This window comes from Atractosteus spatula, chromosome 8 (genome assembly GCF_055471065.1).
Source record: "Atractosteus spatula isolate fAtrSpa1 chromosome 8, fAtrSpa1.hap1, whole genome shotgun sequence".
Taxonomy (NCBI): domain Eukaryota; kingdom Metazoa; phylum Chordata; class Actinopteri; order Semionotiformes; family Lepisosteidae; genus Atractosteus; species Atractosteus spatula.
In genome coordinates, this window is record NC_142713.1 from 59,511,418 (window position 1) to 59,635,210 (window position 123,793).

A 123,793-nucleotide genomic window follows, 5' to 3' on the forward strand; every position below is an offset into this window, starting at 1 on the left:
CAGAGCTCCTGAGAGTCTCAGGATCTGGGTGGAGTCACCACACTGCCACTTCTCCTGGAAGAACTGCTTTGCATTTAACATTAAAACAGGACCCAACAGGAGACGAATGTGGAGATTATCCTGAAAAAAAGACATCAGCTGCTGAGATCATAATAACAGTTCTTTACACTTATATGGTGCTTTTCAAAAGCACTTTACAGGTAATGGGGATCCCCTCCACCAATACCAGTGTGCAGCCCCACCTGGATGATGCGACGGCAGCCATAGTGCACCAGTACCCTCCCCACACACCAGCTCTCAGTGGGGAGGAGAGCATGGAGCCAGTTCAGAGATGGGGGTTATTAGGAAGCCATAATTAGTGAAGGCCAGGAGGAAATTTGTCCAGGATGCTGGGATAACACTCCTCCCCTTTTTAAGAATCACCCTGGGATTATTAATGACCACAGAGAGTCAGGACCTCAGTTTTACACCTCATGTGAAGGACGGCACCTTTTTACAGTATAGTGTCCCCCTCACTATACTGGGGCATTAGGACCCACACAGACCACAGGGTGAGCACCCCCTGCTGGCACCACTAACACCTCTTCCAGCAGCATCCTTTCTCAGGAGTCTCCCATCCAGGTACTGGCCAGGCTCCCACCTGCTGAGCTCCAGTGAGCTGCCAGCTGTGAGCTGCAGGGTGACATGGCTGCTGGCTGGTGATGACTACAAGGGCCGATGGCTCCTCCCTGTGCAACCAGGCCAGAGCTGCGGGTTGGATCAGAAGATAAGCAGAACACTTTTGAATGTCCCTCACATTATTAAAAATAAACTGTTCTCCCCGCACTTGAGATACAACCTGTCAGTGTATGGAATTCTTTCCACTGATTTCAGGGAATTACTCTTTAGTTAATAGCTGACGTGCTCTGCTAATATTCATTGTGCATTGGCAGATGAACGGATTTCACTGCTACAGTATTTGACTGAAGGACTGGAATGTTATTGTTGGGAAGCATTTTAAATGCAGTGACACTGAAGGTCCGTGTATTATGAGATTAGCAATGACCTAACACACTCCTGTACTGAATAACAAGATGAGATCCAATCAAACTGGATACAGGAACAACGTTCTAATTGAATTTATTTTGATCTCGGCTCAGTTGCGTTGTTTGAGTGGTTCACCTTGCTCTTCTCACATAAAAGGGGGATTTCTGTTGCAAAGGTGGCAGGAGAGTCTTTTAGGAAGTGGGCGACTCGTTTGCGGTAGTGACTCCTGAAGATTTCCAGTTTTTATTGACCTTTCGAATCAATTTAATCTCCACAGCCTTTACACCGTGAATTGTTTTTAATAAATGCCTTGGTTCCCGGTTTATCTTTCCGGATATCAGGAGGCTGTTTGATGCACGGTCAGGCTGTAGCAGAAATCTGTATGACAAATGTAATAACTTCTTAAACCTCCTACTTACGAACTAAGAATAGCAACATGCAAACATCTGACTTTCTGGAGCGCATACTTACAGTTTACAAAATGTTACCGAGCAATATACAGTAACAGATTTATTTTTTGTGGATGTTTCAATTACATCACGTTTTGTTTGTTTTTTAAAAATGTTACATACAAAGTACATTTCCATAATATATATTGTCGGTCATTTTTTCCCTGTTATGTGTTAGTGGAGTAAACGGATTTAGTAAGACGGACATATAGACATCATTCAGGATGTTGCTTATTGATGATCTTATATTAATTTAGTATTTTCGTGTGTGTGAGATACTTCGTGATTCGTGCTTCATTACAAAGGCAAATAATCACATTTAGCGCGAGTTGATCTTCGTCTCAGTCTACACAGCTGAGGAAATAGATTCAAACTGCCAATATATCATGCCTCATAAATGCCTCGGCTCACAGTGGTCATCCTGCGCTGTGTTGTCTTTGATTAGAATTCTGCGGTACGAAGAAACGCAGTAAAACAGATCGCGCTCCTGAGCTCCTTTGCAATTTACGAAGGCTGGATTGGATTGTCTTCAGGTCAGCTTGGGATAAAAGTGCGTATTCAGCAAAGCTGGCTTGCATGTCGGCAGACATATCGGAAACAACGCTGTGCCCAGGCCAGCCACGCTGGGGTACTCTGGGCTCGCAGGCCGGCGGGGCTGCCCGCCCTGGAGTCATCAGTCTGTGATTCGGACACACGGGAGATTTGATCAATGCCGGCAGCACTGGTCGGTTGTGGCCCTTGGGAGCTGGAGGGTGATGCTGCTTTTGTTTCAGATGATCTTTAAACCACGTGGCTCCGGCTCCCCCGCGACCCTGTGTTGGATAAAGCGGTTGGGAAACGGGCGGATGGGTCCGTGTTCACAGCTAGGCTGTTCCAGGTGCTTAGACATCAAGGATTTAGGGTCACTGCTGGGCTGTGGCCCCTCGGGACCCAGTTTAGACTGGTGTCGCCCAGTCTGTACCGTTTTTACACGGCTGTGACTGTCCCTGCTGTCTCTGTGGCTCATCGGCCTGTATAAGGACAACTCTTCGGCCGAAACGTTGTGTTTTCTTTCTTCTCTTTTCAGCATGGAATAAACCTATTACTTGTTCCTTATTATTGTTGTTGTTTGCGTTTGCGCGTATGACGCATGACTGCGCGTAACGGACATGCGGTCTGCACCTTCTTAAGGGGGTGGGCGATTTGTTTGAATTCTATTAATACGTTAATGGCCATCGCAGCTGTTCCTCTTTATTTTCGGGTGAACGCGGGGCCGGGCAGATATTTTCGATTTGCCAAGCGCCCCGCCTCCGCCGGCGTGAGCGAGTGAGGAGCGGGCGGAGCGGGGGAGTTACCGACGGACCGAGTGGGCGGGCGGCTGGCTGCCTGCGCTCCTGGCAGAGCTGGATCACTGTTCGCTGTCGCCGCGCCGGGAGACCTGCCGAGCCGAGCGCTCTCCGGGCACAATACAGCCCCGCATTGTCTTTGTGCGTCCGGCTGCGCTGCGCATTCAGAGCGCACAGGAGTTTTTTTTTTTTGCGGTCGTTTCCTTTGCTGCCTGATGGAGGTCCTGCGGCAGGAATAGGAGGATACAAGGCTTGACGGTCTTGATCCAGGATGAGCGTCACCCCTCCGGGCTCGGGCTCGGCTCCCTGCCGGTTCGCGCACTACTTCGTGGTGTGCGGGATGGACACGGAGACCGGGTTGGAGCCGGACGACCTGGCCGGTAAGAGTCGCTTTTCCCGGCTTCTGCTCTCTCTCTCTCTCGGGCGCCTGACCCCGAAGGGGTTGCCGGCTTGTGAAAGAATGAAATATCGGCTTGAGGCTCACCGTGGTATTCTGAGACCAAATTTCTCCGTTGCGGGGAGAAGCGAGTATGAAACTTTGTTTACTGGGGCTGTTGGTCCTGACTGATTTATAAACGCAGCCCGCATTGTGGTATTAAATGGCGGGGGGGACCAACGGTGTATACAAGACTGAGCGCTCCTCATCGGGGGAAACTCGCTCGTTACAGGTCTGAATATCGCGTTGAGTGTCCGGAGAATGAGGGGAACATAACAACCTTCCAAGCGTGTTAATGTTACACCACCGTCTCGCATCCGAGAAAGGATTACCGGCTTCGGTGGAAGTACGCGGCCGAGATTATTAATATTCATTAAACAGCCGCGCCGGTGCGGGGCGAGCTCGCGTTTATACCGAAATTTCAAGTACCTGTTTCGGCTGCGCTTCATAATCGGCCACATTATGACGATTTCTGATCAGAGCCTCCTAACGGTTTGTCGTCGCGAATTCCAGCGGCAGGTGCAGCTCGGAACTGTTTCGGTTCCAGGATCTGTGCATGTTTCCAGTTTTCTTACAGGCTTTTAGTCATAATGTTGGTGGTAAGATAGTACGATCTGAGGTTGTACGACGTTTCTGATGCTGTTTTTCTGACTGGTTCGTTCACACACACAACACGTATATATACAGCGGTTCTTTTAAAACATAAGCTATTTTTATATATATTTCAAAATATTCAATTTAGTTTTATGGACGGATCCTATATTCAGAAGACGAATTAAAGCCCTATTGCACCCGAGGGGAATTAAAATCGTGTTTCGACTGCCGGACCTGTCGTGGTGGAAGGAAATTGTGTGACGGCAGATTCCCACGCGTCAGAAAACTCTTGTACAACCAGCCGAGACAAAACAAATCGACTTATTACGACCCTACTCCTCCTCCACCCGTGTTCCCTGACGAGCAGCGCACCCCATCCGCGACGGGCTTAATGTACTAGAAATGTCCAGTAGCATCTCTTTAGCCTCAGTGTTGCATGTCCCCGGTTTTGCTTTTCCAAACCCTGCGCCTTTTTTTCCTGTAATGTTTCTTTCCCGGCGGGGAAGAGCGCTCCAGGCCTCCGCCGTGCTCTCCTGACCTCTTCCCTGGGGCCTGTAGGTGACTCGGGTCCGCCAGCTCGCTGCCAGCATCTCGCCGACGCGCGGTGTGACGTCCTCTGGCGGCCCCTCTGAAACCCAGTACACTGGCCTCTCACTGCCTGCCCACCGGCTGTGATGTGCGCAGGAAACGCGCTTACTGTGGGCGATGTAAAGATTTCTCTAAACAAAGACATCGGCAGAGTATTTGAGTTAAGGTCAAGAGAAATGTGAAAATACCTTTTTGACGTTATCACAAATGACAGGTGTCACGTATGTTTTCGTCTTTGTACCTGGTTTCAGAGGGTTTTTATCTCCCTGGTAACGTTTCTGATAGTGCTCAGTCTACATCGTGCTCATTACAGTAAAAGTTGTGCTTAAGTCTCTGCAAATATCTAAGTGCATTTGTAACAGGATAGGAAGGTGAAATAGCAGAGGAGCTTCATTGACCAATGACCTCCAGTCTTTCATCTGGGGTACTTTGTGTGTTGGGGAGCAGGGCTGCAGGGGTCTGCTCATTGTGAAGGGCACCTAAATATTTACAAAGGAAGCTGTTCATGAGAAAAATGCATGCTGAAGCCACGTTCAAGAAATTGTTGTGGTTACCCTCTTGTTACCCTATGGAAGGGCACAGCCCCACCTGGGAGACACACAGCGGCCATTCTGCACCAGCAGCCCCACCTGGGAGACACACAGCGGCCATTCTGCACCAGCAACCCCACTGCACAGCTGATCAGGAGAAGAGAGAAACTTCTTTCGCCAACTGAATTTAGGGAGAAATTTATGGAGGCCAGACAGTACAAGCACAGTGATGTGGTGGGGCTGAACCTGAGGTCAGTATGGATTAATATGATTGTGGTTTGAGGAAAGCATGGAGGCACCTACTGTATTTGTTGTATTATATAATAGTCCAGGACTGCTATGTGGTGAAAGTGCACCAGGATGGGTTCCATCCCAGTTTGCTGTGGTAAGAAATGGAAGCACAGCCTTTGTAATAGTACTAGATTTGAGCCTGGCTGTCCTGCTATGAGTCAGGAGGTCTGGACTTGATTTGGTGGCAGTAGGGACTCAGCAGCAGTAGTTAGAGGCAGGAGAGTTTTGGGGATTCTCATCCTGTAGCCAGCTGATTCCAGGCTGTGTTTTTGCACTGGGGAAAGCCCAGCCACCATGTCTGAATGATTTTCCTGACTCTGTTCAGCTATACTTGTTAAGTTGGACCAAGGGGTTCCTTGAAGAAAGTGTTCCAAAATCTGTCAGAGTTTTGTGTTGGAGAGTCGCCAAGACATTGTTTTAATCAGAACACAAGGTTTACAAATTTCAGCTTTGAACCCCATCTGTTTTCAGTGTTTTATATCGGCTTTCCTGCGTTGAGCCAAACTCATGTAAGGAGCTTCAGAAGCAACCTGGCTATTACAGCATCTCTCACCCCGACCGTGGTCTTAGCAGAAGAACAAGCTCTTAATTTACAAGGGGTAAACAATATGGAGAGCAGACTTGCACGTGGTTGTGAAGTTTAACTGTGGAAGAATAATGCTTTGAATCGATCTGAGGATGAGAGAGTGCCGGTGTTTATTTAACAGCGTTCCAGTTTCTAACTGTACACGTGTCAGAGTCGCCGAATGGAGCACAAAGGTTAGGATGATGTAATACTGTGTGTGCAGCCTGTCATTACAGCCTGACAGCTCTTGTCTTTGCCCTTTCCTTCAGTGAGATATGGTGCCCGTGTTTTGCATTTTCATTTTTGAAAATGACTATAGCGGCATTACGAACACTCAGCTAGACACATGATCGGGTCTGTCAACCTGTCCCTCCTTGGCAGCAGACAAAAGGAGACGGGGGTTTGGCTGTAGGGCTCAGTTATAACAGTTATATTTGACCAAAATAAAAAATAACAAACAGAAACAGACCCTGACGAAGTACAGGCTCAGTGACCACAACCTGGCCATAGAAACTGGGCGACACAGGCAGACCTGGCTGTCCAGAGAGGACAGGCTGTGCTCCCACTGCCAGCGGGGAGAAATAGAGACAGAGGTGCACTTCCTACTGCACTGTGACAGATACTCTGGGATTAGAGAAACATTCTTCCCTAAATTCAGAAATCTAATCCCAGAGTTCCCACACCTGCCAGAATCACAACGGGTCCCAATCCTACTGGGAGAGGGAGGAGGGAACTCAGTTGAACTGGCAGCCCAGTATGTGATCTCCTGTCACAGCCTGAGGAACAGTGAGTCTGTCTCCCAATAATGCTCCAGCCGCCTACAGAATATGTCAATATTGTATAATATGTCTTTGTTGTAAATGTCTGTAATATGTCTGTAGATTTTATTTTACTTCTATTTTTGTTTTGTTTCATGTAAATATCATTACTTCCATTTGCTTTGGCAACACTGATTGTACCCATCGGTCATGCTAATAAAGCACCTTGAATTGAATTGAATTGAATTGAATATAACAACAGCACTGGCTGCACTTGTTGAGCTATTACTGTTTCTGCTGCAGGCCTCAAGTCCTGCCCTGGGATTCCTCCCTGTGTTTCTCTGGCCTGTGTCCTTCCTACTGGATTGCACAGTCCAGAGCAGCCTGTGAATAGAGCTGGCTGTCGTCCACCATGACTTTTCATATCGGAGAAGAGCAGCTTGTGCTTTGCTGGGATCTGGAGCCGCAGTCCAGCGTTTGTCAGCGTGTGGAGGGGGGGGAATGTAGCGGCAACACGAGATGGAGCTGAACAACTTGAGGCGTCGGAGTGGAAGCGGACACTGGCTGGTTTTGTCGCTCAGTCCAATAAACATCTCCGTCATGTGTTGCCACTGTCATATGAATTCCTGTACAGCCCAGCTCTGTAAAGAGCTGACTCGCCGTTTACCTTTGCACTAGATCAGCCTGTAAATTCCTGGACACATCTTAGAAACCATCTTATCACACAGTTTTTTGGGAGAGCCAGAATTTTCAGGTGCTGAAAAAAAAACTTCTGATTATTTGCTGGGGTTGTGATCGTCACCTTCCCTGTTCCGGTGTGTGTGTGTGTGTGTGTGTGTGTGTGTGAAAACAAAGCGTTTATTTTAAAGGAGGTTGTGAGAGGCTCCTGAGGTGGCCTGTCGGTTAAGTGCTGCAGTACTCTGACCCTGACTGTCGTTTCCCTCAGGCTGGCCCAGGAGAAGGTCTCCTGGGTGCTGTTCCTCTCAGAGACCCGGGTGTGCGGTTGGCCACGAGGGGTGAAGAAATAGCTCTTTGGGTGACCCGTAACCACCTCGCTGCAGACACCCAGGTCTCCCCATCAGCCATTGTTGTGCCCCTCTCTGACCTGTGCTGCCCCGGGTTTGGACTCGCCAGTCTCCGGTCTGTGGAGCCCTTCCTGGGCTCAGACAGGCTGGTCAGACCCGTGCTCTGGGGCACCTTGTGGCAGGAAAGAAGCTGGGTGAGAGTCGGGCATCAGTTAGTGACCAGATGACCAAGGTGGGCTGGATGACCTCCTTGTGTTTGCAGACCTGTGGGTGCTCTAGTGTTTGTACAAGAGCCTGAGGAATGACAGTTTTCTCATGCTGTGGATGAGCTCTGGCTGGCGAGGAGAAGTGGCGATGGGACTGTGGCTCAGTGGGACGTCTGAGCCTCGGTACCTGTGCGCTGGGCCTGAGATTGACAGGTTCAGCCAGGTTCAGCCTTCCTCTGCGGGGGCGATGGCGGTGTGATTGTGCTCTCCGGCGCTGTCGTTGTGAATTATTCAAGAATACGGTCATGCATAATTCAGAGTCTTGTGAGATTCGGTAATCGGGGTTTTCAGGGGTGTAATCTCCAGAGTACAATATGGGTAAAAATTTTAGAAATCCCAGGGTCCACCTGAAATGATAATATTGTTTTAAATATTGTGCACTACTTGCTCCTGTAGTGATTGTTTAAGACGAGTGTGACTGTTTACAGGATGATGGCTGTCCTTAGTGGAATGACTTTGTCACTGCAGTGGGCTTTGCTGATGCAGCGGTTTCAGAGCAGGAGGCCACCCGGCTTATTCCTCAGGGCAGTAGCTGTTGTGACTATGGTGGTGTGGCTTCCTGGGACTCAGGGGTTACAGAACAGGGCTCTCCCCAGTGGGCAGGGGAAAGCAGAAAGCAGAACTGGTAAAGATTCCTGTCCTGTGTTGTTGAGGGCTCTGGGATGCAGATTTGCCTGCTGAGAAGCGTGCTCTGTATGTGGCTGTTTTCCATGCGCATCAGGCTACAGCTATGACTCATTACATCAAGTCGCTCCGGAGGCGTCGGCGTTGCCAGCGGGACTCGGTACATCTTGCTCTGCGGAGTGGCCCTCAGCCAGCCGGTTCCTACTGGTCCCAGAACACGGAAGACCGTGTGAAAGGCCGTTCAGCTTATCCAGCGCGTGTGGTTGCTGGCCGCTGATTGATCTGAGGATCTCTAGCTGTTTCTTGAGAGAAGCCAGGGTGTCGGTTGCCCAGCTGGGTAGCTTGCTCCACACTCCCACAACCCTTGGTGTAAAGTAGCGCCTCCTGTACTTCCCCTTAGTTTCCTGGTGCACTGGACTGTTCAGCCCAAAAGTGGCGAGACTAGCTGACAGACGCACGCGTGAATGTTTTGCCCAGAGCTCCTGCTCTGCACAGTTCTCTCTTCCTGACGCAGTCCAAGCCTGTAGGAACCTGCTTTGCTGTAGCATCTGCTGCCTTGAACCAAAATGTTTTTTTTTTAACAAGACAGCACACAGATTGGGTGTGAGAGTGTAGAACCTGATTTTAGAATACGAGTGTGATTGATGCATCTGAAAACAATCCATCATTTTACCATTTATTTTGATTGCTGGAGCGTGTGTTAAATTTGAATGTTCCGAGTTTGCTGCTGAACTAATTAACATACCTAATCTGTCTGTGCTTTGCATAGTGATTTAAACGGCGGAGTATCACAGATTGGGTCCTCTTCACATGTACGGGCCCTGTGTGTACAGGGTGCACAGGGATTAGAAGGCTTTGCTGTTGGATTCGCTGGGATATACACTGCAGCTCCAGGCCGGAAGGCTCACATTAGGCTGATGAGTCTTGGAGTTTAAAGTCTGTGAGCCACCTGTGCGGTGAACCCGCGTGTGTCTCTTCAGCGTTATTCTATTTCTGCATTTAACCCTGAGCCCTGTTTTGCCCCAAACGCCACCTGCCTTATATTGTACGCTATTGAGCAGAGAATGACAAAAGCCATTTGCAATGCAAATGAATCGGCTTGCCTTTAGGAGGCTTGGCTCTAATGGGGAGCCGGACCGCTCCCTGCACGCGCCTGCACCCTTGTACGGTGTGTGCGTTGTGGGAAATCCCGTCATTACGATGCAGAGGACGGAGATGGCGGCAGGTTGTGTGTTCTCCTGCAGAAACTAATCCCCTCACGGCAGCGGCTGGCACAGGCGCTCACTCCCGCGTGTGAACAGCACGTGTTCGGAAGGGCCCGTTGTTATGGGGCGCTCAGATTTCCTGTTTAACTGGGCGCCGCTGGGTGTGAGCTTGCCACAGCCGTTGTGGGGTTTTCTTTGTCATTTCCCATCGGGGACAAAATGTGAGCTTTACTGGGGGCAGAGTTAGCAGGTGGCTCTGTGCTTAAGGGACGAATAGGAGTCCCTGTGAAGGTCAGTGTTTTTGAGGTACCGATGAGGAAACATCCAAGGTTGTAGGGCTGGCTGAGAATTTCATACAAAATTTAAAAGGCTCAGTCACAGAATATTTTATGTGGGCCTTGGGGTGTTTTGATATTCTGTTCTGAGAGAAGCGGGATGTTTTATTTATGTGAAATACGGGATTACTTCCCTGCAGATTTGAGGGCAGGAACTGAAGTGTTGTAATTCCTTTTTTTTTTTTAAGAAGGAGGAAAAACAACTCACTGGCTTCTGCTTCAGGTATTCCTGTTCTTGATCTTGGGAATTAGTTCCAATTAAGCAGCCGAAATTCGGAGTCCGCTGCAGTGCAGTATCGGAGGTCCACGAGCAGAGCTGTTCGGTGGACACGCGAGAAGAACAGGAGCTCCGGAGGCCGGGACCCTGCGTGTGGCTGACGTCAGGCCAGCGGGATCACGAGGTGCAGGGCCGTTGCCACAGCGCGGCTCGCGCGGTCCGGTACCGGGTGCGAACACGCCTCCTGGGGGCAGCGAGCTGCTGGGGCGATCTCACCGGCTTTCAGTCTTCAGGGTGAAATGACCCTGGAAAAGAATGCGGTTTAAAAAAAGAAAGTAATTGGTAATTGAAAATATGGGCTATCCTCTTGTACCTGTAAGAATATAAGAAGAACGGTCACTAACGGCCCATCTAGCCCGTGTCTGGTAGTTTGTAGGTAACTGAGCCCAGGTTCTCATCTAGCTGGTTCCTGAAAGAAACCAGGGCTTTGGCTTCAGCCACATGGCTGGGTAGCTTGCTCCAGACTCCTACAACCCTTTTTGTAAATGAAAAGATGATTTATTTACAGCACCCTTTTAAACGGTGAGCTACTGGGAACTTGGCAGAAGAATATCGAGTACTGTCGCAGCTGACAGTATTGTCAAGTGAATCCGTTCTGCTGCACCTGCGGTGCAGTGATTCAGCATGAGACCTGTCTATAGCAGCTGTGCTCCAGCGCCCTCGGCCCCGGGCTGCTCGCGTTTGTGTTCACGACCCCCGAGAGAGGCTCCACTCGTGTGCGTCTCCGTCCTTCGGCATCTGACACTCGCACCAGTCCCTCGCGCTGCCAGCTATGAAGGCACGTCCCTCTGGAGCCTTCCAGGCCACTGGCTCCGAGGGGTCGTGTCTCCATGCTACAGAGGGCTGGGGTCCCGAGCTGAGACCTGCCTTCAACGCCTCATTGTGCGAGCTGTGTGCGAGCTGTGTGCGAGCTGTGTGCGAGCTGTGTGCGAGCTGTGTGCGAGCTGTGTGCGAGCTGTGTGCGAGCTGTGTGCGAGCCTGAATCCTGTGCCCAGTGAAAATGTGTGTCTGTCGAAGAAATGCTCTCTCTCTGCTGGAGACATCGACAGGACAGTATCTGCAGAGTGAGGGGTGCACAGCGGTGGGGGGTAGAGAGATCCCCCCTCCTGCCATTGGGAGGGGACCCTCCACAGACACTGAAGGGCCTCATCACAGCAGCGTTATGTCACTCTGTTGTAAATCCATTTCTGTAACGCAGACATTTTCATTCATTACAACAGAGGCCCGAGAGACTGATTTTCATTTCCCATGTAGCAGGAGGAAATCTGCATAAGGACTGGCGATTTGTATTAGTCCTGTTAAGAGATGTCTGGAATGTGGGTGTTTTGGTGTTTCGTTTGTTAGTACTCGTGAATGCGTGTGATCTTGGTGTCTTGCGTAGTGTTTCCTGATTTTCTCTGCCAGTATGACATTTCAAAGTCTGAAGGGTCACATGCTGGCAGAGTGTTTAAAGGTCAGAGTTGCAGCCTTGCTCTCTGACAGAGCTGAGTGAAAAACTGTCAGCACAAAGCTACCAAAGATAAGCTCATACCGCATTCCTGCAGTACTGAGAAAACGTTTGCGAACCCCAAGCATAAGTGTGGGAATGCCACTTTCTTATTGCGATACCCTTCTTTAATCTGAATCAAAACTGGCCTTTTCTTAAATAACCAGAAGAGTTCATATTTACCAGGTCATAGTGAACTTGAACTTTATTGCCATATGTAACCGGTGCATGTACTGGTACAATGGAATTCTTACTGACAGGAAGTCTCTCGATTGTAAAAACACAAAGTGCAGACAGTGCATTAAGACAATATGCAAACAAACAGTAGACAATGTACAAGTAAACATTTCGAATGTAAGCAATGCAGACATGTAAACCATGACTGCAGATGCACAATAAATAAAATTACATTGCACCTTGCGTCACCCATGAGCGGTCTTCAGCTCTTATAGCCGAACTGCAGTCCCAGTTTCACAGACTGGCTGTTAAATCTCTGTAACAAAACAAATTCATAGATGATGTAGAAAAAGTTTACAGATTTTGAATTAAGCAGAACAGTGGGAACTTTGTGAAAGTACTTTAAGTAGCCAAACGGGTTGCAAACTCTCCTTTGAGTTCCCACAAACTGTGATGTGATGCGGCCCTTCCCGCTCACTAGTCCCTGTGATGACTAATGCACTGTGATGTACGAGTGGATAAACATGGGGTTGTGCAGCAGACAATTTGCCGCAGAAGGTTTCCAATGTGATCTGCATGCAGAGTTAACAAGTTGCATTTATCGTCCAAACCATCTCGTAGTCCAGAGTAATATTTCTGTTGGATTAAAAGAGACGTATTCACAAGCCTGCTTGTTTACAATATCATAGGTCCACTTCCCTTCAGTGGACATTGTTGCTTTATTCTAAATCGCAGAATATGGTGCTGTGCATATTGGGGGATTAAATAAATAAAATATTTTGTGATGTAAGTAGAAGGTTTTACAAGGTGCTGTGTGCATTTTACTTTTATTGCTGTTTGAAATGCACTTATTAATGCAAATTCTAACCCTGCAAAATCAAAATAGTGCTGCAGTTCCCCTTTAAGTTACTGGTGGTAGGCTGTAAATCTCACTGGACCATGTTCATCACTAGCTTCCACACTGCTGGGCTGAGTGCCTCTTGTTTGTATCCTTTCTTGGGTTCGTGTCATAGTCTTTGATCCCATTGAACACCCCTCTGCTCTCTGTTCTCGAACCTGAGTGGCGTTGTAGTAGAACAGTGTAGTCCCTAAGTCTTCAGGTTCAGAGGTGAGCAGATGTTTCACTTGCCTCTGTGTGTGGGAGCTGTCAGACCGCAGTCATGTCTGCAAAGTAAATCTTGTTAACTGCTAATGAATAATGACGCTGTGGCACTAAACAGCCCATTGCTGTATCTTGCTTTATTTCCCTAAGATGTGAGAGTCATTAACCCCCTCCTCGGGATCATAAAGGGTTAGAGAGTGCTTTGCATATAGAAGCAGCCCACCTGGGTGACGTACAGCTGCCCTTCAGCACAGCAACACAAGGACTGGAGTTGAAATGGCATCACCAATTGACTTGAGGGGAGCATTATAGCATTATTCAGGTGACAGGCTGGTAACACCGCCGGTAATCAAGTTGGATGTCCCTCAACTACAAAAACAAATTGCATAACTCACATCACCGTCTGTACAAAAATCTAAAACGGACAGGAGGCGATGAACAACGGAGACATGAATAAGGTGTTCGGAACTGGATGAAAGTGCAATGTTGTGATTTGAATACTTAAGTTCAATGTAAGCTGGTATTTTAGTAGTTACTCTGAAGCATATACTGTAGGGATGAACAAATAATTATAAACTAAAGAGTCTTGCAAGAACAAACCCTAGTGTGAAAAGTGCAGTTGCAAAACCTAAACTGTTTCTGATTTTCTTCAAATATGTAAAGAAACGAGTAAAGGCTTATTCCATGCTGAAAAGAGAAGAAAAGAAATGCAACATTTTGGCTGTGGAGCCTTTTTTGGCTGACCGAAACGTTGTTTCCTTTCTTCTCTTTTCAGCAGGGAATAAACCTTTACTTGTTCCCTTGCAGCCTGACGCATGCTGGTGCAGCTCCCTACTTAGAAATATGCATGTCTGTATAATATTTTTTTAATGTATTTAGAACTGAGTGGATGATCATGGATTGTTCACATGCTTTGAAAGCAGAAGAGCTAATCTGTTCTGTGTGCAGCCTGAAGGGTTATACATTGACTGTAATGGTCTGCCACCCTGATAATACAGAAGAGCATCAATTAAGTTCTGTTTCTCCAGTGCTTTGATGGCTCCTATGATGGTATTTCTTAAGTTCTTTGATATAATTGTAAAGAGTTTAATGAGCTGCAAATCTTTTAAAATACACGAACAGGGCTGATTTGCCCTTGGGCACACGCTTCCTTTTATAGTGTAACTGTCTACTGTGGTGAATTCTGATTCTCTTCCATGTCTGTTTCAATGAAACAGCTCTTGTCTGTCTGCTGGGAGAGGAGCAGCGAGGGAAGCTGTGTGTGTGGAGTGGTGATGCTGAGGTGAATGAACTGACCCCGTTGCGTCTTGATAACAGGGAATAAAGGCAGTAGTATCTGCCTCAGTAGGAATCGTGTCCCATTTTTATATATTTTTTTGGTAAGGATGCTTTCTCCCTTCAAGAAAGAGTTAAATCAGTTTACAGGATTTAAAACTTGTCAAACCTACGGCCTGTGGCTTTTGTTTCCAAAAAAAGGCTGAGTGGGTGCGTTTCAAAGCAAGAACAGAAGGCAGTTCGTTACTCAAAGGGTTGTGGGAGTGTGGAACGAGATACTCAGCCACGTAGCTGAAGTCAGTCTCATTGCTTCATTTAAGAAATGGCTTGATCCAGATCCTGAGATCAACTACTAATTGATCCAGGTGGTCTGCATTTCCTCCTCTCATTTGTGACCTTAGTTTAGTTTCACCTGTCTGTATAATCTGCCCTTTTTAAACATGCTACTTCAGACGTTTTCTAGAAAGGTTGTCAAGACAGTCTCTCCACAGGGAATGTTGAGCTCAGCCTTCAGGGGTTGTCATGTTGACTGTTGAGGTTCTACAGGTAGAAGGGGCCAGCTGACTCACTAGATGCAACTGATGCCCCCGAACTTCAGAAACATCTTGCATTTTAATACCTGACAGTTCGACATATCTGCATTGTTAGTTCCCAAATATGAATTTGTACCAAAAATAATACATCTGTTTTTTTCTAATGGAGTTGTTTGTAGAAATACAGATTCTTAGTTCAGAAGAGCTTTTACCTTGAGGCATAGGACACACTATCTGTGAAGCACTTATTCTTGCACAATATTCATGTTTTTGCATCGGCATTCCAATACACCTCCTTAACATCTGCCTGATAGATTCATGTAACTACACCCGCTCTGTTAATTGTGGTTTCTCTTCCGTGACCCCTTGGAGTGGAACCGTGTAAAGAACTTTGCCAGAGGAATGAGAATTTTCAGAGAAGATTGCCATAAGAACAACGGCAGTGTCGCAGTGTTCGCTAGGGAAAGGAATTTTGATTCCAGTGTAGAGAGGCGTGTGACTCTGACATGGTGACCTTTGGCATTCTAGTAACTCAACTGGCTGCCTGGCATCGCTACTTTATCGCTACTTTGTGCACTTCTAATGTCATCAGATTTTTGTTCAGAGTGTTCTTACCTTCTAAGCTCTCCCGCAGGGTGCGTTTCTGGTTTTAACACCTCGCCGTCTGATCTTATCAGGCCTCAGAAGCTACAGAAGTCTGGATCTTCTCAGTGCTGGGATGGGAGGCTTGAAGAAAAACTGGGCTGCGGCTGCAAGAACTGTTGGCAGACCAGTAGGGGGCACCCTGCTTCTTGTACCACAATTTCTAGAGCAGTGCCCCAGTATGATGATCCGGTATCACTGTGCTTTAGGCAGTGCTGTCTTTTGGGTGAGGTATTAAATTGAGGTCCTGACAGCTTGGGTCATTAAACATCACGCAGGGGTAGGAGTGTTCACCCCAGTGTTCTGGTTAGTTTCCACTGTGCACCTGTAGTTATTCCTGAAGACTGAACTGCTGGGTTACAAAACCTGAATAAATGAGAAAAGGATATTTATGATCTGTAAGTAAGGTTTTAAAATGATTAAAACACTGTGGCTGTTCAAAATATTTTACTCATGTGAACTTGACGTGATTGAGCTTTTCTTTGTAGTTATTTCTTACTGGCTTTCATTTATCACCCGAAGGCGTACAGTATTGTTATAATCCACACAGAACTTCACAGAGTCGGCTGTGATATAGGGCTGCTTTTTAATGGAGATGGATGGGCTCATCTTGGAAGTGTGACAGCAAGCATGTAATAAAATGTCATGCTACTGTGTGTGATTAAGCGCGTGGGCAGCTCTGAGAACGAGTATTAAACACGTCCATTTATAACATGGTTGAAAATGGCTGCCATGCAGGCTGGGATTCCATTCACCAGTCAGACATTTTTCTAAAAAAATGGAATCTGTAAAAAAAAAGTGTGTATTTAAAAGTGCTTGAAATTTGGCTGTTTTTTCTTAGAGCTACTGTAGCTGCTGTACCTCAGCCTTTCCCAGCTGAGCACGCTGTTGATTCTGCAAGCATGGTCCGGCTGTGATTTCAGCCCAGCTGTGGTGTTGAAGCCGATACCGTGGCAGGATGAGGTTCTGGAATCCATTAGCTATGGGCTGGATGGGCCACATGGCCTCCTCTTGTCTTGCGATCTCATTATGTTGAAAATCCACTTCAGCATGATGTGATTAGCAGAGCTGACACCCCTGTGAATCTTCCCCACGATATCCTGTCTTCCTGTGGGACAGTAAGAACAGCCCTGTCCCCTCTTCTCATTCTCCACCCTCTCTCTCTGTCCACTGCCTGTCCCTGGTGACCCCCACTGGACACTGGCCTTCTCTCCCCTGCTCTTCATCGGTCATCTGTCTGCCCTGGTCTCTCCTCGCCCCCCTCTCTCTCTCTGCAAATGCACGTGTGGGCTGAGACAGTGGCTCCTCTCTCCATCTTGCCCTCCTATTTTAAAATGCTCCTTGCTCCAAAGAGCGTGTTTGTATTAACTGCCGACAGCAGTACTGTGCCTTCTTGTCATTTTCTTGTTTCTTGGTTTCCTTTATTTACCTTAACATGCATATCAACTGTCTAAACCCCCTATTTGTGTTGAAACACAACATCAGCTTTTGTATTTCTGTGCTCTCAAGTCATCTTTTGCCCTGCGTGTGCATCTTCCTTTAGAAGCAGAACCAATGAGGAAAAAATCCTCCACTATCTGCTGTTTTTCTCCCTAGCAAGCAATTTGTATAATTAAATAGAAAATATGTCCTGCATTTTCTAAACTACTCCTTCATTAAAGTCCTATAGTCTTTCAAGGTAAATCCTTGTACTTTAGGACAAATATTCACAGTCTCATGAAAAGAAATCTGAGCTATTAAAAACATTTTCATTCCCCATGAGTGTGAAGATCAGAGCAAGTTCTTAGCTTGTGTTTCTGATGCATGAGGTTTTGTGGATTCCTTTGTGTTTAAAATTCCTTGATTGCTTTCTGTAGTGCCAGCTGTGACATCTGAACTCTAACTACCCATTTCCATTCAGTGTATTATCTCTGTTTGCTGCTGTGATTTATTTGCTATTACTACAGCTAAGTGCTGTCTGTATTGAGGAGCAGAGAAAAGGCAATTCTCCTTTTACATATTAAACTTCATCTTTCAGTTTATAAGAAGTTTATTGGCCATATACAATTGCTGAGGAAATCCCTGCTGCAGGGGCGCTCCTGTGGGGTAACTCATGAGTGACTGCAGGCTCCCTTCCCAGGCTGGCACTAGCTCACTGTGCAGATAGGTCACTTTATTGGCCCTATACAATTTCTTGCATTAGGAATTTGTCTTTTCGCAGACCCCAGCTTGCTCTCCATGAGACACACAGACAGGGAGAGAAGCTTGGGGTCGGAGCACAGGGCCAGCCAGTTATACGGCGCCCCTGGAGCAGCTGGGGTTAAGGGCCTTGCTCAGGGCCCAATGGAGTAGGATTCCTCTGCCGGCCGCGGGATACGAACCGGCAACCTTCCAGCCACAGGCGCAGATCCTGAGCCACAGAGCCACCGCTCCGCCCCAGCCCTGTTTGGAGCAGGGCGGTTTTTGAAACTGCAGTAAGTTCTTATTCTTAGTTGGGTCTACTTCAGATTGCAGCTCCAATTCGGTACCTCTGGTAAAGACCACACGTAACCAAAAGTTGCAGCCGGACTTGTAAACGTTTCCATTGAAGATTTTGAAAGTAGGGGCTGCTTATGCAGAGGAAATGTATTTTATTCAGCCCAATGTTTTAAGGATGGCTCAGCGGTTTTCAGGCCTGATGTTATCCAACAGTCTTCCATGTTGCGCAAAACAAACATGCACAGAGTAACTCCTGACCTAGTTGAGAAATGGAGCTGCGGTGTCTTGCGACCCTGTGGAAGCAGATACACAGGGACATCTGTTTCTTTCTAATCGGTAGCTTGATGCTTAACTGCCCTTGTTGTACTGCATCATCTATTTAGAGGAATCGTTTTAAAAATAAACTAGTGTTAATGAGTGTCAGTGGTTCAGAAGGAAAATGGTTCCGTTAGTGGTTCCTTGGAGCATCGGTTGCAGTCGGGCTTGATTTATCAAAGGGACGTGCAAATGTGTTTCTCTCCTCCAACACCAGGTCTGTGTGGCCCCACACTCTCTCTCTGGTTAGTAGACACCGATCTGCAGTTTGAGATGGCTCTTTTCTAGGATGAAGAGGCCAAACACCTGGGTAGGAGTGGAGGTGAGGGCCAAGTTTCTTCTCATGGGGACCCTGCTCTCCTGGGGACCAGGTGAGGAGTTGGTGGAGAAGGGGTTAAGACCCATTTCCCATGTGTGGAAAAGCGCCTCTTCACTGTAGCTTTAGAAGCAGGTGATCTCAGCAGGAGTAATAATAATAATCATTGCTTACACTTCTATAGCGCTTTTCTGGACACTCCACTCAGAAAATACTCCGCTTTACAGGTAATGGGGATCCCCTCCACCCCACCATTGGTGCAGCCCCACCTGGAGTGCAACACTGAAACCACTGAGAAATTTTCACATCTGAGTTCTCATTTCCAAGGGGCAGCATCTGGTTTTTCCTGAGGGAAACGGCGTCAGAAAAGCCGAGTGCTTCTCCGTCTCCCAGTGCTGCTGTGGTCTATTTACACCTCGCTCCCGGGGGGCTGGGTTCCTGCCTGAGCACACCGTGCTTCAGCCTCGCGGGGAGCCGTGCAGCTCCACAGCCCGTGTGCGAGAGGTGCAGATCGGCAAGCTGCCCTGCAAGCGTGTTATAGAGGTGCGATTCTGACGGCTGCTCCGTTTCCTTTTAACCACGGCATGATGAAGTGTCGCTCCGGCTCCGGCCCCGTCGGCTGCGATCATTCTGTAGAGAGCTGCAAAGATTCCTTTCTGTGAGAGAAGGCTTTGAAGCCCAAGCAGGCCGGCACAAGATTCTCTCTCTGGGTGCACATGACGTGAGTGAAGCCTGCAGCAGTCAGAAGCTCTGCCTCTCTTTTTCTTGTGTGTCGGCTGGTGCTGATGGAAAGAGAGCCGATACCCAAGGTAAAACATTACAGAGGAGCTCTACCCCCAGTCATAGTCTACTGAGGATGTGGAATCGCGAGCGAGGAGGCTGCTTGATGAGACGTGGTGGTCACTGCCTTCCTTCTCTTTCCCAGACGAGAGACGCACTGCACACGCTAGTATGGAGACCATGGGGAAGAAACCCTCCTGCTGGCCTTGCTCTTATTTGAGGCTGCGGTTTGTGGGCCCAGGGAAGGCGGTTCCAGCCCGGGGGAGCGGGGTGTCCGGGTGGATCACAGGAGGCCCCAGGCCTGCTCGCTAGATCCCCATGGAGGGGCGAGACGAGGCCTGACTGTCCTGCCTCGTGAGCGACAGAGCCGTGAAGCTGTGATGTTCAGAGTTCGAAGGAAAGTCTTGTGGCTGTTATACCTGCCTGCACTGCATTCTCTTTTACTCTGGGGAAAATCTGTTCTCGTGTTTAAATTTCCTGGAGGAAAATGTCAGCTAAGATTCAATTTAGAGCTTCTTTTTAGACTTTGTCACAACATTAAAATACTCGGGCTCATTAAGAGACGACCGTATAAAGCCGGATTCCATGTCAGATTTCTTTTTAAAAGATAGGACCCACGTCCGCAGCTCAGAATTGTACTGGACAGTGCAGGTGCACCCTGAGCCTCCAGCAGGACCGCACCTGGGATTTGAACCCACAGCCTTCCAGCTGCAAGCGCAGAGCCCAGAGCACTGCTCCACACTGATGCCTGGAGGTTCATTGATTATAAATACTGATGCATATCATTATGGGGCTCATTAGTAAATAATGTACAAGTACTGCATCTTATTTGACAATTCAAAAGTTTGCACCTGGAATTTTTCTAGTAGGATTTTTCTTAATCTGGGTGACCCCTTGTAATATATGTTGACTTGGCTCCCATGGAGAGAAATAATCCATTCCTAAATGTGATTGTACAATTTGATCAGTTTAGTACCTTTATTGAATTTTTGTTTTTGCACAGGAGTTGCATTGTATTTCTATTCTATATTTGCTTTGCCTTGTTGTAACTTTATTTGTTCATTTTATTGCACTGTGCTTTATTCATTTTATTTTATTTTGGGCTTGCACTTTAATATAAACACTGCAGTTCGACTCGGATCAGGGCTTCTGCTGCTCAAATAATCACACATCGATCAAAGATCGTGTTAATAAGAACGGTTTGTTGCGAGAAGTGAATCGAGCCGTTTCTGGAAGCACCCTGCACCGTTCACTGAATTCTCAGAAATGTATAATAGAGCCAAAGAAAGGAGGAGAACAACAAATCGAGAACTGAGACATGTAATTGAGCGATTGAAAATAACATTTTCCCGTGTTTTGTTCTTCATATGTTTCAACCTAATCCTGGAAAATATGTTTTAAAGAAGAGCGAGAGGATTCCAGGGAGACCAGTGTGGGAATGGGGAGCAGTGGTACTGGCTCGGTTTCCTCTGTGCTCATGGTGCGGTTCTGTCCCAGTGTGGGAATGGGGAGCAGTGGTACTGGCTCGGTTTCCTCTGTGCTCGTGGTGCGGTTCTGTCCCAGTGTGGGTGATGGGGAGCAGTGGTACTGGCTCGGTTTCCTCTGTGCTCGTGGTGCGGTTCTGTCCCAGTGTGGGAATGGGGAGCAGTGGTACTGGCTTGGTTTCCTCTGTGCTCGTGGTGTGGTTCTGTCCTGTCCATGTGTGACAACGGGTTCCAGCTGGTCGTTGGGACATGTGCCCTTGTGGGTGGTCTGCAGTTTCCCTGTACGTTATTGAGAGCTGCAGACTGCAGGATGGGCGGAACGTGAGCTTCACCTGAAACAGTGAGGGAGGCTGCACTGACACCTTCTGGTTCTGACCTGAACCAGAGACCAGGCCTAAGCTTGGTCTCGGGTCTAGAGAGGGCAAAGCAATCCCATGCAGGGAGCAGCAGGACGCAAGCAGATTGCCTGAGCTCAGTCTGTGCAGGGCTGGGCTGGATGGGTCTGTATGGGTCTGTGCAGGGCTGGGCCGAGATGTCGGGTCAGTCTGTCTGCCTCTTATGTCTGTAGCTTCATGGCCCGGGGAGTGAGTGCAGTGGGGAGAGGAAGCGCGAGGGGTTCAGCTGGTGCCCCTGCAGGATCGCAGGCGTCCAGGCCTCCAGTACGGGTCAGTGTGCTCAGAGCAGCACGTGTTTCAGGCCACATTCCTGAGCTGAATGAACTCATCGTTGTGGCGGGGAGGTCCTCCCACTCTTGCACCAGTTCTGCCGAGTAATGTGTTAAAGCACCAGGCCTGAGGGTTAGGGCATGTTATAGATCTCTTTTAAATGACATTAAAGATCTCTGTAGATCTTCTTTCTGCTTTTGAACGCACCATTAGCCTTTTACTTGCTCCATTATAGATCTCATTCTCTTGTGTCGCGTGTCGTCAAGCCAGGCCGGCTTAGATGTGTTGACTACGTTGCTTTGAAAATTGTACTCTCCCTGTTTTTCACTGCAGCATCCCCGGTCCTCGTCTTTAGAGCTGTGGTACAAGCACATACAAAACTCCCTGAGGAACAGTTGAATGCTTCGGATGGGCAAAGGAGCAGTTAACATTTATTTTTCATTTGAACATAATTTTTGGTGTAAGGTGGAGTTGATCTGTAGTTAGATCATTCTCCAGCACAATTTGCACTTGAGCAACAAAAGCAGTCTCTGTCCTCTCTAGAGCTTGGTTGCATCAGGAGATATCAGTGTGAATATGCAAATGAACAGTGGCTGGGTTGCTCAGATAGAGATAAAGGAGCTGCTGCTTGATGCCGAGATCGCTGCTCTCCATCTCAACAGCAGACGGAGACCTGAGATAATCTGCCTGTGGGACAACTGCCTTTTCGTTCTGGCTGTACAGCGTGACGCAGTGTTGTGGCAGCGGGCTTGTCATCTCCGTGCTTCTTTTGTCCTTCTCTGTGAGCACCCTGTCGTCTCGTCAGCAGTCGGGCGAAGGGGGTGTTCGGATGAGGAATTGGAAGAATAATAACAACAACAACAAGAATAACAAATTGTGCCGCAGTGGTCACTGCTGTGGTACCCCAGAGCAGGGTCCTTCACCTGAATTGCTCTAGTTAAATGGCCAGCTGGCTAAATCAGTTAGTTTATTTTACTGTGGATGAAAGTAAAATAATAAATAAGATTTTTTTTTCCACGAAAAGCAAAGAACTGCTCCATGTAGGAAATTTCACAGTTCCTGGATTTATCTGTGGTATAAGGAGCAGCTGTTTTCCCAGCGCTTCCGCGTCAGGGAGCAGTATGGAAGATGCAGCAGGCGACAGGTGCTGGTCTGGCCAGGCCGCTCGTGAAAGTCTCTCCTGAAATTGAAAGACGTTTCAGTCCGGGGTGAGACGTTCTTAGATGAAGAATGACAGGAGACTAAGCCTGACTGTAATGTCGCACAGGCTGGATGCTGGGAAGGGTGGTCAGATACTGGCCAGTCCCAGCAGTGGCGGGACCCGTGCTCACCGTGACCGCAGGGGTCTGTACGCCGTGCGCAGGGCCCCGGCGATGTCTAGTGAAGCCCGCCGCCACCATTTTCTGGGACAGAGCTGTGGATGGAAGGCACACGAACCAGTGCTTTATTAACCCTGCAGCTGTGTGACCCCGACAAACTGTGGTGTCAGCCCTGCAGCCTTTCATGAGATGATGGCATCGTTTTTCGGTAAAGTACTAAATTCACATTCAATATTTACATACATCACACACTGTATTATTATTATTGAGAGACAGGCTCACTGTCTGTTCCTCAGGCTGGGACAGGAGATCACACACTGTATTATTATTGTTGAGAGACGGGCTCACTGTCTGTTCCTCAGGCTGGGACAGGAGATCACACACTGTATTATTATTATTATTGAGAGACAGGCTCACTGTCTGTTCCTTGGGCTGGGACAGGAGATCACAAACTGGGCTGGAGCTCTTGGTAGTTTCCTCCCAATTCCTACAAACACAATAAACAATAATTAATAAATGATCAACAGCGTTTCATAATGTGCTCAACTGTCTCTTTCATGGAGGTGTAGTCACCCCAAATTCTGAGAACTGGGTTTAAGAAGAAAAGTCTTAGCATTGTTTGTGTTTTTACGTTTCTTAACCTTGATAGTGTCAGATTAAGGTAGGCAGTGCTGCAGTTATTCAGCATTTTTATTTGTTTAAAACTTCAGGTGATCCACAAATATTCATATTCATACATATGGCCGTTCTACAAGCTGCATGTCAGACATGATGTTGCTTTATTTCTTGTTTTGTCTCTGAAAAACAAACCTCTTCACATGGCCACAAATTGGTTTGTGAATTATGTGGGGCGCTCCCCCCTCCCCACTGCTCATTCAGCTTTAATGGGCCTCTTTCAGTCCTTCGAGTCTCCAGGCTCACATAGCAACCAGAGGTTGCTCTACTTGGCAACCGAATGATATGGAGAGTCCTTGGGCCTCTGCTTTGAAGCTGGAAAAGGAAAATGAAAATGGAATATTTCAAAATAAACTCTCCAAGCTCTGGTTAAAAGTTCTATTTTTCTACTGAGCGAAGCGCGTGCATTCTGAGTTCTTTGGTGGTCATAATAGCCGTGTTTTCAGGGGCTCTTCGCATTGCCTTTCAAACGGAGAGAGCGTCGGTGACGTTGCCGAAAGGCCGAGAGCTGCCGAGAGAGCAGGGCCCAGCGCTCGCTGCAGCCCCCCGAGAGCCGGCGTGTCCGCTTGCTCTGCCCGGAGCAGCGGTGTCTCTTCTGTCGAGTGGGGACCGAATGTCTCTCTGGAGCCGGGGAGCGCCGCGCAGGAGCTCCGTGGCAGAGAGGGGGCGGCGCCGCGAGAGAAGGGTGAGGGTGCTGGGCCAAGCGAAACTGCTCACCCTGCTAGAAAGACAGATATCTGCTCGGCGCTCCTGGCGGGGACTGTCCCACACCGGTTTCAGAATGAGGTGTTCGAATCTGCAGCTCTCCGCCGAGTGTGGCTTCAGTTTTTTTGACATGCCAAAGCAGGTGCTGCCAGTGGGACGTCGGCGCTTTGTGCAGGACAGTCCGCACTGCGCAGGGACCAACTCCGGCAATTTGCCTAACGAGATTTGTAGTCTCTTTATTTTGAGATGGTGTGTTGAGTTGTTTTGCGTGGGTTAATGGGGAACGGCTTTCACAGTCCAGTTGCAGGTAGGGTCCTTCAGAAAGGCTCTCAACAGGAGTTGCTGCAAACGAGGGAGGAATTGAGAAGAGGAAAGAGGACCTAGTTGTTGTCACAGTAAACATCCAGTTTTCTGGACTTTGGATTTAATGGACAGACTTGGAGAAAAAGGGGATCTTGACTGAACAAATGCACAAATAATAAAACAAGGTACAAATAAATACCAGCTAGGTCATTCAGGGATGTTAATGGTGTCCTGAAGTTCAGTTGCTTGATATGGGTATTGTTTGCATTTTGTAAGCTTTAGCACATTTTATACAGAATATTTGTATACATTTCTTTCATTGACTGTGTATTGTAATTGTTAAAATGAGTGAAAGGGTCCAGAAAGCATATGTGTATATACTGTAGTATTTAAAGTGTTGACGTATCATATCGTGTTTTGGGGCTGAAACAGTGTTGTATGTGATTTAACAGATATTTGGCTATAACGTAACAGACACCCCTTCCTCCATTGGTCCCCCTGTACGTATTATTCCTGGCTTCGCAATGCCCTTTTGCAGGATTACCTAAACCGTATATATATATATGAATGTTTATACGTGTTCATCATAAACACCAAAAAGAAATAAAGAAATGACAAGACAAAAGATGATGGAGGCACAAGATAAAAGTGCTTAGTGGGTGTGAGGTCCAACAGTGTGTCTTATCAGGCTTCAGACACTATATAAAGATTCAGTGCTAAATTCTTCTAGATCCTTCTTAAGATAAACACTTATGTTTTAAAGACCCTTAGCAGGTGGCATGAATTTCGGCACTTATTTACTCAGTGAGCACTTCAAATCATAATAAATTTTTGGCACGTGTATTCATGGCACCTCTTATGTTTTCCAAGAGAATTTCTTTGTTGGTCTGACCACACCTCAGAGTTTGTGAGGGCAGTGTAATTATATGGTTGATTAGTGTGCCCTGTATAGGGGGTGTTTAGGAGTTGCAATAAAAACGGTTGTTTCAGTAAAGAGACGCTGAGAGGTCACTAAATCATCGTGCTCTGCACGCGTGTGGCTGAAGCCCAGGCTCGTCCAGTGGAAGTCGTGCCAGCTGCTCACTTGTAAAGCTGGCTCGTGGGAGTCTGGAACCAGCTGCCCAGCCCTGTGGCTGAGGCTGGTCTCAGCTTCTTTCCACAAGCGGCTGGATCCGGTGAGCTACATATATCAATAATGTATCAGGTCAGCTACATAGGGGGGTTTCCTCCACTCCTTTGTCAACTTTCTACTGTTCCAAATCAGTTTCTTTCCAGCAGGCCGTTTTTCACCGCGTCGCTGTGCTTTCTGCCCCTGTCACTGGGCAAGGCAGCACCTCTGAGGGTGGTCCTGAGTCTTGTATCTGGTGGGGGCAAGGCAAAGCTGCCCGTGTTCATCCCAGCCCTCTCTGCACAGTGAGGACGGGCTGGTTCATGCTGCGGGCGCACGGTCGCGACGGGCAGCTGCACCGCATCCGGCCGCAAGGCCCTGCGGAGGGTGGTCAGAGCTGCCCCACACCTCATCGGCAGTGCCTTACCACCCATCCAGGAAATCGACAACACCAGCTGTCCGGAAAAAGCTACCAAAATTCTGACTGACCCCACTCACCCCAGTCACAACTTGTTTGGCCCCCACCATCTGGTAGAAGGTTCTGGATGATCCAGTCGCACACAACAAGTCTCCGAAATAGCTTCTTCCCCAGATCCGTCAAGCTGGTGACCCCCCCCACTCCCACCCACCAAACTGTGATCTCTCCTCACTTCCTCCTGTACCCACAACGCCTGTACTCCTACACCACTACATACACCATACCTCCGACAACTGAATGTAAGACAAACTGGAACATAAAACCGTACTTGATTGAGTTGTACTATTTGATAATGCCGTATTATTTTGCACTGTTTGCTCTGTTGTGTACTTTTGCACAGTTTTTCACAGATATGGGTACTGTCGCACTGGTACCATACTCGTTGTTTACACTGTTATTGTTATTGTATTACTGTCTATTGTCTTGTTTGCTGTTCTGTATATATACTGCACCTGACAGACTAATGAGAATCACTTTTCATTACACTATGCACCTGTGTAAGTATAATGACAAAGTTGAATTGATATGTTTAAGTCCACAGCAGCACATACCTCAGTCACACAGGAGCTGGGAGTAGTAATGGTGTCTGTCATCTTTTTTCTATACGTTAGATAGCAGTATTACTCTGGTTGTCGAAAGAGGTCAAGGACTTGGCGCAGAGATCTGTTATTCCCTGGTGTCAGTAAGCCAGTGCCATTATTACTATGCTTGTACAGACATTGTATTAGATGTGTTAGATGTGAAATCTAAAAAATGATAGAGTTCCTGTTGGTGGAAGAGTGACGACCCCTCTGTCTCATTTCCGAGCGCATTTGTTTCTGGCCTTCTGTGTTGCTCTGCCCCTTGGAGGCGATTCTTAGGACCTTGGGAAGGAGAACAGTCATTTCTGCTCCAGGACAGTCCTGCTGTCATGAAGCTGAGCCAGACCCCTGTATCCCGTCAGCTCCGACACTCCTCCATTCCATCTGTGAGGGAAAGAGAACGAAAGATCTCTCCTTAACGCATGGATGGTCTCGCATCCTGACCCAGTACATGACAGTTGTGCTGTCTGCTTGCAGGCTTCTGTTTGGGCACAGTGAGTGCTTTCCTGGGGGCTTTGTTAGGGCCCAGCAGTCCGGTGAAGGACTCAGGGTCACGTGTGGACATGCATGTCCAGCAGTCTGCTCCCAAGGACCGCATTCTGCTCCTCAAGCTCTTCCTGGATCTCGGACTTCCCATTCCTGCCTGCGCCCAGACACAGGCACGAGGCAGCAGAGCCTGGGAAACCCATATGAAGGCGTTTCTATTTTTAATGTTTGGTGTTGAAATGTATTTAGTGTTCAGAAGAACAGGAGCACGTCAAGCGGAGATCAACGCCGGTTTGGGTTCCTTTCATGGTAACAGTGCTTGTGAAGGCTCATTAATGCCTTACCTCTCAGCTGGCGTGTTCACTGCAGACTTGTCGTCCACTGGGATTTTAGCAATTTGTCTTTTGGGTTAAGATCTGAATGATTCCTTCAGTAAGGGATAACAGTGGTTTAAAGGAGTGAACTGAGGGTGTCGATATCATGGGGTTTGACTGGCTGGATTGATCTGGCCAGCATCGCGTGTGTGAGTGCGGCTCTCACATGGCACTGGCCGCCTGGACGTCACCGTTCATAGTTCCTGCCTCGTGGAGGAAGCCACGCGGGAGTCAAGTCCTCAGTTCTGTGTGGCTGGCGTCTTCAGAGAGGGTTCAGTCCAGTGTTCTGTGGCAGGACGGATGTCTCTGTTCTGAGGGTAGGAGATGTGCTCAGCAAGTTGACTTCTGTGGAGGAGGATTGAACAGGGTGGTTTCGGGGGTCCCAGCCTCAAGCTGGTGTTGCCGTGTGGCATTGACGCGCCTCTCTCTTCAGCGTGTCGCCACAGTGGCTCAGACCCGGGCTCTCTGGCGGGCTGCGGGGACGGTGGCAGTGCAGCAGCCGGGTTGGGTCTGGGCCCAGATAATCTCCCCCATCTCCTGGGTAACAAGAAGGAAGTATCCAGCGCCATTGTGCGGCAACCCCCTGCAGCTGGAATGGCACACGTGGGTTTTATTTGTAGAGCGTGGCGCAGATTGGCAGGAAGGGAGCTGCCTGAAGCTCTAGGAGACGTGTCGGGAGGTGTCAGAAAAGCTCTCCAGCACGTGTGCCTGAGCCACAGGAAGGTGATTGGAGCCATGTGTACGTAGCCCAGCGCTGGCCTGTGGCTGTGGGCTGCCAGGTTCCATCAGACCCTCAGGGCCGGTGTGTTCCCAAGAGCGCCGGCCCTGGTCTGCGGTGACGCTGGCCGGCGCAGAGCAGCGCCCCCCGCTGGAGAGAGGAGGGCGATCCCTCCCAGAGGCCGGGATAACCTCTCGCTAGACTCTAGCTCTGAGAGGTGGTGAATGGGAATCGGGCTGTGATTATTTTGAAGTTCTGTGCTTGTGTGCATGCTGTTTGAGCCCAAATCCCAACACCCCCATCCCCAGATGCAAGAGGTTCTGCTTGAGTGCGTGACTTCACTCACAGAGGAGTGACGCAGATCTCACAGGGGACCTGTGGTGGAAACAAGTGCTGAGAAACACGGTGTCCTTGACGATAACTTAATCATATTGTCAGTCTTTATTGTGCAGCGTTTTATAACCAAAAACTGCATTTTAATGCACTGTCCTACTTTGCACGCAGCAGTGCTCAGTCACCGTAGGCTCTGCTGTAGGGCTTAGTGAGTAACAGATGGGAAAGAGAAACTGTAGCAGTAACAATGGACCTGACTACATCATTAAACAGAATTGAATGATGCTGAAAATGAGTTTGTCTTCATCCTCCTGTAGCAGATTTGTGGCCCGCTGAGCTGTAGGGGAGTGAGGGTGTGCAGCTGGGGTGTGGGGGGCTGCTGTATTTGCAGGGGTGGCATTGTGCTTAATGGGAGAAGTTGTTTTGTGGTGAAAATAAATATTTCAATAAATAAAAAGTACTGATGGAAGAGCTGAATGAATTCCTAATTCCTGAAGTTTAGGAATGTCTTTCTGAAGGGTCTCTGAGGCGCACCTTGGGAGAATTGAGAGTATTTAAATGCCTCCAAAGCATTTTCAGGTTGTCTAAGTTTACCCTTATTTAGATGTTAAAGTGTATTAAAACTGCCTTTGCGGGGTTTGCTGTTATATCCGACACCCTTTAAATGTGCCCTGCATTCTCTCCCTGGCCTTCAGTTGGATTTTTTTCCCCGTTTTAAACATTTTGCTTCTGAACTGAAAATCTTCATTTTTAAGCAGCGGTACCTGCAGATGTCATGAACATGGGCCGTGCACTGTGAGAATGGAACTAGAGTTGTGCTGCTGGCAATTGTATCTTTTTTTTTTATTCCTGTTTGCCACCTGCTTTTCTGCTTCCTCATCATTACTTCCGTTGCGTTTTCACCTTCTCAGGTCTCGGGCCCCTGCGTGTAAGGGACCGTTCATTTGTCCAGCTCTCTTGTGCTCTTGAATGTTATGCCTGGAGGTCTAGAAACACACCAGCAATGAAGCCCAGTGGACTCGAACTGCTGCAGTGTTGTTTCTCCGGCTCATGAATCGGCCTTGAAAAACCAGCCCCTCTACTTGAGCAGGTTCCACAGTCGGTCAGTTCTCCTTGAGTCAGGGCAGCAGCACCTAGCTCTGCTGTACTGGTCCTGTTTGTAGGCGGTTTTATGCTGTTGTCTTTAATATCGTTTTGCATTTTAACAAACGGTCTTGATTGTTTTTTTTCTTTGGTAAAGAAACCTGTACTCGGTTACCTGCACTGCTGCTGCTCATTTGCTGGAAGCTTGTTGCACATTTTGTCAAGAGAAGGCCTGCCTGCCCAGGTGTGAGAGCCTGACGCTCTCTTCCAGACGGAGGGCCCCTCCTCTCCCTGCCCGTTTCTCATCCAGGAGAACCTTCCCCAGAGCTGAAGGGCTGATAGTTCCGCAGAACGGGATTTGGAGGTTTAAACTCCTTTAGTCCGGGGCAGTGGTCTTCTAGACAGATGCCGTTAAGATCACAGTTGTGCAGTCGGACAGGTTCCAAACCAGAGGAGGCCATCAGTCCCATCTAGCTCGTTTGGTATTTAATAGCTGCAGTGATTGATCCATGGATCGAATCCAGGCAGTTTATTTGATACTTAGCCATAGCGATAGAATCAGCTTGCTGGTTAGGTGGTTTGTTCCAGTTCCCCATCAGCCCTTTGACTGTGCCTCCAGTTGTCAGCCAGGATACACGCCCGAGTCGTCTTCATGCTCTGTGTGTTTCTGCTCCCTGCCTGCAGCACTCGGCGTCGGCCTCCGTAAAACGTCACCTTGCAGGTGCCTGTCCAGTTGTGAATTTTCAATTTCCTTCGCTGCTTCCGCAGTGTTTTTGGTGTTGATATGTGCACTAGCAGCATTGCGGGACACGCAAAGAATTAAAACGAGGTAAATTCAAATTCAGGACGGGGCAGTGAGTAGGCTGAAGGCCCTTTTTCTGTTGGGGGGGGGTGGGGGGGAATCTGTCCTTTGCCGCCGTCACTGCATGTTGATCAAGCATGCACAGGGGACACACTGGTTAGCTTTAACCACCGGCTTTAATCGGCTGAAGGAATTTTCGCTTTCACCTGTGAAGAGAACTGGCTTGATGTCGTCTCTCCATCCCCGGTAACGGACAGACGCGGCCTGAGCTGAGCACTGTTTTTCCTCTACAGACGTCGTCAACATCAATGGTAACTTAATGGGCTCATTAACCCGAAAGGGGATTGGGTTTCACAAGCAGATCAGGAGCTGTTCATTCTAATTCAGGTTTGAAGCGGGTCAGAAAGCTCGCGGCGCCGTGTGTTCTGTACTGCGAAGGTGGAAATGGCGTTCGAGATCAGGTCTGTTGTAAGAGTCAGGCAGGGGTGGCGTACCCTTCCTCGCAGGGTTAAGAGGCCACGGAGCTCCCTGACGTCTCGTGTTATCTCTAGTTCCAGTCACGGAGAAAGTCACTGGCCCAAAGCTGGCACGCCTGCCCAGCAAGCACCAGCCTTTGAACAAGGTGATGTAACACCTCCTGTTTTATTTATAGATGGCACCGCTCGAGTGTGGAATTCTGGGGGCTGTGATTTCATCAGCACAAAGGCTTTTCCAGGCACATTTGTGCTTCTGCAGGTTTTATTCCATTTATTCCTCTGGCACTGGGAATCCACCTTCTGAATGTCGCTCACTCTCATTATTAACTCTTTTTTTTTTCATTCTAATGCAGTGATGGAATGCTGGAATGTGTCTTTGACAGTGAGGCATTATTGCAAGCCGCTCTGCCCAGCGACCGGTCGAGTTTATCACGTGTTTGCAAGGTTTAAACAACACGAGCTCCTGGATGCCTTTGTGCTGTCTTGCCTGAGTTCAGAGGATGTGGTGGAGTTTGGTGACGGGGGCCGTAGTCGGGATGTCTGTTCCGAGTTGCTGGTCTCGGCACTTTCCCGGATCTCCTTCGCTAGGAGAACAGTAAATTCTTTGAGGCACTGAATCTGCACGCTTGCTTTTCACCCTGGGGAGCAGGCGGGAGGGCGGGATCCGGCTGTCAGCCCAGCCCTGCCTCTCCTCCTGCGTTTCCTCAGGCGCCGGGGGCTGCTGAGCCGAGCCCGGGGGAGACGGACTCTTCCCAGAGCAGGAGAGGAGAGCGGTGACGCGACAGGTGCGCTGAGGCCTGAGCTCGGAGTCCTCTCGAACCTGCAACCTGCGGTGTAGAAGGCCATTACTTTGATTTCACTCTGCTGAAGGGAGTAGGCTTTAAATTTTGTCTTTTGGGTACCTGTTTCTTGGAAGATCTACAGTAGCAGTCAGGACAGCAGAAGAAGACATTAGTACCAGAGGTTGGCACCCCAAGCAGACGAGAATAATTAGCCAGCATCCAGACTTGTACTAGTAACAGTGGAGCCTGACTGTCCTGGATTGACTCGTCCGCTCGCCTCAGCCCCTCCTACAAGACGATCTTGGAAGACCGTCGCGATCAACTAGGAGGGTGGACATTAGCGATGCGAGACAGGAAAGTGCAGATGAGCTGGTTAGACTCGTTAAAATGGTTTGCGGTCAAATGACCTTAATCTTGCTTCTCTCCTGCCCTTGGTGGGGAGAGTCAGCCGTCCGCCGATATGGAGCATATTCTCCCATTCTTACTGTGGCAGCTGGCGAGGGAGAACCTTTGCCTATTAGTGGGAGCTGCAGCTGTAGTTGGGAGTGTCATCGCTGTCTCTCGACTCCCCGCTGGGGAGATTCTGCCGCCTGTCAGGGGAGCTGTGCAGGATTCCCAGGGAGCTCCGTGTCTGCCTCCAGACCCTCCTGTCTCTCCGAGCAGGAATACAGTCTGTTCCACAAGAAGGCAGGGAAGGGGAGTCGTTGCTCTCTAGGTCTACGGACGTGTAACGTGTACTGATAAAAAAAAATAAATAAAAAAAATAACAACTGACTGGCAAGATCTGTTCAGGAGCAAGCGCAGGGAACGTGGGTGACGAGCAGATGACAGCTGGAGCTGTTTGTTAATGCTTATACATGACCTTACCGTTCTTTCCAAACACAAGATGGTACTGCCGTGGACTGAGTATGTGCATCTGGGATGTTTACTGGGATTGGAGAGGCTGTTGGATCAGCGGGCTGCCGCAGCCAGGCCAGTGTGCAGGCTCAGATTGCCTCCTAAGATCAACATGTGCTCTATCTGTACTGCACTTTAGTTCACAGCAGTGTGGGTTTGAGCACATGTACCAGCAGGGCGAAGATACGGTTGAAACATGTTGTCTTTGCCTGCTGTTTGTGTGTTTTTTTTAACTAATAAAAAAAAATTGTCCTTACTGTGCTTTTTTTATTATTTAAATTTCAGTTCACAGTGGTAGGACCTAGGGATCAATCTCTTTCAGCAAATCCTAGGAACGATTTGCAAAGAAAATCCATATTAACCAGTCAACACTGTTGTTTTAAATCGACCCCCCAGAGCAGTGCAATCCTTTGTTTGTCATGTTGCTAGTAAATCCTGCATTGATTTCCTCTACTGTGCAGAGGGTGAGTTCAGTGTGGTTTACCCTTTGCCCCATGTAGGCTGTCGAGCCAGATGAATGCATGCTACCCAGTCACAGCTTAACTGAACCTTCACTGAGAACCCAGGCCTGAGTCACGGTGTGTTTGATCTTTCTTCTCTTTTCGTGCAGTCCAAACGGTCTCTTCTGTTTAGTATGTTCTATTGGCTCTGCAGAGGCACTGCATAGTTCAGGAGTACAAAACGGAAGAGGACCAGTACTTCCGATGCTGTGTCTTCACATCCCCTGTTGCCCTGGCTGTCCCCCAGAGTGGAGGAAGGCTTGACTGTCCCTCCGTCGTCTTGCTGGGATTGCTGGATCTCTGGTGCTGGGCAGCTGGAGGGATCGCTGGAGTCCATGTGGATCTGACAGTGTGACAATCCTGTACCTCCTCAAAAAAGATGCATCAAAGAAAAAAAAAATTAAAAAACATTTTTAGCTTGATAAAGCTTGTTCAGGATGGTTTTTTAATACTCAGCTGCTTGTATTAAAGACTAGAAGTGGAGTATTTGGGGGGGGGGGGGGAGAGCCTGTTTCAGAGGGGAGGGAGTCTCCTGGGACTGAGATTCCACAGTTCTGGAATCCGATGGCCAGGGAGGGAGGCGCTCAGAGAGGTGCAGGCTGGTCCTGACTCTCTGGCATCGGGACACTGGTGTGCATGCTGGTGGGAAGACCACAAGGTTTAGCTTCTGAGGCACTAAAAAAAGCATTCTGCTCGGACCACAAAACAAATCGCTCTTTTAAAGCAGTCGTTCTCTGCAGTCCCTTCCCATCGCCTTTAAAATGTTTTCTCTGACTCTGGTTGATGACTGTTTTTACTGCATTAAATCCCAGGGGCTACCTCGGTGCCAGAGTCAAACAAGCCTGGCACGTTGGTAACGTCCTGATAATCACCTGATGACAGCGACCGCAGTATCTCTTGTCGAAGAGTGAAGACCCCTAAAACCTGATTGTGCGCCTCGCATCATGACTCTGCTCCGAGTATTAGTCTTTCTGCTGCCTCCTAATAAGAACAGAGGAGACACGAACAACAGGAGACCATCTGGCCTGTTCGGGGGGTCGGTAACAAGTTCATCTCATCCAGCCATACGTCTTGTCTCCTTATCTTATTGAGATGGTTTTGGCGTCACATCATTTCCTCACCAGATTCCAAAGCCTGATCTGAGCTGTATTCTTTAAAGTCTTCTGTCCCCGTCATTTAGTAACTCGATCTGTTTATGCGGTTTGCCTGATCGGCTCTAAGGCCCCTCTCATCTCCGATCTGCGCCGTCTGCGTGCCCTCCTGGTTACTTTGTCGGTGGCATCTGCTGGCTGGCACAAGCCAGCTGGAATAATTAGGAACGACGGGAAACATGTTTCACTCCTTGCTGCCCATCTGTGCGGGAGATGGTTTGTAGGCTTGACGAATCAAAGGGCCCTGCGAGCCGATGTCTTTCTGGAACCGAGCGTTGAAGAGCCCCTGATGCCTCTTTGTAGGAGCAGAGGAGAGTCTGCTTCCCTCTGTGGGCTGTTAGTCCCCGTCTGAACATCTCTGGTTAGTCGTGGGACAGCGTCCCCTCTCCGGCCCTGTTGCCCGCTGGGAGTGCTCTGCTCGTCAGGATGCTGTGTGATGCTCTGACGGAAATGAGCAGCACCTCTCTGCTGGAGATAAATGTGTCTTGTGCCTCTGTATGTGTATCAAATAAAATGTCAGCGATATAACAAAGTACACTGGGATAAAAAAAGGTTTGCATATTTGTGTTATCAGCAGCGACTGGGATTCTTTAGGATGGGCTCTGTGCTTGGTGACGTCTCATTTTGTTTGCTGCGCTACGCGTGTTTCAGAATGCGTCTCATAAGCTGGCGCTGCAGTGTAACCGCTTGGATGCAGAACGCGTTGTCCCGCTGCCTCTGTCCGTGAAGGTGTGCAGCTCGCGCTCCATGATGTCACGCCTTTGCTCTGCCTCCGTGCTCATTGTTTGCTTGACGTCTGGTTGATGTGAGCTGTTCTGTTTTCTGCTTGTGTCCACCTAGCGTTATACCAGTGGCTAGAAGCAGATCGCCACGGCAGGAGTCCAGAGGCTGCAAACCCAGGTAAAAAAAACCCAATAAAAGCTGCTGCCAGCTCTGCCCTCCGCCTCCTGTACTCCTGCACCCTTCCTTCAGTCCTCCTCTCTTAATCTCCAGCTGGTCTGCTGCAAATGTGTGGCTGGGGGTCTCTGTTCTTCTTCTTCCAAATCCACTTCCTTCCGAAAGAAGGATGACCTTTCTCGTGGGGTTGCGGCCCGTCATTGGCCACGCCTTCCGACTCGCCCTATAAGCACCGCCTCGCCTGCTGCGTTCTGAACGATTCGTTTTGACAAAGCGGCTTAAGGGCTTTTCTCATGCCGTGATGGCTAAGGGCTTGCACGGCATCTGAATCCTGTTCCAGGCCAGCTGTCTGCCCCCACGCGCCGGCCAGGGCCAGCAGAGCCATGTGCCGGAGGTGCAGCCCGTCTGAGCAGGTGGGGGGTCTGAGAGAGCCCTGCAGACACATGCTCCAGGTTCAAGACCTCTCCTCGACCCTCTCCTGACCTTAGCTCCTCCAAGGCTGCAGATCGTCCGGCCCTTTACGAGACAAGGGAGGGCGATGACTCTGCGCGTTTTGCGTTGAGTGAAGGGTGGGAAACCGATGGGGCACATTGAGCTGTCCTGGCTGCTCCTGTGAACACAGCAGTTGAGCTACAGTGCATGCTGTGTGGGCTCGCAGAGTGGGCAGGTTAGTTTGCATTTATTCTCCCTCTCCTCCTTCTCATCCGGCTTTGTGATACCAAGTATTAAATGCTTGCACAATACAGTGTACATCACAGTGGTGTCTGGAAGGGCCTGTTCCAGTCGGAGCGAAGGAAAAGCCCAGAAGCCTTGTGGAGGAGATTTATGGAGCATGTAATTAATTTAGGCATGCTTCCGAATAACAACAGGCAGCTGACCTGACAGCGGGGTAGCAGCAGTGTCTCGCAAGGAACCTGCTTGCATATTCATGTAGACTTGGCGGAGGAAAATCAGACCTAGTGACCCCCGAGTCCATTCCTGGACGTGAAATTCTCATTTCTTTTCTGACTGGGGAGCGAGGAGGCCTGGGAGTCGTGGGTCTTGGCTGTAGCCCACTGCAGTAGAGGTGTTTCCAATCAATCAACTCTTCCTTTTCTTCCTTCCACGAGTCCTGAGCTGCCCGTTGTCCATGCTAGTCTCTTTCGTGCACCCCCTTGATTCATTCCTGTGTGTGTCAACCTGCTGGCAGGCCCCGGTGCCGTCCTGTGGCTGTAATAACCTGATCTCGGTGCTGCACAGGCTGTCCTCACACAGCCCAGGTGCTGTGGAAGTGGGGCTCCCCAGGGAGGCATGAACGGAGATGGTGTGACCTCCTCCCAAAATGCAAACTTGACTGCAGCTGGCAGTTTTGTTCTGGTCCAGTGAAACTGCTCGGGGCTTTCCCGTGCTTAATACAGCCTCTCACCAGACCTTCCAGTACTGAAACACCAGTCTCGGGGAGTGGGAGTCCTACTTTCGCTCGCTGCCTTTGTGAGCTGAACCATCTGAATCCAAATAACTTCAGTCGTGTTCATCTTCGTCCTTCCCTCTTCCATTTTTAAAGGTGTTGATTTCAGCTTTCACATTAATGAATTATTATTGACTGGTCATCCAGAAGAGAGCAAGATCTGCTCTTATGCTTGAGGAAAAAGAGTTTATTTGCAACTATTTCATATGTAGCCCTGAAGTGTTATTTTTATTTTTTCAGTAATAAGTGTTCAATTTAGGCATTCATTCACTACACCACTGCCAGCAGCCAAGACCTTGTGTGTCCCTGTGACTCTGCGATGGAGCCTTATTTTAAGTGTCCTGAGTGTCTCTGGTGCCCTGGGCTCAGTCTGATCCTGGTGGGTCAGCTGGCTGTGAGGCTGAGGCTTGAGGCTGGACTGTCACAGTCAGGAGGTATTTTGTGCTGAGGTGAGGCACCATCTTGGCTCAGACCAGGCCCAAGGAAGAGGATGTAGCTGAAGAATGAGACACGCCTGGCAGGAACAATTAGAGGGAGTAGGAGAGGGAGTTCGGGATAGGCTCTTGGAGGACTTGACCACGTCACGGATGTTCGCAGACAGCCTTTCAAGAGAGCCGCCTGAGAAAGAGGGTCCCGGTCTGCATCTGCATCCACAAAGGGGACCGTCCCAAGAGGAGCGAGAGCGAGGGCTCCTTCTCGAGCTGGATTGGGCTGGCTGACGCTGCTGTGGGCCTTGGCGACCTCTGAGGCTGCTTGAGAAGCTGTAGCGGGAGCTGTACTGAGGTGCGTTGTGGGTTCTGAGCAGCTGGGCTGCCTGTAGCTCTTTTTCCCGGGCAAGTGGTGAGGAAGCGCACTGCTGAGGAAGAGGATGGGCTTACTGGACCGGAGCTGGACTGGGTTGGCTGGACGGTGAGGGGCTGGAGGAGGCTGACAGGAGGTGTTGACACATGGAGGAGAGGGGCTCTGTGAGGAGTGGAAACACTCAGACGGATGAGCAGACCGAGCAAGCGCTGGAAGGTCTCGAGTGCTCTGAAGAGAGGAGAGAGTGGTTTGAAGACCCTGACAGCAGGAGCCAATTGAGAGAGTTAAAGATGAGATGAAGAGTGTTAGTGCAAATTCTCAAAGAGCGTCAAAGTGTTTAAAGAAAGCTGAGTGCCGTAGAGTCAGTCGGGTTGAAAACTCCTGTGCACAGTGGAGAGGGCAAGATGAAGAATGGGTAAAGGGTGAGAGACAAAGTGTGGGCCCCACGCAGTGAATCATGAGGAATTATGAGAAGAGCAGAGGGAGGAGACAGGAGGAAGGTGTCTGATCAGTCTAAGAGCTAGGAGCCCAGAGGGGATCCAGCTGTGGTAACTGCAGCACCTGGACAGTAATCGCACTAAGAGGGGAATGGGACACTGCATGTATAGGTCATGTCATCTTGTTAGACCTAGCTGTGTCACATCATGACTTCTAATAACAGCAGCAAAACATAATTCAAAATCAGCTGTGGTTCCTTTCCAGCTGGTCAATTGGGGATTTTGTCTTTCCCTTTCGATTAGTGATAGTCAAATGTTTATACTTTCCAATTGGGAAGTACTGTTAATAAGACAGGAAAACATGAAGATCTTGCATCGCATTGCCAGTCCACAGCGTCCCCAGGAAGGCCACTGACCACACTGAAAACCCATAGCGCCCCCAGGAGGGAACTGTGGGCACTGCAAGCCATGAGACGCAGAACGTTTCTTGGTTGAGGCGCTTGGGAATCCAAGCTTTTTGAACATTTTGCTTCCAGGTTCTCTCCACGGTCGGTCTGCTCTGTGCAGCACACAGAAGAAATGAGTTTCTTCTTCTCTTCGGTCCTTCCTTCACAGACATATCCCTGCGAGTCCTTCCTGTGTCCCCTCACTCTCTGGAACTGTGCCTGCATTGCTGCAGCTGCCCTTGACCTGGAAGTTTCCAGCTTGTCTTCCACCGACGTGAAAGAAATGCTTCTGTAGCGAACGTACAATATCAGCGCATCGAATTGGATTATCGCATGTCTTCATTCAGCTCGGTTCTCCTGCCGCTGTGTCTTCTCAGTGTGGTGTGTAAGGCCTGCTCAGGTGCAGTACAGCTGGGGGGCCGTGCTGTCTGTTGCACCTGCAGCAGGTCTTCAGGAGAAAGCCTGGGAGATGGGTGCAGAAGGCAAAAGACATCTTCGCTTTCACCCACTGAACAGTGAAGCAAGGAGAGCAGCTGCATCCAGAGTAATTAGAATGCCGATTCCACAGGTTTTGCCTGGGAAGTACATTGTTGCTGGCAGAGCCCTTCAGGGACCGTGGAGCCTGCTGCTTGTTTCTAGTGTCTGGCTGCGAGCTCTGAAATCACCCCTCGATTTTACTGCTGCGATTAAAAACGCTCCGCAGCAGGCCCGGAGCTAACCCCATCCTTAAGCGTCTGCTGTTAAATAAGAGAGCACGGGGAAGGAAGAGAACCGTTCTGCTCTGTGGCTCGATTCAGAAGGCTGCGGACTGGGCGCTGGCCCGAGGAGTGAACTCGGGTTGTGCTCCCCTGTTCCGGTGCCAGCTGGGTGGGCCCAGGAGTTGGTTGGCAACCAGGGATGGTCTTTTCTTTCATCTTCCCCTGAGTCGGGTCCACTCTGCCTCCCTAAAGCGCGTTATTACAACAGCCCCCATCGGAGTAAGGCTGTTATCTCTGTCAGTTCATTATTAGCCAGGTTAATGGTGGTATTGATTGGCTTTTGGTCAAATTGATTGCTTAATTTTCCTTATAGATTTCCACACAGTGAACCCTCCAGGGCTGAGCAGACAGCCTGTTATGGAATGAATTGCTGGTTTTCACTGATGAAATTCTCAGTGAAATGAGTTACATTATATAGTGAGGGTACAATATATACTCAGCTGTCAGTCTTCGAGGTTGACAGCAGCCTCTGAAAAAATGAGTTTGGCTCTTTTTTTTTTGCCTTAGAAATAGAGATTTCAGCAATTACTTGGGCTCCACTGAAAAGATATATTTCTCCTTGTTTGCAGCTGTCTTTTTTTTTTTGTTGCAATTGTTACGCACAGGGTTATCAATCCGGACTTATCACTCAACAAATTTATTCGCAGTGAACCACTACCTCCTCAGCAGCATCTTGTTCAAACTTTCAGCCACAGGAAAACAGATAACCAGGTGAAAGAGACAACAACAGCTTTTCCTTTTCCAGTTGTTTTTATACTTTATATTTTATGTGCCCTAATATGTCACATTGCATGCTGTAATGTCCACGTACATGCATGTCTAGTTCATAATGCTCTTTAGATTTAACCTGGAACCACACAGCCTGTGCAGTGCAATGATAATATTGAACGTCATTGTCACCGAATGAAGATAAAAACGCATTAACAGAAGTTCAGTTTGTTGATGACGTCAGCAAACGTGCAGTTGCATGTCGTGAGCAGTCGGCTTTATGAATGCTGTGTGCAGAGGAGTTGGATTTCAGACTCACAAAGCTCTTATTTATGCAGCCTCACTGGATGCTGTGATGAAGAAAGTCTCCCACATCTTTCTTTCTTTCCTAAAGGGGCATCGTAGCTCCTTCTGTACGCGATTTCGTCAAGCACCCGATTAAAGTGCACTTCCCTGCGGCTCTCTGCACTTTCCAGCTATAGGAGTAGCCCACTCGTTTATGGGGAACGTTGTGAAAATGTGGAGCTGTCAAAGAGGATGTTGAAGGGATGTGTAGCCTGTGGAAGAGATTGTGACCCGGGTCAAAAAGATTCTCTCCCAGGTAGTACAAGGCAATACAGTGACCTTGCTATAGCTCGAACAGCAGAGCTGAGCGACCAGCCTTTCCTGTTCCCTTGGGATCTCTTAAACATCGAGAGGGGTCTGGCGACATCATCACAGCCCCGAATTGTACATCCATTTTTTCTTCACAGCCTGGCCCTTGAACACTGTAGGTAGGGTCAGCGTGAAGGCATGCTTCTTCTCTTGCGTAATTTGCTCACACATATTTAACCCAGCTTTCAGTTCTGCTGATGTTAGCTCATGTGATCATTCCTCCTATGTGCAGTATCTCTCTCTGTTGAAGTCGGTCGTTATGACCATGAATAATGTGAACACGGGAAACGCGAGAGCTTGGACACAACGCAGCATGTCGGACGAGAGGCACGTGCTTGACGTTTTGTGTGCAGGAAGTTGACGGGTACAACTTCACACTGCAGCAACGCCACAGAGCAGTGCAAAGGAAAAAGAACGTGCCTGAAAGCTACTGACAAGGGTTCGAGCCACGATGGTAGCATCCTGCTGAAGCTCCTTTTCAATCCTTTTCCCACGTTTCTACCTCGGCACAAAACCTGGGACTGGAAATACATCGTGACTGTGACAGTCCAGCCTCAAGCATCGGCCTCACAGCCAGCTGACCCACCAGGATCAGACTGAGCCCAGGGCACCAGAGACACTCAGGACACTTAAAATAAGGCTCCATCTCAGAGTCACAGGGACACACAAGGTCTTGGCTGCTGGCAGTGGTGTAGTGAATGAATGCCTAAATTGAACACTTATTACTGAAAAAATAACACTTCAGGGCTACATATGAGCCATTTGTTATCATAAACTCTTTTCCCTCCAGCAGAACAGCAGATCTCGGTCTCCTGGATGTGACCAGTCTGCTGACGTTTCACCTGAGGCGCGCTCTGACTGGGCTTCCTGTCATACGGTGACCGTTGATCTCGGTGATGTGGGGCTGCCTGTGGTTGGAGCGCGACCGTGCTTTCGCGCTCGCTGTCAGTTCCATCGCCCTGCCTCAGCGGTTTCGATCCTGAGTCCGCTGTGGCCTCCGCCGTGTCATGCGCTGGCCAGCTCGGTGCTGTTCTCCTCTTACCCCTGTCCCAGCCTCCCTCTCCGGGGGGTTATTCGCAGCCGTGCTGTTGTTACCCACAGTGCCCAGCTGTCGTGGGGGGCACGCGGGGCGTGAGTGGGGGGAAATAGCCTGTGAGTCATGCAGTGGAACTCCTGGTATTTGCAAGCTGCGTGCTTTAGCAGGGTGGCTCTGTCTTTGTGTCTCTTTGGCTGTTGGCCTTGTGCTAATTCCAGCGATAAGCCTCCCCACTGCAGAAATGACAGACTTTGTTAATTTCACAAAAGGCTGAGAGCTGCACTGTGAATGGGCTTTCTGTCCTTGTCTGCGAGAGGGACATGGTTCCACTCGGGGTGGAAATTCAGAAGAGCAGAAGTGTCTCAAAAACCAAGTCTCCTCTGGCTCCTGCACGCCAGCGCCCTGTGGCTGTCTGGAATGGCAGGGAGACGTATTCCTCCAGCTCCTCCAGCTGTGGGTGAGCGTGAGAGTCGGGTGGGTGTGTGTGCCGTCCTCTCCTCTCCTGGGGGAGAGCAGGGAGAGAAGCGCATTGAGAACAGAGCGTCTGGTGCTAAGGGAGGAAAGAAAGAACAATGGGACTTCTGTGTGTTTGCTAGAGATGAAAGAGGAGATGGGCGTGCTTCTGGTCAGGTTTCCTTGCTCTCTGGCCTGGGGAGAGGGACTGTTGTGGCAGGTGCAGCGTTAAAGAGCTCGCTCACAGCAGTGGCAGGGTGGGCGGCTCGAGTCACGTGCATCTTTTAATCATATCGTCTTAAAGACTGTCGGGCTGCGAATTCCCTGTAGTTCAAGTGACTGAATGGGTTGGGGCGCCCCAGGTGTGGCAACGGGGGTGCTGTGCGCTTGGCTGGGAAGTGGCGGAGGGGTGCGCCAGGCCCCGCTGCGGTGCATAGCAGGAGCAGGCCGCTCACCCTGGCCTCGTGAAGGCGCGGCGCGGCGGTGTGGCGCCGATGGGACAAACCCTCTCCTCTCTTCTTCCTTCCAGGGGAGAACTTCGAGCAGAGCCCCCTCAAGAGAACCTTCAAGTCCAAAGTCCTCGCTCACTATCCGGAGACCGTGGAGTGGAACCCCTTCGACCAGGATGCGGTGAACATGGTGAGTGCTGGGGGGGTGCAGACTGCAGGCGGACACCTTTGCTTCCGAGGTCTCTGCACTGTGGCTGCTCTTCCCGGGGCTCTGGCCTCGTGCTCAACAGGCCGTCTCGTGGCCCTCGGCTTCATTCCAGTTTTATTGACCCTGCGCTCTGACCCCCAGCTTCTCTCCCTGTCTGCGTGTCTCATGGAGAGCAAGCTGGGGTACGCGGAAAGACGGATTCCTCATACAAGAAATAAAGTGGTTAATCTTGTCTAGTAGGGACGCGCACTGCACAGCTTTTGTTTGGGAATGTTCTGCTCTCGCCTATTCCGGTGATCCTGTTCTTCTGAATTAACTGAATACCAAAAAATATGCTCTCCACGGGGAGTTTTTTTCTCTTATTCCTTATTAAAGCGAAGATGCCGTGCCTAGTATGTGCTTCCTTTTCTGCAACAAGAAAAGGAAAGTGAATACCAGGCCCACTGGTCCAAGGTCATATTTTCCATTCTCAGCTCAATGACTCAATGAGTGCATCAGAGATGCTGAATAATTCAGCATGGGCTCTCAGTTTACCGGGCTGTTCAAAGGCCTTGCTGATGGCTCTTTGCAGACACAGCCACATGAGCCTGTGCGGCCTCAGCTTGATCTGTTCCGTGTTTATGCTTAATGTTGAACACAGGAGGCCGAACGCCGCTGCTGTACTTCTGAGTGGTTCCATTTCCATCTTGGCTATCGAGTTTCATCGGGGTAAATGGGAAAGTTTGTGACTGTAGCCAGGGACGGACTTCATACAGCAATCGGCTTTCGGTTATTGTCATCATTCAACCAAAGCACCGAGATGTTGAGTTTCAGACCCTTCGTATCGGACCCCAGTGAAGGTCGGAGCTGCCAGCTGTGTGGGACTGCTGGAGCTCCTGGACTGCAGCGCACGGCCTGTAGACACTCCTCGTGGCGCTCGGACCTTAACGTGGAGCAGAAACTAACTGGCATCCTGCCCGCAGCTGTCTCTCTTGGGAGACCATGCCATCAAGTTTTCTTACTGCTGCACAGCCTTCTTCACATCAAGCCACTAACTCATCTCCACTTGACCTTCATTGGGAAGAACCACCAGACGACCGTGTGTGTCGAGGAGGGGGAGCGCGTGTGCGTGTGCGTGTGCGTGTGCGTGTGCGTGTGCGTGTGCGTGTGCGTGTCTCGAAGAGGGACTGTGCCATATTTCGTGCCCTGCCTCCCACCTCTGTCCGCAGGACATCAGCGCTGGCTCAGACATGACTATAATTAAAATATCTTAAATGGCCCTTAAGGGATTAGGATGAAAGGCTTGCAGTATTGTTTTTTTTCCCCTTTTCCCCTGACTTCACAGCAGTGACTCAGCCCGCTCAGCAAAGACGGGCAGCAGACTCCTTATCATGGATTTTAATTAGAATGTATCCTCATTATCCAGATTGCAGCGTGGGGAAAGCCTTTTCAGGAAATGAAAGCGATTCTGTGCCACGTGATCTGAAACACTGCATAATTGAACAGGAATTTCTGCCTGGTCCCACTGAACTCCCCTGCATCCCTCATGCTCAATTGAACATCTATGACTGTTCACTCGCCTGGTGTTAACTTCACTCGGGTGCACAGAACTGTGAGTCTGGATGTGTTGCTCATATGAACTCCAGATCAGATGGTATTCTGGAATATACCCAGTGCAGGAATACATTTACAGACGGTAACTAACTGGTCAACTGCTTTTCGTTAGAAAAGGCAGCACGGTTACTCTGCCATGGAGATGACAGTGTAGAGGTTTTGTCTGTGTGAGATCCCGCTGAGGACTGCTGTTTAATACCCACGCTGAGACCCATTTCAATTCCTGGTATAAATCACAGAGACAGAGGCTTTTTCCCTCGGGAGTGAAGCTCCATCACGGGGATTACTGGAGAGAGACGTTTGCACCCGGGGAACAAGGATCGAGGGAAGCTGATTACAGGGTTTGTCTTTAACATGGTGTGCCGCGCTTGTTGGATTTTATTCCTCAAACCCCCTCTTATCTGGGGCCAGTTATTTTTAATGCTATTGATGCTGCTGGTTTAATTGTTTGGCGGGGGGAAGGGCAGAAGCCAGACATGTCAGACATAGCGTTGTCAGGGAAAGCATTTCTGTTTTTTCTTTGACTTTCCCAGGGCTGCTCGAGGAAACGCCCGCAGCTGCTGCAATCAGTGGTGGAAGAAGAGCGCGTCTGTCTTTAATAGCTCCGGTTTCGGTCTTGAGTTGTGTGCTCACCAGATCGCAGGCCAGAGTGTCCACCCTTCAGGGACGGCCCTGCTTCTGTTCCACTCTTGGCTCTTCCTTGGATGAGGCTCTTACTCGTGGTGCTCACGAGGTCTCTTAAAGCCGTGCTTGCGTCACGTTGGTAGCTGGTGGGTTGGTGGCTCAAAGCAGTGCGGTTCCCAGGAGCGGGTGACCAGCTGCCCATGCCTGTCTCTGCCTGTCGCCCTGTCTCTAGCTCTGCATGCCCAAGGGGCTGTCCTTCCGGACCCAGCTGGACAGCCGGGAGCCGCAGTTCCACTCCTACCTCATCACGCGGGAGGACGGCTCGCGCACCTACGGCTTCGTGCTGACCTTCTACGAGGAGGTGACCAGCAGGCAGATCTGCAGCGCCATGCAGACGCTGTACCAGATGCACCAGGCGGAGCACGCTGGCAGCGTGTGCGCCTCCTCCTCCTGCAGCATGGACTCGCTGGCCAGCAGCCTGGACGAGGGCGAGGCCGGCTCCCTGAGCAAGCCGCCCTGCTGCGGCGCCTACGACGCCGGCCGCGACGCGCTCTACGTGTCCAAGGCCATCTGCCTGGTGGCGCCGCTGCCCTTCATGCACGCCTGCCGCCAGTTCCTCCTGCAGCTGCACCGCGCCGTCACCGCGCCCCAGCCGCCCCCGCTGCCCCTGGAGAGCTACATCCACAACATCCTGTACGAGGTCCCCCTGCCGCCCCCTGGCCGCTCGCTCAAGTTCCACGGCGCGTACGAGCCCGTGGCGTGCCAGCGGCCGGGGCCCGGCGAGCTGCCGCTGGCCGACTACCCCCTGAGGGAGGCCTTCGAGCTGCTGGGCGTGGAGAACCTGCTGCAGCTCTTCACCTGCGTGCTGCTGGAGATGCAGATCCTGCTCTACTCGCAAGGTGAGGCTGGCTTCTGGGCCTGTGGGTCCCCCCCGTGGGCAGTGTCTCGATCGGGCCTGTACCCCAGTAACACCAGACCCATGAGGCCGGCCCCTGGGCCTGTGGGTCCTCCCCGTGGGCAGTGTCTCGATCAGGCCTGTACCCCAGTAACACCAGACCCGTGAGGCCCCTGCCTGCACCGTAAATATCCCGAAGGATTACTGGAGCCAACGGGGTGATGCTGCATGAAGATGTTTGTCTTGGCTGTTTGTTAGTCAGCAGGTCGTTAAGGCAGGCTGCTCTGAGCTCTTCCTCCCCCTGCGGTGGCGTGCGGTGTCTCTCGCCATGTCTGCTGTAATGACTAAAGAACTCAGGCATTGTAGTTTGGGGTTTAAAAAAATAAAAAAAGTTTGTGTGGACGGGACAGCGGTCCATCGCAGGGGACGCGCACTCACCCTGGACGGGACAGGGGTCCATCGCAGGGAAGCGCACTCACCCTGGACGGGACAGGGGTCCATCGCAGGGGACGCGCACTCACCGTGGACGGGACAGGGGTCCATCGCAGGGGACGCACACTCACTGTGGACGGGACAGCGGTCCATCGCAGGGGACGCGCACTCACCCTGGACGGGACAGCGGTCCATCGCAGGGGACGCGCACTCACCCTGGACGGGACAGCGGTCCATCGCAGGACACACCCACAAAAATTCGTACACGCATATGGAAATGTGGAAATTTAGAGACACCAGCTAGCCTTGACAGAATGTTCTTGGACTCTGGACACAGGGGCACGTGCAAACTCCACATCTCGGGTAGAAATCCTAACCAGGATCCAGGAGTCCAGGAGCTGTAAGACAGCAGCTCTTATCAGCACACTGCCTTCCCACTTTCATGACAGTGCTGGTTTACTAGGACAGCCTCTTGCTAGAGGGCTGCAAACGCTGAGACAAACCGTACTACACTTCATTAAGCTATTGGATCACCGTGACTCTGAACTGGGGTGGAAATATTCATCTGCAGTAGTTATGGTGGAAATATCATAGATATTTTTTAGGCATCCATCAGGGATGGGCTTGTTTTTCTCTACAGCAAGATGTAAAAGAACTTTTCAGAGCTTGTTCCTCATCATCATGCCTGTATTTGCGTTCTGTGTATGCAGAGAAGGGGACATGAATTGTGTTAGAGGCGAGTTATAGCCTGTGCAGTGTTGTGTTTCCCTTGTGTGTTTAAACAAGGAGTTCGGATGTTCAACATCTTCCTGTTTTTCGACTCTGTGACCTGCTTGGCTGTCTTGCATTGTTTCTGCTCCGGTTTGCGCCGAAGGCGTCCAGCAGCCAGCACCAGCTGCTGCGAGGCCTGGCCAGAGCTGGCTGCCAGGAAGTGTGCAGAGGAAGACGGCAGTACACCCCAGAGCGAGAGCCAGCACAGCTGCCCTGCCCTGCGGCTGCCCTGCCCTGCGGCGCCTTGCGTCGTTTCTGCTCATTCGGAGAGGAGCCCGCTTCTCAGACGCCCAGATAGTCGGTCACCGTGACACGAGCAGTCCAAGGAGACACAGCCGCCTAGAGCACATGCAAATGTCAGAATGAATGACGCGGCACTCACTGCTCTCCTGCGTTCTTCCGCAGGATCTCAGTGCGCTGTGTGTGGTCCTTGTCAAGAGACCTGAATGGTGAAGGACAGTTTCTTAAAACACACAGCTTCCCAATAATGAATAGGAAAAAATCCCAAGTGCAGTGTTCACTGTTGTTGAGCTTCTCTTATTGAACCGAAGGATGCCTGTGTGTTAGCTGGTGTGATCGAGCTGCGCATGGATAGTGTTGACTTCTTGTGCAGACTGGGCCGAGTTAGAAGAGGCAGCAGGAGGGAGGAGTGAAGCCGTTGATCAATCTGTGCAGACGGACGTGTAGTGCAGTATCATCACCACTGAGCCACATTAACATCCTGAAGCTCATGAAGGATGTTAGTCGCACTTGTAAGCTTTTTACGAAGCTCAGAGCACTTTAATAGGCCTGTGATGAAGATTTTATAGTGAAGCTTTTTACAGTATATCTTACAATAACTATGCCATAAAATAAAGTTAGAGTTTAGCCTTGGGAATATTTAGCCCTTGTTAAATCAGGTGATCATTTTAACTTCTTTTTATTTTTTTTAGCGTAATAAAAAAAGGCAGCTGGTTATTACTTCATTAAAAATCTTTCCGAGTGTGTGAGGAAGATTGAGTACGCCCGCCCAGGCCGAGCTACGAGCTGCAGGAGTGTAAGGAGATGGGATATCATGGAGTCAGCACCAAGAATATGTCAGAAATCAGAATTTGCCTTTTATCTGAGGCAAATCAGATCTTGATTACATTTCTGAGTTTTGGTGTTTTGGGATTACTGTACCTGAGGTGTATTTCATTAGCCTACATTTTGCTACTTGGACAGCAGCTTGTACACACCCCCTGGGATCTGAAACACAATATTCCTGCACTAGTAGATAGTTTTATTACTGTTTTTTCCAGCCCACTAGAATTCTTTTTTTTATCGTCAGTCTTCTCGACTTGGTTGAAAGGGTCATAGAAATATCCTTAAGCATGTCGCATTCATTGTAAATATTCTGTCGATGTGTATGTAAAATGCTGTGTTTTTATGTAGCATATATATAAAAAAATAATCTCATCATGGAAAGACTCTGACCTGATTAGATTAATTCCGAGTAGGCAGCATTTTAACATAATACCATTCTACTTTTTAATGCTCTTCAGCAACATCACAGCACTGGACCTCGCAATATCTTTTGTGCCTTAGATATCCGTACCAGGTACATGACAGGAACAGAAGTCCGACGTTCCAGGAAGATTTAGATGTGGGACATGGGTGCTTTGCTTTAGGAGATGCTTGAATTTCCTGTAAATCTTTTGTTGGCCTAAATGCAAAGACTTGGAAGCTGGTTTAATGAGCCTCCTGTTCAGCTGTGGCACGTGCGAAGCCTTCCTGCCAGGTAGGAGGACCTTAACACCTCATTATGTTGGCATTAATGGGTGGTGCGGTGGCTTTGTGGCTCAGGATCTGTGCCTGTGGCTGGAAGGTTGCTGGTTCAAATCCCGTGGCCGGCAGAGGAATCCTACTCCGTTGGGCTCCCGAGCAAGGCCCTTAACCCCAGCTGCTCCAGGGGCGCTGTATAAATGGCTGACCCTGCGCTTCGACCCCAAACTTCTCTCCCTGTCTGTGTGTGGGGAAAAAAATCCTAATACAAGAAATTGTATATGGCCAATATTGCAGTTTTAACCCTACTGTACCTGAGTGCTGCCCCCTGCAGGCATATTGGTAGCAAATCTTAATGGATACTTTATTGATCCCGTGAGGGAAATTGCAGAAATGCACCCTTCAATGAGCAAGGTGAAAAGGGCTCTGGAAATGGGGTGTTTACACTCCAGATAAGCTTGTCATGTGCGTTAGGCTCCACAGAGAAAACCGCACTCGGCGCTGATGAATCAAATTGTTTTTATCGCAATAAAGAAAGGAGGATGAAAGAAGTTAACAGGTTCTCACTCACTTTTTCCCAAACAGGACCATGGGCTTTTGTTTTTCAAGGTGAGCAAAAATTCTGTATAAAAAAAGATACATTTTTAATGATACTTCTGAGAAAAACCGTAACAGTTTGTTGCCTAATAAGGTGTTAACAAGGTCAGAGAGTCGGGCAGTCAGCTCAGGTCAGCCCTGGCAATAAACCAAGAGCCCTGTTCCCTTCATGTTGCTAAATCTGAGTGTAGGATACATGAATTTCATCTCCATTTGAGAGACCTTGGCCGGCCCCAAAAGTACAGTGCAGTAAAACAGTTCTTCATTGTTAATTCATAACAAGGCATAGGTTCTTTCTAGTGCCTCATAAAACCCACCCCGGTTTTTACACAGGGTATTTGTTCTGTCCCCTGTGGCAAGCCTCTCGGTCAAAGGTTCAGAATTTGTGTTGTGCTGCATCCAGGTCAGGCAGGCCAGGTCACTTGTTAGTTAAGGCACAGGCTTTGTTCCTGGGGTGAGGTCAGCTGGAGTCTTCCTGCAGTGCAGCCTGGGACCGTTGCACTCTAAAAACTGTGAATTTTTGGCCATTATTGATCTAATTTTTACTTCAATCAAGAAAATGCACTATAAAAAGGAATGCAATTTAGCAGGATCTGAGCATAACAAAGGCTTCCATTCCTTAAATAAGCAAACGGAGTCAATGACGCCAATCACTTATTTCAGTTAATTTTAGATACGTCCTCAATTATACTGAAGGACGATTTGCTTGTAATAGGATTCTGTGACGGTCTTTTGTTGTCGGCTTACCCATGATCCCTCACGCAGCCGGAGCAGACTCGGCGTTCCAAGCTGTGGAGCCTTTGAATTTTAATGTACTTTTTCAGAGCTGATTTCAGAGCCGGGAGATTTGTGGTTTTGGGTTCGGTTGAATCACTAGTAGATACTAGCCTGGAATATTGAGTTATTGTATGAAGATGTGTTATAGTCTCCGTGTCTTGGAGTTGTTACTTAACTTTTAAGTTGTTATTTTTTAAATGGGATTATTTTGGAGGAAGGAGCAAAACTGCCTTATGACCTGGGAAAAGTTGAGGATGCACTGTCAAGAGTTCTGGCAGTAATTCTAAATATCTCATTCTGAATGCTTTGATTTAAAAGCTGTTTCATTTCCAATACTGTTCAATAATCATTTGAAGTTGTGACAATAAACTGCAGCTCTCAGATGTTAGATTTGTCTGGCAGCAGGAGAAGAGCTGTGTCAGTAAATCGGAAGGGGAATTCACTGCGTTATCTGCTTTCTGGCTTTTTTTAATCATTGGCATGTTTGTAAATCACAGTGGCACTGGCCTCCTGCACTTGTCCTCTGTACCTTGAGTAGGAGGAGACCTGAGGGGCCGAGGAAGCAGGTTTCCTCTGTGCTGTGCAGCCTGTCAGCTCAGAATGACTCAGCGCCGTGTGTGACTGATGACTCAGCTCTGTGTGGTCCGGGGCTTCACAACTGCAGCGCTGCTGTGCAGATCCTGTTCGCTAAATGAACTGATCTGTCCGAGCTCGTTTCAGTGACACACGGTGCTTTGCCATTATCTGGTAAGCTTTCTGACGAGTCGTCTGTAGGACCAAGGTATTCTGGCAGCAAGAACTTCCAAAGCTGTACATATTGGATTTAAATTCTGGATATTTACAATATAAATCAGAATGGCCTTGGAACACCAACAGGACATCAGTTATAGTACCAAAGCCTGGTGTGTTTCACTGTCCTGAAGGACTGATTATATTTAGAAGAAATCGATTTTTAAATATTAAAAGGTCACAAGTATAGAAAAATCTTTGCAATACATACTTATGCAATTTCAAATGATAAATTACCAATCTGCAGTCTTCTGACATGCACTATTACTTTAATTTAAATCTTGATTGTCTTTTAATAAAAAAGCCCTACTTTAAATTGCTAGATTTAGGCACTTTTTTAGGCACTAGATTTAGCGTCCTTTTATAGCATCGCCAGTAGCAATATCAGTTCCAGCAACTTTAGGAATAATAGAAAAACCACCCTGCATTTGCAGAAAAAATTGTGTAATTTGGTTTCAGTCTTGGAAAATGACACCACTGTAGAGCCATGAAGCTTAATGGGCCATTCGAATGGATCTGTCACTCCTGTGGGATGAACCACAGTTACATAAGATATATGGTGCCTTCAGAATATATTTATCCCTTGGGTTTTTCTTCACAATATATATTTCAAACTCAAATAGAGGCACATTTATATGGAAGTTACTATCACAGATCTACACTAATTGCTCTATAATGTCAAAGTGGAAAAGAAGTTCTGGAATTCTTTTACATTCACTGAAATGTCTTGAATCGAGAAGCATTTACCCCTTGTGCTGTGACGCTCCATACTGAACGCAGTGTATGTAATTTCCTTGTGGGATTAATCTAAACCTGGAATTGTCCACTTGTGTGCAGTTCAACTGTTTGTCATGATGTCAGAAGAAATTCACCTGTCTAAATACAGAAATTCACCTGTCTAAATACAGAAATTCACCTGTCTGCGTAAGGCTCCTCAGCGGACAGTGCATGTCGGAGACGTAGCTCTACCATAAAGACCAAGGAGCTGTTTGAACCCCTCTGTGATAGAATTGTGAGGAGGCACAGATCTGGGGAGGAATATAAAAACACATCTTTGGTGCTGAAAGTTCCCAGGAGCACAGTCGGGTCCATCATTAGCAAATAGGAAGAAACTGGAACCATACTGGGCTATCCTCTCAGAATGAGCAGGCAGGTCAGGTAGGAAGGACCATGGTCGGGGAAGGGCCCACAAACCCAGTGACCACCATCACAGAACTACAGAGCTCCATGGCTGAGGTGGGAGAATCTGTCTAGAGGACAAGAATCTATTTAGCACTTCAGATTCAGCCTTTGATTCAGAGAGTGTCTGGACAGAGGTCACTCCTGCGATAGACCTGAGACCATGTGGCTAGAGAATCTCTGTTCCGATGAAACAAAAACCACTGTGCCTGGTTTAAAGTGAACACGGCTCATCAACGCTTGCTCATTGTAACATGAAGCATGGTGGTGGCAGCATGGTCTTCTGGGGCTGCTTGTCGGGAACAATGGAGACAAACGCAGGCAAGCCCTTTAGGAGAACCTCTTTCAGTCAGCAGGAGACCCTAGACTGGGACAAAGCTCCACATTCCAACAGGACGACGACCCTGAGCACACGGTCAAAGCGACACTGGAACAGCTTCAGAACAAGAAGGTGAATGTCCTTGAGTGGCCCAACCAAAGCCCAGGCTTGAATCTCATTGAGAATCTGTGAAGGGCCTAAAAGATTAGAATTCACCAACACCCCACCCCCCATCTGGACAGAGCTTAGCAGAACTGCAGGGAAGAATGAGAGTGAAAAGCCCCAGATCCAGATGTGCCAAGCTGATATACACCCCAGAATACTCACTACTTTGTTGAAGGACATTTTGTAGGAATTACAGCTCTCACTGGTGAAGGTGAATACTTCAGTAAACAAGATAATTCTGTTTTCCATTTTTCCTACATTTTTTCCTCCTCCTCCCAGCATGTTTGTCTGTGGCCCTCACTAGCTCTTCCAGACCTGTGACCCACTCCACACAGTAGTACATTTGCACAACTGCCTTTAATGCATTTGCTAAATATCTGGGAGATCCTGTGCTGAAGCTGGTAGCAGTAAATTCCTCTGGGAAATGACATGCTCAGATACTTACATTCCTCTAACGTTGATCGCTTTCAGCAACCTGCCTTCTTAGTGAGCACAGTAAAGACCAGGGCATTCAGCATTTCTTTTTTTTCCCCCCAATAGCTCATTTTTACTCACAGCAGATGTTTCTTTCTGAGATTAATTCTTTACAATAGAACAGCATATGATTGCATTACACTGAACAGAATCAGAATAGAAGATAAAATATTTTTCTGGCTTGAACGTTTTGTCCACAGGGACGACTTGGCATCCCTAAACTAGAATGAATGTTTCAATGAGTGCAAATGCCTTTGGTATGTCACACTGTGGAGAGCAGGTTAGACTGTACCTTGCTGGCGAGTGAAATGTAACAGATGTTGTAGCCCCTTTGGAAGTCAGGGCCAGCAGGTCTGTAACGTGCATGAACACTGAGCAGCTCTGTGTGGTAATACAGCTGTGCCCCAAGGCAGCCAGTGCGCTGATGCAAGAGTGTAAACCGCCAGTGGGCACTGCAGGCAGGTCGTGCTCTTTCAGGCTTGCGTAGGACTGAGCGGGGGCTGGGAGGAGCCCAGGAGCTGGTCGCCCACCTGACCATGAAGATGTCCCGGAAAGAGAGCAGGCAGGTGGGAGGAAGATGGGACTGAGAACGGCAACAGAGGCTCACCTGCACTGAGATTCCCATTACCTAACATGAGCTCGACCTGCGGCAGCAGTTTTTTCACTGCGTCCCGTAGTTATCGAGGGACTCCACGCGTACCAGCTGAGCAGACCCAGAGGATCTGCTCTCTAGGGGTAATGTTGGGATAAAAAGTTATTCATAAATTATTATTGCCAGCAGCTATATCTCTCTGCAGCTCACCACTGGCAGCCCACTGAAGCTCAACAGTTGTGAGCCCAGCCAGTACCCGGAGAGGAGACCACCTGGGAAATGAGAAGGAGTCCCCAGCAATTTTGAATCTGCACTAGTACTGAGACCCTTGCTCTGGCTGTTTTACTGTTTGAGATGAGCCTTGGCTATAGATCATTGCATCTTATCCACTTAAGCTAATTGTCCATAAGACTAAACTGGCACAGAAGATGATGTCTTCCTCTGGGGAGTCCTGTAGTCTTTAGTGCAGATCTTGAATTAATTTAAGAGGATGATGACAGACTGCGATTGTGCAGGTGTGCTGACAGCATATTGATAAATTGCATCTAATTATTCTCTCAGCGTGCATTCTTCTGTTCCTGTTGTAATTTAGGTGATGTGAACTAACCTGTCCTTGAAGAAACAAGTAATAGGTTTATTGCTGAAAAGAGAAGAAAGAGAACACAAAGTTTCGGCCGTGGAGCCTTCTTCAGGTGTGTCAACCTGAAGAAGGCTCCACGGCCGAAACGTTGTTTTCTCTTTCTTCTCTTTTCAGCAATAAACCTATTACTTGTTCCTTTGCAGCCTACGCCTGCTGACGCAGCTGCCCACCTGGACTACTATAACCTGTCCGCGTGTTAGCCGTCACCCCCGCTATGTACCCTCGCGCTCTTAGTACGTGTGCACATCTGCCACTGCACAACCATGGTTATTCCATGAATTCGCATGGCTTTGACACAGTTTCCTATGGTTTCATCGTGTTCTGAATTTTTTTGCTATTCCTTTGCCATTTAACTGTGCTTTACCTCACTGTGACTTTTTTTTACTTTTACCATGCTTTTTACCGTGATCCATGTGCCAGTCCAGCTGCAGTACTGCTGCTGGACTGAGATCTCTGCTGCTACATTTGGATCCTCAGTGCAGAGACTGAGAAGCTTGAGCTACAGCGTAGTGAAACTGTAACTGTCTGTTTTAAGGCGCACAATGGGAAAGCCTTTGGTGGAGAGTTTTAGGTAGAACTAGATTACTTTGAACAAATGACCTCAATAAATCCAAGTCAGAGATCATAACTTCATAATATAATTGGCGGCCCATAAGAGACACTTAAGAAATCAGTGAGAAAAGAGCTGCTAGCAAATAAGTTAGCTCAGGAGCCACACTGCTCACTTGGGAACTAAGCATGGGATTTCATCCAGCTGTTCTTGAAAGAACAAAGACATAAGAACAGCTGCTAATGAGAGGAGGCCGTTGAGCCCATCGAGCCAGTTTGGTAGTTAAGAGTTGATTCCACATGGTTTCCATTTGCGTCTTCTGGGTCGTGTTTCTCTGTTGCTTCTGAGGAAGCCTGTTGGGTGGATTTTGAAAACTGATCAATTTTCACCTCTCTGCGAGTCCGCTGCGTTTCGAACCCAGGGCTTGGCGTCGCTTTCTGATTGGCAGCGAGGTCATGCTTCTGTCAACTATTGGGTTGGGAGCGTGTGATGGGCAGGGTGGTCAAAGTTGGGATTTAATCCAGACGTGGTGTTCCAGTGAAAACCAACGAAAGGGAAAATGTAGAAAAGGTCAAAACATAGAATGTTTAGACAGCTGAAGGGTCTCCTTTCCTAAGAAAGGAAGAATCTAGCCTTCAGCAGAGGTGCAATGGTTTAATTACCCAATTCTTTATTAAAACAGTTTAATTATTGAATGAAACAATGTACAGTATAGACATGCCAAGGAACAAGTAATAGGTTTATTCCATGCTGAAAAGAGAAGAAAAAAAACATGTTTCGGTTGAGACGTTTTGTTTCTTCTCTTTTCAGCATGGAATAAACCTATTGCATGTAACTTTGCAGCCTACGCATGCTGACGCAGCTGCCCACCTGAACTACTTCCTTATATAGACATGGATATTTTTTTCAAACTGTAAGTGTGATTTCCATACGAAGTGTGATCTGGAAATGTAACTACAGGTCTGAAGGTGTTTTGTTCTCCCTCTTGACAAAATGGACATGCTGAGACGATTAATCCTGGAGAGCTGATTCCTGTACGGTGTTAATCTCTGAAGTGGTTGGTGCAGATCATTAGTCAGCACGCTTTGGCAGTGACAAAGCTAGTATTGTAAATCCCACTTAAAAAAGCAAGCACTAATTAACGGCCGGGTGGCCGTGCATGTGAGAGATCACTAATTGCAGCTGCCTGTAGCAATCGGTCAGAGTGAGCTGAGGAGAGCAGAGGGACAGCTTTCAGAAAGAAGATGGATGAGCACCACCTCTGGTTCATTTCATCGGGAAACACAAGCCACGAGGGCTTTCTTTATGAGGATAAGCCTCATTCATCCCAGTTCAGCCTATTCACACACCGGGAAATGGAGGGAAATATTGTCTCCCTCATGCTAAATGTGGAATTGGGGACTGATGTGTCAAACTAAAATAAAATCTGTTGGGGGTGGGGGGGGTTATTCTTTTTTCAATGTCTTTAAAAAAACTGTTCTCCTGGAGTTCCAGTGTAGATGTTATGTTGAGTCTGCAAGAGGCTGTGAAATAGTGCCGATGGCTGTACGGTTGGGATCAGTGTCCTTGTTGCTGCTGCTTTGCCTCTGATTCTTCTGGGAAGAGGTCCTGGAGGAGCAGGGCCCAGGGCCATGTTCTGACGGGGTTTAATTAGTGTGTGGTCACTCTGCTGTTCCATTATTGACAGCTGGTGGCCTGTATGGGCTCCTGCTCCCCTGTGGCCCTGAAGTGGATGACGAGGTTAGAAAATGGGTGGGTGGTTCACCTCCGCTCCTACCTGCATTGGTGTTGGCCCGTCACCAGGTCTGTGCATTTCCTCCATTAACTCACCTCCTGTGTGAGAACGTAAAGTTTATAGATGACTGTCCTTGTCCCATTTGGGTCATCTAGGGTAGGGATAGTTGGTAGCTCCTCTTCGCGGGGGTGTTAAGGATCGCGCGTCGCCCCTCTGGATGGGTTTCCTGGTGACAGACGTGGGTCCCGTGAGCCGGCCGGCCTTCGCCCGGGGGGGCGGGCGGTGGAAGACGGTAGCTGACCGCCGGGTTGCTCTCGCTCTCTCCCCCGCAGACTACCAGCGGCTGATGACGGTGGCCGAGGGCGTCACGACTCTGCTCTTCCCCTTCCAGTGGCAGCACGTGTACGTGCCCATCCTGCCCGCCTCGCTGCTGCACTTCCTGGACGCCCCGGTCCCCTACCTGATGGGCCTGCAGTCCAAGGAGGGGACAGACCGATCCAAGCTGGAGCTGCCCCAGGAGGTACCCTGCCTCTGCCTCTGCCTCTGTGCGCAGTGAGCTGTTCCTTGCTGGTTTCCACCCGGACTGTTTCTGGACCCTGTAAACGTCTCTGTGTAGGGATTCATGGCATTAACTCACTACCCTTCATCCTCAGGGGGAACCGCTCCCCCGTCTCGCTCCCCTCTTGACACCGGAGAGGCGTGTCCCTCACCGCAAGCCTGCAGACACCCAGGGGGCCACAGGGGGCGCTGTGCTGCTGAGATCTGAGAGACCCCTGGCTGACTTCTCCTGCCCTCTCCTCTGCTTGGGCAAAACCGGTTCACAGTGGGCAAGTGACATGACCCAGTCTCGAACCCACAACATTAGATTAGACAGCTTAGCAAACACCTGTCACTTGAGCCATTCGGGAGAGGAACGTCCGTTTCTTTAGTCCCGGGCATTTCCATGACTGCCTGGAACCTCCCAAGAGTCAAGAGGGAGCAAGGGAATCTATTTGAAGAGCTGGAAGAGTTGATACGTGTGTGTTAGATGTGATCCTAACGGACCACCTTTTATTGTCAAGCCTCTCTTACATCAAGCCCAGACACGCTTCCAGTATGAAGGCCGGGCTCTGATAACTCGCACTTTATCTGCCATCTAACCACTTCTCTTTCTCAAGCAGTGGAAGAACATGGTATTGACTTATTATTGATTACGTCCCTAAACAACAGGGGCAAAAAAAAAAGTTACCAAAGGTCTGTTTTGGTTTCAGACTCACAAGATGATCACCCGAATTTAGCCATTATGTAAATAACTAAAAAAAAAAAAGCTCTGCTACTACAGTACCAGGTATGAAGATAATGCCGATAGAAGTCTGAACTCTGCAGGTTCGTTTGGGGTTGTCTGGGAACACAATAGCATCGAGCTCCGATCGATAAACCTTCCCCCTCTTCTGCCCTGGCCAGCACTGTGTTCTTCTCCACACTCTGATAGACAGGGGGCGCAGGTAAGGGCAAGACTGAGAGATGTGTGACGGAGGGTGAAGATCGTTCAAAAACCACCACAGGTTGTGGTCTGATTACAGACTGTAATCATCGGTGCTCTCTGAGCACTAATATTTCTGTATGGCAGGGGAGTCCTCAGCTTTCAAGCTTGGTGGGTCTGTGTGATCTCAAGCCCCATCCTGAACACAGTCAACTTCTGACTGGAACTGTGGCCAAGCAACTCGCTTGTGTGCGAGAGAGAGAACATTCTAATGAGCTAATCTCCGCGGGGACACACGTTGAATTATAATTGTCAGAGCAGCTCTCCTGCGAGCAAGGGATGTGGCTGTAGGTTCCGTGAGCACTGCTGTCGAAATCCGGTTTTTCGGTTTCTGTTCAGATCACTCCATGCTGCATTACAGTTTTAGGAAAAAGCCTTTGAAGTCTTGGTGCCCCAGGAGAGAACGGACAAGGGTTCTTAGCTGAGCAGGGCTGCAGGGGATGTGGACTCTTGCAAGAGAGGCAAAGCCAGGGGAGTCTGCCCTGCTGTGCTTTCTGACCAGCCAGGATCAGCACGCGAACATGTTTAGTATCAGTTACTGGATCGTTGTTGTTTGTATTGATCCAGACCTGACTGCAGCATTCATGTATACAACTGCCTGGTGTTAAAAAAAAGACTCAAAATGGACTCATCCTGCCTGCAGGGGTTTGTGATGTTTTTAGCCATGCCTGCAGCTTTAATCTAGTTTCCGCACAGTAAAAAGCAGACAGGCTGATCTAGGGAATTTCCAGCACTATGAAAAGCAGACTCCTTATTCCAGAACCTTGGCTTAACCTTGGAACAACAAAATATTTTTAATGCATTTTACTCTCCCTCCGGTCCTGACCGCTGCTCGGCTCCACACCTGACCTTCCACACTGCTGCCTTTTACTCCTGGCCCCCCGGGCACTGGGTAAAAACGAGCTCCTGAAGCAAATGGAGTAAAACTGACACAGGCATTGTGTAAATCATTAATCGCTTCCAAAGCACTGCCTGTGCACTGCGTTTCTGTGTCACAGCTTTTATCTTTTGAAAGGATTACATAACAGAGGCAGCCCAGATACAGGGCCGTGCAAAACAAAATGCCTCTTCAGTAATGAATGTGACACTTGTCGTTTAAAACCTTGAAGGGCAGCTGCACTGGTTCTGCCCTGTGTCCCCAGGGTGGCGCTGGGGGCCTCCTCACGGACAGTGATGTCTCTAAGAGGCTCGCTGTTTCCTGGCCGCTCGTGCCCTTTGGCGTGACCGGGAGTTGGAGACTGAAAGCTGCGGTCCGGTGTGCGGGCTCTGTTCGGGGCTCAGGCGGGAGAGTGACTCGGGCAGCCGGACAGCCGGTCTTCGTCAGACATGTGGTCTGGTGTCTGTACGCTCTCCTTCTGCCTGAGCCTGTAGCGTCTGTGAAACGCAGAGGGTCAGCTCTCGAGGGCGACGTGCGCGGTGTTCTCTGGGGCTTACGTTCCATATTCGCTTTTCCTCTCTCAGTCCTAATCACTTACTTGTACCATACCAGGTGGGAAATTTGCTTTGCAGACGGGTAAAAGACACATTGCAATACATGATGCATTTTTAACGCAACATGACCCCATTAACAAATAAGAGCTGTACGTGTATGATGAGAGAATCTATAGAGAGAAATCTGATGCCCTGCCTGGATGCTCAGATCCATCAGTCCCAATGGCTCCTCTGGTTTGTAACCAGTCTTAATTCTGGGGCACCTGATTATAATGCTTTGACGTAATACGCCAAAGTGATTGGTGAAATGTTTATATCTGATTTTGTTTTACACCGCATTTCACTTTTCGTGAATCTGCCCTGTACACAGTGTAAGCAGCTACACTGTTTCTGTACAGGGAACCTCTGGTCTGACTGGGCCCTCAATTTATACAGTACATACAACACCAGTGTGAATGCGTAATCCGTGCAAGTGCAGTAGATTTTCTGCACCGTTGGCAGGTCTGAGGCTTCATTCTGCTGTTTCCTTCACACGTGCTTATCTTGAAGATCACAGCACAGTAGATCTTTATCATGCGAGCCCAGTAAAGTCCGAGAAGCCTCTGCAGGGAAGACTGCTGCTGATTGTCAGGCGTGACTGCAGCAAGGCCTCTGCCCTGTCCAGGTGGACTGACGAAGGACGAGAGTGACCACTGCGTTGAAATTTCACAATCTGATGGGAATGGAGTCTTGGAATCTCCCCTGGCAGCAGAGTTGTCATAAGGCCATTACATCCGACCGGGTTTGCACTGCCATGACTGGTTAACATGCAGTGCTCCGCCATCGCCGGGCTTGATTCTCCGAGCTGCGCTGGACTGCCCGGGAAACACGAAATCAACGCTTTCTGTGCCAAATGCCACCTTATGAATCCTTGTCATGTTCCAAATGCTGTCCGTTTCTATCATGACACGTTGTGCATCTTCCTGCTGCCCTGATACTTTTGTGTTTTGTATCTTTCTAGCTAATACTGTTTTTTTCTTCCCCAAAGCGGTTAACACACCTTTGTGCTTGGCCAGTGCCTGGGGGGGCTCGTTAATTAACTGCTCCCTGCTTTTCCTAAACCCATGCAGGGATTGGGATTGCCCTAGACATGTTAAGAGCCCATTTAGAATACCTTTAGATCCCAGAATATATTTAAAAACGGGGTTCTGCGGACAAGAGACCCTTTGGGACTGAAAACGAAGCTTTCCGTGTCCCTGCAGGCGAACCTGTGCTTCGTGGACATCGATAACCACTTCATCGAGCTGCCCGAGGACTTCCCGCAGTTCCCCAGCAAGCTGGAGTTCATCCAGGAGATCTCCGAGGTGCTGCTGCGCTTCGGCATCCCGCCCGAGGGCCGCCTGCACTGCAGCGAGAGCGCCACCCACCTGCAGAGCCTGGCGCTGCAGGACCTGGTCAACGACGGGAGGAACGGCAACCTGCCCGGCGACGCCCTGGCCGTGTTCGAGCTGCTGCAGGGCAACGCCACGCTGGCGCGGCTGCAGGCCCTGGCCCGGCGCTCGGGGGTCACGGTGGGCCCCGTGGAGGCGCCGGGCCGCGGGGACGCCAAGGGCGGGCGCCTGCAGTGCGCCGAGGAGGAGCTGCGCGACGCCCAGCTCAACGTGCAGGTCCGGGAGGTCTTCGCCAACCGCTTCACGCAGATGTTCGCCGACTACGAGGCCTTCGTCATCCCCTGCGCGCAGGACCTGGAGTCCTGGCTCACCGGCCGCGAGCAGATGCAGAACTTCGACAAGGTGAGGCGGGGCCGGGCAGTGGGCTCGTGCCCGTGTTGATGAGCTCTGTCAGGACCCCCGAAGGGACTCGGGTGCAGGTTCCAGCAAGTCAGGTCTGCCCCCCAGCTGACATCCCGGCTTACCAGTGTCAGTGCCAGAGCCCTACAGCTTTCGATTCACATTTCAGTTGGGGCGCTGGCTGGCCGTAGGGGGAGGTAAGCACACAGCCACCGTGGGGAAAGAGGAAATGCCCTTATTCAGCGAGAACAAGCTTAACTTCAGGCAGGGACGTGCTTCTGCTACTCTACTATTACCTTGTTTAAGAGTACAAGAGCAGTAGCCTGCCTGGGATGTGAGACTAGAGCCCTAACCACTGCTCTGCCTTGCTACCAGAAGACCTCCGCAGGGCTTGGTGTGCTGAATATCCATGTTCATCACTGTTGGCCTAACAGCTTGATTAGTCCAAAATGTTCTCCACAGATACCACTCTGGTTGGAAGGATTTGTATTGGGTCTCACTTGCACTGGTATAATCTGTAAATGAAGGAGCACTGAAGGAACTCTTTGCAGTTCTGTGTAGCCACTCTACCAGAGTCCGGTGGTTTTTAATTTGCTGAAGTAGTTAAGTATAGCCTTTCTGTGATCACAGAGGTTTCAAATTAAAGCATCGCCTGTCTGCAGTTAATGGCCTAATGCTTTGATTGGTTTGCTCATTGATTAGTTTCCTGATTTGTGCGGCACTGTGGCTGAAGAAGAGAAGACAGCAGAGCTGAAGGAGAAATGAGCTCCCTGTTCAGCTGTGGGCGCTGAGCAGATTCGCTGCCCTGCAGTGAATATTCATGACTGCCCACTGCATGACAAAGCTGGTTGTGGAACTACAGCTCCCCACCGCTTCCAGGCGGACGCTTGGCTTGGTTTTAAACTGCTGCACCACAATTTAGCAATGTTAGAGCTTTTATATTTCCTTTATCAAGCAGTATAATTGGTAACCTTAAGAACTGATTAATGAACAGCAGAATATTAAATATCTTCAGTCTTTTACCTACATTGTAAGGAAATATTACCCAGCATTTCACTTCTCGCACTACTTGAGGCATATTGTACTAAATATTTTAATCTGCTGATTCATCTTCTAATCCCTTACATGTCAGAATTCACAATGGGATGGCTAGAGAGGGACTGATTAAGATGCATGTAGTAGCTGAAAGCATGACTGTAATGTTGGTATGGGAGATGTCATCGAATGTGACAGATCGTAATAGTGGCTCATGTTGGTTCTGTAATAACCTTTTTTCCACCCGCTTTGATCGTTGGAGAGTCCGCTATCAGAAGGAATACTTTCTTGTCAAAGCTATTCTTTGTTTGCTTTTGTTGGTCCCAGAAATCAAGGAAAGACCAATGCAATTGTGAAATATTATATATACAGTATATGTGTACTGTATGCTTACTGGCAAAATACCATTACCCCCCGTCACATGCGGAGGTCCTCTTGGTGTCGGGGTCAGTGTATCTCCCGTCAGTCCCCTTGAAGACCAGTGGGGCTGAAGGCATGTGAGCAGCCCTCAGCCCACTGCCAGAATTGGAGGGACCTGGGGTGAAGGCATTTTGGGGTGTCGTGGAGAACAGGTCTCTGGGTTCCTGTCTCTTGGGGGGATGTTCTGGCCTGGGCGTGTGAGGTTTGGGTGCGTGCGACCTGGGTGTCCGAGCTGGAAGCCGTTGAGCCCCTGTTCCAACCCTGCTCGCTCGCTCGCCCGCTGCAGGCCTCCTTCCTGTCCGACCAGCCCGAGCCCCGCCTGCCCTTCCTCTCGCACTTCATCGAGACGCAGATGTTCGCCACCTTCATCGACAACAAGATCATGTCCCAGTGGGAGGAGAAGGAGCCGCTGCTGCGCGTCTTCGATTCGCGCATCGAGAAGGCCAGGCTGTACAGCGGCCGGGCGCCCAGCCTGCGCTCCTCCACCTACCAGAAGTGCAGCATCCTCAAGGAGTCAGGTGAGTGGGGCAGCGAGCCTTGAATACATAGGCTCCCTCTCCCCCATTATCTAGGGGAGCAATTAAACCAGAAAACCTCAGGAATATATCGTTCAATATGTTGAACGGGCCTTAAGGATAAGAGCCGGTGTTTCAGCCCAGTGGATCTCGCCTGTTCCCCGTTCTCTTGCAGCCTGAAGCAGGAATTTGAATTCTTCCTGAACACTGATGTAGAGGTGCTCAAACCTGGCCTTCGAGGGCTGGAGCTGAGCTCCCCTGCTGTAAGCTTCTGCATGGTTACACATTCAGATCTGATCCAGTGCAGCTGAGGTACCCAGGACTGAGGATTTAAGGACTGCGAAAAAATAACTTCGGCTTTACTGTTCTGATTTTGAGGACTCGGATGTGAGACTTCAGGCTTTCTTTATTCAGTCACCCGCTCAGCCTGGTCAAGGACACAGCCTTCCGTGTCAAGATCACCTCCCCTGTCTCACTTAAGGGTTAAACTCTTAAGGGCTGCTGATGCTGCAGGAGAGCTGGGTCGCTCCTGTTCTATTTTTATCTTGTTGCTGCCGTTGTGCTGATCGTAGATCATAGTCCAGCGGAAATCAATGGTGCCTGATGAGTATGTCGTAACCTCACAGAGGAGCACATTACTCTCTGACAATTATTCCAGTACAGAGACATGCCCCAATCTGGCACTGCAGTAACGGAACGTCCCCAGCAGGTGGCCCTGCAGGCAGAGCCTGGTCATTTCTCCTCGGTAATCTGTGGGCTTTTACACATTTGAAAATCCCAGGTCTGATTCTGGGTTGAGTTACTCGTCCTGAGAGCACTGGGATACTCTGAAGGACTTTCCTGGCAGGAAGGAAAATGGGGTGAAGAACTGTTCACTAGTTCACCCAGAACTGTTAAGTAGTGATTAGTATTGACCATTGACCTTGCCTTCTAGGGAATGAGCGAACCCAGTTAACTCATTAGACAAACGGGGCCCCACAGCATTACAGAACCACCAGAACCCCTCACTGTAGGAACCCAGCGCTCAAGGCTGAAGGGATCTTCAGGCCTGTGCCACATGTGCACTTGTCTGTCTGTCGAGAACATGGTGAAGGATGACTCATCTGGCCACATCACACTCCTCCACTGCTCGGTACTCCATAGCCCGTGCTCTCTGCAGCACTGGACTCACACGTGCATCTCCAGGTGTGCCGAGCGGTTGGAACACTGCCGCCTGATGATGGCATCCTGCTCTGTGGGCTCTCAGCGGACAGTTCTGGATTAAACTGGCTGCTTGCGCCCCAGTTTGGGATTTGCAGCCGATTTATCTGCAGTTATTGGCCTGTTTTGTCTTGTACTTCGAATGAATTTGGGGATATCGTGATCCGGGAATGCTCCGCTCACTTGCCCTTTGCCAATGATGTTTTTCCCCCAGAGCTCCATGGTGACATCACCTTTGACTCCATTGTTTGGGAAACGTAATCAGGTTGAGCCGTCTTGCTCACTGAATCTCCTACCAAACGCACCCCAGCCACCACCCGTCTTGTCCTGTGCCTCACAGTGCTAGCTGCTCTCTGTCCACTCTGGGGTATCAGGTGAGATGAGGACAGCCAGGGAGATTGGAGTGTCAAACAACATTTTGTGGCAACAGACGATATAACAGTGCTTACTTCGATAGCCAGGGATTTTCAGGCATCATTCATTACTTGGCACAGTTCGATAGTGGATGGATGGAGTTAACTGTAGGGAGAAAATGCTTGACTGCTGCAGGTCACTTACATTATCGTTTGGCAACGTCTCTCTAGCAGAAATCTGTTATCCTGGGGAACACAACTCGGTAAATTCCTCTGATCGTGCTGAATTGATTTTCCTCTTGCGCTCAGCTCAGCTGGACTGCTGCATTAAAGAAACTCAATCCTGCTAGCCATCGTGCATGAATACGTACTGCATTCGCATTTTTCATGTGTTCAGACCTGCAGGGGATGGGCCCTGTTGATTACAGGTGATTGGATGAATTTTTGTGCACCTGTTTTAAATATAGATTTCATTATTGTATAGTTACTAATTCTACTAGAGCACATAAGCCTAACTAGGCTGACTTAGATTGATTACACTGTAGCAGCATTGTTTCTCCTACAGCTGTATATGAATCTTCTTTAAGGGCTTGATTGGATTTTAAAACTAGAATGCCCTTTACAATACCAGGATTTAATTTGATACTCTTAAATCTGTTTGTGTAGTTTAATCCCAAAAAGAGAAGTCTGTGTTCATATCCTCAGTAGAAACTAATGGTTAAAGGCCGGTACAGCATGTCGTCCAGTTGCATTTTCACAGGTCGGTAATGCTTGGCCTGAGACCGACTGCTCCACGCTGGCACCCCTGTGGCGCATATGTCCAGCTGGGCTTGTGTCTCTCTGACTTCCTGTCTTTGTCCAGTCGCTTGGGGGGCATATGGGATGAGCCTGCCAGCGTCGGATCTCCACTGAAGACAGTAGTGCTCTGTAGTGCTGTTCAAGACAACAGCAGGGCTCTGTAAAATGTTTGCAGCGTTTGAAGAATGGTGATCATTTCACTGGGGATATTTTCAAAAACAGCATATTAAGAATAGTATGGCTTAGGATTGTATTGATCGCAGTTATTCCAGAAAAGATAGAGAATTTTCTAAAGCAAAAAAGAATTTATACAACCAAAATGCTGCCTAAATGTGAGGGAAGTACATTGAGCTGTGAGAGGCCCAGTATTGTGTCTGTGTTGAGGAAGGAGCTCTTCGCTGTAGCCATTAAGAAGCACAAGTCCTTGCAGCAAAGCCAATTTAGTGGACACCCTGAATATCTGGAACTAAAAATCCTGCACTTTGTTTTACAGCCATTCTTTGAGGCAGCATTATAAAGAGGTATTTTCACAGCCGCTCGTTTATTCCGGTGTAGTTGACTTGTGTTTTCTGGCTCAGCGCAGTGGCTCCATGCCACTGCCGCAGCGAGTCACGCTGGGCTGTGTCTCCCCCACAGCCCAGGCCATCGAGCAGAGGCTGATGAAGATCGACCACACGGCCATCCACCCACACCTGCTGGATATGAAGATCGGCCAGGGCAAATACGAGCCGGGCTTCTTCCCCAGGCTCCAGGCGGACGTACTGTCGACGGGCCCCACCAACAACAAGTGAGTGGAGTTCCCCAAGGCAGCCTGAAGTCCTCTGGCCCACCCTGTTCCGCTGTGCTTATTTTGAAGATGTAAATGGTAATTTGTCTTATGGGAGACACTCGCTATGCAGTCAATGACTGTTCCCAGAAAGCACAGCGATCTCCTATCTAGGCCAACCCAGATAAAACAGACTCTTCTCTGCGATTGCAATCATCAGAAGGGTTCGTCGGCTGGGCCGTGTGAGCCTGCGCTCGGTATTGTAGAGGCTGTGTCTCTAACGCTGCCCTCTCTTGTCCCCTGGCTCAGCCGGTGGACCAGCCGCTCGGCCACGGGCCAGCGCAGGAAGGACCGTCTCAGACAGCACTCGGAGCACCTGGGGCTGGACAACGACCTGAGAGAGGTACGGTACGCCCTGTCCCCGCCAGGAGCACCTCCCCGCTCCAGTGCCCAAAGCTCTTTCATTCTGCAGTGTTCTCCATCTCCTCCGGTGTCGTGTCCCCTTTGGGAGCATGTTTTTCTCATGCAGTGTGTATCTGTCTCTCCTGTCCTGTTACATGCAGCTGATTTGAATGCAGAAAGGTTTCTGTGTTCCATGTGTTAAGGTTGTGACCCAATCAGTGGATTTTCTTAATCTGCTCTTATCCAGACATTACGCAGCCTCCCTGTAAGGGCCTGGTGTAGTGAAGGTACAGTAGTGTACGACCACTCCAGACACAGAGCTGATGAGAGAAGGCTTGTGAGGAATAGCACCCGGGGCTTCGATGTGTCGGACGTGGCTGCTGAGTGTTTAAGTGGTGGAAAGATTTGGCTTCATGCTCCTGGCTGAGGTCCAGCCCCCTGGCTGTAGGATGAACTATGCGGCAGCTGTACAGCTGGAGGCTGATGCGAAGGAGAAGCGGGAGGTAGTCAGGGCTTCAGGAAGCAGAGTCATGAATGATCGCGTCAGGGCAGCTGAGGTGAAAGTAGCTGTGATCCCCCCCCGTGATTCTCTTTAAACTCTACGAAACGGCAGTGAGGTAACTGGAGTAACTGTGGCTGTGTTGCGCCTGGACTTTTATCTCAAATCTGTAGGGATCCCCACTAATGACATCCTCAATATTCCCTTTCTGTAAAAACGAACTGTTGAGACTGGGACCACTTTCTGCTGGAGAAATGTTTTAAAAATACTGATCCTCCTCTACACTTGGAATACAGCGTTAAGCTGTTTGGAGCCTCTGGAATTTATGGCTCAAAGGGTTTCATGGTCATAGACTGGTAGCATTTACATCGCAGGTCGTAAAATAAATGTACGAAGAGATCATTTATTTCATACCTCCACACCATTAGGACATAAGACAGCAATCCTAACGGTGCTGAAGCATCTACTGGTGAACTTCCAACAAAAGATACTGTAATTTCATCACCTAGATCTTGTGGTAAGGAAAGCAATTCAGCAGTGGAATAAGAGCACAGGAACATAAGGTGACAAACGAAAGGAGGACAGTCAGCTGGTCTGCTAGGCTAATAGGCTTGTTTGATTGCTAATAGTGAGAACAGAAGCCGACACATCGGTCACACAGGGACTGACTCCCCCCTACCTCTCCACACACAAATCTGTGGAAAGGGACAGTTCGGAGCACAGAAACTCCCACCTACTCCCATTGGAGGCACTGGGAGCACCCAGCCACAATCTACTCGGAAGCACGGAGAACATGCGAACTCCACATAGACCGTGCTTGTAGCGAGCCTCTCTTTGAAAGATCCCAGGATATCAGGTTCCGCACCTGGCTAGTTATTTCCAGACTGTTGGAGCACAACTGTTGGGGCACATCAGTGCCCTTGTGTCAGCAGCCTTCCGTGGAACACAGACCCTTTGAAACCTTTGCTGTTCTGACTTTTTGTTAACGCCATTGTCGTGTTTGATTTTGAATGTGCTGTGCCTTCATCTGCATGCCGCTGCTCTTTCTTGGTGTCTCTCTCTCTCTTCTCTTTTCGACTGCCCATGCACTCTGGTTCTCTGCCGGTCCTGCTCCCCTCCCTCCCTCCAACTCCACACCCACCCCGACCGCAGGCGGAGGGGTGCTCGGGCCTACAGAACTCCATGGCATTCTGGGAGTGGGATCAGGGGGCGCCCCCTCCTATAAGACCTCCCAAAAAGTCCTTGTCTGCCTGCTGCCTGGTATGTGAAGGGTCTGACCCAGCGTCTCGGTAGACTGCAGCCGCCTCTCTGCTGTGTGCCTGTGTGCTAGCTAATAGTGTTGGAGAGGTGACCAGCTCCTGTACTGAAGAACTGGCATCTAGCTCAAACAACTGTCACTCTCTAACCTTCAGTTAAACCTAAAACTCTCCTGATGTTCTTCCTCCGTCACATCAGTATGTTAAGATCTAGAGCTGTGGTGCAGAAGGGCCAGTCCATTATCAGGCTTCATTTGGAGTACAGTTTTTAGCAATAGCAGAAAGACATTCAGAGCTCCTCTGAATTATTCCTATATTTAAAAATATTTTGTTTAATCATCTGCTGTCCCCATGTCTGTGATTCTTTCTCTAGAAAGTTGTCTTTTCTTTGTGGTTTTTGTTTCAAGGAAGTGCTATTTTCCTCATGTAACGTAGTGGAGAACCACAGTTTCTTATTAAAGATCACTAAACGATTTCTAGACTTTTTATTTGTTACACCATTGAGAGGCATTAGAAGACTTGTGCAGATTTTCTTTCCAGCCAATTGATGAGCTTTGTTTATAGTTGTTTCCCTGCAGCTTAAAAAGTGATGAGAGGCCACTCCTGTCCTGTCAAAGCTAACGGCTTTGAAACCGTGCTCTTAGTACAGCAGGGCTGTTCTCTCTGAACATGTTGCCTGTGTCTGTGCATCTGCTCTTTAAACTGTTAATGATGACACACCTGCTTCAAAACAAGTGTCATCCCCTCTGGGAAAATTTCACTTTATTTTGGGGTGACATCTTAATACAGTTTGGTTCCTTAGTTTTCAGGAAGTTACTAAGGACAACCTCATGCATTCAATAATGTGAATTGCAGTATGAACAGACTTTTGAAATACGTTGCCGTTAAAACAATCCTATAACAGGCGTCATCACGGCAGAATACAGAATGCAGTGTGTTAAATTTTTTTTTTTTAAAAAGATTCCAGCAGGACCAGCAACCTTATCGAAAAGATCAACTCATTTTGATATGTCAAAGATGGCTGGAGTTATTGAAGTTGGAATTTTGTTCAGAGAGTCCTTCTGTTCTCTATTCATTGGCTTCTCCTTGTTGCAGGCAGTCGGTCTAGCGGTGGTAAAGCCGGTCTCTCAGGGGGTGGGGAGCAGAATGGTGGGCTGTGATCTCACAGTGGAGGGACAGACATTAGAAATGTATAGAACCCTGAAGCAGTGAAGAGGAAAAGGAGCTTCTGTTCAAGGATGATGCTTAGCCATGAATTGAACCCCTTGGTGTGTGTTGAAGGAATCAATAGCAATGTAGCATCCAGAATAAAGAATAAAAGAATCGCCTTTCTCTGGGTGATTAGATATGGAAAGGGTGCAGTGCCTTCCCACAGCAAAATCAAAACTTGTTTTTGCGTCACGGTTAAGCAATTTATATTTGTGATCGTGAGATTCAAGTGAATGACAAGTATATTATTTTTGGTTAATCCCATACAATTGATCAGAAACAGGCTTTGTGTTTAACCCAGTCTTTTCTAGTGGCCGTAAGTCCTGGGTCACATTCACTTGAAGTCAATTTCAGAGTGTAAAAGTCAGTATTTGGTTGCATGTGCCATTCTGCAATAACTGCATGAAGACTGCAACCCTTTCAGGTCATCGAACTCGGTATGATCGTATGAGGTGCTTGATCTCCTGATGAGCACCTTGTTTGTGTACTTGTTCTGTGCCTGTGTTTCTGGTCACTGTCATGCTGTATGGTGAAGCACCACCTAATTAACATGGAAGCACGTTCTTCTCTATAAGAAGGCAAAATGTTTCTATAAAATTCAGAATTCATTGAATGAACGATGACTTCATGCCACCGTTACTAATTGCACCATTTCTAAAGATGAGTGAGGCTTCAGAATTGAATTTGGAGCTGCACCTGCTTCAAGGATCCCACCTTCTCTACGAAGCCTGGTGAGGGTCATGCCATGACCTGGGCATGCATGGCTGTCTCTGGCACTGCCTCACGTGCCTTCTGACTTTGCTGTCCCAAGACGTTTGAGGTCACTATTTTTATGTCAGCCAGGGCTCTCTAGAGTCTGGGACAAGCACCAGTGCCAGCCTCTTGCAGCGAAGGCTGAGAGAAACGCACACTGACTCTCCTGCAGGGCTCTGTCTGAAGATGACTGGCTCTATCAGGGGGGCATGTCCTCAAGACCGGAGCTGAGTCTCAGATAATAGTTGGGTAATTCCAAACTGGGTTCCAGTTAATTTTAAAATTAGTGTATAGTCTTTTTTTTTTTTTTTTTTTTTTACTGTGACTGTCATATGCTGAAACACAAAGAAACCTGGAGTGTGATTGAGGCCAGTCTCTGAAGCCTGTTCAGTGAAGTGGCCATGTTGGAATGGAAGACCCATAAACACCCTGCAGCTGTTCTGGAGAGCCTGACTGGGCCTTGATAGCAGAATCACAATGACCACTCTGCCTCTTGGGGGCTTAATACTGGTCCTTATGGACTTCAAGGAAATTTGTTTGACTCTCTCAGATCAAATCTTACAGCTGAGTTTGCTCTTCACATGTAAAGTATTGCTTTATGAGATGCAGTAGAGAAAAGCTGAAAACCACAGAGTCCGCAGCCTGGTAGTCCCGGCCTGGTGTGGGCCAGAGCCTGTCCACGGCCGTGAGGAGCTGTGCTGTTGACCGTGTCTCCTCTGCGCTACAGAAGTACATGCAAGAGGCCAGGGGCCTGGGGAAGAACCTCCGGCAGCCCAAGCTGTCTGACCTGTCCCCCGCTGTCATTGCCCAGACCAACTGGAAGTTCGTGGAGGGCCTTCTGAAGGAGTGCAGGATGAAGGTGAGTGGGACTGTGGGGCCGTGGGGTCGTGATGGGATCGAGGTCTGGGGCCGCACTCCGGGTGCTCGGTAGCATTAATGCAAATTTCTGCAGCTCTGAAACGAGGTGTTGAAAGGTTTGCTACCCGACTGCATGCCGTGTTCAGCTTGAGAACCTAAGAGCAGAACAGAAAGGTTCGAGACAAGAGGCAGCTGCTCATCCTGTTGTGCTTAACCAGGTGTTAGACCTGCAAAGGTGTCGGAGCTGCACACAGACTGCCTGAATGTCCTTGGCGACTGGGCACACAGTTCCGCTAGTTCCTCATGCCCACCAGTGTTCAAAGACACCGAGGGGCTTTCGGCTGAGGTTGTTAAGAGTTTCCTGCATTTCTATTGGGTACTGAATTTCAGAAACATACACATAGGACATTTTTACCTGAAACGATAGCCGAAGCTAAACAAAATCTTTTTCTATAAATGAATTTTTTTCCTGGTTTTCTATTCATTTGCAACAGGTGTGAAGCTGAAATATGTCATCAGTTCCAGTTGCATCTGACCTGTATTTATCTTTGTGACACTTTGTGCATTTTCATTTTTCTGTTTTTGATCAGGGAAACAAATCCTCCTGATGTGTATCTGTGCTGAAAGACCTGCTTGGTACATATTTATTCTGGGGTGAAACATTCACCGTGTTGTTCATAACTGTGAACCTTTTTAGAAGCCTTTTTGGAAGTGACCTCTGTTTAGCCTTAACTGAACAAGCAGAATCGTAACAATTCATAATAAATAGTGTATTTCGTGCCTTTTGTGCATTTTGATGTATGTCATCTCAGGGTGATTTATAATTTGATGAACGCCCTAAGTGTAAAAAGACAAGCTAGCACTTCTGCGTCTAAAGAAGATGGGTGAAACTGGTCACATACTGTATAAGAAGATGAGAAGAGTCACAAACAAGAGGCTGTTGAGCCCATCTGGCCTGTTGGGAGATTGGAGCTCAGTGACTGGAGGATCTCATCCAGCCGTTGCCTGAAGAAAGCGACAGTATCGGCTGGGTAACGTGTTCCAGACTCCCACAGCCCTCTGGGTAAAGAGGTGTCTCCTGGTCTCTGTCCTAAATTCACTTCCACACAGTTCCCACTTGTGTCCTCTGGTGCGTGTTTCTCTGTTCTTGCTGGGTTGACCTTGTTGTGGGATTTTGAGAGAGACTCCGTGGGGGACCGCTCCACACTGACGCGTCCCGTCCTCCGCAGACCAAGCGCATGCTGGTGGAGAAGATGGGCCACGAGGCGGTGGAGCTGGGCCACGGGGAGGCCAGCATCACGGGCCTGGAGGAGAACACGCTCATCGCCAGCCTGTGTGACCTGCTGGAGAGGATCTGGAGCCACGGCCTGCAGGTCAAACAGGTCAGATGTCAGGCAGGGCGCCGGCTGATCAGTGAGCACGGAGGGGTGGTGACCTGTGACCCCTAGAGCATCTTCCTTCATGTGTGTAAGAACAGGAGAAGGTCTTCACTTCCAAGAGTCTGTCACAGGGCATATCCAGATGCTTCCCATGGGTCTTCATCAGTGTAGAGCAGCGTCTTCATAGCTGTCGCACAAGGAGGATTCCAGTGGGGACCTGCAGTGTCCAGACATCAGACAGGTCTAAGTGTCGTATTGGACACAAGCCCCGTGTCTGCGTGCAAACTGGGATCGTCTGTTTCTGTCCCACACAGGGGAAGTCTGCTCTGTGGTCTCATCTGCTCCAGTACCAGGAGAGGGAGGAGAGGCAGGAGCCCTCTGCAGAGTCTCCAGGTGAGACGTCTGGGCACTGGCACAGGGGGAGAGGCCAGCCCTGCTGCCTTGCAGGAGCTGACCCTTACTCTGTTAGGACACAAGCATTTTATTAAGGATCATCCAGAAATAAAGGTATAAATCTGATTGCATTAGCCACAGTGTATCATCTACATCTTTATATTGACAGAGGTTATAAGATAGTTTGTTAGATTTTCTGTCACGTCGCTGCTTTTGCTAGAAGACACAGATTACAGCTCATCACAGATACGCACACAAACACGTCTCATGTTCCCGCAGTTTCTCTCGGGCCGGAAAGACGGCGGTCGGAATCGGGGGTGACCATGCCTGCCCTCCGGGTGTCACTCATCCAGGACATGAGGTTCGTACAGCGGCGCCGAGCTCTGAGGGGCCCGGCCAGCCTACCGTCACACACCGTCCCTTAAAACAGGTTGTCTTTGCCCCCTTCAGAAGAGCTGTCAAGTCCTGTAAGGACTGTCTCTTCTGTCACAACTCGGTGGCGCACGGAGAGATAATTTGTTAGTGCAGTGGCACAGGTCTGAGGAGCTCTCCACTCCCCTGCACACCTGAGCTGAGCGGATTTCCTTAACTGGCACTCCTTGCAACCTTGGATATATTTCATAAAAATGACACGAACATTTGGTGATGGCCCTGCAGATTCTGGAAGCAGTTGCTCATTTCCCATGACCGTTTGCGGATGTCTGTGACTGCCCACTCCTGACTCCTGAGGCATTTCGTATAGTGTGGACAGGAGCTGATCCGAGCATCCGGAGGTCCAGCAGGCGCACACCTGCTGGGCTGAGCACAAACGCAGGGCAAATGGACTCATGGGATGACGGGTAGCAGTCGATGCACGATGCAAGAGCCACGTTGTTTGGAGAGGCTCTAATTTTGTCAGAATTGTTCAGATCATTTCAAAGCCTTGAACCACGCTGCACTGTTGCACCGAGTTGTGCTGAACAAGGGTCGCTTTTACAGGCACATCCAGAACATGAGCGAGATCAAGACCGACGTTGGCCGAGCGCGCGCCTGGATTCGCCTCTCCCTGGAGAAGAAGCTTCTCTCCCAGCACCTCAAACAGCTGCTGTCCAGCCAGGCCTTGACAAAGTAAGGAAACACAGTGGGGAGCTGACCACAGACCAACAAAGCAGGAGTATGTCTTTGAAGTCTGTAGAGTTTTTATTATCCGTGCAAAGCTTCACTGTTCAAACCTTTTTTTTTCCTTTTCTTTTTTTTTGGGCTTTTTACTGAAAGAACGTTCCTTATGACTAGAGTGCTAATAAGTGTCAGAATACAGGTCCTAGAGAGGAGGCAGTCGGCGAGCTCTAGGAGAGAGGGCATGGCTGTGTAGTCCTCAGAGGAAATCCGACGCAGTTATCTGTCTCCAGCAGCAATGAGTGGAAGAGCAGCACGCTTCTTAACAGACGGGACCACTGTCTAATCAGTGAAGCCCTGGAGTCCACAGACACCAATGGATTTGCTCGAGATAAAGCAGTACAGCTGAGCTCTAAATACTTTAATCCTTTTATGTTGTTAATCACACACTGTTTTTTAAAAGAAAATTAAAGGGCAAACGTTTGAGAAATCCCGAGAGCCGACAGCCTGGGTCCCCAGTTCTCCTGTTGAGCGATCAGCAGCAGAGCTGTGCTCTGCGGCGGTGGCAGCAGCAGCAGCAGCAGCAGGAAGGCGCAGTGCGATGCAGAGTGACCTGATTTTGCCTGTGCTGGTTCTGCAGGAAGCTGTACAAGCGCTACGCTTTCCTGCGCTGCGAAGAAGAGAAGGAGCAGTTCCTGTTTCACCTCCTGTCGCTCAACGCAGTGGACTACTTCTGCTTCACCAGCGTCTTCACCACTATCAGTGAGTCTAAGAGAACTGTCTCTGGCAGGAACCTTGCATGTGAGCGCATGGTGTTCTGCCTTTTCAAATTTTGTGCTGTGTCCACTCATTCCTTTCTTGACTGCTGTGAGATGGCCAGAGTCTGGTCACCGGGCAGTGAGGCCCAATTCCAGATGGGCTGGTCCACTCAGAGGGCCGGCAGGATAGATCCTGCAAATGTCATCACTGTTACAAAACAACACTGTTGCCGTCATATTCGTTTTTTATCATCTTCACTTTGTACACATTTATTGTTTGTTTGCGGTCTCAGTTGACCTGTCACATTAGGCAGCCCCAATGTCCCCTCCTCCCCCGCTTGTATTGATTTGGATCAGCCCGGATCAACCAATGAGATCGCATGCTCAAGTTCAGCCAATCCATCAGCTCCTCAGTCTAACATACTGTACATGACATCTTATTGCTCATGAATTATCAGGTATCTTGGAACAGGGACACAAAGCAGGGGTGGCTGAACAAATTCGAGACAACAAGGTGTCACCTCCCCAGTAACAGAACAGATCAGGCTGGTATCTCGTGTCGTTCTGCGCAATTAAGTGAGCCAAATTTAAGCGTTGTTAAAATCATTCGTATTTCTATATTATTTCTATAGTGCACTACTAGTAGTACCAAGAACATAATCATACTATTGTGGAAGAAGTATTGTAATAGCCAACATTACTGCCTGCATAGCCAGAATACGACCCAGTACTTGACAAGCAGTATTATTAATCCCGACCCTTGCCGTGTGTGGAAATTTATGTCAAAAGCTAATCTTTGACCTTTCTAAAGAGGAAACATTTGTTTTCACCAAGGGGGTGGGAGTGTGGAAGATGTTGCCTAGCTTGGCTGTGGAAAGTAATACTCCGGCTTCTTTCGGGGAAACTGCTGCAGGACACCCTGGGATCAATTAGCTGCTAAAAGGCCCGATTCTCCTTATTTCTTGTGTTCTTATGCAACTGTGTCATAGGGCAATCGTCAAATTCCGGTCTCAGTATTCACCCAATGAGTGTGGAAGTTGTGTAAATTGTGTTTTGTCACACAGAACAGCTCCTATATTTCAGATCGGTAACCCTTGGTCTTTAACTAAAGACCATCTTAATACCATCTGAGTGGTTTCCACTTGTTTGTGGACCTCTGGTTCGTGTTTCACAGTTCATTCTGAAGATGTGCAGCGGCTAAACGTTGCCTGTTCCTGTGAGGATCAGAAGACGCTCATAACTTTCTCTGATCGAGACTAAAAGGTCTGATACCTTCACACTGTCAGCGTAGTTTGTTCCTGTGACCCCCAGACTGGACTGATAGCTTCCAGACCTGTAAGCTATTCTCTATAACATGGTGACCAACGTCGTACACATATTCTCTCTTATGCCTGATTAGTCCGTTATACAATTTTAACATAACATCCCTGGATTTAACTTCGACACTTTTACTTTATATAACTGTCTTGTTGTTTGAAAATTAGATATCAGTAGAAACACTTATAAACAATATCAGTCTTTCCTGTAGACATCTTCTTCAAGCTGATTGTTTCATTCTTCTATTTATAGTTTAAATAGAAGAATTATTTAAATTATAAATTTAAATAATTAGATTTATTAATTATTTAATAAATTATTGCCAACGTTCGGGGTGGAGCGGTGGCACTGTGGCTAAGGATCTGCGCCTGTGGCTGGAAGGTTGCCGGTGAGCCCCTGAGCAAGGCCCTTCACCCCAACTGCTCCAGGGGTGCTGTATAAACGGCTGACCCTGCCCTCTGACCCTCAGCTTCTCTCCCTGTCTGTGTGTCTCATGGAGAGCAAGCTGGGGTATGTGAAAAGACAAATTCCTAATGCAAGAAATTGTATAGGGCTAATAAAGTGATGTTATGTTATGTTAATTTGTGTCTTCTACCTACCTGTATCATGGGACATGAAATCTGTCAGGTGTTTGGGAAGCTTGTTCCAGACACCCGTCTGTGTACAGTTCCCTGCATCTGCCTACATCAAACCGCATCTGCCAGGTGTTGCCAAGTCTTGTTTTGTCTGAATTACCTGTAATATACAGTCTGGAGTAAATGCCTGTGAGCTCCCTCAGTTGGTTTGTTATTGCTTTATATTTTTTACCTAAAACATAATTAGATCTTCATGAAAGTTTTAATGAAAACTGAGTTTAATGAAAGATAAAGATAACTTTATTAAATGCATAAAACAAAGACATAAGATATACCTGGATTATATACTTGGCGTAGTGATCCAACAGTAAATGTCCTTGTGTGACTTAGTATGTGAATCCTTATCCTAGATTTGGTAACTGCTGGCACCTCCTTGACTTCAACTACCTGTTTTCTGTACCTGTTTATCAGTCTTTTTTATTTGCTTGTAACTTATTCTTCCTTACAGAACTTTTCAGCTCAATGACATTAGACTTTCCTTAAATGAACAGCTCCCTTTGGGTTCTGCCATAACATCTCGACGGGGTTTGGGGTTTTGGGTCAACTTTATGTGTGAAATTTCTTCAGCCATTCTGTTGTGGATCTGCATCTGGATATGTTTTTGATTGTCTTGCTGCATGGCCCACTTTCAACTCGGTTTCCCCTGACGATGTGCTGACGTTCTCATCCAGATGTGCTGATACAACACTGGAATCATGGTTGTGTCAGTGATGACAAGCCCTTCTGGTCCTGAGTCAGCAAGCAGCCCCAAACCCTGATCCTCCCACCTCCCTGCTTGATGCTCAGGATAAGAGTCTCCTGTAGGAAGGAAGGGTTTTGTTTTCACCACACAAAAACATTTTTTTTTTCAGTTCAGCTTTCAACTCTTCTGTCTGGAGAACCTTCTTCCAGCAGTCCTGTGGATGATCCAGGTGCTCTCTGGCAAACTTGAGACAGGCATAATGTTCCTTTCAGAGAGCAATGGATTCTTCCTGCCCATCTTTCTCATGAAAGCCAGTCCCATCAGTCTCTTCCTGAAGGTTGAGGCCCGAATATGGACATTAGCCACAGTGAGAGAGGCCTGCAGATCCTTACATGACACTCTGGGGTTTGCTGTTAGTTCTTGGCTGACATTCCGGTTTGCTCTTTGGACATATTTGAAGGAGAACCAGTCCTGTGTAGAGTCACTGTGGTCTTAGTTTTTCTTTCAGTTTTTACACTTTACTGTATGTCATTGAACAAGAGACAGCAGTATCAGTGTAAAGAAAAATATTTTTCTGCGTTTCTCTGATATCTGTTTTGATCCTAGCATGACATGTGTCCAATAATCTGCATGGTGAAGACCAAACTCAAAGTTTTTGCCTGGGATTTTTAATGACCACAGAGAGTCAGAACCTCGGTTTTACATCTCATCCGAAGGATGGCGCCTGTTTTTACAGTATAGTGTCCCCGTCACTATACTGGGGCATTAGGACCCACATGGACCACAGGGTAAGCGCCCTCTGCTGGCCCCACTAAACACCTCTTCCAGGAGCAACCTTAGTTTTTCCCAGGAGGTCTCCCATCCCATCCCATACTGACCAGACTCACACCTGCTGAGCTCCAGTGGGCTGCCAGTTGTGAGTTGCAGAGTGATATAGCTGCTGCCCGTATACGGTCTTGATACAGGTCCCTGTGGTACTCCACTAAGACATCACCACAATTAGAGCACTCACCAGTTGTCATACATTGCCAGTTTTCAGACTAAACACACATTACCAAGAATGCATATTGCTTGCAGTTCAAGAATCACTCTGTTTGGAGGAACCTCACCAATATCTTTATGAAAATCTAAATATACCCTATGATATTCTCTTTGCACTCATACTATTGTTCAAAGAAAATACTCTTATACATTAAGCAAAACCTACCTTTTCTAAATCCATGTTGTCTGTCCCCTTAGTGTTTCAGTGCCATCCCCTGGTTTAGTCCTTAAATACTGTTTCCGTAACCTTACATGCAATAAGAGTAAGATGTCCTGGTCTGCCTTACTTGGCTCAACATTGCCACCCATTTATGGGTGGGTGCTACATCGGCAGTTTGTGGCCTGTGAATACCCTTTGTTGCTTACTTAAATATAGTTGGTGGGACACTAGAGGGCCCTGCAGATGTGTTAATCTTCAGAGCTTCTAGCACCTGCAGTGCATTGGCCTGCTCTGTGCTAATGCATCGATTTGGATTCTAGGTATCAAGGATTTTAAAATGAACCGAGTTATTCAACATGTACACAGGATTGAAGTCATGCCAAGGAAGTTTAAACTGTCTGATGTGGCAGGCCAGTGGTAACTAGGACAGCAGGTTCAACTGATCTGCCACTAGAGGGCAGTAGGGCCTCTTTCATGTAAATAGGTTCACATGTGGTGCATGAATTGATTAATTAGATAATTGATCAAGGGCTGAGAGCTCCATTCTCACATGGGGTTAATTTAGACTAGTCAGGTGTGTAAAGAGATTCATGGTGGTAGTTGGTGTTGGATTGTGCAGAATAGGTGTGTGTTGTCCGTAGTGAAAGGATTTGGTAAGAATATCCTAGTGCTCCATCAGGTTTATCTAGGTGCACAGGCCTCACAATCCACCTGCTGGGAGGCCGACCGGTCTCGGGGGAAATGAATGAATTCAGATCCGATTACGGCTTTGAGGATTCTGCACTTTCCTTTCCCGCTCTCCGCCTGCTGCCACCCTTCCTTTCTTCTTCTCTTCGAGAGGGACAGTCTCCCGCGTCTCCAGCCACAAGGCTGTGTGTCCCTGCAGTGAAGCTCCACTCCGAGGCCGAGCCTGGCTGGAGCCGTGCAGTCCGCACACTGGAGGACAGACCTGTTCTCCAGAGTCTCCTTCAGTGAGGCCCGATTTGAGCCTCACCGCCTCTGAGTGCGTGTTGCTTCTGTTTGAAAGCCTCACGTGGACTGAGTTCTGCTTGGCCTGTAAGGCTTCCAACAACATGTATGGCACTTTCCTGTCTGAGGAACCCCAGGGTCTTTTCTGTAGAGGAGGGACCCACTTCCTCCAGCCTGGAAGTGCAGGGGAATACTCAGCAGCATTGTTCCCACTTCCCCCCGCAGTGATCCCGTACCGGGCTGTGATCATTCCCATCAAGAAGCTGAGCAACGCCATCACCACCTCCAATCCGTGGGTGTGTGTGTCCGGGGAGCTCGGGGACTCTGGGATCATGCAGATTCCTAAGAATGTCCTGGAGATGACGTTTGAGGTGAGTAGCAGTGCTGTTCCCTTTACAGCCTGCCCCCCTGTTCATAAACGGCTCATTTTGTAATTTTCCTGCATTTTAATTTCATCTGCACAGACTGTCCTTTTCGTTGTTGTTTTCCATATTCATTCTGCTTTTTTTTATTTGTGTGAATCGGAATATCTTTCATTCGGGAAAGTAACCTGCTGTGCATGTCAGTAGACTTTAATCACACGGATGGCTTGGTCACAGTAGCCATACATCAGTGCCACACTCTTCTCTTTGTGCTGCTCAGTTATTGTATATCTCCTAAGTTGTGTGTTGTGTGCCAGCATGGAAGACCAGTGTCGTTGAGCAGACCGGTTCAGCTGTTATTAGCCAAAATGGTGCTTCTGCCTCATACATAAACGTCCCACATAAACATCATCTCTGCACTGTCCAGCCCCTGTTTTTAATTGTCTGCACAATTAGCCACTCTTGTGCCTCAAGCAGGTATAAAATGACTGTCATCCTGGCCCTCACACTGTTCTCCTGGGCAGTTTGGACAGAAGGGACTCACACCTGCCCCTCACACGGTTCTCTTGGGCAGTTTGGACAGAAGGGACTCACACCTGCCCCTCACACTGTTCTCTTGGGCAGTTGGACTGGGTGCGTCTCAGGGGGATAATGAGAAGTTGTATCAGGGCTACAGCTATGTACTAATTTTCTCTTCCTTTCCCAGAATGGTTTTAGGCCTCATCACACCCACATCTCCGCTGTGTTCAAGGTTAGACACCATTCTCTGAAACAGGATTTTCAGAGTTGTTAAATACATTTAGATCCTAGACATTTTGTGTTCTGTCCTGCGAACTCTTAGAATGCCTGTTGCATCCAATCAGTCATTTTGCTAATACGTGGCAGTAACATGTCAAAGTGTTTCTTCAGGAAGAAATTTAGGTCAGCCACCGAGATTATGAAACACATCAATAGTCTTTCGAAATATAAAGCACAGTCTAGGAGAACACAAAAAGACAGTCCTGCCCCACAGTCCTTGCTTTGTTTCAGTTTCTTATCAGTTAGCCCAGAGCACATGCTGACAAATTTTTAGTAAATGGCATTCCAGGAATTTGCACGTGTGTCACCTGTTAGTGTCTGTTGACTATTTTCTTCTGAAGCATAGTCACTAGACTAAACAATGGTAAAGGAAAATGCTCTTATCATTAATTAGCAATCAGAATAATATGTTAAAGCACTGTTTTCTAACTTACACTTCTCTGGAACTTCAGTTTGTCAGTACAATGTGGCTTTGGTCACTTTTCTGCCCAAGTCACGGACGAGGCAGGGTGTTATGGGACAGGTGCACTCTGGAGAAGACGAGCTGGGGGAGCCACAGTAATAACATCCTGTCTCCTTCCGGAACCTCGTGTTCCAGTGTCAGAACCTGGGGAAGCTGACGACTGTCCAGATCGGCCACGACAACTCTGGGATTCTTGCCAAGTGGCTGGTGGACTGTGTGATGGTGAGGAACGAAATCACAGGCCACACCTACAGGTAAGACCTCCTGTGGGACACCCAGGGGCGGGGCTCTCGCCTGTGGGGGGGGTGTCCGTCTCCCTCGTTTTCCAGAACAGATTCTGCCTCCTTCCTTCAGTCAGCTGGATTTCATCTCTGAAGTTGAACGGGGGCTTCTTGTTGTAGTTGGCATTTTGATGTATTTATTGTTTTCGTCTTTTTTAAAAATCCAGTTTTCTTTCACTGGATAAGTCACCCGAGAAGAGATTCGGGTTTAAAAAACTGGCCTGGCCCAGAGGCTTACAGACCACTGTTACTCGGAAGACATAGTCAAGACAGAAGGAATGATCAGTAGAGATAAAACGCCAGTAGTGTGGTAGTCCTAATAATACGGCTGTCAGGTGGCATGACCTGCACCCACGTCTGGTTGTTGCTCTGTCTCTAGGACAACATATTAAAAACATATCCCAAAATATACATTTTTTAATATGCTTGATTGTTAGAGTTAGACTCGATTTTCCAGAATGTGAAGAGTAACAGATTTTATAAAGAGGTTCGAGAGCAATGTATGTCCTGGAGAGCAGATGAGTTATGTGGACATATCCTACAACCCAGTCTCTCCCCTGTCAGTGTGAGCCCCCGTGTGCTCGTGTCCACAGTCTGTCCCCTGTCAGTGTGAGCCCCCGTGTGCTCGTGTCCACAGTCTGTCCCCTGTCAGTGTGCGCTCGTGTCCACAGTCTGTCCCCTGTCAGTGTGTGCTCGTGTCTACAGTCTGTCCCCTGTCAGTGTGTGCTCGTGTCTACAGTCTGTCCCCTGTCAGTGTGTGCTCGTGTCCACAGTCTGTCCCCTGTCAGTGTGAGCCCCGTGTGCTCGTGTCCACAGTCAGGCTTGCTGTCCTGTGTGCAGGTTCCCGTGTGGGCGCTGGCTGGGGAAGGGCGTGGACGACGGGAGTCTGGAGCGGATCCTGATCGGCGAGCTGGTCGTCCCATGTGCCGAGGATGACGTGGGCAAGCAGTGCCGGACCCCTCCCCTGCAGCGGTCCCCCACGCAGCCCCGCCGCCTCAGCATCACCTCCCTGGCCAACAGGACCAGCAGTAAGTCCGGCCTCCTCCTCTGCACAGTCCCGGGACACGTATGTGGCTGTCGTACGGCTATTAATTCATAATTATTCCTTACACTTAGACAGTGCTTTTCTGGACACTCCACTCAAAGCTCTTTACGGGTAGTAGGGATCCTCTCCACCACCACCAGTGTGCAGCCCCACCTGGATGATGCACCAGTACACTCCCCACACACCAGCTCTCAGTGGGGAGGAGAGCAGAGTGATGAAGCCAGTTCAGAGATGGGGATTATTAGGAGGCCATGACTGGTAAAGGCCAATCGGAAATTTGGCCAGGACACCTGGGTAACACCCCTACTCTTTTCGAGAAACGCCCTGGGATTTTTAATGACCGCAGAGAGTCAGGACCTCAGTTTTATATCTCATTCCGAAGGACGGCCCTGTCCTTGTCACTATACTGGGGCATTAGGACCCACACAGACCGCAGGGTGAGCGCCAACTTCTGGCTTCACTAACACCTCTTCCAGCAGCAACCTTAGTTTTTCCCTGGAGGTCTCCCATCCAGGTACTGACCAGGCTCACACCTGCTGGGCTTCAGTGGGCTGCCAGCTGTGAGCTGCAGGGTGACATGGCTGCTGGCATTGGCTGCCGCTTACTGTAGGAGAGGGCATGTGAAGGTCTGACTCTCCTGAGGGTTTGTGCCAGGGCTGGGATACCCAGAGAACTACACCATAAAGTGTTGACATCATAAAGACAACGTTGAAATGTGTGTCTGGTTCTAAGCCTGGTGCTGATGTGTTGAGTGTGTCCTGATCAGCTCTCATCGCTGTGGCCCAGATTAAGCTGGTTTTAGTCCAGTGCCAGGCTGTTTAAGCTGTATAAAAAAAGATAAATAGGTACGAATCTGAAACGGGCAGATGTGAGTTTTGAACGGAGAATCTCAATCTCTGCTAAATCCTTTCTGCCAAATCATCCTGGAAAATGCTGAAATGTTTAAGGCCTCAGAGATTATCTGTTAAATCTGTCAAGGCATTGGACAGCTTGGACACGTCAAAAAATCTCCAGAAGCTGGCAAGTGCCTTCAGAGTCATTACTGGATATATTTGTATTATTGCTGCTGTTGCTCCTGTAATTGTCTAAGTTGTCAACTGTCTGCCAGCTGGGGCGTGAGACCGTGAATCCTGCCTCCGGTAACTGCTTCCTCTTCCTCCCTCCAGAACTAACGGCTGCGCAGATCCAGGAGGCTGTGGGCGAGGCTGTGAACAACATAGTCAAGCACTTCCACAAGCCTGAGAAGGAGGTGGGTTTCATGAGCGCGGTGCTGTGGGAGCAACGCGATTCCGCTGGGCTGTCCGGGACCAAAATGCTGTCTGTTTCTGTGGACGTTGTATGTATCCCAGTTATCCAGCACCAGCACCAGCTCTGCACGCTGCGTTGCTCACACCCAGCCCACCCTGCTGGCAGCGAGACCCCTGTGGTAGAGCTGGTCTTCCTGGGACTGGGCTGTGTAATGAAAGACTGCGTTTGAACTGCTGCGCGCGGTAAATGATCGATCAGAACTGCTTGCTTGCAGTTCCAGTGTTAAGGACTGCCTGGCATGTCCTTTGCGAGGACATGCCATATGAAGGCAACGAAGCAGTAAGGTTGTTTTGTTATCCGTTATTCGGATGAGATGTTAAACTGAGGTTCTGGCTATTTTGTCACTAAAATCCCCCCAGTGCAAGAGTAGGAGTGTTAAGCCTGGTGTCCTGGCTAGATTCCTGGTTAGATTCGGGGTTCGTACAAGCTGGCCTCCCTTGAGGTCCCCTTTAATTCAATTGCTGAAGCGATTTTTTCACTTCTGCACGTGGGCTGCTGGTGCAGAATGGCTCCCAGCCGGAGCTGCACTTCAGTGAGAGATGAAGAGAGCCTCCTCCCATGATTGAAGTGCTTTGGGAAGAAATAACACTATATAAAGGCAGTTAATTATGGTGGAAAGCATGTTAGTGGTGAGGAAAGAAAATTGCGTAATTATATACCCACTACTGAGAAAATCATGACATGCAAACAAATGGCACTGTAATGGAATACTGTAGTAGATCAACACGGCAGCAGGGTTTCTCTAGACTCGCTGTGGAGTCTTCTTCAGGTGAAACAGCTGTCTACTATATAACTACAATATATTTAGTGAACCTGCCAGTGGACAGCACAGACGCATGGACAGAGCTCTCAGTATTGCACCTAGTACCCGGTGTGGGTGTTGTAACTGGGGAGGACGATGCTTGAGTCCTCAGAGGCGCCGTCACCAGGTCTGTACCTCCCAGTCGCAGGAGATTGAAGCCCGTTGCAGTCTCTTGGTCAGTTTCGGTGCAGCCTTCATGCTGCAGGAAAACACGTTTTGAAAACTTTTACCCAGTTGGACCAGTGTTTGGCGTAAAATACGTAAACGATTTCCGAACAGAGGCGCTGTCATCGTTCCCTAGAAGGTTATGAAATGTTTCTGGTGGACGTGGGTGGGTCCACTCGGGACCACAGTTTTCTCTTGATCAGCTGGCTTGTCTGCTGCACTGACGCTGGAAGAAAATTCCAAAAAGCCGACCAAACAGAATTCCCCAGTCTGGGATTTGGAAAGGAACAAAGAACAGCCCTTACAGGTAGGAGCTTCTTGAGCTCAGTGGCCTGGCTCTTGAGGAAGGACTTGAGTCCAGAGAAAGTGTTTCCCGGCTCGTTGTGGTTATCCGTGCCCTGTCCCAGACGGTGGGAGATCAGAACAGACAGTTCCAGAGGCTTGTTTTTTCTTAGCAAGCAGGCTATGGAAAAGCAGGATGAGCCACGTGAAGCAGAGCAAGGGAGTGTTTGAGCAAGGGGGCTTACAGGGAACAGAAACTTTTACTCATCGTACCCCGTGCTCTTGGCCATTTTAATATCCGAAGCTGAAACAATGAAAGTGTAACTGGACAGGGTTTCGGGGACTTCAAGGACGGGTTCGGAGAGAATCTGGGAAGAGCTGAGGGGGTTGCAGTCCAGGGTTGCCCCAGGTGGAGGCTGAGGCAGGGCTGAGAAATCAGGTCAGTTTCCTGCACGGCGTTATTCACGAGACTCTGGCCGGCCGCCCCACGAGGGCTCGGCGTGGCTCCGGGACGTTCTCGCTGGCGGGCGCCCAAACCAGAGGCCGGGGGCTCTAGCCTGACGGGCATGTCCGATTCTCTCTGGCCTGCAGAGGGGGAGCCTCACCGTTCTGCTGTGCGGGGAGAGCGGCCTGGTCGCGGCTCTGGAGCAGTTCTTCCACCACGGCTTCAAGTCCAACCGCATCTTCCAGAAGAACGTCTTCATGTGGGACTTCATGGGTGAGCACGCCTCTGTCCCAGAGGGTGCAGAAATGCACCAACACTGTCCTGCGCCTTCCGTATTCTCACGTGTGCCTTACACTTGCCTTCTGTAAATCTAGAACTATAGATAAATCTGTGTTTAAAGATGTTTAGACTTCTTTCTGCTTTTCTGAGAACTGAGAGGTTTCTGTGACGAAGTTATTTTTAATGGTGAACTAGCGCCCTCTTGTGGAAATGTCATGACAAGGCCTATATTCCATCGTCATCATCGTAGTAATAACGGTAGTTTTATTAGCAAAAGCTTTTGGAGAAACGAACAGCGCAAAACTTTAGACCTTCTCCCATTTCTGTTCTATTTTAAATGTGTATTTTTAAAATGTTATACATCATACATAGTGTCTCGTGGTCTCTTTTTGGAAGCCATTAGCTGAGCAGATGAAGTGGTGAAGGGAGAGAATTCACAGTGAAGCTACAGAAAACTCTGTGGCCGTCACAGTAACAGACTAGTGACTGTTTACTTCTCCCTGGAAAATACTACAGTCTGTAAGATTACTTTGAGTTTAAACTAATTTTGTTACAAACTCTTGTCTTTCTGGAAAACCCCATTTTATCAGCTACAAAACAGGTGTTTGGAACTGTGCAGTAAACAGTTCAGCTCCCCTCGCAGTGTCTGTGAGGTGATTTTCACCAGGGCAGAGGGAATTCTGATCCTTGCTTTCACATCCTGAAGGAATCGGATGAAAAAAGATGAGATTTTGAAGAGGCTGCAGTTTGGGTCTGGTGTTAGGCCAAATGTGTTTATTTCTTCTTCTGAAGCCTTTAGAAATGATCTAAGACTCTAATTTAAGCTCATGTCTGTCTCCTCGGGTAGCAGCAGTTAATATTCTGCAGTGCGGTGGGGGGGCTACACTATCTGAGTTTCAGTTCATGACGGCAGCTGATGAGAAAACAGATTTTTTCGTGATAAAGTAGTTCCTTGTGGTACTGATAAAGCTTACAGATTCTGTATCCTGCTGGAAGGTCCATCTCTGTGATTACCGTTCAAGTGACACCCAAAACAAAACGACAGGTCCATCGGGTGATTGGAAAAATTCATTCCCCCCCCACCACTTCAGAATCATTGTAAATATGCTAAAAAATCTCTTTGTGGATAAACAAAGCAGGTTCACAGTTTAGGAACCAGCTGAAAAGCACAGAGAGTGGCGATAAGCCACATGCAGGTAATCTGGAGTTTGTAGATTGTAGTTCATCCACCAGCCTGGGTGTTTCGGACAAGCCGTACTTCGTGTTGCACAGGCTGAGCGAACTCACTGTGGCACCAGGAGGCGCTGGCGAGCGAGTAACGTCTGCTTCCGCCTTGCCTCCCTCCAGAGAGAGCCGCCGTCTACCTCGCGGGTCCCGAACAGAGTGAGGACACCGAGGAGCTCCTGGAGTCCTGCAGGACCTTCGGCCAGTACGTGCACGCCGTCAACGGGACGTCCCGGAGCATCGGCAAGGACACGAAGTTTCAGCTGCTGGTCTGTCTCGGCGCGAGGTAAGAGGGGAAGGCCTGTCTCAGCAGCCCAGAGCGGAAAAAAGATCACTTTTAGGAGAAAATCGCCACTAGAGCAAAGGGCATAAACACACGCTGGTGCCCCTCAGCTGGTGTTTGTGTTGCCTGATATTCTGATGGAGGAGGCTTTGGAGGTGACAGCAGGGCAGACAGTCCTTTGCCGAATTTTGTTAGCAGCTCTGAATCATTTCCACCTTGATTGCATCTGGAGAGACGCTGCCTCAGGGATGACGGTTCCTGGAAAAGATGCAAGCAGTGATCTCCTTGGTTACCGGCAGGACTCCAGCACTGATGTCGCTGCCCATCCTTTCACGCGTCAGTGAGATGTTTTCCAGTAACCGTTGTGCCCACAGAGAAAATAAAGGCCCGAGTCTATCAAAACCCAGCTTTTTTAAAAGAAGAGCAACTGCTCTTGCGCTACCTTCACCCCTCTGACCTGGGGATGTAAAGCGAACAGTCCTGTGGGGGTCAGGCAGCTGGTCTTTTCTGGACAAGCTGATTTATATATAAATTTCAGAACAGGGTATTGCCGTGCAGGAGCACACACCACAGCACTGGGGCAACAGGAATCGCCTGCATATTTAAGATCACTTAAATTAAAAACAAGAGGCACTGTTCACACAGTGGGAGCCTGGAACAAGCCTCCCATCCATGCTGTCAAAACTAGTACCCCGTATTTTTTTACTATTAGCAACCGAACAAGATGGGTGGTCTGAAGTTCTGAATGATACAGTAATAAGATAAGATTAGATAAGATGATTTATTGGCCAGATACAATTTCTTGCATTAGGAATTTCTTTTCGCAGACCCCAGCATGCTCTCCCTGAGACACACAGACAGGGAGAGAAGCTGGGGGTCAGAGCGCAGGGTCAGTGTGTCCACTGGAGACTGACCTGGCAGTGTAGAGAGTGTATGAGGAGCCATCGTAAATAGGTGTCGGTGTTTGCTGCTTTGTCCTTGTAACCCGCCGTGAACTGAAGTACCCCTTCCCTGTGTGTGTGTGACCCCTTCGAGGAGTTTCGATCTGTCTGTCGAAGTCTGACGGGCGGAGGTAAATAAACGTGTTGTTGTTGCCGGCACATCAGGGGTGTGCGAGCTTCATTCTGTGCGAATCCCCCAGTCATTACAATAAAGTGCATCATGTCAATCGACGTAATTCCATCTGGTGTTTACCCCTCCTCTTGCACATTTCGGAGTGAAGGGGCCTGGGGGCTGGGGCCACCAGAGGCCAGGCCCGGCCCCCAGCAGCCATTCTGCACCAGCAGCGTCGGAGCAGCTGCAGGAGAGAGGGAAATCGCTTCAGCGGGTGAATTCTGGGGGAGCTGGGGGGTGGGCGGGTGGCGGAAGCCCAGGGCGGGGTCGGGCTCTAACTGGCGCTGTGATTGCAGGGACCGCTGGCTGCCGCGCTGGCTGCCGCTGCTGGCGGAGTGCCCCCTGCTGGAGAGGATGTACGAGGAGCACGCGCTGCTGCGGGACCACCAGGCGGTCAGCTCCCTCGGCGGGGTGCTGCAGACCCTCCAGGACTTCAACATCACGCTGGAGTCCTCGCTGGTCAAGGGCATCGACCTGTAGCCCGACGGCGGCGCAGGCCTGGCCGGGCTTCCCCTGGATCGCTGAGCCGCTGGCAGCGCAACGCCGGAGCCGCGGGGCCGCGGAGGGAGGGACTGGACCCACTGGACCCAGGAGGCCCACGTCTACATGCTGTGCACAGAGGAGTGCAGTGTTGCCTACCGTAGCTCTTTCATTAAGAGACCCTTGAGATTTAGGTTAAACAAAAAAACATAGAATATTTTTCACGTGCTAGATGTGTGTAAATCTATTTTCCATAACACCAGCGATGAAAGGCTCTGACGCTCTTGCCAGGGGGAGCCAGCCAGCTGGACGTGCAGAGCGTGTCTCGCGCTGGGGCGGGGGGGATGTGCCCTCTCCCTGCACAGAGACTGGCACGGTCCTGCTCCCCGCGGGGCTCCCGTGCTGCTCGCGCGGGCACTGCCTTGCCAAGGAAGAAGTGGGCACGCCCAGCTGACCGTCTCCGTCATGAGGTGCAGACTGTGGGGCCCGTGGGCTCCGAGCAGGGAGCCCATCTGCTGTTGCTTCTGCAGGCTGATTCAGAGCTCGTGCTTCATCTTGCCGCACGCTCTCGTCACGTCCAGCTGAAGAGAGGGCAAACGGCCCGGAGCTACACGGACAGGCCAGCAGGGGAACGTGCCCTGTGTTGGAAATGAAGACATGCGCTTTGCTGTAGTGGAGCTGGACTGCAGTCTGTCCGACACGGTGTCATTTCTTTTTGTCTTTTAATTCTAACTGGTCTCGGAGAACGCTCGAGAATGTTGTGCGTTCTGCTAAGAAATTCAAGCACTGAAGTTTTTGAAATGGTTTACAACCCATTTTGCATATTAACAAATAAATACTAAATCATGCGTTCTATTTCAGTAAGCATTCAAGGCAACAACAACCTCCACACAAACTTTCAAGAGGTGACTTCTTCTGTCAGCTTTCCTCCAGAGTCTGGTTCTCACACTAGAACACATTCTAGACTCCAGCTTTCCCCCAGAGTCTGGTTTTCACACTAGAACACATTCTAGACTCCAGCTTTCCTCCAGAGTCTGGTTTTCACACTAGAACACATTCCAGACTCCGGCTTTCCTCCAGAGTCTGGTTCTCACAGTCACACACATTCCAGACTCCAGCTTTCCTCCAGAGTCTGGTTTTCACACTAGAACACATTCTAGACTCCGGCTTTCCTCCAGAGTCCAAAACAACTAAAGGTCATTCGATCCACCTCCGTCAGAAAGCTTTCATTCTAAATCTCCTCTGGGGTTGTCGTTTCTCTACATTGAGAGGATTGTGTGTGATGTTTGCTGTATTTCCGCAAATAAGCGTCTGCTCCGCTCACAAACTGCAAGTTCAGGCTGCAGTCAGTAGATCTAGAGATCAGCTTTGCATTGCTCCAGAACTAGAAACTGTGACCAGAGACAATAACATGTCTGTCCTTGTTCTTGTATGTTGCTAACAGTATTATATACAGGCACATAGTGGACAGTATTCCTGTTTCAATTTGGGAGACCCAAGGCCTCAGGAACAAATGTAAACGTGCCACGTACATTTCTTAAAGACGACTTTCGTTCGGTTTTCCTGCATGGACTTGACTTTAGGACTCACTCCATGCCATCCCAGGGACAAGGGAGGTTTTGCGATTTGCTGGTGCTGTGTGAGGAGAATCAGATGATGCCAGAGAGTCCGTAAAATCACCCGACTCTTCCCTGGCAGTCCCTGCTTCCACAGCACTGTAGCCTCACTCCCCTGCTCCTCTGGTATGTCAGGGGTGTTCCATCAGCTGCCCGGGAGAGTCCGATACTGACCTGCCTCTGCTGCTGCACAGTGCAGATCACAAGGCCGGATTTTAATCACATTTCAGGCTGAAGTATTGAAACCACTTTCATTTCTATTTCCTTCTCTCAGAATCAATGACAACGTTGTTTAATCATTTAGGTCAGGAATGTAGCATTAGCATAAGGTAACTCCATATCCTACCCAGCTCTCCTTCCTGTGTTTGGAAGTCCAGTACTGTGGATGAACCCAGCCAGGAAAGTCCTAGCAAATACCTCTGGAAGTGGGATGTTGGAAGTGATTGACCTTTTTTACATACCAAGAGAAATTAACTGAAGTTATTACAATCAGTCTGTGACACAAGACAGGACTAAAACATCTCTACTTACAGTAAAGTTTTGAGATACTTTTTTTTTGCCTTTTTCAGTGTCATTGTGAATTCACTACGCAAACAGCCATGACCTCCTGATTTTATTTCAAATGAATGTTCAGATGTCTGCAGTGCACTGTTTGTACATATCACTGTTGTTATGATATTTATGGAACATTTCATTAAACATGCTTTGTTCATTAAATTGAAAGTGCTGTTGTTTTCTCCTGTGGACAAGAAGCCAGCAGCCGTATCTGCAGGTGTGAGCCTGGTCAGTACCTGGATTGGTGACTCTTGGGGAAAGATGAGGTTGCTGCTGGAAGAGGTGTTACTGGGGCCAGCAGGGGGAGCTCACCCTGCAGTCTGTGTGGGTCCTAATGCCCCAGTATAGTGATGGGGACACTATACTGTAAAAAGGCGCCATCCTTCATATGAGATGTAAAACCGAGGTCCTGACTCTCTGTGGTCATTAAAAATCCCAGGGCATTTCTCGAAAAGAGTAGGGGTGTAACCTGATCAAATCCTGTGTCCGGTGTCCTGACCAAATTTTCCCCTGGACTTTACAAATCATGGCCTCCTAATAATCCCCCTCTCTGAACTGGGTCCATCTTCTCTGCTCTCCTCCCCACTGAGAGCTGGTGTGTGGGGAGTGTACTGTCGCATCATCCAGGTGGGGCTGCACACTGGTGGTGGTGGAGGGGATCCCCATTACCTGTAAAGAGCTTTGAGTGGAGTGTCCAGAAAAGTGCTATAGAATGAATTTTATTATTATTATTATTATTATTATTATGAAGAAGTGTACAGCTGCTATCAGTGAGGTATTCTGGCTGCATGGTGGTCAACAGGATACTGGACAGCTGGGGGGGAGTGTTAAGATGCCCAGGCTTCTCTGTGCCCTTTGTTACCCTTCCTGCTCACACAGGAAATGATTTTTGTCACAGTTATTTCAAACGCAAGCCCAGCACATAGCCAGGTTCCTAATTGTTCCCTTTCACTGTTATCTGGAATACCTCCATTTCGGGGAAAAACGTTAACTAACTTTAAAAAAACGTAGCCCTTCCAGTCATTTGGTGAATGTAATATCTGAATATAAATATGTATGTTTTGTCTGTTAGCAGAGTGACTTTGACTGGTCGACCCCAGAACACTGACTTTTTTTTTTAAGTCCTGTGGGGTTTCGACTTTGTTTTGGGTCACCGTCCTGCTGGAAGATGAGTCTTCCAGGCCCTGATGCAGCAGAGCATCTGCTTAGCATGAAGCTGCCCCCACTGTCCTTCACAGGAGGGACGGAGTTGTCAGAATGGTGTTCACTGTCATACTTGCGCTAAGCAAAGCGCCTAGCTCTGAGGCTATGAATGTCAGTTTGGTCTCATCAGACCATGGAGTCTTCTTCCACTTGGTCTCGGAGTCTCATACATGCCTTCTGGCAAACACTTGCCAAGATCTGATGGGAGTTTTTCAGCAATGGCTTTCGTTGTCACTCTGGCATGAAGCCCAGAGCTGTGAAGCACTCTGCAGCTGCTGTCATATGCAGTTACTTCCATCTCAGCTGTGCAAGACTGTAATTCCTTTGGAGCTGTCATAGGCCTCTTGGTAGCCTGGTGCCCTTCTACTCTCAGGTTTCTGGAGGACACACTGTTCTGCACAGATTCACATTCGTACAATGTTGTCTCTGGTTTTCATAATGGACTTCACAGTGCCTTAGGGATTATTCAATTTTGTTTTATGGCACAGTCCAATACAACAAGGACGACAAACCTTACCAACAGAGAAGACGGTACAGTAGTGTAACAGGGAAATTACATTGTTTGAGGGTGAGCTCACAGTGAGGATGAAAGATTTTCTGAGTTGGGGGGCACAGGCATCACTCAGACGGGAGGAGAGTAAATTCACACTGCAGGGGGTGAGACACACTCTGTAATGCTCTGGGACGTCTTTAAACTTTACTTCTAAACCTTCTGTTTATACAGGATGTTTAAGTTGATTTGATTTCCCCACATTATTTCTAATTTTCTCAAATTATGATATTTGGGATGTTACAAACCAACAAGTGAACCAGTATGTTAAGACACTTTCAATAAATGAGTTAAATAGTTCTATCGACCTTGAAATAGCCAAGTTTTGTTTATAAATGGTGTCACATTTGTCAAATCATAGGTTTTTGTGTATCACCAGTCCCAAGTACTTGTATTACTGACAATTTCTACAGCCTGACCAGTAATTAGAGTAGACTGCAGACATTTAACTTCAAAGAGAACTCATCACACCATTTAGTAAAAAGCATAAGAAAGTAAGGTGCCAGGGTGGCACTGTGATTAGCGCTGCTGCATTGCAGCGATTTGGCTCTGGGTTCAATTCCTGGGGTGCTGTCTGTGTGGAGTTTGTATGGGCTCCCCATAGGTTTCCTTCTGCAGTCCAAATTCATGCCAGTATGTTAACTGGCCCTGGTGCGTGTGCGTCCACTCCCCCACAACCTTGAATTCACAGAAGGGGTTACAAACTGGATGAATGTAAGGAAGTAAGAACGATAACCAACGAGAGGAGCCATTCAGCCCCTCTAGGCTGTGTGGTAGCTAGATGATCCCAGGACCTCGCCCACATGGGGCTCCAGATTCCAAAACACATCCCCCCTACTCTCACTCTCATGTAAAGAACAGCTTCCACTTGTGTTTGTATTCCATGTTCATTCTGAGGAAATCCGCTTGGGCTGTCTTTCAGTGTCTTTGAGGAGGTTGAATACCTGCGTCAGGCCCCTGTCATCTAGTCTCTTCAAAATTAAAAAGGTTCAGGTCCTGTGGCTGGTCCAGACTCTCACCACCCTCTGGGTAAAGAGCCTTCTCTTCTTTGTTTTAAATGCACTTCCATGTAGTTTCTGTGTGTCCTGTGGTTCTGTTTCACATTCATTCTGCAGAACTCCTCCAGGAATCCTTGACAATGGCTGGGAGGGTTCTGAATACTCAGCTCAGGTCCATCGATTGCATTTATATAGTTCCCAGAGGTCTTTACACACGGGGGGGAGAGAGAAGAACTGCCCCACCAGGTGAATCGAGGGCGAAGCTCTGGGGACACCTGATTGCTCAAGCCCAGAGTGGAACTGAGCCAGGACAGCGGGGTCAACAGCCCTACCCAACAAACAGGACCACTGGAGCTCAGCTTAGCATCTCATCCAAAGGAAGGACAACCCACAGGATGCTATGAGGGGATGTGGAGTGAAAACTGTGGTTCAGAGGGAGGAGTGCCACCTACTGGCCCACCAGCACCCTACAAAAAGCAGGAGGCTTGTAGAAGTTTTCCTATCCCAGGACAGCCCCTGTACATCTCCGCTCCTGACTTAATGACAAGAGCAGGTAAGTAGCAAGGCCGTCGCGCTCAGTCTGCTAGGCCCAAGACCAAAACGGCTCAGTTCTCCTATACTGTGAGCGCTGGCCATTCTTTTGCACCCCCCCAAGATGAATCTGGGTGCTCTTTGCTCCAACCACCCCCGCTGTCAGCTTGACCTGGTGTGTAGACAGACGGTGCAAGACCTCGAATGCACCACGTTATCAGGAGAACGTGATACAAAGCCACATATTTACCAGAAAGCAATATTTCCGCGGCAGCGTTTCAGGTTAAGCACTGGCGACGCGCCAGTGTCTTGCAGGCTCCGTAAACTCCGTGCGTGGTTTCCCGCCGGGTTTAGACTCAATGGTGACGTACCACCAGCACGGCGCAGGGTTAAGATCTGAGCCCAGCAAGGTATCCATCTTCGCAACAGCGCATTAATGCCGCTATTGTTAGCGGCGGGCAGATACAACCCGTCTCCGGCCGGGAACAAAGACGTGAAGCGCACACTTCCTCCTCTGCAGCGAGGCCATCTGCTGCTCCAAGGTGACGTCTATCGCCCCGCCCCTCTGCTTCCATTCGCCTGGCGCACAAAAGTGTGCCATGGCAACCAGTACCAGCCCCCGTTTCCCGCGCAATATCCCCTTCCTTATAAGGCCATCAGAATGCAGACGCCACGAAACGTCAGGCGCGTATGCAAATAGGTTTTGATTGAAGAAAATGGTGGCGTGGGAACGGCGCCTGCGCAGAGCGGAGCGATTTACTATTTCCCAGACGGAGCAAGTGAAGCGTCAACAAGCGAGCGCAGCTTGTGTTATTGTGTCGGATAGCTCAATGAATCTTAGTTGCGGCTGCCGTAATCACAACTGCGTTTCGTTTTGGGTTCGAAGTCCACGCTCTCGGCAGGTAGGGGCTTTCCGTTGTTTGGAGAGAGGAGAAAACTTGCTTTAGTGTAACAAGTTTCTTAGTTGCTACGTAAAGCTCGTAGCTGAAGATCTTTTTTTTATTGAAGTAGCCTACTTTTTCTGCGGGCGCGTGGGTAATCGTTGTTGATGTTTTTTTTTTTCCCCCTGATTGCTTGTTTTAAATATTTTTGAGGACTCCCTCGTCCTCCTAGGGTGAGAAAAGCAAACTTCCTTCAAAGTTTCTTGTATATTTCAAGAGCGCACGTAACTACGACACGGTACTGTAAAGCGTTCAGCTCCACTACTGTCAAGCGAAGTCTATGTCGATAACTGACTTCAGTCTTATTTACCTGCCATTGATCGGCCGAAAATTTGCTCATTTTGACCTCATAACCTATATATTCTCCTCCTGCTGACCCGCTGCGACAGAGACGGATCGTAGCTGCTGAATTGTCCTAATAAAGGCGACATGTGTTTAACGTGGTTTGAATGTTTTCGTATTTCACCAGCATGGGACAGGCTAATGTAGTAAGTGTATCAGATGGATTCGACTACCGCTGCGGTGAAGATCATTAAATAACCCCACGCAGGTGCCGCCAAAAAAAGCTGTAAACGTCAAATCCCAGTGTTAGAACAGTCTCTTGGACCCCGTTTAGAAACTGCACTTGATTATGCTTGAGTAGCGGATCTAACTTCCAAACACGCGCTTAGGTGCATTTGTCAGCCTGTACAATGTGTGTATTCGTCTAACCGCGCTTTGGTGATGGCGTCTGTCTCGAAGACCACGACTGGTGCTCGCATCTCCGGTCATCTCGATGACCTCTGTAGACATTTTCTCGGCAGCGCGCCGTGTGGCCGCGTTTGCGAAGTGGCTCCTCTCGGGAGTTTCCATCCCCCGTCCGTGTGCCCGTGAGACTGGCGCGTCTGCGAGTCTGTGCGCCGGGCCGGTGCGCTCTCCGGCTCTCCGGCTCTCCGGGCGCGCAACTGCCTGGAAACAAAGGGCGCCGCAGGTGACACCGTGCGGGAGCAGCATTCGCCAGTCCTGACCGGCTTTCCGCCGCTGAGTCTGTAAACCCCGGCCGTGGCGGGGACGTATCCGTCCCCCAATAGGCAGAAGTGCCCCCAACGGGGTAGAAATGGGCTGCATGTGAAGAACGGGGCGCACACAGGAGCTAACCGAGCTTCCCCTGAGCAGCAGTGGGCTGTCAGGCGACGTCTCAGGGCAGTGTCGCTTGGTGACAAAAACGACGCACCATATAAAACGCAGCCGCTGCTGCAGCGAGTTCTGCTCGTCAAGGTGGGGGAGTTTCTGATCCTTTGTGCTTATATCTTCCGTACGGCAGTTTTCCTCCCTTTCGCGGCGGTTTCCGCAGTTGCAGCGCTTCGCAGGTCTGTGCACACCCCCGCACACTCCTCCCCCGGCGGCCCTTATCTGAAGCGTGTGGCCGTGTCTGCGTGACGTCAGGCCTGGACAGCTTGCCAGTCAGGCCAGAGGAGCCCTGGGGAACAGCTGCTCTCGCTAGCACTTCCGAGATGGCTTCTGGTCTTGCGAACAAACTGAGTGGCTTTGCTTTAATTTGTGTGTGTCCCCCCCCTCCGTGCGCCTGCACTCTAAACCACGGACCACCGCTAGGAGAGTTGCTAGAGAATTTGATTTTATCTCAGACGTTTCCCGTGCAGTTTTTAAGCGGGCGTCGGGTTTCTGTCCGTGAAGGTCGATGCGCACTGTGGCGGAGCTCGGCGGCCCGGCGCGCTTGCTGTCACACAGCGTCGCCATCTGACAGACCGACGACTGCTGACCTACTTTTCGTGCGGGTCACACAGAAGACAGCTGCAGAGCTCCTGTCTAGGAAGGATTGACAGGCACAGAAATGATCTCCGCTTCTTAAAAAAAACGCTTATTTTACGGCCACCCGTAGCGATGGACGTTTTCGCACACGTTTTCGACCAAATTCAGACCGTTTGCAACCCAAATAAAGCAAATTTAACCCCTCGGCTAAAACTCCCTAGTCGTACCGGTCTGCACCTCAGGATCTGTGAAAGTACCTGGGCAGGACTGTTTTTAAAGGCGTGGGAAAGTTATAAACAGAATCCAATAAAAGTCTAAGAATGTGTGTAAGCCTAAAAGCGAGTTTGTCATTGTGTCATCTTATGTAAAGGAAATTTATAGACAATTACGTGGCATTAATTCTTAAAGCCTTCTGCGGGTTTAGTACCGAGATCGAAAACTTGTTGAGGTTCGCTGTACAGAATGGGGATATTGAAAAGGATGAGCTTAAGTTTCTGTTCAACAACGACCGAGTTCGACCTGTAATTTATACTTATCCAAAATATTCAGAAAGAAACAGTCCACCTGATGTCCCACTGAGTCTTTGACTGAACCTCTGTCCAAATCCGTACATATTCTTATTAAAAACCTAGTTTATAAGATGTGTTCCTATCTCAGAGAGACAACTGATTTTCTCAACAAGCCACAGGTGTGTAATATGTGCTCCTGATTTGTTTTAATGCGCAGTGGATGTGTCAAGTCTGGACACCGGTATTCCCCATCAGAACGGTATGGATGCTTTGAACCGTGTGCCTAATTGGGGAGTTCCCACCAATTAAAGCTGTTAATCCAGACGGAGCTGGTTTATAGAAAGGGTTTGCTTGAGCCGCACTCCTCTGGCGCGTCAAATACCCGTGCTGCAGCATCTAGAATAAAGCCACCCTTTTAAACAAGAACGCAAAGTTACATTTATCAGTTGGAACAAATGTAGGTTTTTAAAATTTCATTTTATGTTGCTCCGAAGAACAACTGCGAAAGCTGTCTAGCCTGTCTGGAAGTTAGCAGTTAATGGATCTTCAGGAACGCTCTCCTTCGCTCTCGGGGAGCCGGTTTTGTTTCCTCTCGTGTGTGGGCGCTGTGCGGGGCAGGTGGGCCTCTCTGCAGGCCGGAGCCTCACTGCCGTGCCCTGCGCCCCGTGCCCCCGCAGGAAGATGTTCGGGTTTCACAAGCCGAAGATGTACCGCAGTCTCCTGGGCTGCTGCATCTGCCGGGCCAAGTCCTCCAGCTCCCGCTTCACGGACAGCCAGCGCTACGAGAGGGACTTCCGCAGCTGCTTCGGGTAAGAGCTCCGGGACTCCGGGACCGCGCCCCTGCCCGGAGGCCCTTCCCCCCCCCCCCCCCCCCCCCCCCCACTGCAGGGCTCCAGAGTCCTGTGGCTGGTCAGGGAAGCCCCTGCGCTCGGTGCCTTGACCTGGGGAGCTCAGTCAGACTGCAGGAAGAGGCCTGGCCTGGGCCTTCTGCCCGTCTGGATAGGCAGTGATGGGCTGAGGTCGAGGCCCAGCAGGGTGGTCAGTGGAAGCACGTTGGTGACATCGAGAGGCCTGCCGGGCTCATACAACTGTGCACAAGGCTGCAGCGTCAACACAACCGGAGACCGATGCAGTGTGCGCTTTCACGCATGAATGAATCCAGAGAGGCACTAACTGGACCTGCTCCAGCATAAACCCAGCCGCCCTTAGCTATGTCTTTGTGCTCAGGTGCATCGCTAACCATCTCTCATCGGGGCTTGTAGGAGTGTTTATGCTCAAAGCGAAAGCAGTGTTGTTAAATGAAATAGTAATTTAATTCTGGTTAGAAGATGGACATTAAGTTCAGGTTGATGAGGCAAGACACCTGATCCACCTGATCCTCATAGTACTGCAGTATTGGTGTTTTGTAGATTATAATTTTTCTAGTTTTAGCCTATGCAAATTGAATTCTGTATGAAAGTACTGTCCTAAATGTTTCCTTCATATTTAGGAAAGCCTGAGTTGTGATTAGCACAGTGTTGGACGCCCTGAGAGATGTGTGCATGAGTGATTCCTGAATTGCTCATTTGCAGTCCAGCCACAGTCAGGTCTGCAGTTAGGCGTCGCTTCTTTCTGGATCCTGTTCCGTCTTTTGACCTGGCGGTGTTGTCTCCCGCAGGCTGGGTGAGGCGCGCTCTGGAGAGATCTGCAATGCCTGTGTCCTGCTCGTGAAGCGCTGGAAGAAGTTACCGGTCGGATCGAAGAAGAATTGGAATCACGTACGTATTGCCAGCCCTGCTTTGCACTTCAAGAAGCACTGTAGGTAGTGAACCAACTGGAACCCCGAACCGATTTTGGCAAGTTTGGGTCTTTCTTGTCTATTTTCCCAGTTCTTTCATTTTGACAGAATTTTGATTTTTGTGCAGGACTTTTGTAGCTTTTTGTAGTTGGGTAATTGCTTTGAATAGAATTTTTTCTGGGGGGAAATTAGGTCTTTTTTTTTTTAATGACCTTGATAATGGAACTTAAAGAATGATGTTTCATGAAAAGTACAATATTTTAAGTGATGATTGATATAACATACTAGATATAGTGTACTTGTATACAGTAAGTTTGATCTTGAAGTGGCAAGATCATTGCTGTCTCCTGAGTTTGCACCCCAGCTGGTGTCGAATTCCCCTGTGCAGGTACTGCAGAGTTTGACGCTGGCCAGCGAGGGGCGCTGTGCAGCTCTAAATGAGCAACAGTGATCGAACCCCAGCAGGGGGCAGCGTTGCACTTTAATCCCTCTGGGCTGTGTGCGATAGAGCTGGTGTGATATGTCTACAGGTGGGTTAGGGCCAATACTCCCTCTAAGCTGTGCGCGTGTGTGCGGGCGCACACAGGTTAGGAAATCCACACACATAGGAAATTAAATTAAATTCCCCCCAAAATATGATCATAATAAAACAAACACGGTCGTCAATTGAAAAATGCTAAATTGACCATGAGATGAGAGGCCCGACTTGGCTGTGTGCATTATTATCGCTACTCGATCATCGATATCTCAGTTCTCATAGTCTCATACCTCCCTGCTCCTGCTCGCTCCACACACAGTCTCCATGACTGGGCTCGTTGAATCGCTGTCCCGGTCTTTTGGATCTCTATGCTTCTCCGAGAATGACTATATTAACAAAAAGTAATTTCAAGTTTACAATTTTACATAGAATTGACAATTTAGTGCGCACAAGTTTTTGTCAAGGGGGGGAAAAACTTGAAATTTGTGCGCGCATGGGCCATTAGAAATTAGAGGGAACATTGACGAGGAGGTAAAATGTTCAGTAAACTTTCTGGGGAGCGGGGATGCCCGGCCTAACGCCGCGCTGTGCGCTCGCAGGTGGTGGACGCACGAGGGGGCCCCAGCGTGAAGACATCGGCGAGGCCAAAGAAGATGAAGCTGCTGTCCGGCAGAGTCCGGCCGGGCCCGGTCAGCAGGCTCCAGGGGCAGCTGAAAAGACACCGTAAGAGCCGCCTCCACCGCCGCCCGCGCCGGGGAGCCGCGTGCCGGTGCCCACGAGGCCTCCGCTCCTGTGCCCACCGCACACGCCCTGTCTCCTGTCTGTCTGCTGCAGACTCCGACGCGCACAGCTCCGCCTCCAGCGCCTCGCCCGCCCAGTCTCCCAGCTACAGCCACCCGTCCGACGAGGGCTCGGACACGGAGCTGCCCGCGGGCGCCGGCCGTGCCCCCGTCTTCTCCTTCCTCGACCTGACCTACTGGAAGAGGTAGCGGCCGGAGGGCGGGGGCTGCTGCCCTGCTCGCTGCGGCCCCCCAGGTGTGGTGTCCTAGAGCCACGCTGGGGCCTGGCAGCCGGGGTGTGGGGGGGCACGCTCATTCGCTGACCAGACCTGAACCTTGGTTTTTTTTTCCCTCCATCCTTTGAATTTTTCCAGGCAAAAAGTGTGCTGTGGGATCATTTACAAGGGCCGCTTCGGAGAAGTCCTGATCGACCCCCATCTCTTCAAACCCTGCTGTGGCAGTAAGAAGGAGGGCAGGGAGCCCCCGGAGCCCCTGGAGCCCCAGGGTGTGCAGTCCCCACCCCTGGCCAAAGAGGAAGACGAGGAGGAGGAGGAAGAGGAGGAGTGGTGACGCTTTGGCTGGTTAGCGATCGGCTGCTGCCTCATTTTGCTTTGATGTCCAAGGGCAGCTACAGTAGACCCTCCTTCACTCTTCCCTTTCCTTCCCCTGCCAGTCGGATAGCTCCCACGCCTGCGTGTGCACACTGAGCCAAATGGGCTCTTCTCCTGCGTACACGAGCTTTAGGAATCCCGCGGGGAGATGCCGACTCCACGTGGGAGCAGTCCAGGACTGGGCTTTCCTTATTCCCCGTTGTGCGCACGGGCACACAACCGCTGCCTCCAGGAGGGAGCCGTAGTGTTTACACCTGCCTTAGCCCCACTGCTCCTTTCAGGGATATCTGGCACTAGACACTCCCTGAGCTGACAGCTGTTTGAGCTTTTACAAAAAAGGTAACATGAAATGAAAGTCCTTTAGCCTTAAATGTGCCACGTTGGTATTCAAGGGCCAATGAATCCTCCGTCAGGAAACACCTGTGATCTCACTAAACAACTGTGACAGCTGTACGGTGTTCTTTTATTCTGTTATTCATTGACATGAGTATCTGTCCTGCAGGAGTGCTACATATGGCACATGGAAGTCATTATTGCAGTATTGCATGAATTGACACAGTGCACAGCCTACAGTTTTCTGGACCGTGGGATTTAAGTGCTATACAGCTTTTGAAAAACACTATATCAGTTATTTCCCTGTATGCCCTCTCCTAGTTATGAAAAGTTTTCATCCCCACAGCTCACAGCTCTTGGATCCTGGGTTCAGTCCTGGCCTGGGGTACCTTCTGTGTGGAGTCTGCATGTTCTCGTCGCTTTCAGCTGGTGCTGTGGTTTCCTCCCGTCTCCCAGAGACAGGCAGGCTGGGTTAACTGGAGGCTGCTCCCAGCTGGTGTTCTCAGGGACAGAATGGCGTCCAGCCTTGTGCCTTATGTGTCCAGGACGGACTCCAGCCTTCCACAGACCTGGCCACACCTCGGCAGTGATCTGCCCGCCCGTCGGGTCAGGCCCCTGCCTGATCTGCTGCTGCGTTCCAGGGAGTATGGGAGCGCAGTGCACGAAGGCCTGCAGCCTCTCCTGTTCTCTTCCTGTTGCGAGAGCTGGCTGGAGTGCTAGTGGTCTTCCAGTGCAGAGCTCTCCCTTTCGGGCTCCGGGTCGTTTCTGCTGGATTCTGCCACATCCCCTTCAATCCCCTGGAGTTTCCGCAGGGACCTTTCCCCACGTTCTCTAGGGTTTGGCTGTTTTTTTTCCTTTGTGTTGTGATTGAAAGCCTCCTGGTACCACACCACCCACGAGGTCTCCTGTAGACACTTTCAGCTCCTAAAATGCCTGGAGGATGAAGGATGATTGTCGGCTTTTCACACCAGCTAAACTGCCCAAATGTTCACCTGTTTGACTGTTCCAGGACTGTCCCGTTGGTGTGCGAAATGTATCAAGTTTCAGAAATAACACGAACAGACGGACCTAAAAGGCACAGAGCTGTCTTGGACTTGTTCTTCCAGGAGGCTCTTTGCTTCTCAGAGCCAATAACATGGAAGACGTTTGACAGCTCTTCACTTATTCCTGAATCTGACCCCTCTAGACCAGCTTTGCTAGGCCTGGGTTTTAAAGAGCTGTCATGCCTACAATTTTTCTCCACTGGGTTGTGCATTCGTCTTCATTTTTCAATAAAATAAGGCATTAGGCAAGATACTTTGAAGAATGTAACCAAATCAGCTATATATGTATCATGATACTATAATTGAGCTCAAGCGGAACTGATTAAGAGATGAGCTCTAGCTGCTTCAAGCTTTCAAATCTCTCACTAGGGTTTCTTTTGTAAATCAGAACAGTTATTCTGCGTGTGCAATTGCTGTCATTATGAGGGATACATCTGTTGTCATTGTGATTTTTTTTTATTGCTCCTGTTTGGTTTTACTTCAGCTACAGCACCAGCCTATTTAGCAAAACCTAGAACAGTGATGCTTATGCCCACTTTCTGAGTTTTTGTTTTTCTGTAGGAGATGATCACGGGTGTGAAGAGAATCGGGTTTTGGACACTCGTTTGGAAGTCTGGGCTTGCCTCCTCGTAGGGTGGCCCAGACCGGAGCTGCCAGACTGCGTGAGGACTGGCTCTTGGGACAGAAGGCCTGTCCCTCCACCCTCATCAGCTCAGAGCTCTTGAGGCCCAATTCTGGCTCCTAGGATGAGCGAGCTGTGGGTTGAGCCAAACAAAAGCTCATCTCTTCCAAATCCCATATCATCTTCTGTGTGTCAGTGCAAAGACGACTGCAGTAATGTTTTGTTTTTAAAGAAATTAACCTCTTTAAAAGGCTAGTGTTGGGTTGAACATGCTGGCAGCTATTTTGTGTGCATGTTCGCCTGTGAAAATTGGACTTGTAAAGCCCAGAGATTGTCTTTTTGTGGAGAAATGATTACAGACTTGTCCGCAGGCTGTTTTTGTGTATTATTTGTGTGTACAACAGCACCGTGCATGCACACTAACATGGTACACTTTGTTTTCGGTTTTATGTACGGGGTAAATATTGTAAGGACTTCTCTCACTGTTATTTATTTGTATTTATTTGCATTTGCTCTCTCCCTCCTGCCTGTGCTTTTACAAGAAATTCTTCGGGCCGTGTGGGAGTGGGGTACCTGATCCGGACACTAAAAGCTGCTCGTGGTATTAGCAGGTGTGTGCTTCTTGCTGGCACGCGCAGTGTGATTCAGCAGTGTTGTGCTGGTGCCAATGTGGGGCTCATTTCGTGCTCTCTTCTTTTAAAATATGTAATTAGACCATCATACGAATAATGGTGGGGTGGGGCAATTAAATTCAGGCACAGTGCCCGAATTATCCTGACTCAACTGATGCATCTTATCTAGCACTGTTTGTACAGATTTCTGCAGATGAGGGCAAGGTTTTTTTGATCTGTAATTCATATATTTAAAATACAACGTTGCAAAAATCTGGATTTTGTTAATGCGTTTAAGAGGATACTCCTTTAATTGAGGAGTTTATGAGGAACAGGATCCCAGTGAGATATTTGCCTGAAAGTCTGATGACCTCCCATCATGGTATCTGCAGCGACTAGTTTCTTAGCTGTAGTGTTACAAGCATGTGTGTAGCTATGCACTTTGTACTACTATATTAGAGATCTCTGGAGCAAGTTTTGTATTTTTTATACATATTGTACTTTTTTACTAGTCGTATAATAAAGGTAGCTTGTGGAGATTTCAGTGTGTGTGTGTGCTCCACTGTTAATGAGCAAGGAAACCTGCTCTATAATCTTTTCATCTCTGCAGTTTTCAGAGCTATAAAGCTCAGATATAAAGGCTATAGTTGGTACCCAAACCATAACTCTAAAAGGGGGGCTTACTGGACCTTCATTATACTGCACAGAGCGATTTGTAGCCGGAAAAGATTTTTGTTCCGTTTACTAACACACCCGCAGTTGATACAGTTTGTTTTTGTGCTTTTATCTACAGTACGTGGCTATTTTCATATTAGGCTTTCCCTAATCAATCATTATGCTGTAAAAATTTCATACATCTCAGTTCCCTTTTTAGATAAATTTTAAATTAATTTTAGTTACCCTATTCAGTTTTTATAGGAATAACTTCATTTGCTCGGCTACGTTTTGATTTGGCAAGTACAGTTATAAGAGTATTAGTGCGGTACGCGCTTCACGGGACAGTAGCCCGACATGGACATGTTAATGGACAGCAGGGGCTTTGCTTCCCTCTAGTGGAAGAAAGCAGTTACTGCGGAAAAACGCCAACGTCACCAGCACCTGCTGTTAGTGTTACCCTCGAAAATAAGATTAATGAAATCAGATTCATATTGGAGAAGCCATTTTCTACCTTGTTCGAAATCTGAGAAAAACAAAGCACCACCAAAAAAAAAAAAAAAACTCACGAACCACAAGCCCAGAGGAAACTCTAGGGAAGTCTACTTAAAAAAAAAGACGAAGGGTTTTTACATGTTACATGTTATGGATCCAGCTGCCCAGCCTTGCTGAGAGAAGCCGGGGTGTCCGATGAATGAGATTCTCGATCAATTCGCTTCCAGCAGTCAAGTCATGTGTGCAAACGTGCTTGGGTTATTAGCGTACAAATACAGAATTGACGTAGACGGTCGGTACATTGTACCATGCGGCAGCTGCAGTGACTGTTTCACCGTCAGTTTGGGAGGTTAAAGAAGGTTTAATTCGGGTGTGAGACGGCGAAAGGTCCTCTCGAGGGCTGTAGGGCGGGAACTCGACCGCTTCGGAACCAACAGCGTTGCTGCTGGACCTGGACCAGGGGCGCGTGTCCACGCCGAGGGCGGTGTTATAAACCCCCTGGAATAACCCCTCTGTGGAAACGGGGGCTTCGGGGTCCGTTGAAAACGTGACTCGAACGGGACCATTGGGTCAGTGTGCTTTTATAAACCAGACGGATAATGCGGTCCGGATGACCCCTCGTTGTGTCGCCCTAGAATGAAGAGAACCCCTTGAGGTATATAAATAAATACACTGAATAGAGGCCATTGAATATTTTTATTGATCTATGACCGATCTACATCATACAATTCCTTTTTGGACACGACTGAAGAAAATAATTTTAATTTTTCACTGTATGACCACTCTGCGTTACGGATTTCACACGTTATTGTGAATAAATAATAACATTAAAACATCCGAGAGAAAAACTTTTTTTTATTATTATTATTATTATTATTATGGGTCCCGAGTCGTGGCGCAGAAAGTGCCGAGTCAATTACTGGTGCTTGAGCGCTCAGCCGCTCCCCTCCGACCCGGCGCCGGCGTGGAGGGGTGAGCCGTCCGGGGCGGCGTGCTCAGCCGTGCAAAACGAGACATTGACCTTTCCGCTCCCCGTGTCCACGAAGGCTGCTTTAGAACAGATCATAATCACACGGCGTGGAAGTAAAAAGACCAGCGTGAAAAGCGCCTCGCCCGCCGCCCTGCGCTGCGCCGCGCCGCGCCGCGCGGAAGGGGGTCAGCGGGGGTGACGGTGCACGCGCGTGGGGAGGGGGGGAGCAGGTGTCTGGATTGCCGGACGCGGTGACGTCATAATAGATCGAAATGCTCTAATCGGCGGAGCGCGCACGGCCGGGCGCGTATAAAACAGAACAGGTAGGGGTAGCCTGCCCCCTGTTACCCCCCAACATCTGCTGTGCGGGCTGCGGAGGGAGGACCGTTCGCTCGCTCGCCGTGTTTCTGTTCCGTGTATGTGGTCACACACCTGCCTCTGCTTAGCCCCGGCCGCCGCCGCCTCAGCTGCAATCCACACGCCCCGTGAGAGGAGCGCCGAGGTTAGTGCGCCGGTCTGGGTGCCTGTCGGTTCTGCGCGTCCTGGTAGGCGTGGGGGGCTTCTTGGGGATCTCGGGGTTTGCCGCAGCTTTTAACGGGCATCTGTGTGGGGTGGAGGCTCGAGCACGGGGCGAGTTTGAAGTGTGTGTGTGTGCGTGTGTGTAGCGGCGAGCTGCCGGGGGCGAGTTTGCAGTGGGTGGGTGGCTGTGTGTGTGTAGCGGCGAGCTGCCGGGACCGGGCTGGAAGGAATGTGCCGGTTAAAGCCTTTCGTTTCGCGTTTGAAATACTGCTTCATCATGATGCGCCTCTGCAGAGTCAGGGAAGAGAGATCTGGCCCCGCGGGTTAAGAGCTGCGCTGCGGAGCGGGAACCGGGCGATGGACCAGAGCTGACTGGGCTGCTCACGCATGGCCTGGTCTGGTAAACGGATTTCCTCCTTTCCCCCCCCCCCCTCCTGTTGGCTTGAAGCCATGTGAACCCTGGTGAGGAGGGATTGCTTTTAAAAAAAAATGAGCAGTCATCCTGTAACATGCCAGTTTTGGGTAGCGCGCCATGCCGGACGCCCCCGAGGCCTGTGAGCTGAGGGCCGGGTCGGCGACGCCGCTGGACTCTCCCTCACCGGAGGGGCTCGGCTCCGGCCCTGCTGGCCTCTAGTTCCCCGAGAGGCTGGGGGGGTTCAAGTGCCCTTCTGGTGCTCCCTGGGTCCTTGGTCCTGATGCTGTGTCCCGTCTTCCTTCTCGAGACTCTTCTGGGTGGCTGCAGCACGCCAGCTTTGGCTGCTGAGGTGAGCACAGGCTGTGGAGGTTTGTGCATGTTCAGCTCCACTGGGCGAGAGGACGTTTCTCTCTCTAACAGCCCCAGCTGCGTCCTGGGTGGACACTCTTGCAGCCCAGCGGTGGTGATAGTCTATCCGGCTGGAGCGAGGCTGGTACAGGAACTCCTTTCGATACCCATACACAATTCCAGTCACCAGTCCTCTTTCAGAGAGGCTGTCTCCCAGTGGGTGTCTGCTGCCGTGTTCTAATGGTTAAGTGTGAATGAGCAAGCTGGGCCTGGTCAGTGCAGGTGACCGGGTGCACAGTGCTAGTCCCTGGCTCTGCTGGGGCAGGGAACCCGCCTCTCAGTGAGGGGGTGTGTGGGGTGTGTGGGGCGTGTGTTCAGAGCCTGGGAGTGTCTGGGGTTTTCCCAGCTGTGGGCGGCTTGGGGGGCCAGGGCTGTAATAAGGGCTTCTCCGTGCCCCCAGCTGGCCTCACTCCCTCTCCTCTCTCCTCAGAAACGGTGTTGACGATGGTGCAGCTGTCCCCCTCCCCTGTCCTGGACCTCACGCCGATGTCGGAGCACTCCGAGGTGACGGCGGAGAGGCAGGGGAGCCCCAGGAGCCCCACCGCGGAGGCCCCCCCTGTGCTGAGCTCGCTGCAGCTGGCCCTGGCGTCCTCCACCCCGACGTACCAGGGCTACGACACCTACGTCGAGAACGGGCTCATCTGCCTGAAGCACAAGATCCGCAACATCGAGAAGAAGAAGGTGGAGTAGACCTCTGTGCGGCTGCGGGCTGGTCTCCTGAGTCTTCACTCTCCTGTTGGCCTCTTATCTAGGTTTTGCATTTCCGCTTACCCAAGCGTCGCTCGCTCTCGTGCGGGAGGGTTTGATCTCTGTGCGAGGGCCCCAGTGCTCTGTGAGGAATGCTTTCCCTGCAGCGTTAATTGCCTAGCCGATCAAAGTAAACTTGTGCCCTCTGGGCTCCCCTTTCGGGGTTTAACTGGGGCTTCCTCCGCAGTACTGGCGTGCGTTTTTACCAGTGCCTGATTTTGTTTTGTGTTTTTTTTTTTTAGTCTGAAGTGTTGCGTTTTTGGCAGGAGAGCTCAGGGTAAAAGAGGGTCAAGTTGCCATGTTGTGATCTTGATGTCTGTGTGCACGGCACATGATGGTGAGAGCTTGTTCTTGGTTTTGGATGGTGTTTGTCCACAGCTGAAGCTGGAAGACTACAAGCAACGTCTGAAGGCAGGAGAGGCCCTCAACCAGGACCAGCTGGTGAGATCCGGCCACCGAGACGGGCAGGGACCTCTACATTTCAGGAATCACTTGTATGATGTCCACAGTCCCCTTGGCTTTTTCACACTTCCTAAAAGCAGTGGCTAAATGTGTTGCATTATTCTGACATCCTGATCTTAAAGGACTATAACTATACTAAACTGCATGCTCTGGAAGCTGTATTCTGCAGATCACTTTTAGATCCTGGTCACAGATTCCTGCATTTTAAACTTGGGTATATTTTACCCCCCTCCATGTTGAGAGATCTCTAAGCTCTGGTTCACCTGGCCTGTTGCTGTCGCTTGCAGGATGCTGTGGAGAAGTATGATGAAGTTGTTCACAACTTGGCATTTGCAAGAGAACTGCAGAAGACCTTCAGCTCCCTTAGCCAAGATGTAAGTCTTTGTTCTTCCGAACAAGAGCTCCTCACTGTCTTTGAACTGTACTGACTTCAAAGAATCCAGGTGTGCCTTCGCTGCTCTGAACACTGGAGCAGAGAGGCTGGCCAAGACTGTAGGTGTTGAGGCTGGTAGTGTGCTTATCGTTTTTTTTTTTTGGTAGCTTGACTGCTTGTACAATGACCTGGAGATGTGGAGAGCTCTGGGAGAACTAGTACTTTTACCATCTCTTTTCCTATTCTTCTGCACATGGGAACCTTGGAGATAAGTGTAGTGGTAGCATAGATCTGTGCTCCTGTGCTGAGACAGCCTGTTTCCACTGCTCTGCCTTTGCTGGAAGTTGATTTTTTTGCCATTGGTCTCTGTTAAAGGCCATGTGCTTAGGCAGCGTTTCCCTTGTGTGTGGTGGGGGGGGAGGGTGTGAGGACGTTCTGCTGATCTCATGCTGCACAGCGCATGGGTATATTTTTGCTCAGTGAGCTCTGTCATGCTTGGTGATGCAGGCTCACTGACGGGATGAATAGCAGTTTTCTGTGGGGAAAATTCCAGCTCGCATGGTGGGGCCAGACTTCAGTGTCTGATCAATCCCTTTACTTAAGGCTTGGCTTCACTCTGGATGCCCTGAGTTTGATGGGGGCAGGCAGGTGGTGAAACCGCTGGCCTTTTCCCTGCGAGCAGCCTAGTGGGCCGACCCGTTGGAAAGGGCCTGGGTCCGTGCCCGTCGCTGAAGAGCCCCCCCCCCCCGCCCCCCGCGGGGCTTGTGATGCAGGTCTAATGGGAGCCCTCGGCGGTCCCCTGACTCGTACCCGTGTCCCGCAGCTGCTGAAGGCGCAGAGGAAGGCCGTGCGCCGTGAGCAGCTGCAGAAGACGGAGGTGGAGAAGAAGCGGCTGTGCACTGTGCTCCAGGTGCACTACGTCCTGCAGAGCCTGCAGCAGGAGCACGTGAGGAAGGACTTCCGCAGCGGCCTGAACGGGGCGCCCTTCCTGTCCGCTCGCGAGCTCGAGCACCTGCTGGGCTTCTCGGAGCGGGCGGGCTGCAAGCGCAACGAGAGCATGAGGTACCGGGTTCGAGGAGGCCTCGGGGTGGGAGCTCTATCTGTCCCCCCCCCCCCCCCCCCCCCAACAGTGGGTGTTAATATTTGGGGAGCTTATTGCCCTCGAATATAAGGGGGCTTGGGGAGTAAGTTTCTCCAGAGCTGCAGGCCCAGGCTTGGGAGTAAACCTGGTTCCCTGTTGGACCCTGGCTTCTTGTCTTGCAGCGTGGAAGACCAGATGGAGCAGGCAGCCATCGTGTACGGGGACCTGCTGGAGGGAGCGGACAAGCCCGTGGCCGGCACGACATGTGAGTCTGGCCAGTGTGTGCAAGCCTGGCGCTCCCCTGCTGCCACGGCCGCTCGCGATAACACGTGCCCCCCTCCCGGCTGGGGGCGGGTGGGGGGAGGCAGGGAGTGGGCGTTGCAGGTCATGGGGGGGGGGGGGGTGGCGCCTCTGGTGGCTGCGCGCTCCATCTCGTGGGTGTCCCCTCCCTCCTCGCAGACAAGCACCTCAAGGAGCAGCTGGCGAGGCTGCTGGACTGCGGCTACTTCGATCACATCCCCGTCCCTCACAGCGAGAGCCTGGAGGAGGCGGTGGCTGAAGTGGTGAAGAAGCCCGTGGCGCCGAAGAGGCCCGCCGCTGGCGTCCCAGGTAACGCTGGCCCCAGCGCCCTGTGGAGCCGTCGCTTGACGCTGCTGCTATCCTGGCCCTGGGTCCTCAAGCCAAGTCTTCTCTCTTTCAGAACCGTCCGTGCCGCTACCAAAGTGTGAAGTTCCCGCTAGGGAGGTAAGAATCCAGCTCTTCTCGCCAGGTGCAAGAGCACTGGCCAGTTCTTAATGTTTACCGGCAGCATTGTGGCCCGGTCCTTCTCATCTGCTTTCTGTGCTAAAATGTCTGCTCCAAACACAAATTTGGAGCTTCTGCATATTCCTGACAAGATACCAAGGCGGAACTTTCACTTTATTATTTATTCTTGGATAATGTAGTTTCTTAACAGACGCTACTTGCCTGAAACGGACTTCCGCACCCAGGAGCAGGAAGGCCAGCCAGTGCCCGCTTGGAAGGCGGAGTTCCTGGCTCTGAAGCAGCAGGAGCCTCCAGATTCCTGGGATATGGAGTACACGGAGAAGCCGGCCTCTCCTCCGCAGTCCGCCCTGAAACCCTGGAGAGCAGCCCCTGCCCCTGCTCCTGCTCCAGCGCCCATGCCTGCCCCTGCCCCTGCCCCTGTGCCCAAAGAGCAGGTGGAGGTGAAGCCCCCTGCTGCTGCTGCTGCTGCTGCTGCTGCTGCTGCTGCTGCTGCTCCTGAGCCCAAGCAGGCAAGTACACCCTCTCCGTCTCGGGCTCTGGGCTCATCAGGGCGTCGAGCTCCTTGAAGTCTGTCAAACTGGTCCAACCCATCTGCTTCTTGTCTCCTCATGGTGGCGTTCAGAGACGAGAAAGGAAGTCCAGACCTGAGCAGGAAATGAAGGTGGTAAGGCTTCTTTTATAAGTTTTTTTTTTGCATTTATTTCCCCGATGGTGCTGTCCTATGAGATCGGTGCTAATGGGCTTATATAAGCCTATATGAAGCTTTTGTAGCAATTTGGGTCTTTTCCCTAGTGCTCTGTGAGCTTGCCCATGTTTTAGCTGTGGCCGGGGACAAGGCTGACTGACTGCTCTCCGATAGGCACCCAAGTCCGACTCCTCGCCGGTCGCAGTCTTCACCTCCCCCTCACCCCTCCCGGCCGACCCGGAGCTGCGGAAACAGAAGCTGCAGGATCTGATGGAGGAGATCCAGGGCTCGTTCAGCTTCATGCAGGTACTGCAAGCGTCTGCCCCTGTGGGACTCCCCTCGAGCGCCTGCTGGGGCCGGCCCACTCTGACAGGGCAGAACCCGGGGCTCCAGTCCAGGTGTCCTGCAGCAGGGGACGATGCTCCGTGAGCCCTCCTGCACGGGCTCAGATCTGGGGTCTTGTGGGATGGAGCTTCGCCTTTCCTAATCTGCGCCAGTGGCTCATTGCCCGTTAATGTGGAGATCATCTGTAAAATGTTTTGAGGCCTATTTCTTTAGAAAACTTTTATAGCAAGTTGTACAAGGAAGGTGGGAGGTTTTATTTTCCCCACTCTTAGCAGGTAATTAAATAAGTCTTCATGGTCTTGCTTTCTAGGATTCTGTTCTAGAGGGTGAGGGATCTCCAGGAGGTGGAACCTCCCGGTTAAAGCATTCTGCCCTGGGAACGTCTACACCCATAGGTATGTGTTTTTAGAGGAGAGAAACCTTTTAAGTTAAACTAATTTTAGGAACTAAAATTCCCCCCCCACCCTAAGGTCCCATTTGACACGACCAGGCTTGATGTTAATGTTGGAGCTGCAGAGCTCAGCCCGTGCCCACAAATGTTTTAATGATCCGACTAGATTTAAATTGTCACTTCCCCGGGGTGAGTCTTGGGATGAGAATTGTGGGATTTGGTGCACGTAGCTATAAGGTGATCTTGACGTAGCCACAACGCCTTTCTTCTGCAGTGCAAAGAGAGCCCAAGAAATGCCCATCAGACCTCCTTCCAAAAGCCCTGAAGGTAAGACTGGGGGGGTATTTGACATGAGCCTGGAGCTGTTCATGTGGATTTTACAGGGTGGAGGATAGGGTCTGTGTAAATCTAGATATCGGGATATCTTCTTCAGCAAGACTTGCTACCATAACCAGTATCCTTTCAGCTTGTCGGTGCTGATGGAATCGGGGGGGGGGGGGGGTGAGGTCTTGCTTTGCTCTGGAAGTCTGCCCACGTCGGCGGGTGGGGAAGGGGTTGGCCTGGGGTTTGAAATCTTCATTACAGTGGAAATGCTTGACAGAACTGCCTGTGAAACTGTGCCCTCCCCCGCAGTCTGCTCCAGTGCCTGCTGCTCAGATCCCTCCGAAATTGGGCCTGACCAACGGGGAGTGCTCTCTGATTGACTCGGGAGTGGACATCCCCGCTGAGGAAGCAGACCAAGTACTGTATAGCCCAGACCCCGTTTTCCAGAGTTTAAGTATTTCTGCCTTCTGGTAACGGTCTGTAACTTGTGCCTTGTTGCTTTTGTTTCTGGGGTTAGGTGGCCGGCTCACCCAGCTACGCTGATTCATCTTAAGGTTTTTTTTTGTCTTCCAGGATAAAATGCAGCTTTCAAATGCAGACAGCTATGTTCCAGCACCACTGTATCCGGCTGGGTCAGGAGTTGCAGAATCCAGTGTGGATAAAGCATCGGATCCAAGTCCAGTAGGTGGTCTGGTTTGCTTGCTTCTCTCGTCCTGGAGATGGGCTGTGCCGCGAGCTCTCGGCCACGTGCGTGTTCAAGCCTGCGGCAGCAGTAGGCCAGTTTTGTGGCTCACCCTTCAGTCTGTTCCTGAACACTTCCTTTTCATCCCTGATCCAAGTGGCTTTGATACATCTGTAATCGGCCCCCCTCCAGAGCCAGTTTGCTGTGTTCAAGCTTGAGTGGGAGTATTGGAGCCAAGAGCTCTTTAAGGATGAAAGTATTTCCAAGTATAATGTATACAAATGGACCTTTTCTGCTTTCATATCATAACCTATCAATGCATTTTACATTATAATAATAGCATAGATGGGAGTTTACATATGGAAATATAACCAGCAAAAACAGAACAGGTAATCTATGCAAAGACTGCTTCATCTTCTGCAGCATAACATCAAGTCTCGGTGGGGTCCTAAGTTTATTCCAGGCTTGCTGGGATTTAATAAACCTTTCCTCCTGTAACCCAAGAGAGAAAAGGTGATCTTTTCACTTTATAAGTCTCCTTCACAACATCAATCCGTTGATCAGATGTTGGGGGGGGGGGGTTCTTCAGTAAACTGATTCCTTGTGACTTTTTTGCTGGCAACTAAGTATTACTACCAAATCAAAACTGATTTCAAATTCTATAGTCTTGAGAGTTTAAAGACGGCCCCCTGTGGCTGTGTGGTGCTCTTGAGCCCTTGCTTGGCCAGTGTCTCTGGGCTCCTGCCAGGGGGCTCCTAGCCCTGCCTGGGTGTCCCGAACTTGCTGAGACTGCACGCTACCATTCTGAACTGTAAGCAGAAGCCATTGTCCGCTTGTGCCGTCCAAATTCTGTCCCTTCAAACTGCTGACAGCTCGCAAATGCTCTGGCGTGGGGTTTTAAATTCAATACTTGCAGCGCGGTGAGCAGGCAGCGACTGCATTTTTCTCCTTGCTTTTCTTTACCCCCCCCCCCCCCCAGGCTCCTGCCTCTCTGCCAGAGGAATGTCCCCCCTGCAGTGGCACAGCTCCTTCCACTCCGCCCCAAGGACAGGCCTTCTCCTCCCCTCCCAGCAGCCACACCTTGAGCATGAGCGCAGCTCCGTTTCAGGCCATGCAGACTGTAAGTCCCCTTTCCCACTGCGGTCTGCCGGGGTGCTTGTTGGTGTGTGCATGTGTGGTTCAGCAGTACCCATGTTTCAGGCTTGTTGATTTTCATGATATCCAGTCGACCACCGTGGTCTGCGGCTGCTCTGCATTGCAGTCTCGCCGATCCGTAGTATTGCAGGGTGTTTTTAGTTGACGCCTTTTGCAGTAGACGTGACATACCTCTGCTTTATTCAAGATGTTTGAGTGGCGATGGCTCAGCCGCTGAGCTGCTGTCTTGTAAGCGCAAATGCTTACAGGAGCCCTGGTGTCACTCCTCCTACTGGAGACATTCCGGGCTCGTGCAAGACCTACCAGTTTTCTTGGTTGCCTTACTGCCTGTGCTGTAAGGGCTTTGGGCTGCGCCAGTTTTCCAGGTTGGAATGCTGATGTGCACATGCTGTACGTGCCTCAGACCACTCTCGCCCTCCCCCCCGCAGGTCTTTAAGGTCAACGCTCCCTTGCCCCCCAGAAGTGACTCGGATATGAAAGCGGAGCCGAGCTCCTACTCGGACTCCTACAGCCTGAGCTACTCCACCGCCAGCACGCAGACTCCCCCCGAGTGCCCCACCCCGTCGTCCGGGGCGCTGGAGCAGGACAGCCTGCCGCCAGGTAGGTGCCGCGCTGCGCCCCAGTGCTGGCTGGGCCCCGACGACTGACCGGCCGCTTCAAGTGGGAGGGTGTGGCGCCCAACGGCAGTTTGCGGGTGTTCTGCTGGAAATGGGAGTGAACCCAGTGAACGGCTGTCTTGCAGTGTCCTACCCGTCGGACTGCGTGGTGAGCAATGGCTGTCCAGCTTACATGTCCCCCGGGCAGCACATGGGCGCCTTCCCTCGCTCCAGCCAGCCCTACTACGGCCGGGGGGCTGTCAGAGGCGTGCCCCGCGGCGCCAGGGCACCGGCACACTCCTACCGCTCGCCCAGCGCGTACAAAGGTATCGTCTTCTTGCCTCTCCGGGTCCTGGGGCGATGATGGGGTGCCTGTGACCGTATTTGTCATAGGAGTGTTTCTGGGGCTTGTCAGCCTTTGTAGATAAACCAGGGATCTGTGAAGTCTGTTAGAGAAATGTAGAACCGTGCTCGAGGGTTGGGTTAGAAGGGTAACCTTCTGTTTTGGGTTATGCTGACGCACTCCCCTGCAGCATATGTACTGCATCAAAGTCAGCTGGTGTCTTCGCAGACCAGGTGGCCGTTTTCAGTCTTCACTCAAGCCACTCCTCTGCCAGTGTGTGATGGCTGTGACTGTTTCCATCCTATGCTTTTCTGAAGCCCTGAGAGTTCTCATAAGGCTGTGATTGGCACCCTTGCTCAGGGTTTGACGCTTGAGGAGGTCTTGGTACATGTTTTTGTAAATCCCAGCAGTAGAGTTAGTGATGGCAGGGAGGCTGTGACTGCTAATGGCAACACCTTAACTGTTTTTGTGAAAATGGAGAATTGAGCAGTGTTTAGTCATACGAGCCTGTGATCTAAGGCAGACCTTTCAAATTGTCCGCCTGTGTAAATGCAGTGTTCAAAGTGCAACACCCAGGCCCTCAGTGGGGAGGGAGGGGAGAAACGGTTTGAATACAGCGTGCAAAACCTCTACATTGATCACATTTTAAGGGCTGCTTGTTATGCTGCCTTCAAAACTGAATAAACACATTGACATGTTCCCGTAGTTGGTGGGGAGACAAAGTACTGGACAGGATAGTCTAAGTATAGAGGAGACCCTTCAGGTAAATCCTTAGAATGTGATGGCATCTTGCCAGTGGAAGTGGCAATGAGGAAGCCAGACTCGCAGCTTCTGAATCATTCAATGCAGCACTGCCCACAGGACTGGAGACTTCCCAATGCAGTGTTCAGCCCTAAAAAGGATCCCAAACGGAAACAAGTAGCTGGTCTGTAGTGCAAGTCTGGCTTCCATTACCTTTCCTGTAATGGAAACAATTGTAAGCACTAAAGGAGAGAATTGTCTATATGGAAGTTTTCTAGGAAACTGGATTTAGAAAAAGGAGGTCTTGCCTGCCAGACCATTTATTCTTTTAACAAGCAGCAGTAATAGAGGGTTATGTACTCAGGGCATGATATGGCTATTTTTCTTTACAGAGAGCTTTTAAGAATTTTCTTGTAAAGATGAGTTCTCAAACAACATGGGGTGGACATTGACTGACACGAGTGGTTGGATTGGGGACTATTATTAATTAGAGGGTTCACCCACTTATCTGTACCCTCTAAATCTCCCCTATTGACTAGTGGAGGACCACATGGATCCTTACTAGGACCTTTTATATTGGTGATCCAGAGTCGGGAATAGGAGGGTAAATTAGGAAGATTAACAAAAAACCAGCAGATGGGTTGAAATCCTGGCAGGTTACCTTTTAATGTAGAAAAGTGTGGGGTATTGAGTGTGGGCCATTAATGCAATATGGGGAGCAGAGTGCTAGAGGAGATTTGAATATTCTAAACATGTTAAAGTATGGAAGTAATTTTTTAAAAGGAAAACAATCTTAGCATGGTAAGATTTTATATTGAGGGATGTTGTGCCAATTATACAGGTACACCTGTATAAGGTGTACACCCTAGTCTAAACAAGATAATGGTCACCATGTTCTAAATTTGTGCTGTGAAATCTGTCCAGAGAATAGCAACAAGATTTATTTTGAGTTCTTACAGCCTGTGCCTCTGTTCACAAACAATGAAGGTTACCAAGGGACCTGAATATTCAAAACACACCAGGGTGTAAAAGTGGAAACTGGAAATGCACTTAACTGAGAAGGGGCACTTTTAGGTCTTCCACAAGCTGTAACAAGCTCCCTGCCTCTGATCTGAAACCCTGCGCTTGTCCACATTAGAAACCATCTTCCAGGCTTTTACCCAGTTGTCAGTTTTCTCTTGCTGCTGCTTCAGTGTGCTGATCTTCCTAACTTGGGGATTTTTGTTGAAAACAAATCATACCAGAATCTAAATGACTGATGCATTAAAATGTGCATGTACTGCTTGATTAAATTTGTCCTATATTGTATAAATTTGGACATTACCCAATCCAGACAAACTGTAGACTTGCAGAGTCCACCTCAAATGGAAAAGGCCTTTTTTTGCCACTGGTGTAATGGGTGAAAATGAGCCCTCGGCTCTTTCCCCAGCAGCTGGCTTTTGGAGCTGTGCAGTCTCTTGGAGAGCTCTATGACCTAGCAGTTCCTTTCTGGCACCTGGGAGGAGCCCCAGGCAACAGGATAAGACTTCTTGCAACATTCATGACGAGTGGTGGTGAATTCCAGTTTTTTTAATTACTGGGGCTCAATGTGGGACTTTGAAACATGTGGCTCAGATGGATTCAGTGTTGTGATTCTTCCTTTCTCCACCTCAGGAGGATTTGAAAGTTACAAAAACGGCATGCCGTCTCCTGGAGGGAACTTCATTCAACCGTCGTACCCCGCCAGAGAATGTACACCTATCCTGTATGGTGCCAGGGTACGGAACCGTCCCTCCCCACTGCTTCTGCTTCAGCTCGCTGAGGGCTTCTGCACAGCTGGAGTGGTCCTGGCTTCGTCTGTCAAACTAGATTTGACCTGCCTGAGCCGTGGGGGGGGGGGAGATTAAGTGAACCCATTCCTCTGTATGAGACTCTAAATCGTGGTTTAGCCAGTAGTGGAGTCTTGAGGTGCAGAAGGTTCTGCAGTTGTGCTGCCGCTACAGAAGAGGAAGCCTTTTGGTCTTTTATAACGGGAGCGAAGTGTTTGCATTCACACCTGCAGTCTTATTGGAACAGACTTGCCAACTGTGGTCTCCAACAGGCAGGTCCTGCAGATAGTCCTCTAATACAATAATTAAGCCGATGGATGTGTTGTATATTTCTATTAGTCTTCATACGCCAAAGCCAGTAATGTCTAACCCCTGTCCAGTGGCAGAGCTGTTGCACTCTGGGATCCAGGAGCTTGTCTAGAAATAGGAGGCCTGTGAAAGGTCTTGATTTACTAGATCAGAATTAAGTCCTAATCTTTAGCTCTGCATTACGGAGCCCAGGAGGGGCCATCAGTGGTGGGGGGTGGGGAAATTGAGGGAACAATTACCTAGCGTTTGCTTGGAGCAGGGGATAATGCTGGTGTTTTAGAAACTTTCCATGCACGTGCAACTACTGTGACACAGGAAACAAAGGAAAATTGTGTGCATGAATGAAAGAAAAGGAGGGAATGAATTGTTCCCTCAATGTAACTTTTTTTCTTACTGATGGCCCCTCCTGGGCTCTATACTGCATCCCTGTTTCGGTTGCATGAAATCTTGTTGCCAAAAGCCTGGGAGCAAGACCTGAGCCTTTGCTTTTCTTTTAAGGAATCGGGATTCCAGCAGAACTATAAACGTGGAGGCTTGACTGGGCAGCGTGCCAGCTCGAGAGGTAGGGAGTCTACAGGATGAGCAGGTGCTGTAGTCCTCACGGTCTTCCTCTACAGAGCAAGAGGGGGAAGGTTCAAATTGGGCAGGACACTACCAGAATAACTGAACTGGGAGGAGTAGCCCCAGCACTTTAACTTTATTTTCTGAAAACTTGTCAGTCTCTGAGAAGTGGGTCACCTGGTGAGTGCAGTCTGCCTCTTGGTAGCTGAGTAAGTGGGTGGATCTGAAAGGGGAAAGGAATCCACAACATGCCTTGAACTCAAGTTTTCCCATTCCCTCCATGGAGGGTACAGCTGCATACCATAACTTTTTAAAATTGTCTAATGGATCTTTATCTGTACTGATCTGCTGTCTTGACTTTAAGCTTAATGCATACTTGGTCTAGTACTTTGTAGCCTAATTGTGCTGTAAAATCCTTGGCATCTGTAACTTGGATTATGTCTAATGCTACAGTACATTTTCAGCAGCATGTCGGGTCTTGTACAGGTGTAAACTCCTGAAGTTGCAATATCGAGAGTGGGAACACCTGGAGTGATGCGCATTCAGATCTCTGAGCTGGAGATGACCTGTAGTGCTGTAGGTAGAGAGCATGAACAGCCTTTTCTAGCCTTTCACAGAATATCTTGGAGCTCTATCGACACTGATCAGTAGCAGGATAAAGACCTGGTATGTCTTGCTGGTTTTCCTCAGAAGCAGTAACTGTAAAACTCAGTGCCTCAACATTAGACTGCATTTGAACTTTTGCAGCAGCAGTGCAGAGAGCTGGGATCTAATGTATGGTTCAAGTGCAAATTTGATGCAATTTTAGCTTTACTGGCAGTCAAAGGCTGCAGAAGTAGAACGAGGGTGGTTATGTGGAGAAGGGTGGGGTTCTCGGAGCCTTCCTGCTCTAGGAAGGGCCCCCCAGCACCAAGCATGACCCCTGCAGCAGCTGGTAAGGGGGGAGGGGTTCTGTAATCTGGGGGGGTCGAGCCCTACTCTGCTCTCGGAAGCTCTGCCTTCCTTCTCTCCCTCAGCCACCTGGAGTGACTCCTCGCAGGTGAGCAGCCCGGAGCGGGACAACGAGACCTTCGCCAGTGTGGACTCGGGCCAGGGCGACTCTCGCTGCATCACGCCCATCGACGTCCCAGTCAGCGCCCCTGGGGCCACGCTCATGCCCGTGCACGTCTACCCCCTCCCTCAGCAGATGCGCGTCGCCTTCTCGGCCGCCCGCACCTCCAACTTCGCCCCCGGCACCCTGGACCAGCCCATCGTCTTTGACCTGCTGCTCAACAACCTCGGGGAGACCTTCGACATGCAGCTGGGGCGCTTCTCCTGCCCCGTCAACGGCACCTACGTCTTCATCTTCCACATCCTGAAGCTGGCCGTCAACGTGCCCCTGTACGTCAATCTGATGAGGAACGAGGAGGTGATGGTGTCGGCCTACGCCAACGATGGCGCGCCCGACCACGAGACCGCCAGCAACCACGCCGTGCTGCAGCTGTACCAGGGGGACCAGATCTGGCTGCGGCTGCACCGCGGCGCCATCTATGGCAGCAGCTGGAAGTACTCCACCTTCTCGGGTTACCTCCTGTACCAGGACTGAGGCGTCGGGAGGGCTGGGGACATTGCTTTGCACTCGAAAACTAGCACTTTATGCTGTGTAGTGAAACACTGCATGCCCAGGTTTTTCTTCATCTTCCCAGTTTTGAGATGCTCAGGTGTAGTTTCAGGGTTCATGCTCATTTTCTCTCTCCCCTGTCGCTTTCACTAGCGGCTACTGTGCAGTCTCGGGCAGCTGACGTGAGCTGACCGCTTCTGCGGTGCAATCGCACAGCTGCCGAGACCGAACTTCGACCTCCCTGCTGTGGAGGCCCATGTGAATTGTGCACAAACCCCCAACTTTCTTTTAAAGCCAGAAATGTCCTCTTTTAATTCTGTAGGGTTGGATACACAGGTGCCACTTGTGTAGAACAAGCTGCAGTTCATGTAAGGCCAGCAAGTTCATTTTTCTGGGATGTGCCCATTCTTTTTTTTTTTAAGTGAACTTCTGAACATTTTCCAAAAGTTCGGTGTTGAGCTGGAGGGCATGCAAAATGGTGCCTTGAATGACTGGGTGTTGTGTGATGACTGGGGAGGTGTAGTTAGAATGACTAACTGAGCACTTTATAAGACTTCATTGTTGCCTTGCTTTTTGGTTGGAAGTGGGAGACTTAAGCTGTGAATGTCTGTACCTGTTCACTGCAGAAAGCTGTGTACATGTCTAGCTGGTAACTACCTTATTGATGAATCTGCTCTGAAATGGGCTAATTACAGTGCCTCGTTGTGCCTAAATAAACTATTGCGCAGTTCATTAGTCTGTTCTTTGATCAACATTCAGCTGCCAAAACAGTTGGTGTGGCTGCATTCCCCTGTGTGTGTGATTGAGGAAACGGTTCTGCCATGTTAAATGAGCTGTTGGAGTCTGTCAGCTGTCCGTTCTCTGTATGAATTGGTGATAAAACCACACACTGACCCATCTGGCTTTTGGCACTCAAGTCTCCGCACTCTTACCTACTTCCCCACTTCCAAATGGGGCTGAGACTGCTAATGACGTGCAGTGCTTGCTGCAGTCCACCAGAACTTGTGGGGTCTATTGTAATGTTGGCTCCTTGACAGCTTTAATCTGCACTGGTTTCTGAGGGCTTCCGTCACCATGCCAATGCTTATGACCCCCTGCAGGACAGGTCAGCTGTTGGTGGCTGCAAAGGAGTTCACGCATGTGACATCTTGATAAACTGCAGACAGGATCTGTGTAAGTCTCCTGGAAGCCCATGAGAGAGATTGAGGGTTACAGCTCCTTGTCCTAAAGGTGCTTGTTTTTGATGCCTTTTCTGTCTGAATCTTTTCTTCAAGTTGTAACCGATTTCAGTGTGTGGCTATTCCATCTCCACTGGGCACCAGACTCGTTTTATCACTTTTCAATTGCAACAATGGCAAAAGTGGCCTTTTACTTTATGCTTGATCTGTAAAGCACTTTGAGCTGCATTTTAATACATGAAACATGCTAGATCGGTGGTTTTAGTGCTTCGCATTGCTGCCTTGCAGCCCTGGGTTCAGTTCCTGAGCTGGGGTGCTGCAGTATCTGTGTGGAGTTTGTGGTCTCTCCAGCTGCTCCCGTTTCCTCCCACAGTCCAAAGATGCACTTGCCCTAGTGTGTTTGTATCTGCCCTGCAGTGGACTAGTGTCCCACCCAGAGTGTATCCTGCCTTGAGCCTGTGACTTGCCTAGAGAGGCTCTGGCTCTCCCACAACCCGGAGTTGAATGAAGCACTGGGGGGGTGGAATGGGTAGATGGGTGTTCAATAAGTGAAAATGAGGTATAATTCCCATCGCAGTGCCTGAGAGTTTCTCCCCCTGTGGAAGGTGTGAAACCAGGCCTGAGCTGTGGGAGAGGGAGGTTTGTGGAGTTAATGAGCCAGGGAATGTCGCTAGCTGGGATAGAGCGCCAGGATGGGTCACTGCCATTAGGAGGAGGGGGTGATGTAGCGCAGGAGATGAAACCTATGAGGGGGCAGATGGGTTTAAAACTATTTTAGTCTGAGAAGGTGATGTCTTGGGGTGGTCCAACTGCTACATTTTTTCGTCTGTCGTAAGTACTGTACAGCAGCGCGACCCGGCCCAGAAGACGTGCCCGTGTCCTCAGAGCAGCGGGGTTTGTGTTGAGCTATCGGCTCCTGAGGCGAAGGCATTCTCCTCCGGAAAGGACACTCGAGCAATTAACTAAAAACTAAAAGCAGAATACAACGACAAGAGGCGGAATTTCAGTTTTTTTACGACTTGTGCTTCAGGGCAATTCAGGCCATGTGATTTCTGGGGTATGTTGTCCATGAGTCCATCGTACTCCTTGGGTTTTGGGCCAAATATGTGGTCTTGTGCCACCGTGGCTCCTGTGCCAAGCACAGCTTTGTAACGGAGTCAGTTTTAAAAAGATGGACTACACAGAGGGGAAAATCTTTGGACTGAATGAAAGGTGATAGTAAAGGTTTTCACCGTGCTGCGTGGCCTGTGTTTTACTGAGAACCGAGGAATTTCAGGTCATCCAGCGGATGCTGAGCAATTGTCGTTAGTTTCCACTAGAGGGCGTGAATGCACACTGAAGGAAAACTAACGGGAGACGGAGGTTCTCTGCACAAATGAATGAATAATAATTCCTCACGCTTATATAGATCTTTCCAGGACACTCCACTCAAAGCACTTTACAGGTCATGGGAATCCCCTCCACCACCCCCAGTGTGCAGCCCTGCACCAGTACACACCACACTGCTGCTGAATGTTCACCTGAGAGACACACAGCAGCCATTCTGCACCAGCAGCCCCACCTGGGAGACACACCTGGGAGACACACAGAGGCCATTCTGCACCAGCAGCCTCACCTGGGAGACACACAGAGGCCTTTCTGCACCAGCAGCCCCACCTGGGAGACACACAGAGGCCATTCTGCACCAGCAGCCCCACCTGGGAGACACACAGGGGCCATTCTGCACCAGCAGCCTCATCTGGGAGACACACAGGGGCCATTCTGCACCAGCAGCCCCACCTGGGAGACATACAGGGGCCATTCTGCACCAGCAGCCCCAGATCAGAAGTGTGAAATTACAAGGAAGACTGAATTAAGGGCAAACCTGTGAATGACAAAAGTAAACAGCAAACCAATCAGTAAGTCAAAAGTGTTCTGCAGATTATGAAAACATGAAACAGTGTCGACAGCTTTGTAGTTTATAAAAGGTGTGGTTCCCAGGGGTCACTGGTGTCCCAGACATTCTACAGGTACTTTTAAAAACAAGCAATTTATTAAAACCTAAAAATCAGGTTGTATGATTTAATGTCCAGATTATGAGTTCAATGAACTGATGAACAGAGGTGAAATGACATCCAGTCATGGGATGAACTGTCTGGAAGGTGCCCAGGTTGAAGAACAGACCCCCAGTAGTTCCCCAGGCTGAAGGAACAGAGCCCTTTCAGTCCTGAGCAGGGAAGAGTACGAGGAGATCTGATTCAGGAATTCAGAATTCAGAATCCTCAATTCT

The 123,793-nt window shown here is 49.5% G+C and overlaps 3 protein-coding genes across 10 annotated transcripts; all 3 read left to right on the forward strand.

Moving 5' to 3' along the window:
• Window positions 1-2,859: 2,859 nt before the first annotated feature.
• Window positions 2,860-91,350, forward strand: dennd5b (DENN domain containing 5B). Of its 6 annotated transcripts, XM_088923495.1 has the most exons (24): window positions 2,865-3,180; window positions 35,138-35,197; window positions 42,464-42,573; window positions 45,041-45,707; window positions 56,799-56,986; window positions 60,661-61,191; window positions 62,930-63,161; window positions 66,146-66,296; window positions 66,585-66,678; window positions 68,329-68,436; window positions 71,122-71,253; window positions 72,482-72,634; window positions 72,946-73,024; window positions 73,304-73,385; window positions 74,003-74,131; window positions 74,760-74,881; window positions 79,907-80,052; window positions 80,750-80,794; window positions 81,440-81,558; window positions 82,426-82,613; window positions 83,797-83,879; window positions 85,779-85,905; window positions 87,259-87,421; window positions 88,828-91,350. In XM_088923495.1, exons 1-24 carry the CDS (start codon window positions 3,072-3,074, stop codon window positions 89,009-89,011), a joined length of 4,002 nt encoding a protein of 1,333 aa, XP_088779621.1. In that variant the 5' UTR covers window positions 2,865-3,071; the 3' UTR covers window positions 89,012-91,350. The 6 variants fall into 6 exon arrangements, with proteins under 6 accessions (XP_088779625.1, XP_088779628.1, XP_088779621.1 ...); XM_088923499.1 differs by lacking the exon at window positions 35,138-35,197 and having other exon boundaries at window positions 2,860-3,180; XM_088923498.1 differs by lacking the exon at window positions 80,750-80,794.
• A 3,880-nt stretch (window positions 91,351-95,230) lies between these two features.
• On the forward strand, window positions 95,231-104,461 carry sinhcaf (SIN3-HDAC complex associated factor). 3 transcript variants are annotated; one of them, XM_088924309.1, is made up of 6 exons: window positions 95,231-95,366; window positions 98,341-98,472; window positions 99,321-99,420; window positions 100,518-100,641; window positions 100,753-100,903; window positions 101,072-104,461. In XM_088924309.1, the coding sequence occupies exons 2-6, from the start codon at window positions 98,345-98,347 to the stop codon at window positions 101,265-101,267; spliced, it is 699 nt and encodes a 232-aa protein (XP_088780435.1). In that variant the 5' UTR covers window positions 95,231-95,366; window positions 98,341-98,344; the 3' UTR covers window positions 101,268-104,461. The 3 variants fall into 3 exon arrangements, with proteins under 3 accessions (XP_088780435.1, XP_088780433.1, XP_088780434.1); XM_088924307.1 differs by having other exon boundaries at window positions 95,235-95,366; window positions 100,518-100,903; window positions 101,072-101,400; XM_088924308.1 differs by lacking the exon at window positions 95,231-95,366 and having other exon boundaries at window positions 98,259-98,472; window positions 100,518-100,903; window positions 101,072-101,400.
• Window positions 104,462-107,810: 3,349 nt separating this feature from the next.
• On the forward strand, window positions 107,811-121,076 carry caprin2 (caprin family member 2). Its single transcript, XM_088923441.1, has 20 exons — window positions 107,811-108,059; window positions 108,504-108,566; window positions 108,875-108,961; window positions 109,784-110,022; window positions 110,224-110,306; window positions 110,501-110,650; window positions 110,742-110,785; window positions 110,986-111,315; window positions 111,429-111,470; window positions 111,666-111,797; window positions 112,147-112,231; window positions 112,502-112,554; window positions 112,861-112,968; window positions 113,125-113,232; window positions 114,213-114,353; window positions 114,817-114,988; window positions 115,131-115,310; window positions 117,722-117,825; window positions 118,684-118,747; window positions 119,763-121,076. Exons 1-20 carry the CDS (start codon window positions 107,823-107,825, stop codon window positions 120,329-120,331), a joined length of 2,991 nt encoding a protein of 996 aa, XP_088779567.1. The 5' UTR covers window positions 107,811-107,822; the 3' UTR covers window positions 120,332-121,076.
• Window positions 121,077-123,793: the final 2,717 nt, after the last annotated feature.

Excerpts from the sequence above, each read along its gene's own strand:
- sinhcaf (XM_088924307.1), top strand. The coding sequence starts at position 98,345 with ATGTTCGGGTTTCACAAGCCGAAGATGTACCGCAGTCTCCTGGGCTGC. Across the intron at positions 99,421-100,517 it reads CGAAGAAGAATTGGAATCAC|GTGGTGGACGCACGAGGGGG; the intron begins GTACGTATTGCC and ends GTGCGCTCGCAG. Across the intron at positions 100,904-101,071 it reads GACCTGACCTACTGGAAGAG|GCAAAAAGTGTGCTGTGGGA; the intron begins GTAGCGGCCGGA and ends GAATTTTTCCAG.
- dennd5b (XM_088923495.1), top strand. The coding sequence starts at position 3,072 with ATGAGCGTCACCCCTCCGGGCTCGGGCTCGGCTCCCTGCCGGTTCGCG. Across the intron at positions 42,574-45,040 it reads ACCAGGATGCGGTGAACATG|CTCTGCATGCCCAAGGGGCT; the intron begins GTGAGTGCTGGG and ends CCCTGTCTCTAG. Across the intron at positions 63,162-66,145 it reads CAGCATCCTCAAGGAGTCAG|CCCAGGCCATCGAGCAGAGG; the intron begins GTGAGTGGGGCA and ends TCTCCCCCACAG.
- caprin2 (XM_088923441.1), top strand. The coding sequence starts at position 107,823 with ATGGTGCAGCTGTCCCCCTCCCCTGTCCTGGACCTCACGCCGATGTCG. Across the intron at positions 111,316-111,428 it reads CTGCTCCTGAGCCCAAGCAG|AGACGAGAAAGGAAGTCCAG; the intron begins GCAAGTACACCC and ends GGTGGCGTTCAG. Across the intron at positions 111,471-111,665 it reads CTGAGCAGGAAATGAAGGTG|GCACCCAAGTCCGACTCCTC; the intron begins GTAAGGCTTCTT and ends GCTCTCCGATAG.